The sequence below is a fragment of the Coloeus monedula genome (genome assembly GCF_965178545.1).
Source record: "Coloeus monedula genome assembly, chromosome: 24".
NCBI lineage: Eukaryota > Metazoa > Chordata > Aves > Passeriformes > Corvidae > Coloeus > Coloeus monedula.
In genome coordinates, this window is record NC_138804.1 from 5,922,364 (window position 1) to 6,064,021 (window position 141,658).

The window sequence follows — 141,658 nt, forward strand, 5'->3', positions numbered from 1 at the left end:
GGGTTTATTTCCACCTGATGCTGAAAAGGAAGGGCTGGGCTCTGCTTTTTCATTTGCCAATTTGCATTATTAATACATTCTCTGGCAGATAATCCTGCCAAGGGCTCTGCAACGCAACAGAGCCACCCTTGCAGCCCTTGCGGGAAGCAAAATGGGGTTTTCCATCCCTGCTTTGCAGGCAGAGCAGACATTCAGAGTGACAGGAAAAGCTGCGAGCAGCAATCAGCTTTCACCGAGGGTGACACAGGGAAACCAAAGGGGGATCCAGGGGGGAACGGCAGCCACCGGTGAGAGCTGGAATAACCCCAGCCCTATTAATATCCCGGGAGTGACATTCCTGTGCTCCTTGGCAGAGGAAACACTTTTGCCCAGGGTCCCAGGTGGCTCCAGCGCGGCTGGGCTGCCCGGGACCCGCCCTGCCCGCAGACAGAGATGCTGGTGCTGGCGGGCTGCAGGTCCCTCCCGCGGAGCTCTGAGCTGGCAGTGCGACCATTAGCCCTTAATTAGCAGTTAGTTATTTTGGGGGGAGCCTTCTCACCCCTTGGGTACAGCGTGAAGCACCATTGCACCCCAGCCAGAGAAGCCAAACTGGGTTGGGACTCAGTTTTTGTGCCCATCTCCTGAGTTTGCAGCGGTCCCTGCCTGCCCCGCTCCGTGGCTGCCGGGGGTGGGAATGGGGTCCGGGCAGGGAATGTCCCCGGGAGCGCCTCAGCCCTTTCCCAAACTCCATTTCCTGGTCTATTTTTTGGCCCCGGGTGAAGGGATCCGGATGGTTACACATTCCCACTGCCCCGATGCTCCGCAGCTGAGATGCAGAAAGCATCGAGCTGCTGGGAGAGCTTCAGAAATCCTCATAATGACAATAATAAACCCCCACAACAACAGCAAAAAAAATATCAATAATTAAGACTTCTGGGTTTTCTTGGGGCTTTCCCCCCTCCCCTTTCCACAAATGACTCCCCCCCCCCCCCCCTTCCACAAATGACGGAGGAGGGAAAAAAAAAATCCACACAAAGTTGAAATAGGTTAAGGATTGAAATGCAGGCAGAGAAAGAAGCTGAGCAGATTTGATCTAGCCCAAAACTGACAGCAAATGCACCAAAAACCCAGACACAGCTGCTGCAGGATTGTTATGTAACACATACATACATACATATATATATATATATGTGTGTGTGTGTGTGTAAAATTAAATACAAAAAGCTACCTTGGATCAAGTTAAGAGCGTGACAAGGGGCAGAAAGTGGCCGAAATCAGGGAAGTCGCTGGATTTCATGGATGGTTTCCAAGGCTGCCCACACCAGAGCACTCCACTCCCATTCACCCTGGGATTAAGCACATATTAAGCACGCACTTAAAGCCTGAGTGGGGTTTAAGCTGGTGCTTAAGAGCTCGAGTAAACGGAGCTGCGCTGCTGAGCCGAGCTCCAGCCCCTGCTCCTGCCTCGGGATCTGTGAACAGGAGCAGCTTCCAGGCTTGGGGCCAAAAACGGGGAGATGGGAAAAAGGGAAACCTGATAGAAGTGCTAATTAGGGGATAAATGGGGTCTGGGCGTTGTTTTGGTCAGTGTCACAGCCTTAATGGTATTTCCATGATATCTTTTTTTGTACTTAATTCCCTTTATGAGAAGAGAAAAAAAAATAGAAAAAATGACAGAATATTATTAAAAAATTTCTATTCTTTGCCCGTGAATCGAGAACAGTTCGTAGCTCATCAAGTCTGGCAAGGAAATATGTTCTTATTCAGGGTTTTATTTGATTCCTTTTATTTAATTTTTTTTTCTTTTTTTTTTTTTTTTTTTTTTTTTGTTTTTTAAAAAGTGTATTACGTACCCGATAAACTGGAACAGCTCTGAAAGAAGAAAGAACTGGTCCACTGGTTAAATATTTATATTATTTTCTTTTTTTTTCTTCTTTTTTTTCTTTTTTTTTTCTTTTTTTTGTTAAAATAAGGAAAAAAAAAAAGAGGTTTGTACAGATTCCATAGACCAGAAAACCCTCTGAAGTAGTAAAGGACCTGCTGGGGCAAACGTCTTGAAGCTTTGTGGTTTAAAAAGTTGTGACAGAGGGAAGGCTCCGTCGGGGTCGCTCTGGATTTGGTATCGGATTTATTGGCAGTTGAGGCCTTTGCTCTGCCAGGGATGCTCATCCCAAAAAATCTGCTCTGGAAAAAGCTGCTGCGCATGCATAACAAGCTGATTTTGCAAGCATTCACCGTTCAGTATAAATGTTTTTATCTCCCAAAACCACCCAAAAACGGGGCCCGTCTGCGCCAGAAGGGCTGAGCTGGGGGTGTCCCGCTTGAATAAAGAAAGAAAGGTGAGAACGAGAGCCGGAGTCACCGAGAGCCCCAGCGGAGGAGCAGAGCCCGGAGCCCTCCCGCAGCCCTGGGGCTCAGCGGGGCCAAAGCAGCCAGGAGCGAGCCTGGGGTGGGGTGGGGTGGGGTGGGGTGGGGTGGATGGGATGGGATGAGGGAATGGGGTGGGATGGGATGAGGGAATGGGGTGGGATGGGATGGGGTGGGATGGGATGAGGGAATGGAGTGGGGTGGGATGGGATGGGATGGGGTGGGATGGGATGAGGGAATGGAGTGGGGTGGATGGGATGGGATGGGATGAGGAAATGGGATGAGGGAATGGGGTAGGATGGGATGAGGGACTGGGGTGGGATGAGATGGGATGGGATGGGGGGATGGGATGGGATGGGATGGGGGGATGGGATGGGATGGGATGGGGAGATGGGATTGGATGGGATGGGATGAGGGAATGGGGTGGGGTGGGATGGGATTGGATAGGATGGGATGAGGGGATGGGATGGGATGGGATGGGATGAGGGGATGGGATGGGATGGGATGAGATGGGATGGGATGGGATGAGGGGATGGGATGGGGATGAGGGATGGGATGGGATGATGGGATGGGATGAGGGGAGCCTGTCCACAACTCAACATGCCGGAGGGAGAGAAAGGGTTTCAAGGCTGGGTTTCCTCCCCTGGGACACCGGGCGAGGGTTTGCAGAGGCTCCCCCGGCGCAGGGAGGGCTCAGGCACGGGCAGGGCTTTGCCGGGCACCGCGGGAGGATTAAAGCAAAGCAGGAGGCTCGTCCAGCGAGAGACCCTTCCTGGCACGGGCTCTACATTCCATACATTCCTACCTTCTCGCAGGTAAATCTTTGAAGAAGAACTTTTTTTTTTTTTTTTTAGGTTTTTTTAAGGTTTTTTTTGTCCCTTTTTTCTTTTTTTTTTTTTTAGAAAAGTGCTTTGCTGGGTTCTGCAGGAGGGAGGGCTGCTCGCGGTTCGTTTTCCTCTTTTCGAGGGACAACTTCTCTCCCTGCCAACAACGAACCTCCCCTGCTCAAGGAAGTGCTACTTTCAGTCACAAGGTCAGGGTAAACACGTTTTTCAAATGTAAAGCAGTTTCAACTGTTTAAAGCACAACCATAGGGATGCGAGGGAAAAAAAACAACCAAAAAACCAACCAAGCACTTTGCAAGAATTAAATAAAGCATGTAATAAATACGAATCATAAACTTCTGTACACAGGAGCAAGGGTTTGGGGTTTTTTTCTCTTTTTTTTTTTTTTTTAATTGTTTAATCAATATAAAAAAAAAGGTTTTTTTCTCTGTTTTGCTTTTGTTTTCAGTGCATCTTCTTCCTCTTTAAAATGCTTAACCCTTTCCTTTCTGCGTCTCTCAGGCCCAGGATTACGCACACCTAAATGGCAAAAAAGACAAGGTCTAACAAACCCCCTTTCCAAAAAACTCTAAAAAAATATTCACAGCCTCAAACAGTTTTGTACATTTCAAGCAACAAAAGGTATAGAAAAAGGCACAAGTAACTGCATACATGTGGAGATAATACCAGACTGGGACAAAGAAAACCAGGAATTTTCCATGGGTTTGGTCATCCACTAGAGTGCTTCTTATGATTATACTAAAGGAAATAGTGTTGAAAATGTCTGTTGATTTTACAGAGGAAGCCTAAAGGTGGAACAGCTGGCGGAGGCTTAAGTACTTCCCGTGTTTTCATCCACCTTTTTGTGAGTTTGACCTAAATCGGAGTGCTCTGGGTGTGGGCTGCTCGCGCCGGGCTCTCCGGAGAGGTTCCTGGGGCGCAGGGAGCAGGGCTGGGCCTGGGGGTGGCCGGGGGGGGGTTCCAGCGAGGGGACGGCTGAGATGAAAGTGCAGGGTGGTTCCGGAGGGGTGCTCGAGCTGCCCGATTGCTGCTTGCCCGTGGGTTCGGAGGGGTCGTCCCCGCTGGCCGAGGGCTCCGGAGAGGGCTCCTGGGGGATGCTGGGGCTGGCTGGGGACACCGAGGGCCCCGTCTGCTCCGCCGGGCTGGGCTCGGCCTCGGCCGCGGGCTTGTGCTCCTCCTGCTCCTGCTGGAGCTCACTAGTCCTCATCTTCTCCTCTGAGAAGCCACCACCCGCCGGCTCCGGGGACAGGGTGTACTTGGAGACCTTCGCAACGGGGGACACGGACGCCGATGACGGCTCTGGAGGGGTTTGGGGCTCCTCGTCCCTCCTGGGAGCCCGGCTGGGCTGGGCGAGGCCGCTGGCTGCAGAGGCGAAGTGTCCCGCTTGGAGGGACAGCACGGGGCCGGGCACCAGGCTGGCGTGGGTGCTGGGCCTGGCCTGCACCATCTGGATGCCCCCGATGGGGATCATGGGGTACGGGGTCCTGGCGAGCTGCTGCGAGTGCAGCGGGAGGTGGCTGAAGACATTCTCCTCCCCTCGGCCGGGAGCGTGGAGGTCGTGAGGGGCCTGCAGGGGCCGGGGGCACGCGGGCTGCGGGGTGCCAGGGGAGCAGGGCGGGCTGCGGGGTTCCATCTTCTGTGCCGGGGGGGAAAAGAAAGAGCTGGGTCAGTGCAGCACACGAGCGATGGCCTCAGCAGCAGCAATGCTCAGTGCAAGGACTGGGGTTAGCGTTTTATTCGGATCTGAGGGAGGTCAATCAACTGAGGGAGATGTGGAGCCCCAAACCGTTAAGGTGAGAGCAGCACAAACCACAGCGTTTCCCTTCTGGGTACAAATGTGCCCCTGGTGTGTTGGGGAACAGATCCAGGGGTTTGGCTTAGGCCTGGATCATTATAAAAGCAGAGAATTGTTTAGTTGGAAGGGACCTTTAAAGGCCATCTCGTCCAACCCCCTGCCATGGCAAGGGACATCTTTAACTATCCCAGGTTGCTCCAAGCCCCAATGTCCAACCTGGCCTTGGGCACTTCCAGGGATCCAGAGGCAGCCCCAGCTTCTCTGGGCACCCTGTGCCAGGGCCTCACCACCCTCAGAGTAAAAAACATCCTCCTTAAATCCAATCTGAATCTCCCCTCTTTTAGTTTAAAACCATCACCCCTCGTCCTGATCTCAGAGCTGCCTCGGAAATGCTGGCAGAGGACGCCAGTGTTTGCCACCAGCCGAGCTGCTTCGGATCCCTGTCAGTGCAGGGGGTTCCCGAGAGCCCAGAATGAGGTTATTAATTAATTTATTTATTTGTCTGGTTTGACTGTGCTTTCCTAAAGCAGGATCGCATCCTCGCAGCTGCTGAGTGCAGGGATGCTTCCAGTGAGAGGCGGCACCAACTCCGGCACGCCCAGCAGTGGGTCCCCACCACCACCCTCACGGGGTGCTCTGTGCAAACCAAGGGTTCCGACCCTACATTTTACCTTTTCCTCTTTCTCTCTCGGTGCTTCCCATAGTTTCCTAACGTACATCATGGAGAGATATGTGGCTAAACAGAAACGGATTAATTAGTGATGAGGTTACGACTAAATCCCTGCACAGGACTCCCAAGAAGAGGAAGCAACAGAAACTGAAATCAACTTTCCATTAAGATGGGGTTGGAGATAAAATGTGAGGATCCACGTGTGAGGAGGGCACATTTCTTTGTAAGATTATGGGGAATAACTCCCTGATCCTGTGAGCTGGATCTCTGAAGAGGCGGCAGAGGAAAGCGGCAAAAGAGAACAGGAAAGAGAAAAAGGAAGAGCCACCAAAGGTAGGGTCAGCAGGGACAAGGTCAAACACTGTCACTTATCCACAGGAAGTCTTGGCTAAATCACTTTAGGGATGCTGGGAAACCCCAAACAAATATTTCAGTGGTGCAACAATCACCACAAGGAGAGACTGCCCTAAGCAAGGGCCTGTGGGAGGAGAGATGGTCGTGGTGAGACTTGGCAGAGCCTGACACTGAAACCCAGCTAAGATCATCTTCAAGCCCTGTTTGGGATCTGACAAATCCTCCTCTGGTCTTTCTGTCTCTTGTGGCCTTAGCAGGAATGTTAATTTTTCAATGAAAGCCCAGCTGCCCATCATGCTGGTAAACAGGAAATTTTCCATTCACGTTTTTGCTGTTGCTTTGGAGGCACATGGAAAATCAACAGTGGTGGCTCTGGGTGCAGAAAAGGAGCAGGAAAATGAAGCCAAAAGGTAGAAGTGAACAAAGGTGGGAATGGCAGACAAGCAGGGCTTCAATCATTGTCTCCTACTGTGGATTTGGGAGCTGAGGGGATTTGCTCCAAGCAGAGGCAGCAGAAAGTTATCCTGACAGAAGAGCTGAAGGATGGGGGTTCCCAGAGCCCTGAGATTCACCACGAGACATGAATTGACAGGGGAGGGAAACAGCATTAAAGGAAGCCAAAGTCTGGGCCTAAAATAAAGGAAAGTCTCTGAGAAGGTGAGACAAAGGCTCAGAGTGGAAAGGAGGAGGAAGGAGGACAGAAGATTGTCGTGGGCACGGGAGAAAGGTCTGCAGAAGCCCTGGCTCAGCACCCAGGGTGGCAGGGGCTCTCTAAAGGCCTCTCTCTCCCCAGGGCAGTCCCTGAGGGCTGGAGTCTCTCCCCACAGCGAGTGGATCTCACGTTCATCAGCACAACTGACAGCAGAGCCCGGCACTCCCGCAGGAAGGGGGAATATTCCACCAAAGCCCGCATCCTTCTGCCTGCAGCACAGGAACGGGCGAGTTCCCTTCACCCACAGGATCTCCAGCAGAGAGATTAAATAATGTTCTGGGCCCAGTGGGAACCCCCTCGCTGTGCTGAAGAGAGAAGCCAGATGAAATGAGAGATGTCCAAACAAACCTTTCTCAGCAGCTCCCCCAGCAGAGCTGGCTGTGGGTGGACACAGGGCTCAGCCAGGGCTGCCTCAGAGCTGCCTCAGGCCACTGACCAGTGGAAAATGGTCACAGCTCCACCCCAGCCGGGGAAACCTCAGGGATGGGAATGAAATTCCCAGGAACAAAAAGGCTCTAAGTGACAATTAATCATTAAGAGGTTGTCCTTGCTGATTGTCCCGGCAGGCCTGGCTGGCCCAGGGGTGGGAATAAGCCCTCGGAGAAGGGATAACTTTATTTCTCTCCAGCTGAGAAGGGCAGGACCCAAATGGGTGCAAAACCCACTGCTGTCCCCTGTCCCTGTGCACTTCTGCATCACAGCCTTCACCAAAAACCCGACCAGAGAACACCCTGTGGGGAGCAGAGGGCAGCAGGGCTCTGGACTTACCAGCTTGGACTCGTAGAGCTGTAAGTTTTTGCCAAAGAACCTGTGAGGTAGAGGCATCGAAGAGAACATCCCGGGCTGGGCTTGGTATGAGCTTGGAACTTTGTCCTCCGCTGATTTGCTGGTGCCAGGCACGTCCTCTTTCCCAGGGGATGGATACCTGGACAGCTCCAAGCAGCCTGGAGACAAGACTTTCTTCAGGGAGAAGTACCTCAGGGATGCCATCTCTCTGCTGGGCGACGAGTGCCTGCCAGGGGACACTTCTCCGTCTGGGGGGAGGGCTGTCCTCGGGGACAGCTCCCTCCGGGGGGACAGGTGCCTGCTGGGCGACAGCTCGAGCCTTGGGGACACACACCTCAGGGGAGACGCCTCCCTCCTGGGAGAGAGGCGCTGGCAGGGGGACAGCCCCCTCCCTGGGGACAGGCACCTCAGGGAGGACAGCTCTGCCGTGGGGGAGAAGCGTTTGGGGGAGGTTTCGTTTTTGGTCAGTAAGTGCTTCCTCGCTATCATTGGTCTGCTGCTGCCACCCCCTCTGCCACCGTCCTGGCTCGGGGACCACCTTTTCCTCGGGGAGGTGTCTTTGGAGGTCGACAGGTCCATGGCCAAGGACATCGGTGGCCTCGTGACAGACTCTCTCTCAGCAGGAGCCAAGTGCTCGGTGGAGGTCAAAGCTGGTCTGTGGAGGCTCAAGAAGCTGTGGCACACAGCAACGTCGCTGCTGTCTGCTGACCACTTGCTTTCCAGCCCTGAGGAGGAGGAGGAGGAGGCCTGCTGGCCTTCCCCTGCTTTCGGGGTGCTGGCAGCAGCTTCTCGAGCTGTGGATGGTGCCGTGTCAGTGCCTTCCTCTTGGGAAGATGGGGAGCCCCCTGAGGAGTGCAGCAGGAGGGTGCCGTGTTTGCCTTCGGGCAGCTTCAGGGCTGGCTCGTCTTGGCTCTCCTCTTCCTCCTCGTCTTCCTCGTCCTCATTGTCGTCATCGTCGTCGGATTCCTCGAGGTCTGAAAACTGGTGTTCCTCAATGGGCTCAGATCCCTCCCGCCCCTCAGAGTCCTGGAAAAGGTCTTCACTGGTTCCTGGAGGCAAACACGAAACAGAGAGTGTAAAACACACGTTCAGGATCTATTTTTGTGCTAAATCTGCCCCTACAACACACGTAAGGGGCTATTTTTGTGTTACATCTGCCCCTAAAATACCTGTAAGGGGCTATTTTTGTGCTAAATCTGCCCCTAAAACACACATAAGGGGCTATTTTTGTGTTACATCTGCCCCTAAAACACCTGTAAGGGGCTATTTTTGTGCTAAATCTGCTCACAAGCTCTAAGGGCACTGGAGGAGACAGGACCCAGCTGTTTCCTAGGTCTGATCATCTCCTGCTTTGAAGCTGCAGCCCTGCCCTCCCTGCCAGCTGCCCTGCTGATGATCCCAGTAGATCCCAGTGAATCCCACTCCACCCCAGTTCCAGCTCTGTCAGCACCCACAGCCCTCAGGCCCTGCTGGGCACCTGCCACACTCTTGATTTGCTCTAAAATGCAAAAAAAAAAAAAAAAACAAACAAAAAAACCCCTTTAATAGATGAGAACAGCAGCACCCCCATCCTTCAGTGGGGTTTGATGATTATTTGTGGCAGTGGCGACTCCAGAATATCCACAGCTGCCAAAATATGGCCAGCTCCACCTGTTGGGCCTTTTCCTGCCTGGATTTTTAGGCTTTTAGGCTTTTGGGCTTTTCAGCAAGGCTTTTTAGGCTTTCTCTAAAAATCGAACAACAGGGTGGAAGGAACCTCTGTGGATTTTCCTGTGGTAGGATAAATTCCAGCTGTGGTTCGGAGGCTTCTGTGGGGCAGAGGATTTGGGGCTTTGTAAATCAGAGCTTGGGGGCAGTGAGGAGGAGAAAAAAAGCAAATTTTACAGGATTTTAAATATTCCTGCAGGTGAAACCACATCTCTCTGCTGCTTGAAGGGGCAGCAGGAGCTTTTGGGGCTGGGTACCGAGCTTTCAGCGCTCAGAGAAAAATCTGCTTTTCCCCTGGCAGATGCGCAGGGCTGCTGGCAGCAGGACAGGTCCGTCGGGAACAGCCACTGGATGTCACTGCAGCTCAACAGAACCGCCCTGCCAGGGCCGCGGGTCCCCCTGCTCCGGAGGGGCTGGAAATGTTCAGCTGTGCCCCTGCCAGGCGCCCGGAGATGCAGCGGAGCTGCTGGGACACGCTCGGATCCCGGCGTGGCCCGGGTGCTGCTGTGACACCCGTGTGTGACAAATTGCATCGCTTCAGCCCGGGGCACGGCTCCTCCTGCGCCCAGCCTGGAACAGGTCCCCGTTCAGAGGTGCCACTGCCAGCAGCACCAGCTGGAGGGGGCATTAAAGGGAGCCGAGCTGGGCCGAACCTGCCCGCAGCAGCCAGGGTGGCTCCAGAGGAGACACGGCTGCACAGCACGGAGTCCCTGTGAGGGACTAAAAGGACTAATTGGGTTTATTTTGAACGCCAGGGCCTTACAAGGAACTGCTCACGAAGCGATTGGCATTCCCAGTCGCATGGATTTTCCCATGGTTGATTATCCACCCAAGAGCCCGCCTGAAACCGGGAATGGAAAGGAGCATCTCATCTATCCCTCCAATATCCACTCAAAACATCCCTGCAGCAGTCCCTGAAGGCAGAGCTGTCCCAGCAGCTCTCCACGGGGAGGGATTCTGGCTCACATTGTGAAATCCTCCACCGTGACGGGGGGATGCTGGGCCCGGGCTCTTTGCAAACTCCCAGAGGAGCTGAGCTCAGAACAAATATTATTCCAAACTCCCAGCTGTAGGCTGAGCCGTGCATATTTCCTGCTTGGAAGAGGAACGCGTTTCACTGGCCGAGCTGTGAGCCAGCCCCTGACTCTGGTTTTGGGGTTGGGGACAGAGGAGCTGTGCCTTGTCCTGGTGCTCTCCTTTCTTTGCCCCGGCCGGGACAGAGCAGGGTCAGGGTCAGGAGCGAAGGGAAAGTGAAGCCAGCCCCAAACTGGGGGAGCTGTTTGCGTTTACCACCACGAATTCCAGCAAGGGAAACATCTCAGCGAGTCCTGGGACAGCCCCAGGGATCCGCTTTGGCCTCCTGACACCATCCCTGAGCCCAGGCTTCCAAAATTCATCCTGCTGGGCTCGTGGGGAGAGAAAGGGCAGGGCAGGGAGGGAGGAATGGAGGAAGGAAGGAGAGAGGGAATTAGTGGGAATGTGTCCTGCTGACAGCTTCGTCTGAGGTTGCATTTCATTGCGTGTGTGTTATTTATCCTGCCCAAATGGTGCCATCCCACCGAGCCCAGCCCAGGCAGGAGTGAGGAATTCTACTCCAATCTCCTTTTATAGTAACACCCCTTGCTTTCTGCTGCCCCTTAAATAGAAATACAAACAATCAAGTGAAATACAACTCCGGTTTAAAATAATCCGGGGAGTTTTAGGAACGGCTGCTCCGTCCCCGCCTGCCCCCAGAGGAAAGCACGGCAACCTTCCTGTGCTGCTTTGTGTCATGTGGAAATTGGAGCCTTTGTTGTTATTATTATTATTATTATTTAATTAAAACAGTCCTTTTAGTTCTGGTTCTGAGCCTCTTTGCAAGGAAGAGAGAGGACACAGGGGAGGGCGCTTTGCAGCCCCTCGCCCTGAGAACGGGGGCTGTGGTCACAGCTGGATCTTGGATTTCTCATGCACCTTTCTGTCATTCCTGGGTTATTTTCTCATCCATCCAAACAGCCCTGACCACTAGAGGACAAAATCCCATTTTCTGCCTGTCTCCCTGGCTGCTGTATTCAGTATTTACTCGACGTTTGTGAGCAATGGGCCTCTCTGCTCGTGGAGCAGAATATTCCCATTTCCAGCAGAAGTCCAGTGTTGGCTTTGACCAGGTGGGAGGGAAGCTGGGAGGAACAAAAGGAAACCTCCTGTGATCCCAGCCCTCCCGAGGGCACCTTTGTGCACCCCCTGAACACCCACACAGGGGCTCGGCAGCACCGGGAGCAGGAAATGGGCTCCAAATCCCAAGTTCACACGGATTGCTTGCACAAAGTCCAGACACACTCCAGGGGCAGCTCTGCAGCCAACCAACACCTGGAGGGGAGACCCTCCCCAGCAGCCTCAGGCAGGGAGGGGTCAGTGACTGAGTGATGGCCAAGGCAAAGCCCCCCAGCTGATGGGGCCGTGGTTTGGGCTGAGAGCTCTCCCAGCTGCCCTGGGCATGCCAGGGGACCTTCCTTAGAATTCCTCTTTCCATGAGGCCATCACCTGACAGAACTCCTTTTCCCAAGCTTTCACCCATTCCTGACTTCCACAACAACGCTGGGTGCATTAACCCTGAGTGATCCAGGGATGAATGGCCGGGGAAGTCAGGACTGGAAGCACTGCCCTGAGCTGCTGAAGGGAGCCCCGGTGTCCTCAGAAGGCTGCAGCTCCACGGAGCGTAAATAGGACGCTGGATTTGCAGGTTTCCAGCAGTGACACACACCGGGATGAATTGGTTCTATGATGGAAGGGTGTAAAGTAACAGTCGTTCTTTCAGAAGTGTGAAATGAACCCTTGGGATTCACCTTCCTGCTCCCCCTTCCTGGCTTTGATCATGGAATGGTTTGGGTTGGAGGGACCTTAAATCCCATCCCATCCCACCCCTGCCATGGGCAGGGACACCTCCCACTGTGCCAGGCTGCTCCAGCCCCAATGTCCAGCCTGGCCTTGGGCACTGCCAGGGATGCAGGGGCAGCCCCAGCTGCTCTGGCAATTCCATGCCAGCCCCTGCCCACCCTGCCAGGGAACAATTCCTGCCCAAGATCCCACCCGGCCCTGCCCTCTGGCACTGGGAAGCCATTGCCTGGCTCCTGGCCCTGAATCCCTTGTCCCCAGTCCCTCTGCAGCTCTCCTGGAGCCCCTTTAGGCCCTGCCAGGGGCTCGCAGCTCTCCCTGGAGCCTTCTCCTCTTCAGCTGAGCACCCCCTGCTCTCCCAGCCTGGCTCCAGAGGGGCTCCAGCCCTGCAGCAGCTCTGTGGCTTTAGGGATCTGCTGAAGCAACACCAAAACGGGGTGTGAGAGCAGGGACAGATCTCAGTTAATCAATTATTTTATGTGAGTCCCTGGGATGAAAGGGCTCTCCAGCGATGTTCCACGGCAGGAGCCTCCCCGTCCTGCTGTTCACACCCCACCAACACTTCTCCCTCGGGATGACAACTGCAAAATCCCTGGCTGGGTTTTGGCTGTACCTTCCTGCGGGAAGGGCAGAGCAAAGCACCGCCTGCGTCTGCCTGGTGCAGGAACAGCCCCCCGGCCTGCAGGGCCGCCAAAGGGCCGCCCCCACGCTCACATTCAGCACTTGGAGTGATAAAGCATCCCCCAGACCCCAATCCAGGCTGCCAGGAATGGTTTTTTCCCCTTCACCCTCCAGCCCGTGGTTGCAGCACCAGGGTGGGGCTGCACAGCCTCGCGCACGGAATCCTCGGGGCTTGGGATCGCCCTTGGGGTGGGATCCTCGGGGCTGGGATCGCCCTTGGGGTGGGATCCTCGGGGCTTGGGATCGCCCTTGGGGTGGGATCCTCGGGGCTTGGGATCGCCCTTGGGGTGGGATCCTCGGGGTGGGATCCTCGGGGGTCTCATTTTGCTGCTTTGGAGACTCCCTCCAGAGCCACGAAAGGCCCGAGCTCGTCCAGAGCATGGCAGAGACACCCTGGGATACCAACAAGGACTTCTCATGCCACAGATTCCCTGTTTATTGGGATGCATGCGCAGAGAACTGAGCAGGACCGGCTCTGCCCATCCCTGCCCATCCCTGCCCCACCAAAAACTTCAGGCAGGCACAGAACCAGAGCCCTTAAAGCCAGAAAATTCCTCTGGGACCACCAACCCCCAGCAAGGAGACCCAGGCTCACACTTCCCCCACGGATGCAGCTCCCAGCACGGCCCCACGCACACAGAAACCCCTGGAAGGAGCCTGGGGGGGACAAAACTGCTCCCATCTGTGGCAGGACGTTCTGCAGAGCAGGGCTGGGCCCTGGCTGGATGCTGCCCCTCCCTCAGCACCCACAGCAGCTTTAGAAAGGGGAAGGTTTTACCTTCTTCGGCTTCCAGATCCACCAGTGAAGATACCAACACGCCCAGCTCCTGACATTTTTTGCTGTGGGCCTTTGACTTCATGTGTTTAGTCAGATTCCCTGAAAAGAAGCAGAAAATGTATTTTACTCAAATATGGCTCCTTTCCCACCTTTTTTTCCCTTTTTTTTTGTTTTTTTTTAGATTTTTTTTGTATTTTCTTCTTTTTTTCCTTTTTTTCCCCATTTTGCAAGCTCAGCAGTCACAAGCCAAAACTCTCTCTGAACCAGACTAAGGTCCCTGACTGGCCCCAAGCCCCTGCCCACTGCAAATACCCTGTGACACAAGGCCAGGTCCCCCCTTCCCTCCCTCTGCTGCTGCCCTGGGGTGCAGCAGGAGGTGCTGGGGGACCCTTCAGGTGTTCTGCAGCCTGCAAAAACTGCTGGGGCACAGTTTTGGGGCTGGGGGAAGAAAAGGCCCGGTTTTTTTCAGCTGTGAGGGTGCAGCAAAGGAAAAATGGCAGGAAAGTGGGGATGGGAAACACATCCCAGTGTGGCATCACCTCCAACCTCATCCCGACACAGCCCTGCCTGCCTGGAGGTGAGGGGATCCTCAGCACCGCAGGGCAGAGCGGTTCCACCCTGGAAATGTTCCAAAAATGAGTGGATGTGGCATTTGGGGACATGGGGCAGGGGTGGCCTTGGCAGTGCTGGGGAGTGACTGGGCTGGAGGATCTTGGAGGGCTTTAACAGGTTTAATGGTTTTATCATTCCACGATAAAATGAGGGTTTGAGCTGCCAGCAAGAGGGAAAAATCCCCCCACATTCCCATTTTTCCCCATAAGGATGGCTCAGGTGTTCTGGAAGTGTTCAGAAAATGAGTGGATGTGGCATTTGGGGACACAGGGCAGGGAGAGAACGGCTGGACTGGATTATCTTGGATGGCTTTTCCAATTTTAATGATTTTATGAGGGTGCAGCAAAGGAAAAATGGCAGGAAAGCGGGGATGGGAAACACATCCCGGTGTGGCATCACCTCCAACCTCATCCCGACACAGCCCTGCCTGCCTGGAGGTGAGGGGATCCTCAGCACCGCAGGGCAGAGCGGTTCCACCCTGGAAATGTTCCAAAAATGAGCAGATGTGGCACCTGGGGACACGGGGTAGGGAGGGAGTGGTTGGGCTGCAGGATCTTGGAGGGCTTTAACAGGTTTAATGATTTTATGATTCCATGATAAAATGAGGGTTTGAGCTGTCAGCAAGAGGGAAAACCCCCCCACATTCCCATTTTTCCCCCACAAGGATGGCTCAGGTGTTCTGGAAATGTTCCAAAAACGAGTGGATGTGGCATTTGGGGACATGGGGCAGGGGTGGCCTTGGCAGTGCTGGGGAGTGACTGGGCTGGAGGATCTTGGAGGGCTTTAACAGGTTTAATGGTTTTATCATTCCACGATAAAATGAGGGTTTGAGCTGCCAGCAAGAGGGAAAACCCCCCCACATTCCCGTTTTCCCCCACAAGGATGGCTCAGGTGCTCTGGAATGCACCAAAGGACCAGGCCAAAGCTCTCGGCTCCTTGAGCAGGAGGAGCCTTGGACACCCTCTGGAATTCAGGAATCTCTGGGAAGGGCAGCCCCCGTGGGGGAGGGAATGCCATGGGGGGTCACTGGGGGCTGCTCTGGGACAGGGGGGTGGGCTAACTCCTGGGCACCACAGAGCACCTCTCTAATTCGACCTCCCACACTACAGGCAGGTTAATTAGACACTAATTAACCAGACTTTTAGCCCAGGGAATGCTGAACAAAGGGGAGCGTTTGCTGGAGGGGGAGAAGCAAGCGGAGGGGGGGGAACAGACAGGAAATGAAGGGAGGAGAATTCAAGCAGAAATGTCCCATTTTCCCTTTCCTCTCTGACAGCTCTTCCTAAAGTCCCAGACTGCGACTGGGATGGACCTTAAAGCCCATCCAGTCCCACGGGCTGTGACACCTTCCACTGTTCCAAGTTGTTCCAAGCCTCATCCAGCCTGGCCCTGGACGCTTCCAGGGATTTATGGGCTGAGGGGATGATGAGAAGAAACCTGGGCCCTGCTGAAGGAATGTTTGAATTTCCCAGCGCTGGCTGAGCGTTGCCTGTTCCCTGCTGTGCCCTCGGCCTTGCTGCCACTGACACCTGAGGGCACTGAGGGGAACCAGGCTTGGCTTTCTCACCAAACAATTAAAAAAAAAAAAAAAAAAAAAAAAAGAGGAAAAAACTGAATTCTCCCGCTTTATTACAACCTCCAGCTGAGGATGGAGGTCCTGCCCTCCAAAGTGCCCAGTCCCTGAGCTGGTGGGAGCACAGAGAGTCTCTCTGAGCCTCTCCTGCTGCTGCTCTGGATATTTGGGATAAAAAAGCCACTGTTTGCTGGAGCAGAGCATTACCCGTGGTGCCCTCACCTCTCAGAGAGTGCCACAACCACCCAGCTGCCACCTGGATTCCTCCTTAGCCCATGAATTATTGATTTCAGCCCATTTCGTACAAAATGGAGCAGCTCCAGCAGGGAAGACCACGGGAGACAAAGGCTGACTCTATATCCCTCTGTAGCTGGCACCCAAGCTGGATGTGGATCCAGGGGATGTTTAATAATTTAAATGCAGCAAAACAACTCCAAGTAAGAGAGATTTATTATTTTTAAGCCTCGTGTTTAATTCCCCTTAGCCCCATGGTCAGGACGCTCAGGTGTGAGGATGAGGCCAGCCTGGCTCAGCTCCCTGCTCCAAATCAGAGTCCTCTTTCTCCACCCCAAACCAGGAGTTTTGCTGTGGCCCCAAACCCACCCTGTGAGCCAGAAGTGTGTTCTCATGGCCACCTCTGCTCCCAGTGAATCACCATTGCCTGAAAATGAAAAAAAAAGCACCCAACCAGTCCAAACTGCGGCCTCATGGAGCTGGAATTTGGTTTTGGAAGTGAAAAGCAGCACAAACACAAACTGAGTCAGCGTGCTGAAATCCACCCTGTGCTGCCGCCCGCCCAGCAGGGCACCTCACAGCCCGGCTGGCAGAAATGCCCCATCCCCGCTCAGCCAGCACAGCAAAATCCCTGCCTGGAGTCACCCCAAGGGCAACAAACACAAAACCAGCCCAGGGCAGTGCCTGCTGTGAGCAGGGGCTGATGTGGGGATCCAGCTGAGCGGGAGGGGACATCCCCCGGAGCTCTGGTGTGGCCCCAGCCCCAAAAGCAGCCCAGAAATCCTCTGTGCCACAAGCACCCGGCTCTGGAAGCACCAGGAGGCAACAGCAGGAATTCCTGAGGAGAGGGGGGCTGTTCGGTGCCATGCTTGGGGACTCCTCACTGGCACTCCGAGGCCACTGTGGCCACCTCAGGTGTCCAAAGGTCCAGTGGCCCCTGTGGAGCTGCAGGACCTGGGCAGGGCTCCCAGAGCCCTCCCTGCACCTCAGCAGCCGCTGGGGTTGAGAAGCTGTGCCAGGAGCCACCAGTGTCAGCTCCTGTTCTCCTTTCTGTCCCAGTGTGTGGCTGCTGCCTTCCCTCCCTCCCCAGCCCAGGCACTGCCAGCCCCCAGCGCCAGCAAATTCACCCCAAACACCAAAGCACCAACTCATTCCAAGCTTTACTTTCCTTCCTCTTCAACTTCTTTTTCCTCTGCTCTGTCCCTTCCTTCATCCCCCCCAGGTAAAGCCAAGATCCTCCTGCAAAGCTCGGGGTGCAAATCCTGCACACGCTCCCGGAGAAATCCCAACAGAACTGGGGTGCTGCATCCTTTCAGGGAAGGGAGACTCAGCAGGCCAGATCCTCATCTGCCCCCTCTGCATCATTTGAAGGAAATGAAGAGCTGGATGCTGCTTCCCACCAGCTGAGAAGCTGAGTGATCATCCTGGGAGCAATCTGGAGGACAAGGATATTTGTCTTATCAGGGCTCTTCCTCCAGTCTGTGGTTTTTTTCGACCCCTTAATTAATGCTGGCAGGATGAAAGCTGCTCAAGTCCTTCGGCAGATTTCCAGTAAAATCAGCACCACTCTGCCTAAGTGAAAGCCGGACCTGGATCCTACAAGGGAAGGCTCACAGCTACTTGTTGCCTCGCAGAGTTCTGGCTCCCAAGTTAAAAAAAGGCCAAAAAAAAAGAAAAAAAGTAAGAAAACCACACAGCACTGCTTCCTTGGAAACCATGGAAAAAACATCTCCGAGGGAGCAAGAGAGACCAGCAGGGAGGCTGGGTTTAAATAGCAGAGGAATTGCACTGAACCCTGAGCAGGTGAGTGCTCCTCACTGGGGATTGTTTACCAAAACCCTCCCAGATTCGAAATAAACCGGCTCTATTTAAAAAAACCTCAGGAATTCTTGGGAGCTGCGAGCCCCCAGGAGGAGCAGAGGCAGAGCGAGCACGGCTCCCATTACGCCTGCCCAGAACTATGTGCTACAGCTGCTTGAGCTCTGCCGATGCTGTGAGGTCTTACTGGGGACTTAGAGCAGCTTAAATGCCTGTGTTGTTTGGAGAAAGCCGAGCCTCGAGCCTTCCAAAAGCACCTAAAGCAGCTTAATGGGGGCTAGAAGTGATTTCCCAGCTAAATTTCATGAGGGAAATGATTTTTTTTTTTTTTGGAAGAGCCGTTATCATCCTCGCAAGGTGACGGAGTTAGAGCAGAGCGCAGGGAGCCAAAGCGTTGGGACTCCTGGCAAAGAGATCCTGTCTGTGCTGGGGGTGCACCGTCCTTTCTGTTTCTGCCCTTAAACCTGATCAATTCAGCAACAGCCAAAAAATAAACTCAAAAAAACCACCAAATGACCGAGTGCAGGAGCTCAGCGTGGAGGCAGCACCGCGACACAAACGGTCACAGCTTCCCAGGATTAGCAATTGTCACGTCCCTCTTTGAAAATCATTCACCAGGAGAGCAGCAGCTTCTCTGGAAGGAGGAGAATCCCACAGAGCCAGGCTGGGAGAGCTGGGGGTGCTCAGCTGGAGAGGAGAAGGCTCCAGGGAGAGCTGCGAGCCCCTGGCAGGGCCTAAAGGGGCTCCAGGAGAGCTGCAGAGGGACTGGGGACAAGGGATTCAGGGCCAGGAGCCAGGGAATGGCTTCCCAGTGCCAGAGGGCAGGGCTGGGTGGGATCTTGGGCAGGAATTGTTCCCTGGCAGGGTGGGCAGGGGCTGGCATGGAATTGCCAGAGCAGCTGGGGCTGCCCCTGGATCCCTGGCAGTGCCCAAGGCCAGGCTGGACATTGGGGCTGGAGCAGCCTGGGACAGCAGGAGGTGTCCCAGGGGTGGCACTGGGTGACTCTTAGGGTCCCTCCCAACCCAAACTGTTCCAGGTTTCTGTGATTTGCTGGGAGATGCACTCACACACGGAGAACCAGCCATAAATGATACTCTGTGTCCCAGATAAATCCTTGAAACAGGTTTTACGTGGGATTTAAATACTTCACAGGCCTTGATTTAGGTCTTGGTGGGGAGATAACGTCCCCAGGTGAGACTTTAGGAGGAGGAAAGCTTTAATTTACAGAACTCATTGGGCAAAGGAGTTCAATTTTTTAAAAAATCAATTCTTATCTTTTATCCTTATTGACACAGATATTAAAGGAGTGAATTTGCACATCCTGCCTGTGTCCACACAGGCTATAAAATATCAGCCACCTCCTGGATCAGGCCTATCCCTCGCACCAGCTAAAGGCTGATTTTCCAGAAAGTTGCCCTGGATTTGCAGCTTTCCCAATCCTAACCCTGAGCAGATTTCCCATGGAGGCTGAGACTTCAATGGCTGCACTTGCTAAAGCACACACCCCTGAGTATTTCACTGCAAGTCACCAGTCCTTTGCTTCCAGCCCTGATTCCTGGATTTTTTTCCCTTTCCCTGGAGAGTTCCAGAGCCCTTTTTCTCCGTGTTTCATCTCCTGGCTGGACCACTGGGACATTTTCTGCTCCTGACCACACACCCCACAGGATGTCCCGGCAGCAAATCCCTGAGGGACATCCCTTGGGACATTTGTGACATCCCCAAGAGCACAGGGACCACACCCAGCGGCTCCCCAGGGATGCTCAGCCCCTTCCCCTCCTCCAGGCCGCTGAGGAAGGGCCCCAGCCCTCCGGATATTTTGGGAATGTGTCCATCCCTGTGCCCTGCAGGGAATTCTGCCGGGGTTTTCCACCAGCTGGACCCGCTCTGCGCCTTCCAGGGGAGGCTGAGGCTGCTGGAGCTGCAATAGCAACAAACTGTGCAGCCCTTTAAAGGCTGGGGGGGGACACATTTAATATATTTAATTTATTATATTGAATATATTCGCATGTGCAGTAACCTCGGTGCTGTCAGGGCTGATTTAAGGAACTGAAAATGAATTTATTAAAGACCCTGGCTGAGGCCATGGAGCAGTCTGGTGTCTGGGAAGTGTGAGTGGCCCAGACTGCGAAATGGGTGTCTCCAGCCAGCAGCACCGGTGTCCTTCACACAGCTCCCTTTAAATTCAAATGAAGCTCCTCGTCCCTTCTGACCTCCAGGCAGAGGCAGCAGCAGCCACCCAGAGCTGTTCCACACATTTTGTCCAGAAATTCTGAGGAATTCTGAAAGCAACCAGGATGGGAGAGGGTGACGTGAGTCTGAAGGAGGGCAGAAAATGACTGGAAAAGGGGAATGTCTGCACAGGGGGCATTAATGTGCCAGCACTGCCCCTCGTCCCAGCTCACCCCGAGCAGCAGCGAGAGAGGGGAAGGGAAAAGCTCTCCCCGACCTTCCTGAAAGGGAAAACAGCTTTTCCTTCCTTTCCTTCCTGCCCAGAAAACAATGCAGGAGCTGCTGAGCCTCCTCTAGAGACCCTCTTGGAGGCCACGGTCACAGAGCCCCACCTCAGCGGAGGGGAAGAGACACCTCATTAAAGAGGCACCTTTAGACCTGCTCCAGAAACACCAAATCAGATAAATCTCTACAAACCAGATTTCCAAGGCTGTTGTTCCCATCAGCTAAGCGAGCACACACACAAAAAAAACCCAAAAAAACCCAAAGAACCTCCCAAAAACCCCCCAAACAAACAAACAAACAAAACCCCCAAACCAAACTCGTGGATTTGCTTTACAATAATAATAATAATAAAAAATTTTCCCTGCAGCTCTGTAACTCAAAGGAACAGCTTTGCTTCCAGTGACAGAAAGGCACAAAAAAGCAGACAATTAGTGAATAAGGGGAAATATTTAAAGCATTTTCTGTTGCAAAAGTTTTCCCAGTTCTTGGAACACGGAGATGGATTTTGTGGAGTGGGAGGGGTGGGTGGTGAGGTACATTTTAACCAGATAAAGATCCTCATTAAAAACAATAATAATAAATAATAATAATAAAGACCCATTTAACTGCTTCCAGGCTGCTTGAGAGTTTAGAGCATTAGATCATGCTGGAGAGATCTCCCCCCGCCAAAACGAAGCCAGCTCCACAGACCTCCCCCTGGAGCTGATGCCGAAGGCTAAAATTAACTCTGCAAAGCTGATTTCTAAAAAAGCTCCGTGTTTGTGCAAGTGCAGCCTGGCAGGAGGGAGAGAGCTGCAGCTTCTGCATTCTGCAATTCCCGGGGCTGCCAAAGCCACCCAGGAGCCGGGGCCCGGACCAGCCCCTCCGGAGCGGCTCCAGAATGAGCTGGGAAACACCAGTTCTGCAAAGCCCCAGCTCCTCCAGGTCACTCTTGCTAAGAACCAGAGTTTGAGATGGCTTAAAAAAATCACTGGTGAGGGCATGAGCAAAAATCCAGATTTTCCTCCTACCCCTGGCGGGGATTTTTTAAGCAAACTCAAACTCTCGTTTGCAATAACTCCCCATCACCAGCTGATGCTTTTATCAACACACTCAGGGCTTTCCCCCCCCACTCTTCCCGAGGTCCTTGTGCCCCCAAAGAGCTTTTCTCCCATTTCTGGGCAGTCTGAGCATGTCCCAGGGCTCTGCCCGTCACGCCCTCCCAGCAAAGAGCCGTTCTCATGCAATTCCAAGTCACCATCATGCAACTATTTATCCATAAACCCCGATCCGGGGAAGTGCTGCCCATTCCATGCATCCATAGGCAAATGGATACTTTGCCATTCAAATCCCAACAGACTGTTGATGATTTTTTTGGTTTTTGTGGAAGGAAGCATTTCCATGCTCCCTTGCCCATGCCAAGCGGAAGAAGGGAAGTGTCCATGGGCAATGTGCAGTCAGAGCTGACAGATCGTGGCCTTCAAGGGAGCAGAGATGAAGAGCAGAGCAGCCAGAGAGGTGGTGGAGAGGATGGTTTGGGCCCAGCACCCTGGACAAAAGCCCTACAGAAGCATGGTGGGGAGTGAGGTGAAGTGACGGGAGAGGCTGAGCGGGTTCAGCTCTCCAAGGGAAACCTCGGAACGAAGTCAAAGCAAGAGGGGAAGAGAAAGGAAATGAATCAGAAACAGCTCCAGGATGGGAGGGAGAGGAAGAACCGTCGCTGGGATGTGCAGCATGAGAGCCTGGCCTCAAACCCGGTATCACTTCCCGTTCTCCCCCAGTCCCAGTGATCACCAGCACGTTGTCACCCAGAAATCCCCCGCCAGCCTTCCCAGCAAAGCCACCGGCTCCAGGCACTGCCCACCCCGAGTCACCCGCTCCGGCCACTTCCCTTGCCCTCCTCTGTCACCTCTGGGCCAGCACCCATGGCACAGAGCACGCAGCACCCAGTGCCGCTCCCCACACCCACAGCGTGCCCCTGCCTGGGTGACACCGGGTCCTTCCCGCCTACTGAGCCCTCCCAGCTGTGCCACCTTCTGGTGACAGACAATGGGCATTTTAGAGCATCCTGAGCTGGAAGGGACCCACAAGGATCACCCAGGCCAGCTCCTGCATGGGACAACCCCCAAAATCCCCCCACGTGGCCAAGGGCGTTGTCCAAAGGCTCCCTGAACTCACAGATCTCTGTCAAGCTGTAACTGAGAAACTGAGCCCCACACCTTTACCCCAACACTTGCTGCCACCAGAGATTTGTCCAACCCACGGTGCCAGACCCTACAGGAAGTTAAAGGCACTTCTGGCACATTTGGGAAGTCCCAAACCCCATTTCTCTTGGAATAGACTTTTTTTTTTGGCCTGTGGTTTGCAGGCTCCTCCTGGGCTCACTCACACCCTCCCTGAGGCCATGGCAGAGAAGACCTGGTGGCATTGATGGCTCGATGTCCTGGGATGGAGGTCTTTAGGGAAAAGGTCCCTTGATGTGACACAGAGAATGTGGAAGCCACATGCAGCTGCAGAGGATGAGAATGGGCAGATCTGGAGAGCACCAGCAGGAAAAGCCACCCAGAGCCTGGATCCAGGGGCTCGGCCAGGAGCCTGGAGCTCCTGCTCGCGTTCTGGGGTGGCTTTGTTAGGAAAGCCCTTCCAGGGGAGCTGCATTTCAGGATTTTTCCCTTGGAGAGAAGCACAAGGAGGATGGCAGCAAAGCTCTGCTGCAGCGGAGCTGCTCCTCTTCCGGAAACACCAACCAATTTCCAACTCCCTCATCCCCCTCCCTCCAACTCCTGGGCTCTTGCAGCCCCTGGGAAGGCCTTCCCTTGCCCTTTGCCAGTGCCCCCCAGCAGGCTGGCAGAGCCACCGCACTGCGCAGAGGAGCTGGGAGCTGGCTGTGGCTTACCTTTGGTTTTAAAAGCAAAGTTACAGTACTTGCAGACGTACGGCCTGACGTCTGTGTGCGTGCGAATGTGTTTCTTCAGCATGCTGGGTTTCTTGCAGCGAATTCCACACTCCTCACAAACATACTTCCCTCTTCCACGGCCTCGCACATACACATACTCTTCGTTTGATTTGTACCTATGAGCAACAGGTGGCGTGATAAAGGGGAAAAATAAAAAAGAAAAATAGAAAAAAAAAAAGGAAAAAAAAAAAAAAGAAGATTCCCACCTCAACAGAAGAAGTCACAACTTTGCTGGGTTAGTTCAGCGCGTTATTGACACCACAGGTCTTGGTTGCTGTTTGGTAGCTCTGGGTAATTAGGATAAATGCAAATTATCATCCAAAGCTTGTGCCCAGATGCCTCCAGACACCTGATTCCTCTGCTGGAACGTGTCCTCATGTCCTGCATGTGCTGCTCTGTGCACACCAAGAGGCTGAGCTAAGTCACAGGGGCACCTCACTGTCCTGATGTCCCCGTCCTCAAACACACACTGAGGCACTCAGGCCAGTCTGGACAGAGTTCATCCCAGTCCAGCCCAGCTGCCTCTCTCTCCCTGCCTTTTAAAACATGCCCAGCACCGTGCAGGGCGCTGGGCAAACACATCCCAGCCAAACCTCCTGAGACACCACCTCCCACCCGCTGGGGCTGCAGCAAGAGCCAGCTGAGAAGTCACTGATGCCACATCTCCCTCTGTGACCCCCGCACAGCCTGAATGACACACCCAGAATGGACACAAAGAGAAGAAAACACCCTTTTTTAAAATAAATAAATCATGCTACCACTAAATGTAAACCCCGCAGAGTCCAGGCTGTTTTATCCTTGGCACAGGATCACGATTTAGTTCTACCCAAGAGAATGAGGTTGGTCATCCTTCTTTCCCATTATATATTTGATTTTCTGTCCAGGCATTAGCGCACGGGGAAGGCTGCAGGATGGGGGGTTGAAAAACCCTTGTAAGACTGAGACAAATCTCCCGGCCTCCTGCTGCTCAGCAAATGAAGTCTGCAATTTCCTGTGCTCACAGCACAAGAGGAATAAGGTAACACGAAATTGCTCCCCTCAGATCTTAAAGAGGCCAAATTTTTGAAGCATGGCATTTCTTGCAAGTCATTTTTCTACCCAGGAGGAATTAAGTCTGGTCTTCAGAAATGTCCAAACATCCACCCTGGAAAAATCAGGCTGTCTAAAGGCTCTTAATAGGAGTTCCAAAGGCATCCAACACCATCCGTCAGGTTTTAGTATCTTCCCAACGAAGCCCATTCCAAACCAGAAGGGTGAGAAAACAGCAGCCAGACTGAGGAGAAGCTCGAACAGAAACAGCTGCACTGGAATAGGTTGAGCACTCCAGCAAGTGAATATACAATAAATGCTAAACTCTGTGTATTTATAGCAAAGAAAAACCATTTAAAGTCATTTAAAACTGAGTTAAAAAAAATACACAAAGATCCCTGATCCAGCCCAGAACGGACAGGATGGGAATGGCACGGCCTGCACAGGGTGCAGCCGTGGAAACTCATCCCAGCCACCTGTGAGGGTGCAGGTAGAAGCGGGAGAGTCCCACCGCGGGCATTCCTGGGTCTCCCACACACTTTGTTCCATTCCCTCAGGAGGAGTCCGGGCAATTCCAGCTCCAGGGGGGTGTCTGGGGGAGCTGCAGCTGAAATTCAGGATGATCCTCCTGGGTGCAGGAGGTGAGCTGGGACTAAACCCTTCTGTGCTGCCAGTCCTGACTGAGCCCCACAGAGACGTGGGAGTGGCTCAGAGGGGGATGAGCTGCTCACGAGTTCAAGGCATGAGCTCACGGATTCAGGCTTGGACACGGATTAGAGAAGAGAGAGGAAATCTGGGTGTTTAGATGGCCCCAGTCTGCAGCAGGAGCACAAACCAGACTAAACCAGATCTTGGTGCCCAACGTGCGGAGGAACAGTTTGTGTTTCCATCCTTGGGCGCCATCAGGAGTTCTCTAGATCCTCGCCAGGCTCACCTGGCGGCCCAAGTACTTTATTTTATCTGCTGTGACTGAAGTGGCAGCAGTGCCACCCCATTGTGGCCATTCCCAACCATCAAAAAAAACCCCAAAACCCCTAAAAAAGCCAACATCAAAACCCATCGTCACAAGGTTCTCATTATCTGGGCAGAGGGGGCTGAGCTGGTGTCTGAAGAGCTCACAGTGTGCCCCAGTCTCCATCCCAGTATGCCCAGTTACCTCCATTTAACCACACAGATCCCACGTAACTAATTCTTAGGGATGGCTGATGTCCCTTCTTCATTCAGCCAGGGACTTAAAGCATCAGAAGGAGCAAAAGGAATCGGGAATCCTGATTTTTTTTCTGTTCAGATTTGTACTGGAGGCTTCCCTCTCTGCCTCCTCCCTGCCTGTCCCTGTGCTGGGAATGACCCGGCCATTTAAAACCTGGAATTGCTCCTTTATCAGCCTGGTACTTGCACCGCCCCTGATGACACCCTCCCGTGGAAATGTCTTTGTGTCCCTCCCTCCCTCGGCCTCATTAAAGCCATCGGGGCTTCGTTACAAGGGACAAGTGATTTAATCTGGAATCAGGCACTGCACTTCATCTGACACTCCGGCAGGCTCCAGCACAGATATTCCCCCACAGCTCCCCGAGTCCACGTGGAAAACAGGCAGGGAGAAGGGAGAAAGGTGAAAAGCAAGTTAATCTTAAGGAATCCCAAACCAAAGAGGAAGAAAGCAGGAGGTGACAGTGCCAGAACCCAGAGAACGCTGCTGCAGATGCCATCTGCCTGCTCCGAGGGCTGCGATAGATTTATGGACATAATTCCTTCAATGTGATCCTGGTTTCCCTGCTCCTGTGCCCATCTGATTTGCATCAGAGAGACAAATCAGCCACAGCTCGCTCTGTGTGAAGCTTCACCCCGGGCAAAGGATCTTCCCCGCTCCGCAGGGTTTGCTGCAGGCACATCCCGTGGACAGCCACAGCTGGGGTTTGTCAGCACATCTGGGCTTCTCTTCCCGAGCACTGTGGAATTCACAATCCCAGCATTAGCAGCTCCCAAGTCCCGCAGTACCTCGCTCCCCTCCAACATGGGCATGGCTGGGAACACGGGGGGTTAATGGTCACTACGAGCCCAAAAACTGATTTGGGAATTGTCCTTTCAAACAGACACACACACACAGATAAAAATTCAGCTATTTGATGCATTTTTGAAAGGTTCTCTTGTGTGTCTTGCTGGCAAATTTTGGGCCACCACCGCAAAGCCTTCTCAGAGCAGGAGGAACGGGCACAGCCTCTGCAGTGCTGGTGTCACCCTCGGCAGTACCAGAGACCCAACAGCCCCAGAATGGGCCGTGGCTGTCAGGAGGCACAGGAAACCCAACAATGGGAAAACACAAGCCTGGCAAAAGCTTTGTCTCAGCTCCTTCCCTTCAGCCGAAACCCAAACCCACGAAGCATTTATTCCTTCGCAGCCTTCAGGAGCTTTAGTTCTCAGTATAGGCTATTACAAATTCCTGACCAGCCTTTTTAGCCACAAACACTTCTTTTTTTCCCCTCAGTGCTGTGAGCCACATCCAAAATCTCCATGTGGCTGGAAACCACAGGATAAAACCCTGGACAGCCAGGGGGGAAGGAAGTTTGGTGGTTGGCAGGCGGCGAGGCAGAGCAGGTTTCTGGGGGACTCATTGCTCACGGCTGGGCTGAATCACCCCTTCCCTCCTGCTTCCTTCTCAAATCTTTTTTTAAATTCCACCAGGATTTTACCTCGCCTTGCAAAAGCTTTGCTGATGTGGCCTTGCTGGTCACAGCCTGGGCACAGTGGTTACATTTTTAAAATTGAGGTGGGCAGCCTTAATTCTGTGAATTCCCACAGTTTGAAGCTCGCTGCTGTCTCAAAGAACACCCCTGGAGGCTCTCACAACAACTGAAGAAGTATTTCCTCGACTGGTTTTGACATTTGATAAAGTCCCTTGTTTGCTTTTTGGGTTTTGGGTGCACAGGAACAGGAACGGGATATCTGATCCCTGTCCTGAGCTGCTGGGTTTGGTTCCCTGTCAAGTGAACCAAGCTCTGCAGTTGTGGCCTTTGGTGTCAGGTTTTGGGTTTGTTGATGGCCCATTTCATCTGTCACCAGGCTGCCCACTCATCTGGCTTGGCTAAATCCTCGGGAAGTTCCTGACAGGCTGCTCTGGGATTAACTGATCTCATTTATGCTTTGTGTCTGCTGCAAAATCTGCCAGGTCACGGATAAATGTGTAACCACCACAGTGCCACTAATTACCGACCATTAATTGCCTTCCTCACAGCTCCCTACACAATGATCACTCTGAACCCGAGCGTGCAGCAGAATTCCTCAGCCTTTCCCATGGAATCCCTGGGGAAACACCAGCTGGGATGACCACACACAGGTGTGTCCTCAAGGCCATACAGTCACCGTGAGATGTCCCCTCGCTTGTGCCAAGCTCCAGCAGGGCAAACAGAGGGATTCCTTTACAAACCCCACACCAGACAATGTCATTTCCAGGTTCCTAAAAGCATCCCAAATCACTCCAGCATCCCAATTTCCCAGACAGAGATATTGCAGCGAGACAAACCAGGCGCTTCCAGAGAAGCACAACAAAGCTGGGTACGGATCCGGGAGGAGCTGGCACGGAAATCTCCTTTTTCCTGGCTGGAATAATGGATCCGTACAGACAGAACGCGCCAGTCGTCAGGGAAACTGCACAGAGGGTGGGAGCTGGGTGAGGGACGCACTCACAGGGTGAGGGTGCGACTGCCACCATCAGGGGCATGCCCGCAGTGTGAGCGTGTCACTGTCACCATCAGGGACACACTCAAGGTGTGAAGGTGTCACTGTCACCATCAGGGGCACATTCAAGGTGTGAGGGTGTCACTGTCACAACCAGGGACACGCCCTCAGTGTGAAGGTGTCACTGTCACCATCAGGGACACACTCATGGGGTGAGGGTGTGACTGTCACCATCAGGGGCACATTCAAGGTGTGAAGGTGTCACTGTCACCACCAGGGACACACTCATGGTGTGAGGGTGTCACTGTCACCATCAGGGACATGCCCGCAGTGTGAGGGTGTCACTGTCACCATCAGGGGCACATTCAAGGTGTGAAGGTGTCACTGTCACCACCAGGGACACACCCACAGTGTGAGGGTGTCACTGTCACCATCAGGGACATGCCCGCAGTGTGAGGGTGTCACTGTCACCATCAGGGACACACCCACAGTGTGAGGGTGTCACTGTCACCATCAGGGACACACCCACGGTGTGAGGGTGTCACTGTCACCATCAGGAACACACCCACGGTGTGAGGGTGTCACTGTCACCATCAGGGACATGCCCGCAGTGTGAGCGTGTCACTGTCACCATCAGGGACACGCTCATGGTGTGAGTGTGTCACTGTCACCATCCCCGTGCCCCCAGTCAGGTGTCAGCAGCTCAGGTAGGGTGTGGCACTGGCAGGGTGGCACTGCCCCAGGTGGCAAACCGAGCCAGCCTCAGGGCAGGGCCCGTCCCCTGCCCCAGGCACAGCGCAGAGCACCGGGCTGTGGCTTGCAGCGGGATTTCGTTTAGATAACAGGTTAGGGTCGATCCCGAGGTAAGGACGGGCTTGGGGAATCACAGAAAAGCTGAGGCGTGAAATCTTCCCCTCTGAACTCCAGCTTTTCTCCAGCAAAGAGAGCACCTGCCCAGGCCCTGAGTGGCCCCAAAATGCTTTGGGAAAGGGTGCCAGAGGCTCTCCCAAAGTCCAGACACAAACCCACAACCTCTCCCTCACCCACCTGGCCTGGGAAGGAGCCCAGGTGGCTCCTTGCCTTTCCCAGTCCATGTTTGGGCCTGGCTGTCCCACACGTGCCGTGTGGTGGCACTGAGGATGATCTGTCCATGACCTCCTCCAGCACCGAGCTCAGGCCTGGAGTCCCCTGGATGCTCCTCTGACCCTTCTTGTGGGTCACATTTGGGAACCTCTGGTCCACTGTGACCTCCCAGTGAGCCAGGATTGCTGGGAAATGGTGGGAACTGGCTCGGTGAACATTTCTGCCAATTCCATCCAGCCCCAGAGCTCCGTGTGTGTCTGAGTGGGGTCACAGACACCATTTCCCTTTGGATTATGGGGCTTCCTTCTGCTCCCAGTTCTTCTCTTCCAGTTCGGGGGGCTGGGGACCCACAGAAAACTGATCTGACTGTTAAAGAGTGAGGCAAAGCAGCCCCTCAGGATTGCCCTCCTGAGGGATGTCCAGCCTTCCTGGACTCCTGGGATTTCCCCCTGAAGGATGTCCAGCCTTCCTGGACTCCTGGGATTTCCCCCTTGAAGGATGTCCAGCCTTCCTGGACTCCTGGGATTTCCCCCTGAAGCATGTCCAGCCTTCCTGGACTCCTGGGATTTCCCCCTTGAAGCATGTCCAGCTTTCCTGAACTCCTGGGATTTCCCCCTTGGAGGATGTCCAGCCTTCCTGGACTCCTGGGATTGCCCTCCTGGAGGATGTCCAGCCTTCCTGGACTCCTGTGCCTTTCAGGATGGCTTCCCAAGGGATTCTGACGACCTCAAATCTGCCCTCAGGGAGCCCAAGGTGGCAGCTCTGCCATTCCCTCTCCATCTCACACAGCGCAGAGCACCACAGAATGCACCTCAATCCAGCAAGAACCCCCAAAGGCACAAATAAATGGGATTAATGCATCCTGCTCACTTCTCTCTGCGGGAATTCAAGCACAGACAGGAGGAGGAGGAGGAGGGATTTTATGGCACTGAAAAGAAAACCCCAGAAATGATCACCCAGGCCTGAGTGAGCCTTTCTGCTTTTTATCCTGTCCCTGGTGGGTCCCCACAGCTCAGATCCTACCCAAGGCAATTTTCCACATTCCTCCGAGTGGGAAACAATGAAGTGGGAGTGTCCCCACAGTGCCCTCCTGGTGACCACAGCTCTGCCAGCCCGGCCTCGTTGCCACTGGGGCTGAGTGGGACATGCCAGCCCCTCAGAACCACGGCCAGGGCACTGCCCAGCAGCAGATCAGTGATGGTCCGGCTTCCCTACAAAACATGGACACTGGCAGAGTCCACATTTTGCTGGAAAACCCCACAGGAATTGCTGCCTGTAGCAGTGCCCCGGGAGCAGCCAGGCCACCGGGACAGGGGCAGGTCAGTGCCACCAAATCCAAGGAAATCTCTCCTGATGTGACCCCATGACTGCATCCAGGGTCGGTTTGGGGTCTTTTTTTTTTTGCTCTGCAAAATCCAAATGGTGCCAGCAAACCAGAAAAACGGGGAGGGAAACGAGATGTGTGTGAGGGGGGTGGATGCAAAGGCGAATTTGGGAGGAAGGAACATGAAAAGTGAATGGTTACACTGAAGGACAGCCAGGAAAAGGTCCGGGGACACGTGATTATCTGGAAAAACGCACGGGATGGTCAGGATGGAGGGACATTTTTATGGACAGTTATCCTGAGAGCAGCAGAGCGAAGGCAGGGAGTGGAAGATTTCAGCTAAACGTGAACCAAAGATGGAAAATGTCTTCAAGGAGCACCAATGGAAGGATTTGATGCCCTTCAGCCTTTAAAGCACCTGCCGGGCCTCTGCTCCCTGCTGTAAACCCACGGGAGGGGCTCACAAAGCTCTGACATTTCTGTCACACCCAGAGCTGCCTCCAGAGGCGGCGAAACCAGCGTGGAAAACATCCACCAACAACCCAAATCCACCCAAGGAGCTTTCACCGGGCTAAAAACACAGAAAGAGAACGACTTTTAATGGCATTTCTCCATCAGCAAAAGCAAATCACTTTGCCGTTTGGGTTTGGAGGAGCGCTGTGGGCTGCAGGGATGGGAGGAGCTGGGAGCGCAGGAGCTGCTCCAGGGCAGCTGTGCCTGATCCACGACCCTGTGCCTGATCCCTCATCCTGTGCATGATCCCTCATCCTGTGCCTGATCCCTGCTCCTGTGCCTGATTCCTCATCCTGACCCTGAATCCCTCATCCTGTGCATGATCCCTCATCCTGTGCCTGATTCCTCATCCTGACCCTGAATCCCTCATCCTGTGCATGATCCCTGCTCCTGTGCCTGGTCCCTGCTCCTGTGCCTGATTCCTCATCCTGACCCTGATCCCTGACTCTGTGCCTGATCCCTCATCCTGTGCCTGATCCCTCATCCTGTGCATGATCCCTGACCCTGATCCCTGACTCTGTGCCTGATCCCTCATCCTGTGCATGATCCCTGCTTCTGTGCCTGATTCCTCACCCTGACCCTGATCCCTCATCCTGTGCCTGATCCCTGACCCTGATCCCTGCTCCTGTGCCTGATCCCTCATCCTGTGCCTGATCCCTGACCCTGTGCCTGATCCCTGACCCTGATCCCTGACTCTGTGCCTGATCCCTGCTCCTGTGCCTGATCCCTGACCCTGTGCCTGATCCCTGACCCTGTGCCTGATCCCTGACCCTGATCCCTGACTCTGTGCCTGATCCCTGACCCTGTGCCTGATCCCTGACCCTGTGCCTGATCCCTGACCCTGATCCCTGACTCTGTGCCTGATCCCTGACCCTGTGCCTGATCCCTGACCCTGATCCCTGACCCTGTGCCTGATCCCTGACCCTGTGCCTGATCCCTGACCCTGATCCCTGACTCTGTGCCTGATCCCTGACTCTGTGCCTGATCCCTGCTCCCGGAGCTGCCCCTGCAGGAGTGTTCAGGACAGAGCCTGGCCCTTCCTGAGTGCACTGAACCCCGCACAGAGCCAGCACCGGGGCTGGCTGTGGATGGAGAGCTGCGAAAGCAGAGCGGCTTCACCTTCCTCCCCTCAGTGTCACGCCTGAGTGAGGGCCCAGTTCCATCTGGGCTTGTGGCACCAGGCCTCCGCTGGCCTACCAGAGGTGGAATTGCAGCTCTGCTCGTTCGGGCTGCTCCGCAGCTCCATCCTCTGCACGCTGCAATCACTGAATTGTCTCCACAAACCACCACGAAAGCACAAAAGCCCAACGCGAGCAGCCCCACGCTGCTCCAGGCAGGCTGCAAACCCGGCACTGGCGGCTCAAACGCAATTAGGGAGGGGAGCAGAGTGAAAACATGGAAGTGCAGGGCAAGGTGAGAGGATTTCAGGGGAATGGGAGCGCACTGTCCCTGCCTGGTGCTCGGCTTCAGCCACCAGAGTGTGAAAAATGCAGGGTTGCACTGATTGAGTGCAGGCACTAATTAGTCCCTGCTGGGCTTCCCTCCCATTAAACCCAATTTTGAGTGCAGGCAGGAAATGCAGGAACTCCCCAGCCTCTGTTCAGGACGGGGATGAGTGTCCCTGTCCCCAGATGATGCCACACAACAACCGGAGAGCTCCAGGAGAGCCCCGAAACCCAAACTGACCCCAAACTCCTCACCCAGCTTCTGCAGAGCCCTGAAACCCAAACTGACCCCAAACTCCTCACCCAGCTTCTGCAGAGCCCCAAAACCCAAACTGAATCCACTCACCCAGCTCCTGCAGAGCCCCAAAACCCAAACTGAACCCCAAACTCCTCACCCAGCTCCTGCAGAGCCCCAAAACCCAAACTGACCCCCAAACTCCTCACCCAGCTCCTGCAGAGCCCCAAAACCCAAACTGACCCCAAACTCCTCACCCAGCTCCTGCAGAGCCCCAAAACCCAAACTGACCCCAAACTCCTCACCCAGCTCCTGCAGAGCCCTGAAACCCAAACTGACCCCAAACTCCTCACCCAGCTCCTGCAGAGCCCCAAAACCCAAACTGACCCCAAACTCCTCACCCAGCTTCTGCAGAGCCCTGAAACCCAAACTGACCCCAAACTCCTCACCCAGCTTCTGCAGAGCCCCAAAACCCAAACTGACCCCAAACTCCTCACCCAGCTCCTGCAGAGCCCTGAAACCCAAACTGAACCCCAAACTCCTCACCCAGCTCCTGCAGAGCCCTGAAACCCAAACTGACCCCAAACTCCTCACCCAGCTTCTGCAGAGCCCTGAAACCCAAACTGACCCCAAACTCCTCACCCAGCTCCCGCAGAGCCCCAAAACCCAAACTGAATCCACTCACCCAGATCCTGCAGAGCCCCAAAACCCAAACTGACCCCAAACTCCTCACCCAGCTCCCGCAGAGCCCCAAAACCCAAACTGACCCCAAACTCCTCTCCCAGCTCCTGCAGAGCCCCAAAACCCAAACTGACCCCAAACTCCTCACCCAGCTCCTGCAGAGCCCCAAAACCCAAACTGACCCCAAACTCCTCACCCAGCTCCTGCAGAGCCCTGAAACCCAAACTGACCCCAAACTCCTCACCCAGCTTCTGCAGAGCCCTGAAACCCAAACTGACCCCAAACTCCTCACCCAGCTCCCGCAGAGCCCCAAAACCCAAACTGACCCCAAACTCCTCACCCAGCTTCTGCAGAGCCCTGAAACCCAAACTGACCCCAAACTCCTCACCCAGCTTCTGCAGAGCCCCAAAACCCAAACTGAATCCACTCACCCAGATCCTGCAGAGCCCCAAAACCCAAACTGAACCCCAAACTCCTCACCCAGCTCCTGCAGAGCCCCAAAACCCAAACTGAACCCCAAACTCCTCATCCACCACCACAGGGGCATGAAAAGGGGAGAAGAAAGGTAGCAAAGAGCTGCTGCAGGGTTTGCAATGCCAGGGGTGTGCTGGCAGCTGCCCCCACCTCTACAGGCACACTTTGGATGGGTTTTTGGATGTTTTGAGGATAAATTAAAGCTGCATCACTGCCAGTGCAAGGCTGGGGGGTATTTTTGCCCGCCCAGCACCACTCAGACAGGTTGGACCACAATAAAAAGTCCACATGGGTGAACACTCACACTCAGCCCTGGGCAGTGCTCCAGCAGCTCCCTTGGAAGATCAAACAGAAACAGAATAAAACACCCTATAAAAAAAGGAAAAAAACCAACCAGCGACTCATCCAGCTGATTCATAAAATATTCATAGGGAAAGTCTGGCACGGAAATCCCCACAGACGACCTGTCCACTCCCTGAGCCTCCCCAGCACGGATTGACCAATTTCCGGAGGAGTGACATTAATGACCGGGGCTGGCTCCGGGTGACTCCGGGCTGACACGGACACTCCTGGCTCTCCAACAGCTCCTTTGCAGCCCTTTCTCCCGGTGCTCTGGCTGGTTCCACTGCTGGTTTGTTTAATTCCAGGCTGCTCTTGTCCCTCTGTCCCGCGTCCTGGAGGGGAGGGCCGGCTCTGACTCCTGGCCTTACTATAGGGCTTCGTTCCCCCCTGCAGGATCTCACTTCAGGGCCTCTGCGGCACTTGTTGCACTGAAGAGATCCTAAAATTCCTGCATAAATTGTTCTGGATTGAGGTCAGTTATGGAAACAAATCCACAGGAGGTCCCAGAGCTGCTCCAGGGCTGGAGCCCCTCTGGAGCCAGGCTGGGAGAGCTGGGGGTGCTCAGCTGGAGAGGAGAAGGCTCCAGGGAGAGCTGCGAGCCCCTGGCAGGGCCTAAAGGGGCTCCAGGAGAGCTGCAGAGGGACTGGGGACAAGGGATTCAGGGCCAGGAGCCAGGCAATGGCTTCCCAGTGCCAGAGGGCAGGGCTGGGTGGGATCTTGGGCAGGAATTGTTCCCTGGCAGGGTGGGCAGGGGCTGGCATGGAATTGCCAGAGCAGCTGGGGCTGCCCCTGGATCCCTGGCAGTGCCCAAGGCCAGGCTGGACATTGGGGCTGGAGCAGCCTGGCACAGTGGGAGGTGTCCCTGGAGTGGCACTGGATGGGATTTAAGTTCCCTTCCAGCCCAAACCATTCTGGGATTCCATGAAATTCCCAATGTCAGCGGCCAAGGGCCTCCATCCCCATATTGCCCCACTGCTCTTTTGCATGGCTGGGAGCTCCAGGGCCTTTCCCTCCTCTCTATTTTTAACCTGCCCCAATCTACTCAAGAATTTATTTCAACACAGCTACAAACATTCAAAGAAATTATCCCTGTGAGGTTTTGGCTCCTGAAATACATAAATTCCCTTTTTTTTGGGTGCATTTCTTTATAAAGAACCCCCAATTTTTGCCAAAAATGGCCCCTTTTCTCCAGGTTGGATCCATCGCATTTTATCCACCTCCACATTCATTTCAAGCAGCTTTTTTTCCCGTGCCATTTACTGAATGATTGGTGCCATTAATTAGCATTTTTCACACTTGCCGACTGCTTCGTTTGAGAAGCAGAACTTTCAGCAGCCCAGCAGAACTCCAGTGCTGCTCAGAGTCAAGCCCATTCCTCACAGGAACCTTGGCTTGAGCTGGTTATTCCTCACAGGGCTAACCACCACTGATTCTCCAGTCTTTAATTACTCCACTCATTAACTGCTGAAATGCACCCACTGAAGAATTCACAGGTCTGGGGTGTAACAGAGCCTCGTGACAGACAGATCCTGGCAGCGAAAAAAATCAGCTTTATGGGGTGACACTTCCCCAAGAGTCTGAGTTTTAGATGAATTTTCTTGGGCTTTCCATCCCCTCCCAGCCTGACTGGGACACACTGAGGATGCTCAGCCCCTCTGGGCCGGGCTGGGCTGGGCTGGGCTGGAGGATTTATTTCCTGAGGATTTCTTCCCAAAGCTGCCTCCCTGACGTGGTTGTGTCCTGCCCGAGCTCTCTGTGTGGTGCTATCCAGTCGATTTTCTGAGGTCTTCAACACAGAAAACATATTGTCAGGGCTCTCTGATTCTCTGATTCCAGGGGGGGTCCTGGTGCTCTCCTTGGGGGCACATTGAGTTTTTCCAGGTATTTAGGATGCAGCACTGGGAAGTTCTGGTTTCAGACCGGTCCCAACATGAGTCGCAGGAACAAAGCTCAATATTCAGCCATGGGACAAGGTGAGAAACCACTGATTGCAGTGAAAATGCCCCAGAACTGCATTTTCTCTGCTGTCACCACACCAAACCTTCTTCGGTTCACCCTAAATATCCCATTTACACCTTCCACCCCACAGGAACACAGGGGCGGCTCCTGGGGACAGGTGCCACTGCCCCTCTCTGCTCTCCACTGCCACACCAATCCATTTTAAATTATTAAAAAGCAGAATTCCATCATTTCGTTCGAGAAACACCCCCAGATGACCCTTCACAGAAGCCTGGGTAGGACATTTTCTCTAATATTCTGTCCAAAATGACATTTACATTGTCACAACCAATTATTGCCTCATTTTCTGCGGTTCCTCTGCTCTCTGGGATCCCTGACCCCTAAATGGAGCTGTCCCATCCCCAACCACTGGAATTACTGGGAGGAAGCAGGAAAAGGAAGAGTCATTTCCTGACTTTTACAAGCAATCTGTGGTGCAGCAGCCGATTTCGGGAGGTTTTTAACACAGAAATATTTCCCTGATTCTCTGATTCCAGCAAGGAAATGGAGATGGAGATCAACAGCACCTGCCGTTATTCCACAGTTCCCAAACTCATTCCGCATCCCAAGAATAGCCAACATCACCGGAGAGCTGCCAGGGAATGGCAGGGAAGGTCCAGGAATGCCAAGGGATAAAATGAAACCAATTTGCACTTTGAGTGGAAAATGACATTAATTAAAAATTAGGAAATAGAAAATGTCATGAATTAAAAATTAGGAAATACTACACAGAGGTTTGTGCACTGAGTCTGAGCGGTCTGATCACAGCTGAGATGACCTTTCAGATTTTGAGTTTAGTGTTGACAAGTTTGGGAAGAAGCTTTCCAGTACCTTAAAGGGGCTTTTTAAAAAGGAGGCAGAGGGATTTTTTTATAGGAGCAGGAGCCAGAGAACGGCTTCCCAGTGCCAGAGGGCAGGGCTGGATGGGATCTTGGGCAGGAATTGTTCCCTGGCAGGGTGGGCAGGGGCTGGCATGGAATTGCCAGAGCAGCTGGGGCTGCCCCTGCATCCCTGGCAGTGCCCAAGGCCAGGCTGGACATTGGGGCTGGAGCAGCCTGGCACAGTGGGAGGTGTCCCTGCCCATGGCAGGGGTGGGATTAGAAGAGACTTAAGTTCCCTTCCCACCCAAACCATTCCATGTTTCCATGATTCTAAGTGATGGAATATTTCCAAATTTTAGTTCATTTTTTAACATCAACAAATGCACTTTATTCTGAATGTTTCTAATCCCTGGAAAGGGAAATGAGGAGCCTTTTGGCACTCACTGGAGTGAGTGAGACATGAACTGCAGTCTGAGCTACAGAACCTGGCACTGGAATAGAATTTATATGAATAGAATTTATTTTAATGGAATTTGTTTTGATGGAATTTGTTTCAATGGAATTTGTTTTGATGGAATTAAGGACTGGAAGACCCTTCCACTGACCAAGTGCCCCTGGTGGCAACAGATCCTCCAGGATCCTTGTTTCCTCGCTGTCTGGCCAGGAGATCCATTTAAATACCCCAAATACTCCCAGTGACAGGAGGGAATTCCCAGCCCTGGTTTGTGTCAAAGTTGTGAAGTATTCCCCAAGATGACCCAAAAGCATTTCCCGGTGCCGCTGCCTCACTCGAGTCAACTTCAAAAGCTGCAACTCCTTTCTCCCAGGAGAATAATCCAGGGATTTGTGGTCCCTTCCAGCTTCCCTTCAGCCTCAGCCAGCTCCAGCAATGCTGACCCTGTTGTTTTGAAGGGATGGAATGGGAAACTCTGATTTTTCAGTACAAATGAGCCACAAAACCGGCTCAGACCGAGCCCCTCCTCTGGGCTCTGTCTGCTTTGTCACATCCTTTTGTTTCCCTCTCATCCCACGGGGGCTCAGCTCCTCTTCCTGGAAGTTTTGCTGGAAGATTTTGGCCTGGATGCTCTCGAGGTGACCTCCTGCATCTCCCCTCCCACTGCTCCGTCAGCTTTGGGAGTTCCACGGGACGAAGCCCTTAGGGCGATGAAAGGAAAGAAAAGTTCCTCTCCACCAGCACAGGCTGGAGAGTTCTCCTTGGGGATTGTCCCTCTCTGAGAAGGGGCTGAAACCACCCCGGAGGGGCCCAGGGCTGGTCAGGATCTGTGTTTATCCCCAGCCTTTTGTTCCTTAGCAACAGAGACCCAAACATTTCTCCTTCCAGCAGCTCCAACCCCACAGGGAATATTGGATTTCTCCTTCTCCTGCAGTGCCAGGAATACCCATCCACAGCCTGCTGGCACAGCCTGAACATCCCAAAACCCCGGCCATTCACAACAACCCAATCCCCATCCAAGGGTTGGCCCCGTGACGCTCTGGAATAACAGGAAGGGCTTGTATTTCTGAGGATTTGGGATGTGAACTTGGCATCCTGCACATGATGGAACAACTCCTTCAACACACAGACTCGGTTCCCAAACGCCTTCACAAGGCAGCCCAGCCAACCCCGCTGCCAGTGCCCGGAGAAGCTGCAGCAGAACCTGGAGGATTTTCCAGAAGAAATGGTCCCCTTTGGAGCCTCAGGCCCTTCCCTGGGTGGGGCTGGCAGCAGAGCCGAGCCCTCTGAGGTTTCTCGGGATGTGTAATTCCCTGGGGCTGCCCCCGAGGTGCTGGAGCAGATCCCTGTCCCTGCTGGCAGCATCCTGGGCGTTCCCCACCAGCTGATCCTTCTGGGATCCATCCTTGGAATTCAGAGGGGAACCAAGCAGTTCCACGAGTCTGACACCTCCCTGAGTGAGGCCCAACTCCCCAGGGAAAGCTCCTAATAAATAATTACAATAATTAATGATGATAGGCTGGGTTTATTTCCACAGCACGGGAGCCAAACAGCCTCTGGCTCTACTGAAACACAGCACACAAAACCCAGCCCAGCTGCCCCAGCCCTCTTTTCCTGAGGTAACAAAACTCCACAACAGCACAGGAGAGACAATCTGAGAACCAGCAGCAACAAAAATCCTCAGAAAGTACCAAAAAAATATCAATTTCTGCTCTGTTCTTGCCCTCATCACCACTGGGCATAGATGGCTGATGAATTTCTGATCTCCAGATATAAATACCACTGACAGAATTCCCAGAGCCACTCAGGTTATTACAACCCCTCGGCATCCCAGAGGATCTGATGGATTGGGCTGGGATTATCACCTCTGAGCAGCCCACCCCATCAACCTCCATCCTGCTCCCCAGGACCTGGGGGCTGTAATTGTTAATGAAATTCTGTGCCTTGCTCTGGCGGAGAGAGAAACACTCCGAGCCTCAGACACAGCCCAGGCCCTTCCCCATCGCTCCGACTGGATCCGAGACAAACCAATTTGTAGGAACTGATTCAATTATTTCTCATTTCCTGCCTCCTGTCAAAGCCAAGCGAGGAAATGAGGAGCGATCCCAGCGAGGCCTGAGATCCCATCGGTCCCTCTGGACAGCAGGAACTGGAGGAGAGGAAGTTCTGTCCTGCAAAATTTCAGATCAGTTCTAGACAGGTGAGAGATTCCAGGTGGGCTAGAGGGGCTTTGTCCCTCGGGCTCTCATCTGGACTAAGGGATTTGGGGGTTTTAAACCCTACTCATCCTCAGTAGTACCGAGGAAGGACCTGGATTGTGGAACACCTGCAAAGAGGCCCTAAATCATCAGTCCTGCTGAATCCATGAGCACCAGGATGCTCTTTTAGCACTCCTACAGTCAAAATGTGGGGCCCAATCCAGGCTGGTGGAGGGTCTGGACACAGGAGAGATGAAGGCAGGGCTGGGCACAAGCTGGGCTCACCCATCCCAAAGGACTCCTTGCCCAAGTGCCTGAATTCCTGCCAGGCTGGCACCTCCCTGCCCACTCTGAGAGCCCCTGGGTGACAATCCCCAATCTGCCCAAATCCCACATCCTGAAGGACCAAACCCCATCAGGCAAATTCCAACCCCCCTGAGGTTTTCCAGGGCTGCTCAGCCCTGGAGGTGCCCCTTCCGCCCTGGGAGTCGGAGTCACAGCTGCCAACTCCAGCTGGAATTAGGCTGGGATTTCCCTCGATTTCCCTCGATTTCCCTCGATTTCCCTCGCTTTCCCTCGATTTCCCTCGCTTTCCCTTGATTTCCCTCTGCTGCTGCTGCTGGAGGAGCAGCAGGGAGGGGGAGCAGGATCCTGCTGTTCCCTACACATCATCAAAGCAGGGGCTGGGGCAGCTCCAATCCTGCAGGAAAATCCATGGAGGGAAGCAGGGCTGGACTCCATTCCCGGGGACGAGGATGATGATGAGGATGATGATGATGTGTGAGGAGCTGAGCAGAGCCAAAGCTCTGCAAAGGACCTGCACTTCAACCCCCTCAGCTTCTCACTCGGAGCTGAGGAACACCCGACACCACAATTAGAGAGGGAAAAATCCTGGCAAACCCGTAACACCATTTTCCCAGGCATTTCCCTGCAACTGAACCTAAAAAACCCCTCAAACTGATTGCTGTGCAGAAGGTTCAGTGTAAATAGTAATAATAATAGTAATAATAATAATAGTAGTAATAATAATAACTATGAATTTATTATTATTATTATTATTATTATTACTATTTCTATTACCATTACTATTATTGCTGCTGGTCACACTGATAATATTAATATTATTATATTAATAATAACAACATATATATTTATAACTAGCTATAGTTATATATACCAATATATTATATATTAATATATTTTAATACATATATCTGTGTTGGGGTTTTAAGAGTTCTAGGGTTTTTTTCTGTTAAAGGAATTTTTTATCTGTACCATATATATAATATGAATATATTAAATATATCTCTTCATATTATATGTTATAGCTAATGAGAATAAAATAATAAAAGCAAATGGAATAAAATAATCATATACTGTAATATAAAATAATAATGCTAGTAATATTCATATATATTGGTATATATAACCATATAACCATAAAACTATAGCTAATTGTATAACTATATATGTAATATTAATATTAATATTAATAATACTATTAATAATATCTTTTGTCACATCAATAATATTAATATTATTATATTAATAATGACATATGTAGTTATAGCTAGCTATAGTTATCTAGTTATAGAAACCAATATATTATATCTGAATATATTTGAATATCTAAACCATATGTTTAATATGAATATATTTTATATATATCTCTCTTCAAATTATGCATTATAGTTAATAATAGTAAAATAAAAGAAAATAGACTAAAATATTAATATGAGAAAAGAATTATAAGAATGACAACAACCATATAACCATATAACTCTAGCTAGTTGTATAACTACATATGTTATAAGAAAAATAAAAGTAAAAATAAAAATAAAAATAAAAATAAAAATAAAAATAGAAAAGAAAAAGAATATAAATATAAATACAAATATAAATCAAATAAAAATAGAAATACAAATAAAAATACAAATAAAAATAAATAGATTTTTTAAATCTAAAAAATACAAATACAAATAAAAGTAAAAATAAAAATAAAAATGAAGTAAAAATTAAAATTAAAAAAAAATAAATGATATAATTATGACAAGAGCACACTCTTGCATATCTTAAGCAGCACCCAGGCATCCCCTGTGTGATTCCTTTTGGAAGTCCCTCAGCCACGGAAAGCCTCACTGAGATCCTGCCCTTTTCCCAAACCCTTTCCCCAGAGTTTCACCGCTCCGGACCGGGGATCTCCGGCACGGAAATGTTTTCCTAAGCCCCGGAGCTCAGCGCTTCTCACGGGACCAACACCACACACGGCTCAGGAAGGGTCTCCCCGCTCCAGAGGGGACCCCCACTTCCCAAGGATGCGGCACCACCCCCGGTTCCTGCCCGGGCCATGGGATCCCGCTGCTCCCGCTGCTCCCAGAGGTTTTCCCGACTCGGGGGTGAGAGCAGAGCCAGGAGCAGCACAGCAGCTGGGAGATGAGGAAGGCAGGGACGGAAACCCACCGGCTGCACGGAATTCTCTCCCAGGAATGCGGAGCTGGTGGGAGGAGGAGGAGGAGAGCGGCTCCCAAGGCAGCGATGGAAAATGCCCCCGGTCTGGCCGCCTCCCCTGAGGGCTGAAACGATCCCTGCTTGGAATTTTTCCCGTGGAAATCTCACAGAGGCAATGCACAGCGAGCAGAACGTGCAGGGGTTTGTGCAGGCGGAACGGGCAGGCTTTGGAGGAGGGAGAGAGGGTGCAAACAGGATGAAAAATAAAGGCTGAAGTGCCCTGAGAGCCTGCTGATGGCACCGAGGGGCTGGCACTTGGAATTTCCAGATCTGTGCTGGCCGAAAGCTGTCCCAGCACAGTTTTCTGGTGGCCCAGAAGAAAGAGGTTGGTGATTGCAGCTGAATTGCACGGGATTGCTTCCCTGCTCCCTCAGCTTCCCTTCCCAGGGTAGAACGGGGTGCTGGGAGCCAGGATAACCCCCAAGGAATGGGAAGAGGTCCTGGACCCTCCTTCGAGGTGAGCTCAAAGTGGATTTGGGCGAGTTTGGCTTGCAGAGAAAACCCAACCTGCTCAGAGTAACAGGAAGAGAGGGAATGGACGCAAGTTGTGCCAGAGGAGGTTCAGATTGGATATTAGGAATAAATTCCTCATGGAAAGAACTGGAACAGGCTGCCCAGGGAAGTGGTGGAGTCCCCAGCCCTGGAGAGATTTAGAAGCCATCAGTGCTGGCCTTGGTGGCACCATCAGTGGTTGGACTCGATGAACTCAGAGGGATTTTCCAACCTGAGCAGTTCTGTGATTCTGCAATCACGAGTAAAGACCATTCCGGATTTCAGGAAACCCCTTCCTGCACTAACACTTCAGGATATTTCCCTTAAAAAGAAAAAAACTGGGACATCTCCCAGCTCCCTACCCCAAACGCTTCCTCTGTGTTTTGTGTGTGCAAGGGTACCAGGATCTCATGGTGGGTTCTGCTGGCACTAAAACAGATCCATTTTTAGCTCCACAAAGTTACAAAACCAGCATCCCTGGCTATCCTAGAGTAGGACTTTTCTCAAGGCAGGGAGGGACACGCAGGCCGGTCCCTCAGTGTCCCCATCTGGGACAGGTGCCTGTGCTGCAGCTCAGGCCCCACTAAACCTCACAGGAATCCGAGGTGGCTCCTCCTCCAAACCCCTCCTGCTCCCCTCTGTTGGCGGCTCCTGGGATCACCAACCCGGCTGGGAATTCCCTGAATGGATCCAGAGGGACTCGGAGCCATCTGATCCCAGGCACAGCTCATGAACCCCTGCCCCAGAGGTGACCTCAGCTGCTGGAGGCCGCAGTGGCTCTGGTGACAGGAGCCACCCTCCCTCAGGGAAAGCAAGAAGGCCATGGAGACAAAAATATGCAAAAATATCTGATTGCTGTTCCTGCTGCCACGGCCTGTGCTCTCCAGCATTCCCGGCACGGCGGGAATGGGAGGACCAGGGACTCCTGAAGGAGTTGGGGAAGAGTCAGGAGCTGGTTTAGGATGATTCTCTTCACTGAAAGGAATAAAACCTCCCCAAACTTCAGCAGAGAAACCCAAGGGTGTTTCCTGCCGGGATACCCAGGAGAGTTGCGCCTCCAACAGCACCAGGGCCGGGAATTCCCTGCTGGAAAAGCCCAGCTGCAGATCCAGCTCTCTCCACAGAACCTCCCAGAGTCTCTGTGGCTCCCAGAGCTTGGGAATTCTCTGCTGGAGAAGCCCAGCTCAACAAATTTAGCTCAAGGTCCAACACATGAGGAGCTGAATTGATAATAAATTACTGTAATTAGGGATACTTTGCAGCCAGCCTGGCACGTGGCAGCTCTGAATCCCCCAACCCGGGTCAATAATTGCCCTTTTTTTGTGCTGTGACTCTCTGCTCTCACACACACCTGACTGCAATTCTCAATATTTGAGGGAAAAAATGGAAAATATCCACAAACCAACAACAGAGCCACGGCAAAAACAACATCCCCTGTACACTGTGCGCATCAAACCATGCATTGCTTGGCCCCAGTGAATTCCTGGGAAAAATCTCATCAACCTCCAGCCTGAATTCCCCAAGGCTCCTTTATCTGCTGCATTTCCCCACCTCACCCTCACCTGGGAGCTCCCCAGTGACCAATTCCCTGTGTCTCATGTCTGAGGTTACAGTGAAGGATGTAACCAGAGGTGTCAGAACCAGCTGGGGCAGGGTTCTTTGTCACTGCCGTGACACATCCCTGATAAGTCCCTCCGGATCCATATCTTCTCTTAATGGGCCACCAAGACCTCGCTGCATGACTCATAGAATGACATCATCCCATTGTGAAACACTCCACCCAGGGGGAGGAACCAAGCATTCCTACCTGGATATAATCTGAGGTTTGGAACACCACAGCCAGCCCTGACCTACTGGATTCCCAGAGGACAAGAGCTCCATAACCAGCACTGGACCTTCAGAGGAAGACCAGACCCATCTATAGGGTCACTGCTTCGACAGAACCATTTCTATCACTTCAAAGAGGACCGCAGCCACCCCTTAATCGGACTGGTACCACCACCCTGCCCGGCAGGGTGTCAGCTTGGATTCTGACCCTGTCAGGTTAAGCCGCTGTTTCTGTATCATTGCCTTTATTTTAATTTTCCTATTAAATTGTAATCCTGACTTGGGATCTCCCACTGGTTTGCTTTCAGACTAGCGCACCCCGGCAGCCTCCAGCTCCGCCACCCCACAGCAGCTCTCCTGCCAAGCACAGGGCTGGGGGTTTTTAACTCTTCTCAGTTCCCATTTGAGAAAATTCCCTATTTCCTCAAGCCCAGCTTGCTGGCACACCGCAGGCAGAGGCTTTGCAGATAAGTCCACACTTGGAAAGCCTGTAAGGGTTTTGTGAGGGGACTGAACCACTCACAAGAACCCTGTGAGTGCTCGGGCTCTTGCAGCCTTGAAACCACCATAATTCTGCCATCAAATAGTTTGTTTAAATGAGAATGTCAAGACACCCACAGACGTTGAAAAGCGCTGATTTAAGTGCTGATCTGAAACATATGGGAGAAGAATTTGCGCTCCGAAAGTGCCGCTACTGTGCTGCTCCCACAGGAGGAGCCACACAAACCAGCTTTGTCCAGGGTCCATGAGGAGCCAGAGCACCCAAAACTCAGAAAGAATGATAAAATTTGCATCTCATTATTCCCTTATATCAAATGTACCCTTCAGAAACACCTGAATTTCCCACAAGAAACAAAAACCAGTTTGGTCGGGGTCCACGAGGAGCCAAAGCACCCAAAACCAAGAGAAATTTATAAAATTTGGCTACATCCATCTGATTATTCCCTTATAGCGAATATACTACACCTGAATTTCCCACAAGATGAGTCACACAAACCAGTTTGGTCCAGAGCCTACAAGGAGCCAGAGTACCCAAAAACCAGAAAAATCTATAAAACTTGCATGTTATTATTCCATGATGTCAATTATACCAAGTTAGGAACACAGACAAGGGCACCCAAGCATTCAGAAACACCTGAATTTCCCACAAGAAACACAAACCAGTTTGGTCCAGGGTCTACGAGGAGCCAGAGCACCCAAAACCCAGAAAAATATATGAAATTTGGCTACATCCATCTGATTACTCCCTTATAGCAATTATACCAAGTTAGGAACAGAGACAAGGGCACCCAAGCATTCAAAACCACCCGAATTTCCAAAAAACAGATGCCAGGTGAGCATCCCCAGGAGAGTTTGCCAAGGCCCTGCCCCTAATCCGCCCCTCTTCCAGTTTAAAAATCTCAGAATTCTTCAGTCATATCTCAACAGCAGCAAGGGCAGCTTATCATCTTACTAGGTCGCATTTTCTTTTTGTTTGAGGCTCCGCAGGGCAAGAAACCTGCAGGTACAGCTGGGCTGAATTCACATTTCCAACACAAACGCAGGAATTTCTCCAGAGACGGACCCTGCACCCCGTCCCTGCCCATCCCCTTGGTTCTGTGGGACTCCCAGAGCAGCAGCAGCAGCTCCTGCAGGCAGGGAAATGCCTTTAAACACCTGCAGGGACGGACCACAGCTTTCCCACCGCTCCAGCCTGGAGAATCCGAGCTGGGCTGGCAGCTGATCCCGAAGTCTGGGACTGAGGCTGGCTGCAGGGTTGGGATGGATCTGCCTGGGACTCATCTCTGAGGAGCTCCTCCTCAAAAAAAGGACTGAAATTAAAAACTCGGTAGAGAAGCTTCACCATAAAATAGTAATTTTAAAAAAGAGAATAATTTTTAAATAGTGAAAAGCAACTTGGGATATTTAAAAAAAAATTATCTGCAGCCCTGGCTCCGAGTTGGATCCTTGCCTCCAGCTATTCCCTGGATTTCTGAGCCTGCCCAACTCCCTCTGGCCCTGTTGGTCTTCATTCCATGTGCTCCGGGCACATCCCAGAGCCTCTGGAGCCTCTCCAAGGCCGGCATTGTCCCAGGAGGAGCAGTGATCTCCCTTTCCTCCAGCACCACACCTCCCTGGGCTGGGCAGCTGAGGGAGGAAATCCATGACCTCCAAAGCTCCGGAGCCACCAGGACAGAGCCCACAGCTGCTCCCCTTCCAGCGACAAACTGGGAGCTACTGGAAAACCTTCCTCTGCGAGGGCTCCCAGTGCCACTGCTGGGTTCTGTCACAGGCTGTCCCCAGTCCCCATACCAGGGTGAGCTGCGGGCTCCCTTCCAAACCCATAGAACAGGAAAAATTCTCAAAAAGTTAAAATTGTAATGCAAACTGGGATGTGGGATGGTTTTATTCCACTCCCAGGGTCATGGCCCCAGTCTGGGTGGATTCCTGGTCAGTGGATGGATTTTACAGGAAAAACACCCGCAAATTCATGTAATTTATGAAAAACGTGATTTAGCCACACTCTACTCTCAGACCTTTACCATTGCTGTCATTCCCAAAAATTTCACATGCCATCTGTCTCAGTGGGAGAGAGAGCATAAACCCAACCCAAACACTAAAACTAATCCTAACCCCAACCCTAACCCTAAGAGTAAACCTAACCCTGACCCTAAAGCTAATCCTAACACTAACCACACCCCTAACCTTAACCCCAAACCTAACCCTAACCCCAACCCTAACCTCAACCCTAACCCTAACCCCAACCCTAACCTCAACCCTAGCCCTAACCCCAAGTCCAACCCTAACCTTAACCCTAATCTTAACCCTGACCCTAATCCCCAAATAAATAAAATGTCTGCTGGTCAGTACTGAAGAGAACTAAAAACCAACTACATTTGGGAACATTAAAATTAAAAAAAAACAACCCCAAAACCACACTGAACAGGAATCAGATCAACGTCAGCCTTGCACAGGGAGCTGCCTCCCCAAAATAATGTTTTCATCATCAGAAAGTGACAGAAAAGGAAGTCCCAGAAGCCAGGGCAGATTACACTCTCAGAGTCATCTTCCTGCCCTTCTCCCAGCGGAGCACAGATGGAGCATCAGGCTCTGGGCTCTGGGTCTGTCTGCCTGAACACCGGGCTCCTGACTGATTGCACAGAGCTTGGAATCCATTAAAGGGCTCCCAGAAACGCCATCCCTGCACGGGAGAGGCTGCCTGGGCATGCAGATGTTAAGAGCTGCCTAATCCCGAGTCAAAATGATAAAAACCTTTGGCTGCTCCGATTTTCCACGGAATTAACGGCAGGGATTGTGTCAGAGCATGGACGAAGTGCAAACCCCAGCGCCGGGAGCTCTGCCAGCAGCCCATGAATGCTCTGTTAACAGGCACAGCTTATCCCAGACGTTTGGCCCCTGTCACCCCGTGGCTCGGAGTCAGGCATTGTGTCATGCCTGGGAATCCGGGATGAGGAAGGACAGCCCAGGTGATCGTGGATTTGCTGCAGGACTTCACACAAATTCTTCCGCGTTTTAATTTGCAACCCCCTGACAAAGGAAAGCATCTAAAACCATGGGGAAATGATTATTCCTGGGAAACTGAGGGCAGGCAGCCCCTTGGAAATGCAAACAAAACCACCAGGAGTGTTTGAAGCTGGTACCTGCATCCACCCACTCCCGGGAGTTTGGCACCTCCCTATCCCGAGATCATCTCTGACCCTCAGCCTCTCTTCCCTTCTCTGCTGGCAGCAGCTTGAGCCATTTTTCCTCTCCATTCCACTCCCCCCTCTTTGTTGTGAGAGCTCAGAGCTTCCAGCCTGTCCGTCTCCTGCTGGATAATTGCAGCTCTTCCCTTCTCACCAATTTCTTCCTCTCTCCATCCCTGTCCAGCTGCCAGAATCGTCTGTGTGATGAAATCCTCCTCCTTCCCACGGGAATCCTCTCACCTGTGGGATCGAGGCTCTGTGAAATGCTCCTGCCTGTCCCTTCAGCTGCTCTTGGACATCACATTTGCTCCCAGCTCGTGACATTTTCTCCCTGCCCTGCTCTGCCCACAGCCCCTGTGGGCCTGGAACACCCATGGGCTCTTTCTGGCCCTAAAGTCCTTTGTTCATTTTAGTTTATAATTCTCTGGTACAAAAATCACATCAGCACAGAGGTTCCACCCTCAGACTCTCCCCCACATTCCCCTTCTCCCCCTCCCAGATCCCACAAACCTCGGCCTCGCTGCAGGAAATGACCCCGAGTTGTTCACTCAGGGTTTCATCAGCAAACCCCCAACCCCGAAATGAGATGGAGTCACACAGAGGTCCAGGAAAGAGGAAAAGCTCCGGACCTGGGAATGGTCTAACCAGCCCCAAGGAGAGACAGGAGGTCTAAAAATGCAACACCACTCCTGCCATCCTTGATTTTGCCCCCGTTTCTGCCAAGGATGACTGAGACAGGGCCACCAATCTCTGGCAAGGCATGGAGGAGATTACCCAAGCAAGGCCATGCTTCCGTTCTCCCTCTTTGCTCCCTGAATTCACCTTAGCACTGCATGAGAAAGGAAAATCCTGCTTTGTCCTCCCCAGGTACCCACTTGGTGTCGATCTCACAGCAGGAGCTGCTCCTCTTTACCCATCTGGGATGATCCTTGGATCTACGAGGTGTTGAGAGCAAAGGAATTGCTTGGGCAAAATGCCATAATGAGTAGATTTTAAATTCCTTTGGTGCTCAGCCTGGCACTGGAGCACCCCTTGTCCCCCCAAAGGTGACACAGGGCCCAGCCAAATACCCTGGGCACCTGTGAGAGGCAGCAAAGGCATTTTCCTGCTTGATCCCATTTATTTAGTCTTGATTTGAGCTGGAAGCAAATGGAATTCTTGTCAGAGAGAAGATAAAACTGGTGGCGAGTGGAGTAAGATGCTGGGGGAAACCCCTGGGAATGCTGGGCTCAGGAAGAGCATCCTCATCCTCCTCCTCCTCCTCCTCCAGGAGGGACCATGGGGGAATCCCACGGGCTTGGACACTCGCAGGGTCCTTTGGGGGAAGGAAATCCCTGCAGAAACTTGAGCATCCCACACGAGGTCAGGCAGGAAGCTGCAGACAACGTTGTTTAATAATTGGCTGTGGGAAATTAGCACCCACGAGGACGGGTCAGGGAAGGGGGCTGGCTGCCCCAGCAGGAACAACGGAGGAAAAGTAATGAAGGAAACCAGACAACAACCCAGACGAATCCTCCTGAGTTCGTGGGATTTCCTGGGAAAACAGGAATAAGCTGCAGAATGAACCCAGTTTGTCGAGTGAAGCCACGAGGTGTCCAGGCCAGGACACATCAACAATTCCCAGCGAGGAGCATTATTAAGACATTTTAAAGGCATAACATAATCGAGCTTAGCCGTTTGTGTGTCCCCTCACACACCCGGACACTGAGAGGGGAAGGGTTCATCCCACCAGCCCCAGTCCCCCTCCCCAGCTCCAAGCAGCGTTCCTGGAGGTGTCGGGGAGGCCAGGAAACAGCTTGTCCAGGAACTGCTGGGCACAAACCCGGCTGCTGGGACAGGAGAGGCACGGGGCTGCACCCGGAGCGGGAAGAGCCCAAGCCTCACGTGTCTTTTTTCATCCAGTGAAGGGTTGGGATGGAGCTGGGAAGGGATCTGTGCTCATGGACAGAAACATGCGGGATTTAATGGGGTTTGGGAGGGTTAATGGGGCTTTTTCCACCCCCATCTCTAAGGGGACACCAAAGGAAGCAGATTGGATGTGGTGGATGCTGAGTTGCTCTGCACAGACCCTTAAGGTACATTCCCAAAGGCACCAACTCACAGGTTATTGTCCTAAAAGCAGGGAAAACACAAAGCTCCAAGCCCTGAGCTCCGACAGCATTCCCTGCCCACAGCAAGGTGGGCCCTTCCCAACCCAAACCAGTCTGGGACTCTGTGTTTGTAACATCTGGGGTCGTGCCTGAAGGTCCAGCTGTGGTTCCACAACCCAGAGCTGCTCCTGACAGAAATTAACGCTGATTTCAAGTGAATAACCCAACGTTGTTCCTGTTTTGTACAAATTTTGTACAGATTTTCCTGTCCAGGAGCTCGTGGCCAGCTCACGGCTGCTGAGGGGCAGCTCTGGGCAGTGGTGCTGTTACAGCCACGGTGGCACAGAAACCTTCAGCTCTTCCAGCCAAACCTCAGTCCAGGCTGGGCTGGCCGGGGCTTGGAGCCCCCTGGGGTAGTGGGAGGTGTCCCTGCCTGTGGAATGAGACGGGATTTAAATTCCCTCCCACCCCAAACCACTCTGGGATCCCACGAGAACACGCTGAGCTGTCCAAGCTCAGAGCCCAGCAAGTGACGCCTTTGCTTTGCTGCTCCTGCTCTGACTCTGCACTTAAATTCCTCCCTTTCCTCCTCTTCCAAGTGCTGTTTCCTGCCCTCTACCTTGCTGCTCCCATCCAAGGAAAGATTCCCTGAGCAAACCACTGGAAAAAATTGATTTTTCACTTTGGCTGTTCCCTGAGTTACCAGGGAAAACATTTGCTTTTTAAGTAACCCCCAAAATTAACAAGAAAAATCCAAATTTTCATGAAGACACTTTATGGGGAGGGAAAAAAAAAGCATTTGCTTCCTACTGAATTGAAGCTTTTTGCAATATTGGCTTTTAAGTATCTTTTAATGTAAGAATATAATGATTTCCAAAGCAAAAAGCAGATTCCTTTCATTTTGCAAATATTTTTCTCTCCTGGCTGTTTTTCTCCCGTCTTATTAAGGAATGCATCTTTCAAGCAGCAGCTCCCACTGCAGAGCTGCCTCTTAAACAATTTCCCCTTTTATCTTGTCAGCATTGGGAAAATTCAAAAATCTCTCCTTCCTTAAATTGCCACGCTGTGTTTTGTCTCCTTCAGATTACATTTTAAGCAGAAAAAGTATTTTTCTTGTGCTATTAAAAAAAGAAAAAAGTGTAAATTTGCCATGCTCAGAGAGACCTTGGGTTCTTTTAGGAGAATCACAGAATCTCCTGAGCTGGAAGGCACCCACAGGGATCATCCAGCCCAATCCTGGCCCTGCACAGACACCCCAAAATTCCCACCCTGGGCATCCCTGGCAGCGCTGTCCAAGGTTGGATGGGGCTGGGAGCAGCCTGGGACAGTGGGAGGTGTCCCTGCCCATGGCAGGGGTGGGGTGGGATGGGATTTAGGGTCCCTCCAACCCAAATTATTCCATGATCCTCTAACTGAGATTGGCAAGGTCACAGGATCACAGAATTCCCAGAGCTGGAAGGGACCCACAGGGATCATCCAGCCCAGCCCCAGGCCCTGCACAGACACCCCAAATCCCACCCTGGGCATCCCTGGCAGCGCTGCCCAAACGCTCCTGCAGCTCTGGCAGCCTCGGGGCTGTGCCCATTCCCTGGGGAGCCTGGGCAGTGCCCAGCAGCCTCTGGGGGAAGAACCTTTCCCTGCTCTCCAGCCTGAGCCTGCCCTGGCCCAGCTCCAGAACCTTTCCTTGGCACCCAGGATGGATCCTGCTGAGTGGGAGCATCACAACCCTTCAGGTCACACCCAGACCCCATGGAAACCCCACAAGAAATGAAGCTCCGGGAGGGAAAATGGGGTCTGGATTTCTGGAGAGCTGCCAGGAGCTTTTTCTCAGCTGAGCTCTGCCAAATCCAGGGTTTGCTCTCCCTTCTTCCCAGCATCCCAGCACCAGTGGGTTAATGGTGTTTGGAGCTGATGGGCAACGAGGCTGTCCCAGGGGGGCTCAGGGGGACATGAAACCTCCCCTCTGCACTGCTGGTGAAGTCCTGGCTGAAAACCAACCAAAAATTCCCCACATAAACCCCACTTTTTTACTGAAACACCTTTTACAGAGGCAGCACAAACACCAGTGCAGGGGCTGCTGCTTGAGACTTTAAACTCCTGTCCCAGGGAGCAGTTCGGGACACCCAGGATGGGATTTGGTTGGAGGCAGCCCTGCCCGTGGTGGGGGATTGGAATGAGATGGGCTTTAAGGTCCCTCCCAAGCCAAACCGCTCCGTGATCCCGTGGTTCTGTGATTCCCAGGAGGGCTGTGCAGCCACAGGGCAGCAGTGCCTGCTCAGCACTGCTCAGGGCAGGGAAAATCCAGCAACCAAACCCCCAGGAGATGCTCAAGTGGATGCTGAGTGGTCAGTCTGGCACCACCAGCCCTTGTGGAAAAGGCTGAACTCCAATTTCTCCCAGCCACGCAAAGCAAACAGACTCAGGAAAACCCCTTTCACTCAGAAATGTAAATTGCAGGAATTCTTTGCTTACATCTAGGAATAGAACAAAATATCCAGGCTGGGAGAGCTGGGGGTGCTCAGCTGGAGAGGAGAAGGCTCCAGGGAGAGCTGCGAGCCCCTGGCAGGGCCTAAAGGGGCTCCAGGAGAGCTGCAGAGGGACTGGGGACAAGGGATTCAGGGCCAGGAGCCAGGCAATGGCTTCCCAGTGCCAGAGGGCAGGGCTGGATGGGATCTTGGGCAGGAATTGTTCCCTGGCAGGGTGGGCAGGGGCTGGCATGGAATTGCCAGAGCAGCTGGGGCTGCCCCTGGATCCCTGGCAGTGCCCAAGGCCAGGCTGGACATTGGGGCTGGAGCAGCCTGGCACAGTGGGAGGTGTCCCTGCCATGGCAGGGATGGGATGGGATGGGAGTTAAGTTCCCTTCCAGCCCAAACCATTCTGGGATTTGTGGCTCCTATTTAAGCCCAGCCCTTCTCATCACGGGCGCGTTCCCACTTCAGGCACTGCCCTGGGGCTCTGAGTGAGTTCACTGCCAGGTTTCCAGGTAAATCTGGGGCTTGTCCCGGGCAGGGCCAGGAGTTGAATTCCAGGATCCTTGTGGGTCCCTTCCCACCTTGGATAATCCCCGATTCCATATTCAATGAACCACCCTCGGCTCTCCCCGGCGCTCAGGGCAGCTGGAAGTGCCTCGGATCCCTCCGTCCCTGGTCCTGTGTGCGCTCAATCCCTGCCGTGGGACGAGAGACTCCTTCCAAAACAAACACGGAGGATTCCCAGAACTCATCTCAGCCGAGGAAATCCCCGCGGTGCCGCAGGGGTTGGGGTCACAGCCCGGGAACTCTGCTGCTTTAACACAGAGCCTTTCCCGGGGGAGCAGAGCCTGCCCCGGGCTGTGCCAGGGGTTTTCCACCAGGTGAGTGCCAGAGGGAGCCGCAGTTTGGGCACAGGAATGGGGTGACATCACCCCGGAGAAGCCACCGCAATTCCCAGTGAGCCCACGGCGGCAAGAACTGGGAGGAGAGCGGGGAAGGGAGGCTCAGACCAGCTAAGGGGTAACCCCAAGGTGGGGGGTTTTCCCCTATTCATCCACTAATTAGCAATCATGCTCAAATCTGCTAAAACAGCCGCGTTTTCTCCATTTTCCTTCGACCAGGAGGAAATCTTTTGCTGGACAGACTAAAGGAGAAAGGTCTATGGCTCTGTGGTGTTCCTGAGTGCCTAAAACCCCAAAAGAGGGGACAGGAAGGGGAAGGGCCGCATGGCAGCTCCAGCCCTCAGCACTGGGGCTCACCAGGGAATGCAAATCCAACCTCAGGCACCCCCCCGGTCATTTGGGAAGGGGCTCGAGGGAGATTGGGGTTCAGGAGATCCCAGTTCAGGAGATCCCAGTTCAGGAGATCCCATGGCTGGGGCACCTCCAGCTCTGTCACATTTTGGGGAAGACAAAGAGGAATGGGTTTGGATTCCTCTGAACTGCAGAGCGGAGCAGCCCCGGGGGCACAGCCCCACTCTGAGTGTCCCTCTGGAAGGGATAAGTTCTTCTCGGGGATGTGTGGATTTGTGCCATGGCGTGGTGTGAAGGGGAGGGCTTTTTTAAAGTGGGAATGCCAGATATTTGTGTCTCCAATCGTAATGTTACAGTGGGGTTTTTTTTCCCTAAAGTAGGAAAAAAAGGAACAGTTTTCCAAGGAGAAAATGCAGTTTTCACTCCCCACGGCACTGGTTTGGGGTGTCAGTCCAGGTTTTTAACTTTATATACCTTGGCACTGTTTTTCCCACTGGTTGCGATTAACTAATTAAACAAACCCACTAATTGTCCCCACAACAGCCCAGAGGGCTGGGCTGTGAAGCAGAAGGACACGGATTGAGCGTCCCCACCCCTCTGCTCTCAGATTCCACGGTGGGAAGGGCGGCAAACAGGGAACGCGCCCCTGAGCAGCCCCTGAGAGCAGCACAGGCCCCGCTCCGGCCCAGGTCGATCCCAGTCTCTGGTTTCATGATGTCAGATTGCAGGATGGGCACCGCAGGGGGGTGGTGAAGGTGACACTGAGCCACCGAGGAACCACAGCACTGCTCCTGCCAGCCTGACCTTCAGAGATCATCTTCCCTGCCCCAGACCACCAGAGCATCCCTCAGGACGAGCCCGGTGGATGTTTTGATTGCTCCTTGAGGAGCTCAGGCATTGACCTGGCTGTTTAATGGTTCTCCCAAACACAGCCTGAGCAGCCTGTGCGGCCTCCAGCCCATCCTGGGGGTGTTAAATGACCCCAACCTTCCAGCCAAGGGCTGGGGCCGTCTGCTGGGAATGGGGATATATCCAGCCTGACAGAATTCCACGGTTTCAAATAAAAAGCCACTGCTGAAATTGCACATGGAGTGACGTCTTCAAGAGGAATTTGTTCTTTAAACACAAAACTCCGTGGGTCCCACCCCCAGTTCAATGTGGACAGGTTTAGGTGGGACTGTGCACGTCCCTCCTGAGGCTTCCAGGGAACCAGAGGCTCTGCAAAGGGTCTGCAGAGCTTCTTCCCACCGGGAGAACGGTGCTGGAAGGGCTGGAAACTCCCCAGGAGCTGGAAACATCCACAGCCGGGCCCTCCCAGCAGCCCCAGGGCCGCATCCTGAGCTGGCACTGCCAATCCCTCATGGAGAGAGTGGGGAGGGAAGGACTGAGCCCCATGCCCGGCACTGCTGAACCCTGATCCCAAACCCAGGCACAAACCTCCAGGCTCAGGGAACCTGCAGGTGCTGGATCCAAACCCGTTCCCAGGGGGAAAACAAAGGAACCATCCAGTCCCAGAGCTGGGGAGGAGACACCTCCGAGGGAAGAGAAGAGAAGAGAAGAGAAGAGAAGAGAAGAGAAGAGAAGAGAAGAGAAGAGAAGAGAAGAGAAGAGAAGAGAAGAGAAGAGAAGAGAAGAGAAGAGGATAGAAGAGAAGAAGATAAGAAAGAAGATAAGAAGAGAAGAAGAGGAGAGGAGAAGCCCGGCTGCCCCCAGCGCTCTCGGGGGTTCATCTTTCATTCATTTCAATGGTGAAAGGAGGAAATTTGGCTTTTCTGGCCTTGCCTGAAGGCCAAGGAATAAAATTTCAGCTGGGAGGCTGGAGAGCAGCAGGAGCAGCCTCAGAGATGGTCCTGGAAGTCCAAAAGGAGTGTGGCAAAGGGGAAAAGTCATGGGATTGGGGAAGCCAGAAGAATGCACAGAGGGAAAAGTGCTGGAAATAGAGGAGAGAAAGGCAAAAGCTCCAAAGAAATCAAAGCTGAGTGGAAGAAGGAGCTCAAGGAGCTGCAGCAAGTTCACCTTTTGTGAATTTCTTGATAATCTCCCTCCTTGGCTGAGACAACAAAGAGATGGCTCCAAAAGCTGTGAATCCAACTGCATCCCCCCGGAAGGATGGGCCTGGCCAGCAGCACTCAGCATGAAACCAACAAATCAGGGGGGAAATGAGTCCAGGAGGAAATTTTTATGGGGAATAAAGGAAAATAAGGGAGTGAAATAAGGTCTCAAAAATGGCTGCACTTTGTATAAAACATTTTCAGGAGATGGCCAGGAAAGGGAGGCCGATCCATTTGGGAGCTTGCAGAAGGCACCAGGCACCCCGTGGATTTATCTGCAGGAAAAGGTCCTGGCAGATGCCTGGGAAAGAGCATCAGGGAAAAGGTCCTGGCTGCTGGGGCTGAACACCTCGACATGAGAAACCTTGTGAGAATGAGGCCCGGAGCACACGGAGCACACGGAGCACACGGAGCAGAGCCTGTCCTGCCAGCCCTGGGCAGTGCCATGAAATTCAGGTATGGAATCCAGAAATGGAATTCACACACAGAACCCGTTGCCGTGACCTGACGTGCCCCAGCAGTGCCTGGCGCTGTGTCCCACCCAGAGGGACACAGTCAGAGCTACAGGAGGTTTCGAAGTACACCCCACGCGGGTTGAGGACGGCTGACACGTTCCCTGGTGCTGGTGGCACAGAGCACCTTGGAGAAGAGGCTTTGCTTTGTGTCTGTCATGCAGAGGGACAGGCATTGGGTGTTCCCACCCCTCCGCTCCCAGATCCCACCCTGGGAATGGCAGCAGGCAGGGACCATCCCCTGACACGCCGCGACGCCAGCACAGACCCCAGCGTCGCTTGGCTGGGCTGGGCTCGGGGACAAAGCCACCCCTGTGGGAGCACAGCACTGAGAACCCCCCAGCTCTGCCCTGAACACCCCTGAGCTGCCCTGTGAGGAGCAGGGGGATGTTCAGGCATGCTAATGCTGAGCTGCTTTAATTCCAGGAAGGAATGCCAGAGTCCCCCTGAGCAGCCACAGGGACAAGCCAGTCCAGGGGAACCGAGGTTGCCGTGGGGTTGAAGGGAATAAACCGCGCTCGGTCGGTCCCGTGGGTCCCATCTGCTACAGGGGGGTGACAGAGGTTTACTGAGCCCATCAAATCTCTCGTTCTGCTGCTCCCTGAGTCGTTTCAGGCCACAGCCATGACAGGATTGGCCCTGTTTGGCTCTTTGCATCCCCCACTCCCTGCCCAGACCTGAGCCGGGCACACAGAGCCCACACCTGGAGCAGAGCTGAGTTCTCCTGACCAAGACGCAGCTTTCCTGTCACACAGCACTGCTTTTCCCTCTTGCTTTGCTAGTTTGACCATCTGCTAATGAGGTATTTTAAAATAAACGCGAGTTTCAGCTGGTAACAGCAGCAAAACCACAAGCATAGCCTAATGAAAGCCTTTTTCTGACACATGCAAACCAAGACCACCCAACAGCACGGGCAGGACTGATAAATCCTGCTGGAAATTGCCCCCACCAGTTTGGCCCCGCTCTGCAACGCCCAGGAAGGACGATCTCTAATGGTGACCCACAGACACATTGCTCATTCGGTATTTTTTTAAATTTTTAAGAAATAAACTGCAGCATTAGACCAGTGCTGAATTCCTGAGGCATCCTCGGAATCACCTGGAGCCGGGGTCTGAGACGCATCAAATCAAGGCCTTGCAGCCATCCTGGTTTGAGCTATTTCAGTTGGGTGGGATGGAAATCACATGAACAAAACGCTGCTTTTGTTCCCCACCCAAAGCCCAGGCATCAGGACAGAGCTCCCCAGATCCTCCTCACAATGGGAACAACCACCAGGAACACCATTTTCAGGAGAAGGCTCTGGAAAGCTTGAGGAGTGCACCTCTGTCACTTCAGAGACAGCTGCGAGATGGATTTGGGCTCTTCACTCAACCACCCACTCAGAAGAGACATCCAGGTGATTGCTGACTTAAAGGCAGCTCAAACATAGGGATTAATGCACTCCAGAGCTGGGGGGCCGAGTTTTTACAGCGGCTGTGGAAAATGAACTGAAATCCAGCTCCATCTGCTCACCTCCAGTGGCACCTCGCCATCACTGTAACAACTCTACGCAAGTGCGAGACACAGAGAGAGAAAGAAAATGAGACACTCACCCTCCTTCAAAGATCTTGATCCTCACCGGCTCCCCTCGCTTGGTCACAAGAGCCTCTTCTTCTGATTTTCCCCTTTTCTCCTCTTCCTTCTCAGCTCTAGTTATATCTTTTCGACCTTCATTAGAAAGGAGCGAAGGCAAATGAACCTATCTCCCCAAAAGAGCAAAACAATCCATGATTACAGACAACATCACTGGCAGGCAGACACAGAGCAAACAGCCCAGCAGAGCCAGCAGCATCCCCAGGCTGCTCCCGACACCAAGGGCTCCAATTAGGGCACCTTCCTAACAAATGGGGCCTCTCCCTCTGGATTTGGGGCCCTGAGGGTGCTGTTGCATTTACTGTGAGCTCTCACGAGTTTTTTAATGCCCCCGCCACGTTATCCAGCTCTTGCCAACTGGAAAAATGAGGGATGGAGGGAAGGGCGGTGGCTGGGGTAACTCTGAGCGTGTGGGGTTCTCAGTTCCCAAATCTCTGTCCCTGGATAATCCTCTCTCTAAAAATGCACATCAGAAAGGGCTGGAGAGGAGGAATGAGCAGAATTCATACGCTGAACCTCCGGCCTTCCCCCTCATTCACACACACTCACACAAATCTGGGTTTTAGCCACCTCAGCCTGACATAAATCACTCGCCAGGCAGCGCTCCTGGGTGATTTCCTTTCGCTGCAACCCCGCTGCCAAGGGCGCCGCGCGGAGAAAGCCACAAAACCCACGGGAGAAAAGAATCCTCAACCTCTCCACACATTCCCAGGGTCAGATCTGCTTTTTTACTGTTAAATTGCCACCTTGGTGAGGGGGTTTTGGGTCTAAACCCAAAGGTTTAAGTCATGCCCTGACAGCTCAGCTACACGTTTAATGTTTGCTATAGGATGGACCTAAACATCAAAGCTGCCTCTGTGGCTCTGAGTGGGATGCAGGGAGAGCTCTCCATGCCTGGAATGAAATGTTGGGGTGTTGGTCCCTTAAATCCTAATGGGACAAATCCAGGGAGAGCTCTCCACACCTGGAATGAAATGTTGGGGTGTTGGTCCCTAAAATGTAACAGGACAGACCCCAGGAGAACTCTCCACACCTGGAATGAAATTTTGCGGTGTTGGTCCCTTAAATCCTAATGGGACAAATCCAGGGAGAGCTCTCCACACCTGGAATGAAATCTTGGGGTGTTGCCCCCTAAAATATAACGGGACAGACCCCAGGAGAGCTCTCCATGCCTGGAATGAAATGTTGGGGTGTTGGTCCCCGAAACCCTAACAGGACAGACCCAGGGGTCTCCAGAGAAAGGAAAGCAGAGGCCTTTCCCCCAGGTCACTGTGTGCACAGAAACTCTGCCATCCAATTGAATCCCCGTATCCTCACACTGTCTGTCATTTATGGAATCAGGCTGAAGGCATCTGAGAGCAGTTTTTAGAGCTTTTTGGCCTGAAGGCAGCCCCTGAAGCCCAAAGCAGAGCTGGTCACCCTTGGCTCTGGCTGCCAGGAGTGGCGGCTCCCCAGGTGATTCCCCTGCCCCACCTCAGCCTTGTCCTAAGGGGGATGAACCACCCCAGCGGAGCCTCTTTGTCTCCCCTGGTTTTGGGGGAAGCCACAGAGTGAGCAGCTCAAACGGAAACTGGCAGAACCCAGGGGGATGTAACCCAGCCCCTGCAGCTGCTGGAGCTGCCACGGGATGCTCGGTAGGAGCAGGGATGACCCAGAAGTCGCTTTGGGAAATGAGGTGAAACCTTTCAGATTTGCCCAGGAATTTCAGGAGCTCAGCTCAGAGCATTAAATTCACCCAGGGCTGCTCTTTGTCCGTGGGGCCAGATCAGCCCCATGCCCACACCATCCACACATCCTTCCTAAAACCTCCTGGGAATGGTCCCTGTGCTGTCCTGTCTGTCTAAAAGTGCCAGGAATTTCATGAGAAAGGGTCCGGGGCAGAACAGTGCCAGGAACCATTTGAATATTTAACAGCAGGAATGGTCTCGAGCTGGTGGCTCTGGGCATGGAGATGACAGCGAGGAAACCAGCGGCAGGAGACACACTCAGAACCCTCAAAATTTAAACTTTTAGGGTTGGGGCTTCACCTCTTGATGGGAGCTACGGGCTCAGAACACTGCTGGGGACAACCTTCGCAGGTTTGCTGAGGAATACAAAACAATTGACTTGCTAGATGTAGCACGAGGTTTGTTTATTGCAACTTTCGAAAGCACAAAAACATTGACAGATGAAAGGCACCGGAGAGCCAAAGTCATACAGTCACTGCTATCCCCTTTTACAGTCTCGTTCGAATGTACAGAGTGTGCACGCCCCAGTACAGTGTCACCAGCCATCCCTACATGCACGCTGGAGCCCGCAGCCACTCCAGAATTCCAGAATTATCTGCTCAGCAAATCCCACTGGAAAATTTCAAACCCCAAGCCGAGGACGGAGACAGCACATACGGAACTACTGCTTGCTGCATGCATGACTGTACAGAACAGCGGAGCTTTGTTACATCTCCTGGGGGGTCGAGTGACAGCCTGGAGTTGCAGAAAGGAGGGAATGTTGAAGGGAAGGAGCCAGAGCAGAGTTAGCTGAGGGTTGGACTCCCAGCCTTGGAGTGATGCTACTGCTCCTGCACGTCCTGGCAGCCGCTGCTGCCCCGCCCGTGCCAGCCGTGTGTGTTTTAAGCACTGCATGGAGGATTTCGCTCCCACTGAGCACAAATCAGTTCTGTGCCTGCCGAGAATTCCATTTGCCTCCACTGCAGCTATCAGGGGTTCTGCCAGCCACGCGGGGACAAAGGGCTGGGTTTAGGATCCACCGTTTCCCTCCTCTTGGAGGGGCATGAACCCTTCTCCAAAGCCATTGGAGGGACACAAATCCCTCTCCAGAGCCCTTGGAAGGGCACAAATCCCTCTCCAGAGCCCTTGGAGGGGCACGAACCCTTCTCCAGAGCCCTTGGAGGGGCACAAATCCCTCTCCAGAGCCCTTGGAAGGGCACAAATCCTTCTCCAGAGCCCTTGGAAGGGCACAAATCCTTCTCCAGAGCCCTTGGAAGGGCACAGATCCCTCTCCAGAGCCCTTGGAAGGGCACAAATCCCTCTCCAAAGCCCTTGGAGGGGCATGAACCCTTCTCCAGAGCCCTTGGAGGGGCACAAATCCCTCTCCAGAGCCCTTGGAAGGGGCACAAATCCCTCTCCAGAGCCCTTGGAGGCCAATTGAATGGAGGTGAACCGGGCAGGGCAAACTCTTCCTTCTGCAAATGGCACCACGGGAACCTGAACCTGCACCAGCAGACAGCTTGGAGGGGTTTTGTGAGGGGGTTTAGGAGGCACTGGGGGACATGCATGCAGTGAAATGTGGCTTTGGATGAGTGAGGGCTGAACCATCGCTGTTCAGCCCGTCCCTTCAGGGCGTGGGGGTCTCGTACCTCTGGACACACACACGGGGTGTGCGTTTTAGCACCATGGCAAAGAGCAGAGCTCAGGGCAGCACAGGCACTTCCTTAAGGGATTGAAATCGAGGATGCTACGACAGCACTCAGATAAAACCCTCGGAAAAATAGTGCATAAATGTCAGTGTGGTTATTGCACTGCTCAGGTAATTATCTGCCCCTGTGTCCCTGGAAATCTGTCTCTTGGATTTCGGCAGGAGAGCGATGGAAATGCTGAATAGAAATAAAGATTTATTGAATCAAAGCCACTCTACTGTGTATTTTAAGACATATTTATAAGCAGCAGCTGCAGCAGTGATTATGATAAATTTAATATTCAGAGTTCATTTCATGACACAGAAATAAAATGAATAATCCATCAATATAAATTGACTTGAGATGAATATCAAATTGCAAAATCTTTAGAGCAATTCTGTTTGCTAATCTACATGAACATGATCTGGATTAAAGGGATCTGTTTGGTTCAGCATTAAGCAGGAGGGGTAAAGTCTGGCTTTAAAATGAGATACATAAAATTAGGCAGCTCACAGGAGCGTCTTAAAGAATTTTGTGCCCGTGTGGGCACTGCCTTGGGGGAGCTCTGCCCCTGGGAAGCCACTGTGAAGTCTTAACTCTAGAACCAGGCATAAAATGTCCTCAAATACCTGGAAAAGCAGGTGGGCAGCTATGGACCAAACGGACCAAACCACAGGGGTGTTTAACAAAACGTGTCTGCCCCGCTGAGGCACTTTTATAAATGTCACTGCCAGCCTTTGTGCTTCTTCAGGGGCCTAAATACACTTGCAAATCTCCCTTTAATATTTTTTAAATACTTTTAAGCATGCCTCTCCATGTTCATTAATGTGAGATGAGCAGATGCACAACCAGACAGAATCCCATTTCCCCACGGTAATCCTTTTTTTTTTTTTTTCTTTTTTTTCCATTTCTAACATGCAAAATGTAGGGAATTAGAACAGCATTAAAAAAAAAAAAAAGCCATAAAGCTATTTGAAATATCAAGACAAATGCAAATGAAGTCTAATCCTTTGTGCTGGAGCCGTGGTGGTTCATGGGGTGGTGGTGGTGATTCCTACTTTTTGGGTGACAAGGCAAGTAGGAACTGGAGAACAGAAACCTGGCCTTGGAGCAGGCTCTCCTGCCTCCTGGGTTGGGGTTTCAGTGGGGTTTGGGTTCTTCACTCTAACAGCTTCACCGAGAACAGGCGCTTCCCAAAGCGCCAGCGGGACGAGTAAACCCCAACCAACCTAAGCACAGCCACGCCCCGGCCCTCAGCCCCCTCTGCCCACGCATCCAAATGGATCAGGAGAAAGAGATAGGATTGCATTACCTCGGTCATTTTGGGCTTCCTGGAGCTGGCCGGGACCAGCCTGCCCGCCTCAGGCCGCGGAGCAGTGGCCATGGTGTAGGTCTCCTTGCTCACCTTCTGCTTGGACCTCAGCAGGGCCAGGGCTGCCTTGGTGGACACCCCGGGCAGGTTGGGGTTGTAGAGGCTGACGCACCAGCTGGCATACACCGAGGAGCGGCCGTCCGCTTGCGGGGTGTGATTTGGCTTGATGTAGTTTAAATAGCACCAACTGACATTAGTGGTTGTGTGGAGACTGGGGAACTGCAGGACCTTCTTGGTGTCTGTGCCTTCCCGAGCCTTCCCCGTGCTGGCGGTGCCCTCGGGCACGGGGGCAGTGCTGGCAGGGGTTGGTGGAGGCTGCTCCACCGGTTCTTTGGAGTCTTCCTTCTTCACGGGCTGCAGAGGCTCCTGGCTGAGGAACTGTTTGCCAGCTGGCTGCTCGTACTCCTGCAGGGCCTCAAAGCTCGGGGAACCCGAGCGGGACACGGCCTGCTGGGAACTGCTCAGGGTTTCCTTTGGCTCCGACTGCTCCACGGACACGTTGGGTGGTGTCTCAACCTCGACCCTGTCTTGGCTTTCTGCAAGGAAGGGAGATTTATCCTGCTTTTTCCCTTCCTCTACTGCACTGGGCGGCTTCACCACTTCGAGCTTCTCTTCTGCTTCAGACACTTCCTCCTCCTTCACCCTCTTCTGCTGCTGTGTCTCCATCGTAAGCTCCAAACTGCCGGCTGGGGACAGCATCCTTTTGCTCCCTCCAACTGTGGAGGGGCCCCCTTCCAGGCCGAGGACGCTGTCCGAGGGGCAGGTGAGGGGCATGTAGCCCTTTCGTTCTGGCAAGGGCAGGGGCACTCTCAGGTATGGGCTCTGGAAAAGGCTCCTCTGCTCCTCTGTGATCATCTGGGCCAGGTCAAAACCCAGCCCATGGACGTCAGCGCTGCACACCAGGGCGCCCTTGGGCTGGCGGTCATCAAATTTGGGGAGGACGATGGTGGAGGAGCTGCACTGGGACTGCGTGACCAGGATCTGGGAGAGCGTGGTGTACATGGCACTGCCGTAGGAAGGCATGTTGGTCTGGATGCGAACAGGGACAACCAGGGACACCATGGGCTCCGTCCGGGTGGGGACAACGAGCTGGGTCACGGTGACAGACACCGCGGGACTCGCTGTGCAGGTCAGAGGGTGCAACCTGCTGTCCGAGTCATAATCCGTGCACGGGGACAGGCTGGAGCTTCCTGCTGCCGAGAACAAACTGGATTTGATCTGTGGCAAATGTCCACCAGCATCGCCTGGCAAGTGGAGAGCAAACTGAGACTGGAGAGGCAGGAAGAAGGCTGAGGGGATCGGGGAGGAGCCAGGGTAGTGCACGGGCAGGAATGAAGGGTGCCTGAAGGACACCTCAGCGGGGTGAGACATCAAGGGAGGAGCGATGTGAAGCGGGCCCGGGTGGATGAGCGTCTGCGGGAGGGGCAGCGGCGGGGTCTGGAATATGGAGGGAGGGATCTGAGGCATGGAGAACTGGGCAGAGAGGATGTCAGACATGGTGTGGGCAGCGAAGAGCTCTGCAGACTGCCCCGGCTGTGGCAGGAGGTGCTGGTAGGGAAATATGGAAACCTGGGGGGCCATGAAGTGCTTTTCGTGCAGCGTCAGCTGTGGCACGGGGTGGTGGAACACCTGCAGCGCCTCTGTGTATGGCGGGCTGTAGGATGGCTCGGGGCTGTCCTTTGGCTGGCTCTTGTCACTCGGGTAGGTGCCGTGAGAGGGCAAAGGGGAGGACGAGGTCGGCTGATGGGGCAGACTCGTGGCAGGAGATTTACTGGAAGAAGGAGCTGGATCCTCCGTGTCTGGCCAGCCCGGTGGGGCTGGGTCTGGCTCGTGCTCGGGGTGCCTGGTGAGGGAGGCCTGCCGCACCAGGAAGCATTTCCTCCTCTCCTGGGGGGCCGAGGAGGTGGAGGGGCCAGGCGTGGAGGCAGGAGTGGACGACAAGCTCCCGTAGTCGAAGGACTTGCTGCGAGTCTCTGACATCTGGGAAGGGTGGGACACGTTGGGCGTCTGCTCGGACGCAGATCTCCGCATTTCCCTGGAATGGTGATGTTGGCTGGGGACCATCAGCATATGGGAGCCAACGCCAGGAGGTTTTGGGTGGGATTCGGAGGGCTGGCTACTCGACTCTGGCTTGGTGTGGTCGTCCCGATCAAAGGAGATGGAGTGGCTGGAGCCGTGGGATAGGCTGCTCTCCTGGCTGGGGCTCCGGGTGAGAGAGACGGACTCAAAGCTGGACTCTCCGGAGGACTGCGCCATTTCTGCCAGCCGGAGCCGCTTCTTCTTGGGTGGGAGTTTCTCCGCAGGGAGCTGGGAAAGAGTCTGGCTTCTCTGCGGCCACTGGAATTCCTCGGTTTTCTCTGGCTCCTTCGGAGGAGGTTCTGGCTCTGTTTCTGGTCTGTCCGGCTCTTCTGTGACCAGAATCTCAGGGACCTGGATGTTGGGCTGGCGGACCAGCCTGGGCTGCAGGGAGTGAGGGGGGCGGCTGTGCTGGGGCGTGGGCTGCGATGGGAACTGGGACAGGGGCTTATCCTCTTCCAAGCTGCTGGGCTGCTCGATGGAGTCCGACTTCTCAAAGGAGCTCGTGTGCTGGATGACAGAGATCTCCTTCGAGGTTGTTCTCCTCTCCTTGCCCTCCGCGCTCGAAGCCGATTTGGTGTTCCTGGAATGGAAGCTGGCACTGGCCTCGGAAGGTGCAGATTTTCCCGAGTCTGCTGGTGACTTCAAGGATTCACGGGTCAGGTTTAGAGCCACATCAGAGGAGGCCAGGTTTGCAAACTGAGCGCCTGGGCCGGTGCTGGAGGAAGGGGTGTCAGATAATTCAAAAGCTGGAGGCTCCTCGTCGTCCCCAAGGCTCTTCTCCTTCCGCCTCTTCCGCAGCGGGGTGAGCTCCAAGGTGCTGCCCAGCTTGTAATGCATCATCTGGGGCCACACATCGGGATCTGCTGCGCTCTTCTCCGGCTCTGACGAGGTGTGGGACGTGGCAGAGCGGGGCTTGGAGAGCTGCAGTTCTGAGCAGTAGTACTTCTTGTGGGCCTCGTAATTGTCCCTCTTCTTATAGCGAGCGCCGCACACGTTGCACTCGTACATGAACCCTTTCGCCTTTGGGCCCTTGCGGGACTTTTTGGTAAGATCGCTTTCCTTGGTTTCAGGCTCCTCAGGAGGTTTGGGAACAGTTTCTTTGCTGGCAGAGCCGACCTCCTCCGAGACGTATTCCACTCCCAAGGGTAGCTCGATAGCTGGCTGGCGTTTTAGCATTCGAGGGTGGGAGGAAAACGCTTGGCTGCGGCTTAAGACTTCAGGCTCCATGATGTGATCATCGAATGAGTAGCTACCTCTAAAGGTGTGTGGGGAGCTTATAGTGCATGCAGCAGAAGGCATTGAGTGGCTTCTTAGGAGAGGCACTGTCTCTGTGGCACTGTGGGATTGCTGAAGTGACAACAATGATTGTTCGGGCTTCATTTTTTCACCGTGGGATGCCAACACTTTCGCTGCATCCAGCTGGCTGCTGGAACCAGACTTGATATCGAACTGAAACGGTTCCCTGTATGCACCAGACTTTGGGGATTCAATGCTGCTACGCCTGGATAGGGAGCTTCTTCTGGGCTTCACGCTGTCGATTTCACTGGTATCCACAACGGCTTCGTTAATGGTAATTAGCTTAGTGATGTGTTCGATCACCTGTGTTCTAGGCACAGACAGCGGGACCATGCTGGGCTTCTCGTCGCCGGACAGGTGTGGGAACCCCTGGGTGGTGTTTGCAGCCAGTGCCGCCGTCCTTTGCCCGATCCTCCCACACTTCCCAAAGATGATCTCGGCGTAAGATTTGGCGTTGGTGTTGGGAGGGCTGATCTGCTGCTCCGCGCTCTCGGATCTGGAGAAGTACCCGGACTCGGTGCTGCCTTTGCTGCCGGGGCTCAGGAACGCCTGCTCGTCGATCACCTTCTTGCGCTCGCTCAGGCGCAGCGCCAGCTTCTGCTTGATGGTGTGGGTGTCCTCGGATTTATGGCTCAGGGCGTGCTCCGACGACGGCTCCACAAACTGGGAGCTGTCCTCGAGGGACTGGGACATGCTGGAATGGGACAATGAGCAGCGGTCATGGCTGGAGCCTTGGCTCCCTGCGCTCAGCAGGCTGCTGGAGAGCAGGGTGTGCTTCTGCCTGGGCGACAGCTCCACGGCATGACCTGACATCGCTGCCGTCTCCTCCTCCGAGTCCGTGCTCTCCCCTTCTGTCGGCTCCTCGAAGTCCTCCCCGCCGATCCTCTCCATCTCCAGGCTCGATGGATACATCTCTGCTCCGATCCCTGAGGCCAGCCCAGCTTTTATCCGGTGAGCGTGAGACTTCCTGTGTTTGTACAAATTGCTCTTCGTCTTGAAGGAGAAGCCGCATGGAATGCAGGGGTAGGGCCTCTCCCCCGTGTGGGACCTGATATGTTTCTGGAGCACGCTGGGCTTCGCGCAGGGCCTGCTGCAGTACTGGCAGATGTATTTGCCCGGCTTCTGAGGCTTCTTCTCCTTCTTGTGCACCTCCTCAGCTTGCTTGAGGGACACCTGGGCAGGGCGAGGGATGAAGACCTTCTGCACAGCCGGCATGTCCTCCGCGGGAATGATGGGCGAGTGGGACGGGAGGAGCTGGCCATGGTGGGAGTGCAGCCCGGGGGATGGGAAGGAGCCAGAGGGCCCTGGTCTGACTGGATCAACTAGCTGCCATGTGGGACCTTCCAGGACATGCTCCGGCTTCCCCGGGGACATAAATGCTGGTGCCAGTGCGTGCTGCTGAAGCTGCGGGACGTGGGGGGGGTGGTCGAAGGAGGAGGGCTTGGGTTGTTTCTGGTGGCCGGGCTTCTCCTGGGGCTCCTCTCGCGGAACGGGCAAAGAGCTGGAAAAGTGCTGCGGCGAGATGATATCTCGGAGAGGGGTTCCTTGGGAAGGAGCAGAGCTGCCCTGGTACGTAGTTGGGGATGAAATACTGCCTTGGAAAGCCTCTCCTTTGGGAAGCCTCTTTCTTGGACTTTCCTCAGCCTTTTTTGTGCTCTTCTGGCTTTGTTCAGGATCCATGACCTTAAAAGGGTCTTTGAATGCTATTTCGGGAAGGTTTTGGCAGGCTTCATTTACGAATAATAAAGGTCTCCTCTGTAGATTCCCTGTTTTGCCTGCATTTGCTACGAAGCTGGAGCCGCCAGGAGATGGTTGTTGATTTAAGATTTTACTAAAGTGTCACTAGTTGCTATTTGATTCAAAAAAAAAACGTTTCAAGGTCAATAAAGTTCACATTGGTAACACATGACAAACTACTTCAAAGAGAGAAAACTTTCCAAAACTTTCAGTCCAAATATTTTCCTTGTGAACTTGGTTAAGGCTTTAAACCTTGCCATTTTATTTCAGTTGACAGTGGCAAGCCTTCAAAGTCAAGATGCAACCCACAATGTGTCTCTTGTTTGTTATGCAAAGCTTTGAAAACTTGAGACTTTAGTGCTCATCTCAGAAAGATCCTTTTTTTCCCCTTTCTTTCTCCTGTGCAAGGAAAATAACACTGAACGGTGGATGTCCCCCTGTGTCTTCCTTCTGTTCCACTTTGGAGTTCAAAAGCCTTGGAAAAGTATTTCCCACATTTCTGTAATTACATCCAAAAGAAAAACAGACAAAAAAAAAAAGACTTTAGCTTTTGTGTGTAAGTAATTAAACGCTGCTCGTTCTGGGGGGGGGGGGTTCACAGGGAATATTTTGCACACAAATAATTCAGAATAACTCATTGAATGTCTGCCATTCACAAGACATTATTTTAATGGCAACCTAAACATAAACTGCACCCAGGCAAACCTCAGGGACTCGGTTTAACGCTCACAAAACCTGGCTGTGGGGCAGCAACCAAAGACAGGAACTGGAAACAGAGACAGTTTGGAAAAATGCATTAAAACACTCTCAAACTCGGATTCCTCCTAATCTCCTGCAAGCATGTAGGGGTTTAAAGTTTTCATAATTGCATTTCCCTTCCAAACTGACTGACACCAAAGCGCTGCCTCACGCCTCTTACAGCCCTGACAAATAACGAGAGATCTTCTCTGGATGAAAGCTGCTCTTAAGCTGTGCTAATCTTCAGCGTCACCGACGACAAAGGCAGGTAAAGAGGAGCTTTTGTGGGAGCGTTGCCTCTTTAATTTCCTGCCTTTTGTCACCAAACACAGGTGCAAATCCAATTCTTGCAGCACACGTGAGGGCTGCCATCGTGGGCTGTTCCTAAAGGGAAACCCTCTTGAAATGAGTGGGGATGGGACCTCTCAAGCCCTATTAACCACCCTGGTCAGCAAAGGCAGCTCGTGATGGGACACTCCAGGAGGGAATTGCACTGGAATTGCACTGGAATCAGCCGGTCTCTCCAAGAGATGGAGTAGAGGACGGGTGGGACGCTCTGAAGGAAAAGAAGGGCGGTGCTTTTTGAGTGAAGGGAACTGAGAGGTGTGATCTATCAGGAGAAATGAATCCTTGTCCCTCTTTCTGAAGGTATTGCCTGCCCCGGGGTGCTGCGCCTTGCTAGGACAGGATTGCTTTGGTTTAACAGGGGGAAAGTGTTCCAAGCCCTGTGTTCTCATCCTGGGGATGGGGCTGAAGTGCAAGTCCAGCAGAGCAGGGAGGAGCAGGGGAGTGAGATTTGAGCTCTGTGACAGCCTGACTTCCTCCTGAAGAGTGAAGAGCCACCAGGAGGAACCACAAAGTCCTCCAGGGATTCCCCACACCTCATTCATTCCTGCAACCCTGTGGGCTCAATGAGAAAAGGGATGTGGGGTTTAAGGGGATGTAGCTTAATTAGCAGAGTCTAATGATGCTGGGACACCCGGGGACACATCGTGACCAGCCAGACTTCACAAAACTCTCTGAAAACCTTCTGCTGTTTGGACACATCACCTCAGATGGCCGAATTTAGGGTGCAAGTCCTTGGACACAACTCTGTCACGGAGAGAGGCAGCTGCCACTGAGGGACCCAACGGGGACAACGCATCCCCTGTGAGGGGCTCAGTTCAGGGGCACTGGTGGCCCTGAGATGCCATTTTTTACTCACTGGACAAGTGGCTTCTGTTACTGCCCAGCTGTGACACCAAGTCTCAGGGCAATGACACAAAATCAGTCCTAGGCTTGAACTTCACCTTCCTTTTCCCCAAATCCAGGCCCTGCTCCCCTCCAGCACAACCTCCAAACTTCCCAGGACCTGCAGAGCACCTGCTCTTGCCCTGACTTGCTGAGGAGGTCAGGCTCGTTGCTGTGAGAAGGATTTAATTACCTTCTGAAAGCCGTTTTCTGAGCAGCCCTCAGTGCTGACTAACCCTGAGCGTGGTCTGGGCTAGACTTTGAGCCCAGCACTTACTGAAGATCAAAGACACTCGTGGGGCTGATTTATCACCTTGATTTCTGCCCACGTTGCTGGGGTTTGCCCCACTCGTGACACACAGAGCTTTTTAACTCGGGAGAAGTGGATTTAAGCAGGGACAGAGAACTTTAACCAGGCAGAAGTGGATTTAGGCGGGGATTTTTTCAGCAAGTGCAGAGTGAGCTGCCACAAGCTCAAGTATTCACACTTAAGAATTCCCAACTCAACCTGAACAACTTTTTAATACTGAATTTCCTGCTATAGGCAACGTACCAATTCCTAAATATACAGCAGTGAGGCTTGCAAAGAAAATTCTTGAGTTGATTCAATATTACCCCAAATGTTCAGACCATTTGATGTTCCTCGTTCTCCTCTGATGAACACATGGGCCCCAGCTGACTTTTTTTTTTTAGGAATTCTGCCCAAAAGTGAACAATTCAAGGACAAGCCAACAAACAAACACACCTGGCTGCCTACAGCAGCGAGCGGGGCCATCCCGGGCCAGCTCAGGCTACTTTGGACATCTTTATTCCATTACTGGGAATGAGGCTCCTGGAATGCCAATGGCAAAGGATAACTCTCCTGGCTGGATCAGTTCATCCAGGCTGGGACTTCTCCAAGGAAAATTTAACAGTGCAACAAAAAACAGGAGAAAAAACATGAAGCCTGGGAGGGTTTCTCCACTAAGAATCCAGAGGGAGGGAGAAGAGGAAGGGAGATTTCATCGGGATCTGGAGCTTCGTCCCAAGGGACAGCTCCGATCTCTGCTCCTGGGACAGGGACAGCACCCAGGGAGCGGCTGGAGCTGGGCCAGGGCAGGCTCAGGCTGGAGAGCAGGGAAAGGTTCTTCCCCCAGAGGCTGCTGGGCACTGCCCAGGCTCCCCAGGGAATGGGCACGGCCCCGAGGCTGCCAGAGCTCCAGGAGCGTTTGGGCAGCGCTGCCAGGGATGCCCAGGGTGGGGTTTGGGGTTGTTTGGGCAGGATTTGATAATCCTTGAGGTCCCTTCCAGCTCAGGATATTCTGTGATTCTCCAACCCTACAATATTTTCCCCTCAGCATCCCGAGCCTGGCACTGGCACAGCGACAGCAAATCCTAAAGGAAAAAGCTGCAGGGATTATCTGGCACACGGTTTCCAGCTGCTGCCGTCACACGTCTGCGGCCCGGGCCGAGGCACAGGCACTCAGACTGGGGATTCCAGCTTTTCTTTCTATTCAGACAGGATTTCTTAGGGTTTCACTTGAGATGCAGTGGAGCAAACACGAGCAGGAACGCCCATTGCGTTCCCAGTGCCAGAAACAAAGGCTGCCACCCTGATGGAAGGAATCGGTGACAGAATTCCCTCTGATTTTAATGGGACCAGAATTTTACCCTAAAGCCTGAGAGAAAATGCTCAGAAAAACGCTCTTCTAGAAAGTCACAATTGTTGGGATTCTGAATGACCTTATTATGGTGGAAATGGGTCATGCAAGGAGGGCCAGGCACACATTTTCCCCAGTCCTAAACCTCATCCAGTCCTAAACCTCTCCCAGTCCTAAACATCTCCCAATCCTAAACCTCTCCCAGTCCTAAACCTCTCCCAATCCTAAACTTTACCCAATCCTAAACTTTACCCAATCCTAAACCTCACCCAATCCTAAACCTGATCCAGTCCTAAACCTGACCCAATCCTAAACCTCTCCCAATCCTAAACCTCTCCCAGTCCTAAACCTCACCCAATCCTAAACCTCATCCAGTCCTAAACCTCTCCCAATCCTAAACCTCATCCAGTCCTAAACCTCTCCCAATCCTAAACATCTCCCAGTTCTAAACCTCTCCCAATCCTAAACGTCTCCCAATCCTAAACCTCACCCAATCCTAAACCTCACCCAATCCTAAATCTCTCCCAATCCTAAACTCCTCCCAGTCCTAAGCCTCACCCAGTCCTAAACCTCTCCCAGTCCTAAGCCTCTCCCAAGCCCTCCTGAAGGCTTTGAGGAAGAGCTGACCACCGCCCAGCCTCAGGCCCAGGACCATCACCCCACCCACACGAGCTCTTCCCCAGCAGATTTGGGGTTGAAACCCCTCCTGAACGGGATGAGAAATGCTGGGCCTGGCTCCTGAGCTCCAAGTGGGAACATCACTGAGAAGACATCAGGATTTTCCAGTGGGGTTTTTGGGAAGCTGACACAGCCCTGCCTTTTCCAACCACAACAGCAATTTCCTCTCTGTATACACCCAATTTTAGCCTGTTCTTAGGGACTCCAGGCTTATGGGGAAAGCCTGGTGGGCTGCTGGAAAATCCACGTCTTTGTTGGACACGACAAGTGTGAAGCCAAACTTTAGACAAATTTAACGACCAACCGCCTTGGACATTTGTTAAATACTTTGCTAAAAATTGTTACATTTGTTAAATAAACTTTAAATCTTCCAACTTTTGTGCAAGCGAGGGAAGCAGGCACAGCACCAGCTCCTGTTTCTGTTCCACGGACAGAACTGGCAGCCACTAAAGTGCCCTGCCTGTGGGAGGATCCAGCATTTACCCCTTTTTAATTAGGGGTTAATCAATCTGGAGATGCACATCTGGGGGGAAAACAAACAGCAGGTTTTTTGCAGTAGCTGATGGTGTTCCTCAGCTCTTCCAAAACACCTCAACCCGTGTATAAAACCAGATGTGAGAAGCACGGGGTGGAGAGTTTGATGCTACCTGGAGGTTGTGGGAGGTCCCAAATTAGCTTTGAACAAACAATTGATGAAGAGAAGGATTTAATGCAAACAACAGCAGGGGCAGACCCCCTGAAATCACCTCTTGTAACTCAGAAATATAAAAATGAAGCACTAGGAGGACTCACAAGGCAAAAGTTTCTCAAATGAATTGAAGTGAAAGCAAAATAAACTGGACAAGGAGAAAGGCAGGTCCTGCTGCCAGGTGGAGCCCACGGCAAAGGGCGGGGGAGGCCCCCAGGGTGGGAAAAGCAGAGGTTACTCACAGTGGACTGGGGAGTCTGGAATTTTGGTGGTGTCCCTCTCTCGTTTGCCCACGGCTGAGTTCAGTCTGTGGGAGGAAGAGCAGGCTGGGCTCAGAATGTGCAGATATCCCAGTGCCACCTCCGAGGAGCAGCCAGGCCCTGCTGGAGACAGCAGCAGGTAACCACAGCAGGGCACAAACAGTGCCACGGCTGGGGAGCCCCTGGGGCTGCATCCCCTCCCTGGGGTGACACCAACGCTCAGAGACAACACAGCGCTGTGGGGTGTTCCTCCTCTGGCTCAGGTATTCCTGCTCTTGGATCAGGTATTTTTCCTGCTGGCCCAAGAATTCCCCCTCTGGGCCCAGGCGTTCCTACTCCTCGACAAGGTATTTCCCTTCTTGGCCCAGTTATTCCTTCTCTTGGGCCAGTTATTCCTTCTCTTGGACCAGTTATTCCTCCTGGACCAGTTATTCCCCATCCTGGACCAGTTACTTCCCTCTTCCTGTATTCCATCTCCTGCACCAGGTATTCCCACTCCTGGACCAGGTATTCCTATATTCCTCCTCTTGGCCCAGGTATTCCTCATCTGAACCAGGTATTATTCCCCCTGGACCAATTACTTCTCCTCCTGGACAAGCTATTTCCCTTCCTGGCCCAGCCCTTCCTCCAAAGCACATATTTAGTCTCAAGATTTGCATTTATACTGCCTTTAGTTTTAAGGAAATCATTCATTTGCTCCACATTCACCTTCCACAGACATCTCAGCACATCCCAACACCTTCCCGATGAGGAAAGGCTGGGAGAGCTGGGGGTGCTCAGCTGGAGAGGAGAAGGCTCCAGGGAGAGCTGCGAGCCCCTGGCAGGGCCTAAAGGGGCTCCAGGAGAGCTGCAGAGGGACTGGGGACAAGGGATTCAGGGCCAGGAGCCAGGCAATGGCTTCCCAGTGCCAGAGGGCAGGGCTGGATGGGATCTTGGGCAGGAATTGTTTCCTGGCAGGGTGGGCAGGGGCTGGCATGGAATTGCCAGAGCAGCTGGGGCTGCCCCTGGATCCCTGGCAGTGCCCAAGGCCAGGCTGGACATTGGGGCTGGAGCAGCCTGGCACAGTGGGAGGTGTCCCTGCCCATGGCAGGGGTGGGGTGGGATGGGATGAGTTTTAAGGTCCTTCCAACCCAAACCATTCTGGGATTCTGGAATTCAAATGTTTGGATCCTCAGGCTTGAGCAACATCTGCTGAGCTGCCGAGAGGAGAAGACAAACCGGGGCTAAGCCGGAGAGATTTCGGTTCCGTTCCCACTTCGGTTACACATTTCCTGGGTGAAACTGGGCAAGCTCATCCCACCCGGGCCCAAGTTCATCCCCATTTCCAAACGGTGACACTTCCCTATCCCACAGTGGTGCTGTGACTCAGCACCGAGTGTCTGGGGGGCCCTGGATCCTACGGGAAGGGAGAGACCCACGGAGATAAACAGGGATCCTCTTAACTGGAAACAGATGGGGAGACAGCCAGGAGACTTTCTCTGCTCATTAAAAAACCCCAGGATTAAAAGGCTGTGCTTATTCACTTTTATTTTTATCCCACGTGGTTTCAGCAATTTTCCCTCCCACCTTTCCAGGCAGAATAGGGCCCCAGAACCTGAGGAAAACATGGACGAACCCAACTCTGCATTTATTCGAGGCAAAGGGTTAATCCTACAGAGTTTCATCACTTCAAAGAGGCTTTCCAGAAAAGCGTCTGAGTCACAACAGAGAAATCATTGCAAAATCTGCACATTTGAGAGCTAAATCTTCCCAGAAATATCACCCTCAACACTAGAAGGGGAGGGGGGAATACAAAAAGCAGCCGGGCCCGTTCAGCCTGAGGAGCAGCAGCAGCAGAAGGGCAGCGATGGAGCAAAGCATCAGCACTTCCATGAATTCCTTGGAGCCAGCACTCGGCTCTGGCCAGCCAGGACAAGGCTCTGGCTCAGGCTCCAGGCAGCCCCAGCTCTGTCACAGCCCCAGCCCAGCTCAGGCTGATCCATTTCCATTTTTTTCCCCAAAATGGGATTTGCAGCCTGGCTCGCACTCCTGCAGGCGCTGCCAATCCACTCCCGTATTCCAGAGGGGATTTTTACTTTTATAAGGACACCGATCCTGTTTTCTTGCGGCCAAAATTCAAGAAAATCACCTTTTTTAGAGACATTTAAGATGACCCTCGAGGTGCAGTGCCTGTGACTGTGAGGAATTCTGAGCATTCCCATCTCATCTCCTCCACGGGATTGTGCAAATCCCTGCTGCTCTCCCTTCTCACTGTTCAAAAGTCACTGTTTAATACTTTTAAACCACTCCTGCCTGATGATTCCTTCAGAATTGCTCGGGATTGACCACTCCAGGCCTGCCAGACCCAGGGTGGGGAGGCAGCTGGTGGTGAGCTTCTGATTCCATCCGAGGTAATGCAGGGAAGGCAGGAATTGCCTTTCCCTGGAAATGTGCTCGCCTGCAGAGACTCCTGTGTGAACCCAGGGATTGAGAAACCTCCCAGAACGTTCCTGCACCATCTCAAAGCACAGGAGTGGGAAAAAAAAGGAGGAATGGGCAACTCCAGTTCAGCTGGAGTTTGTGATTCCTGCTCAACCTCAGGATTGCAGCGGGAAGGAGTCAATCCCACAGCCCTGGATCCGTGGCCAGCTTCAGAGGGGTCAGTGGGAACGGCTCTCCCTGACCTTCCCCTGGATGAGCCTCTCCTTGGGTACTGCCCTGACTTTCCTGCAGGGATAGACAGCCCACGGATGCACTCACAAATCCATGGATGCACACCCAATCCATGGATGCACCCACAAACCCATGGATGCACTCACATCCCATGGATGCACACCCCAATCCATGGATGCACTCACCAATCCATGGATGCACACCCCAATCCATGGATGCACACCCCAATCCATGGATGCACTCACCAATCCATGGATGCACACCCCAATCCATGGATGCACACCCCAATCCATGGATGCACTCACAGCCCATGGATGCACTCTCCAATCCATGGATGCACACCCCAATCCATGGATGCACACCCCAATCCATGGATGCACTCACAGCCCATGGATGCACACCCCAATCCATGGATGCACTCACATCCCATGGATGCACACCCCAATCCATGGATGCACTCACAGCCCATGGATGCACACCCCAATCCATGGATGCACTCACAGCCCATGGATGCACACCCCAATCCACGGATGCACTCACCAATCCATGGATGCACACCCCAATCCATGGATGCACACCCCAATCCATGGATGCACACCCCAATCCATGGATGCACTCACAGCCCATGGATGCGCTCTCCAATCCATGGATGCACACCCCAATCCATGGATGCACACCCCAATCCATGGATGCACTCACAGCCCATGGATGCACTCACAGCCCATGGATGCACACCCCAATCCATGGATGCACTCACAGCCCATGGATGCACTCACAGCCCATGGATGCACACCCCAATCCATGGATGCACACCCCAATCCATGGATGCACTCACAGCCCATGGATGCGCTCACCACTCCATGGATGCACACCCCGCACTCCCAGCCCACGGATACACTCCCAGCCCATGGAGCATCTCCAACCCCAAGCCAGGCAGGCCCAGGAAGGGTTTTTTATAAGGATTCTTTTCCAGCAGGATTTTGAGCAGCAGGCTTTGCTCTGAGGGGGATCTCCCCCTTCTGCAGAGGGCACAGCCCCACCGCAGCCCCCGAGATGGAGGGAGCTCCTTCAGCTCGGGAATTCCGGTCAGGACATTGATCCTGGCTCCTTCCATGTGCTGGGACTGGAGCAGCCCCAGGGGCTCTGCAGCTGGAGGGTGCCGGGTGCTCCCCACCAGGCGCTGCCCTGCTGCTCCTGCCCTCCGGAGCCGGCTCCTCCTGCTCCAGCTGAGCTCCCGGGATGGAGCAGAGGGAAGAGCTCCCAGGGAAGCTGAACCAGGACAGATGAAGCCCAACAGAACTCAGGCTGCCAAACTGCTCAGAAAGAGATCAGAGGGCAACCTCCAGACACCCACTCAGGGCTGTCTGAGCCTGGGTCCAGTTTGGAGCTCCAGTAAGAAGTCCAGGGATGAGGAGAGTTCCCAGATAAGCCCATTTTTCCGTGGAGCCACGCTGGTTTGGGAGCTGCAGTGGGTCAGGGAGAGCCCAGGTCCTGGAGCTGACTTGGGATGTGCCAGAGCCTGGCTCATCCTTCAAACCCCACGCAAATCCCAGCCCAGGCAGTGCCCCAGTGGGAGCTGAGATCCCAAACTCCCAGCACGGGAACCCTGCAGGGATTCCAGCACTAAGGGAGAGCACCAGACCCCAGCCAAGCCCACAAGTGGGAACAGCTCTGTCCCAGCCCTTTCCTGGTTTCCTTTTCCCCTACAACAAAGCCCAGCCAGTCCCAGGTGCTGGCTGCTGCTCACACATCCTGGCCTGAGCTGTCCGGGACGGACCAGTTTGGAACCTCCCCCTCTCCCAGAATCTCGGAGAACAATTCCTGGAGCAGCAGGAGAGCTGCAGCCACACCAGTGAGATGGCCAGTGAGTGACCACCCGGGCCGGAGCTGAGGGACAGGCAGGAGGCAGCAGCAGGGACTTTGTGGCTGTGGGAATAACGAGCTAATCCCCATTCCCAGAATATTCCCCAGAGCTTTATCCACACGGATTTGACCACCCAGGATCCAGACCCCACGCCAGCCCACGTAACTCCTGCAGGATTTCTACAGAAACACTGAATCATTAAAGCTGGAAAAGCCCTCCAGGATAACTCCAGCCTTCGACCCAACCCCACCATGTTCACAAACCACATCGCCACTCGTTTTCCAGGCACTTCCAGGGCTGGTGATTCCACCACTTCCCTGGGAAGTTTGTTCCAACAAGGACACGGGGAAAGCTCAGCAATCCGGCTGCAAATGTGCCCTTTTCAGCCCGTAATCACTCAGCCTTTCCTGGCTCTCCACAGCGGGGGAACACCAGGGAGGAGCAGCTTTTCCCAAGTTTCCTGCATGACGCTCTCCAGCTGAATTAATACCATTTCCTTCCCAGCTTATTTGGCATTCCAGGGGCTTCCTGAGAGCAGCATTCCCCTCTAGGCTTCACTAAAGAAAATAATTGGGGGAAAAAAAAGGAACAAAAGAAAAAAAACCAACCAACAAAAAACCCCCAAGAAGTGCCGTGGGCTGTTGGCTGCATTGTTTGGCTCAGCCCCTGGTTTCCTGACCGTTGGTTGCTGCAGGAGCTGGAACCGCTCCATAAGGGGAAAAATGAGGAATTCTGGTGTGTTCTGCCAATAGCAGAAGCGAGGGACACTTCTGGCAGGTTGCAGAAGTGCCCAGCACTGAACGGCTGCGGGAGGACCGGGGCAGGAAGGCTCTGCCTCGATCCACGTGGGAGCAGGGCTGGGCCTGCCCATGGAGAACCTTCCCGGGCCATGATCCAGAGGAGTTTTCCCTCAGGATGCACCGGCAGGACACAGCCGGGCCGGTGATGTCACCTGCAGGGCACAGCAGCTTTGTAGGACTGAACAAAACCAAGTGAGGGATTGGAAGGCAAAGAGAACAGTAAAAGGGAAACTTTTAACATGCAAATTCCATCTCTGCTCCTCGACAATTTTAGTCTTTCACAAACTGCTCTTTGTCTCGTTAACGATAAAGCAGAAGCAATTAAGCAAAGTGCAATAAAACTTAAACAGAAGAGAATTAAACCGACTCCGGGATTATTGTATAACCCCACTGACGGGGCCCTTCCAGCTGGTATCACAAAAAGCTGCCGGTTTGCTTCGAATGCAGAACGGAGGAGCAGAAATTCTGCAGGAAACGTCTCCCTAAAAACAACCTCTCCGTTGGGACAGAGGCTGTGGAGGGCTGGGAGCTGCCTCAGCTTTATCCCTGTGCTGAATTCCAGCCCGAGTCCTCAGCAAGGCTTCCTCTCTTCCTCCTGGCATGGGACAATGGGCACAGAATCCTGGCATGGTTTGGGTTGGAAGAGACCTTAAAAACCATCTAAATCCAACCTTGGCATGGGTGGCACTGTGCCAGGCTGCTCCCAGCCCCAATGTCCAGCCTGGCCTTGGGCACTGCCAGGGATCCAGGGGCAGCCCCAGCTGCTCTGGCAATTCCATGCCAGCCCCTGCCCACCCTGCCAGGGAACAATTCCTGCCCAAGATCCCATCCAGCCCTGCCCTCTGGCACTGGGAAGCCATTCCCTGGCTCCTGGCCCTGAATCCCTTGTCCCCAGTCCCTCTGCAGCTCTCCTGGAGCCCCTTTAGGCCCTGCCAGGGGCTCGCAGCTCTCCCTGGAGCCTTCTCCTCTCCAGCTGAGCGCCCCTTCCCTGTCACCCCACACTGACCCCGAACTGATGCCCTTTCCCCCAGTCACTATTTTCCCTGATGGATTTACCTGTAGAAGATCACGGGGGAGTTTTGTGCCCTCCAGACACACATCAGGGCTGGAAAATGGGTTTTCTCTAAGCCCCATGAGTGGCGGAAGTGGCTGCACACAGGGCCTGTGCCCCACAGGAGGAATTCTGATCCGATCCCTGAGGACAACGGGGATGGTTCTGCCTCACATCCACCAATCCCCCATCCTGACACACACAGGGGTTCCTGGAGCCCGCTGCTCTTGGCAGACGAAGATGCCCCGACAGCAGCAGCTCCAGGGAAGCCCCAGCAGGGCCCAAAGGAGCTGGAAGCAGGAGCAGCCCCTGCCCGAGCCAAGGCTCTGCTGCTGGCAGCTTCTGCCCCTTCCCTGGATGGCACCGCGGGAGCGGGGCCAGAACCCACCCACGGGTTCATCTCTGTGCTCAGTCCCTGGCACAGCTCTGGCGCCTGGGCTTTTGTTTTGGCAGCTGCACGCGCAGTTACTGAGGTCGGGTTTTTTTCCTTTTAATGTTTTCTGGTTTATGTTTAAAAAAAATAAATAAATCATGAAATATCTACGGGGTTTTGTCATTTCCCCGTGCGAGAAAGTGAAGTGAATTTACAGGGTTTTAGCAAAGTCCCGGGATGTGCCAAGGGCTGCATCCTTCCAGGGATTAAATGCCAGGCGCTGGTGGAGGTGAGAGAGGCATTGGAAAAGCAGCCAGGAAAATGCGGAGCCTCACATCTGCCACGTCCAAAAGCCAAAAACACACAGGGCACAACCTCAGAGCTCCTCCAGAGCCTCCTGACTGCTGCTCCCACAGCTCCAGCAGCCTCACACGGAGAATTCCCACAGAAAACACAGACAGCTTCACCCCCTCGGCCTGCTCGGCTTTTTCTGGGCCCTCAAGCACAGAAAAGAGGGATGAAGACTGAAAAAAGGCAGAGCTACAACCTGGGACAGGCAGAGCAAAGGATCTGGAGAAGAGAAAACTCCAGGGAGATCTTGGTGCAGCCTCCTGGTGCTCGGAAGGGGCTCATAAAGGGGGGATCAACGTCCTACAGGGGCAGAGAGTAACAGGACAAGGGGTTTTAAACTAAACAGGAGAGGTGCAGGGAGGGAATTGGGCAGGAATTGTTCCCTGGCAGGGTGGGCAGGGGCTGGCATGGAATTGCCAGAGCAGCTGGGGCTGCCCCTGGATCCCTGGCAGTGCCCAAGGCCAGGCTGGACATTGGGGCTGGAGCAGCCTGGCACAGTGGGAGGTGTCCCTGCCCATGGCAGGGGTGGCACTGGGTGGGATTTAAGGTCCTTCCACCCCAAACCATTCCAGGATTCTGTGATTCCTGATCCTATGATCTCCCCGGCCCCATCAGGGCCATCTCCCCATCCTTGGGAGCCTGGAGGGGAATCCAGCCCTACCCACCAGGAGCAGCCACATCAGGGCTCCCAGGCTGGGCGGGGAATGGAAGTTTAGGATTGAAATCTGTGGACAGAGCATTAAAGATGCCACAAAATCTTCTGGGCAACCCCAGCCTGCAATTCCCACCCTGCTGGGCAGGAGGTTCTCCTTTCCCTTTCTCCGTGCACAGAATTCCAGCTTCAGAATTCCAGCTTCGAGTTAACCGAGGTCCCAAGTGCTCTAAAAGATAGAAGGTACTGTAAAAATGCAAATATATTATAAATTCCCTGAATTAGGATGGTGCAAAAGCATTTTTGCCTGGGAATTTTTCGCTTGGCAATTCCTTCACCTGTGTGTGCAGCCCCTGAAAACCAAAATAAATCATATTTTCCACTCTCTGGACACAGCATCCACACACTGTGCGGTGTTATTTAATTGAATATACAGAGGAGATGCTGAAAGATTTCTGTTGAAATGAAAAAAAATAATTGGAATCTCAGTGGAAATTCAACAAGGGAACTTCCCCAAGCGATTCGGGACCAAAGGCGATGGGGTTTTTCCCTATCCTCAACAAAAAGGCAGAAAGAGAAGAAAACGATCCTTTTATTCCCTGCGGGCAAATGCAGAGTTTCTGATCCTTTCTCCAGGCTGGGAATCTCCCTTCCCCAGAGGCTCATAGGGAGCACATCCTGAAACTCCTTTCCATTTTGTCCCGGAACAGAAATGGTGACAGACCCAGAAATGTGAATTAGGCCCAGTGAGCAGGTCCCTGCCTGTCCCCAGTGCCACCCCCAGTGCCACCCTCACCCCACAAAGCCTTTGCTGTGCTCCCACTCCGTGGCAGGGGTGCTGGGGGAGAATTGGGTTCATGAACACAGCTTTTCTCCAGGTAAATATTTTCCCAGGCAAGGTGGAGCTGCTGGAAAGGGATTCACCAGGGAACACAGAGCCAGCTGCAAGGCGTGGAGTTTTTCCATCCCTTCCAAGGGAGAGTGTAGATATTTCTGCTTTATCTTTATTTTTATATATATTTATATCCTGCAGTTGTCTGCGCACACACACACCTCTCCATGAGCGACTCTGACTCAAAATTCCAAACCAAATCCCAATTCCAGGCCATTCTCAGCAGATCCCAATTTCACACAGCTGGGAAGGCTGTGAAAACCTGGCCCCCCTGGAAGATCCTGATGTTCCCCACAGCAGATCCAGGGGGAAAACCTCACATTTTAGAGCTCTGGAGCGCACACAGAGAGAGCACAAATAACTTTTAAATCAAGATATGCGTTTGTTTAACAGGAAAGGGAGGAAAAGCATGACAGAGTTTGGAGGGAATGTCGGGAGCTGTGCGGGGAGAGCGGAGTCAAGTCTGGGCAGTGTTTGCTCCCCTGTCATCACTGGCTCCACAGACCTCCCTTGTCTGCACTCACAAAAATCCACCTTGTGCCAGGGAACCAGGCCTTAACGAGCGCCAGAGCATGTTTTGGGTCATTTCCAGGTGATTGGGCTCCTCTTAACAGATCCTGCTTGTAGATGAAGGCAAATATTTGTGTAGGGACCCCATTGGCTGCGTGTCCCTCTCTCCTGGTTTTTCCCCTCATAAACCTGTTCCTCAGGAATCCACAGCCCAGCGCTGGCTGGGGCAGTGGGAGAAAACCCAGAGCAGGGTTTTCCACATCCTCAGAACCCCAGACAGGATCTCCTCCTCACCAGAGAGTCTCCACTCTTCCCACTCCACTGCATCCATCAGAAATTCCCCTTTTTCGACTCCTACACAGGGATGCAGCCTGGCCAAATATTTCCTCCAGCATCTTCTGCTCCCAGTGGATTGGGGGGGCTCTTTGGGACACCTGAGGTGGATTTGGAGGGGAAGAGCTCTGCCCTTTGGTGAGACAAATCTCCTGAGCCTCCAGCAAAGCTGCAGGACAGCGAACGCTCATTAATCGAATGATTCTTTATCGAAATGAGAACCTGGAGCCTCCTGCCTGTGCCTGGGATGGAACAGCCACTCCAAGATTTAAACGCTAATTTAAACCCCAGGAATCCTGGTGCTGCCCTTTCCTTGCTCCTTGCTCCAGTGCCATTTCCTGACATTTTCCTTCCCTTTATCCCTGTAAGGGTTTGAGGGCTCCAAGTGGGAGCAGAGTTCAGGATGCAGCCGGGAGGACGAAGCCACACGAGGCCGCCACAGGATCTGCAGGAGTCGGGGTGAGGATGAGCAGGAGGATCCACTCCAGGAGAGACCCCCAGTTTCACCCCATTCCCAACAAAAGCCCACTCCCAGTGTGGGAATGGTGATTGGAATACCCCAAGGGGAGGGCTCACGTGAAGGATTTGTGTTTGCTGTGCCCACCTGCTGGATTCTCACTTGGACATGGAATCGTGGAACCATGGAATGGTTTGGCTTGGGGGGGACCTTAAAGCTCATCCAGTCCCCAGGGCCACCTTCCACTCTCCCAGGTGGCTCCAAGCCCCGTCCAACCTGACCTGGGACCTTCCAGGGATGGAGCAGCCACAGACTCATGAGAAACAACTCGATTTTGGTGCCTTTATTGACCACTGATGTTTGTGTGGTGAAGGCACCTGCAGGTGGAGCTGGCAGATGGAGAGGCGACCCTGAGAGCCACCACTGAGGCCAAAAGCAGCTGGGAGGTTCCAGAACTTCCCCTGATTTAAAAGGAAACCAACCCTACGTCCAGCATGTGCCTCCTGGAAACATTCCAGCTGTACCTGCTGCTGTCACACCCAGGGGCTGGATAAATTATCCCAACACATCCAAGCCGGGAGCAAAGCAACATCCTCAAGTGGATCAGGAGAACGAGAGCGTTCAGTGGCACAAACCCCCCTTTTCCAACCCTGCCAGACTCAGGGAATTTGTTTCCAAGAACCAGCCAGTGCTGTGCACATTTATTACCACGTCTCTCACGAGATAAGGTGTGAGCTCCTGTTTCGTTAGCAACGAGCTCACACTGCTGACCAAAAATACCTTGAAAACACCTCCCTGAGCTCATCAGGGCTCAGAGCTGGAATGGCATCAAGGTCAAATATTAAAGATTTCAAGGTAAATAATTATTTTTTGGAAGGCTGGTGCCACATCCCGAGCAAAGACAGCGGATATATCCCTGTGGACAGATATGCAGGAAATCTGAGAGCATATTCCTTCAGCTTAGCATGGGGCTCAATCAAAAATTGGATTCAAAATATTCATTTGGGGATATTTTTAAAAGAATTTTAATGTGTTTGTCAAGAAAAAATGGACAAATAATTTCCTCAGCACATCCAACCTGTTTTATTTATTTAACTGCGTGTTACCTTTTCCTAAGAAATTAAAAAAACAGATCTGAAACCTGCAGAGAATCCAGAGCCAGAAATTACTCATGTGCTCAGCTACTGATCCAAAAAGCCTCCTGCTCTGCAGAGCCTCGAGAGGAAGAATGCTTCAAAAACCCTCCCTAACATGAAATCTCTGATGGAACAACTGAGAGATCACCAAAAAACAAAAAAATCATTCTTTTAATACAAGCAAGAAACCCTTCAGTCAAAGATCCCAAGCAGCCACACATCTGAACTTGAGATGAAGCGGCTGCTTTAGAAAAAAATAAATAAACAAAGCAAATACAAACACTTAAAATAATCAGCTGCTGGCAAAGTGGATCCTCAGCCAGCATCTGTCCCCCTCTGACTGTGCCAGCGTGAGAAATAGCACAGGTTTTTGGAGTTTTGTTCCGATTCCTTGGTTAAATCCAGGAATCCTCACAGCTGGATTCCCAATGGATTTTTCCTGGTCTATCCCAGAGCAGCAACAACTTTTTTCCCCCCCAAATCCCATTTACAAAGCGCAGCCCTGAACCTCCAACCACCACTCCTTCTTCAAGGAGCTGCTGCAAACCCGCCCTGAGCACCGTCCCCTCAGACAGAGACCCCTCAGTGATCCCAAACAAGCTGGGTTTGGGTCCAGGAAGAGACAATTCCCGTTGTAACAACTCCTCTGCCTCTTGCTCCATGTGCAGAGCAATGTTTGGACACAAGGCAAGTCTGAAACTGCCTCCAGCCTCTTTAGGAAAGCTTAAAAAAAATGTTAAAAGTACCAAAAAAAAACCAAACCCAACCCTCTCCAGGGGCCAGCATTCCTGCTTGGAGCCTGAGCCTCAAACGAAGGACGGCTGCAGGCCCTGACAGGCAGAGCTCAGGTCTGGGTTTTGCACAGAGCAGAGGGGTTTTGTGTCTGCAGAGCAGCTGAGCGGGACATTTCTGTCCCAGAAGGGCCAGAGCAGCGGGACAGGCCCAGGGAAGGTGTGGGATGAGGTGGCTGAGTGTCCTGAGCAGGACATTTCTGTCCCAGCAGGGCCAGAGCAGCAAGGATGGGCCCAGGGAAGGTGTGGGATGAGGTGGCTGAGTGCCCTGAGCAGGATATTTCTGTCCCAGCAGGACAGGCCCAGGGAAGGTGTGGGGTGAGGTGGCTGAGTGCCCCCGAACAGGCAGCTCCGTCACATCCAGTCAGGGAGGGGAACTGGGAGATCTCAGTGCGGGGCCAGGGCTGGAGGAGGAGTTGAGGGCTTTAAACAGAGCAGTTGGCACAGGAAGAGCCACCCTGAGCAGCTCCAGCCCCATGCAGGGCAATAAAACTGGGACTTGTGCCCAGGGCGAGTCATTAAACCCAACCAGTGACCAACCAGTGACCAGCTGGTGACCAGCTGGTGACAGGGTGGGAAAATGAGGGGCAGCAGGAGAGAACTCCCCCGTGGGATGGTGTGAAAGGGCAGGAGGCTCCTGGGTCTCCTCTGAACTCTGCAGCTCAGTAATTCTCTCCCCACTGGTGCTCCGGGCTGTGGGCAGGATGTGGTCCCGCACCTCCTGTGCACCGCCAGCACCGCGGGGCTCGGAAATCCTGCAGCAAACACAGCTTGGGGGTGGCTCCGATTCCCCCAGGAGTGCTCCAGCCCCTCAGGATCTGGCCAGGAGCCAGCCAGGAGTTTCCCTGGTGGCCTGGCAGGCAGCAGCAGCTCCCTGTGCTGCTCCACGGCCCGCACGGTGCGGGGCTGAGCACCAGAAGGTGGTGCTGCAAGAATGGTGCTCGCACCCCAAAACAGCCTGACCTGAGCTGCCTGCAAGGTGCTGAATCATCCCCGGGGCCGCAGGAAACCCCAGGGCCCTCCAGAGCTGCTCACCCCACAGCCACAGCGGGCAAGGCCGGGGGAAGTCGAGCGGTCGGGTCACCGGGGGACATGAAATGTCAGCCGTGGGTTTCTAAAAGCTCTGCAGGATTTTCCTCTCGGAGGCTTTTGTGCTCATTATGGACGACAAGGAGAGCTGCAAACGTGGCCCCGCTCTGGTGGCACAGGGAGGATGAGCAGAACTCTGGCCTCACTCCCCAAAAGAGAGAAACTTCCAACATGAGCAGCCTGGGATAATGGAAAGTGTCCCTGCCCATGGTCTTTAAGTCCCTTCCAGCCCAAACCACTCTGTGAGCCTACAACGCCTTTATTTTTCAAGCGGTTTTTGGCCCCTTTTGGGTTTGGTTTTTATTTTCCCTCCTAAAAGTCAGTTTGGAAGATGCCATTCCTTCCCCCAGCAGAAGCGTCAGGCTTACACCCACACCCGGAGTTCGAGGGAAGGGGCTCAGAACTGTAAAAATAATCCCCCCAAATGTGTCAGTTTAGAAAGGATCATGGCACGAGAGGTTGTTTGTTTGCCCAGGGGGCAGAAGAAGCCCTGGAGGTATCAGCTTTTGCTTTGTGAGCTGTGCAGGAGCCGCCTTAAACTCCCTAAAATCACCAGCAGCGATGAAGTGGAGTGAAATTAGCCTGGCATTTGTCTTGGGAGCTCCTCTGAGCCCCAGACTGAGCAGCAACAGCACTGATGCTCAAACTTCTGGGGCACTGCAGAGAGGGAATTCCAGCAAAACAACTCTGCTGCAGTCAAGGCCCTTGATTTCTTTGGAATCAGCATTCCCAGGAAGATGAAAAGATTGGTGGTTCAGAAAGTGGTGCCACAACCCCACAGGCTCCTCAGAGACCCTCAGACACCAGGATCCAGCACTGACAAAGCCTGACCTGCTAAACCCAGGCTGCAGAAGGCCCCAGGCATTTCTGCATCAGGCCCAGGACTCGTCCTTAAGCTTCAATTTCTCGTATGAAAACAGAAAATAGTCTGGATTGAAAGACTACAAACGGCAGCAGAAGCAGCAGCTCTGAGTGGAAACGTTCTGGTGATTGATTTCTTCTCTGTTAAGGTTCTGTTCCCTTTTTCTCGAGGCTTTTTTTGTCTGGCTTCGCTGCCCAGACCTCTCAAATTCAGCACCAGATGGTTTTTGTTGTTGTTTCTGCTCTTCGAGGAGAAAGCCCCCAACTCCCAAAGCCCAAGGACAGATCTCTGTGGGCCCTCCCTGAACCCAGCAATCCCTGCTGTAATTCACCTACAACTGCTGCTCGAGATCCTTGTGCTTTAAGAGAAGCATTTCTTGCATTGCAGGCTTTGCACAAACCAAAACCTGGGGAATTCTTGGAAACCTGCCCCTTTTCAATCAGTCCTCTGTGCATCTCACCCAGACCCTCTGGCTGCAGCTGCCTTTGTGGTCAACTGTGACACTCTGGAATGGCTTTTGATGAGCAGCAATGGTCAGAAACCAGAAACCATCACAATTTTCTCTGGTCATGGAGGGCCTGCAGTGCTAAAGGTCAAAGAAAAAAAAAATACTACAAAAAAATATTTCTATCCTTTACAAAGTATTTGACATTTCTGTAGCCATGTCTGACTGGCTGCCAGTGACAAAATCTGTGGTTTTTTGTTCTGGATCACCAAGATTTTTTAAATTATGTTCTTAAATAATGGAATATCCAGCCCAGCTCCTGGACCCCAACAACCCCAGCCTGGGCATCCCTGGCAGCGCTGCCCAAACATTCCTGGAGCTCTGGCAGCCTCGGGGCCGTGCCCATTCCCTGGGGAGCCTGGGCAGTGCCCAGCAGCCTCTGGGGGAAGAACCTTTCCCTGCTCTCCAGCCTGAGCCTGCCCTGGCCCAGCTCCAGCCGCTCCCTGGGTGCTGTCCCTGTCCCAGGAGCAGAGATCGGAGCTGCCCCTCGGGAGGAGCCGCAGCCCCGCTGAGCTCTGCCCTCAGTGTCCTCTGCTCCAGCTGGACACACCACGAGCCCTCAACTGCTCCTCCAGACCCTTCCCACCCCCTTGTCCCACCTTTGGACACTTTCTAAACACCTTTAGATCTTTCTTCCACCCCAAACTCCCCCAGCACTGCAGCGAGGCCGCCCCAGCCCAGAGCAGAGCAGGACAATCCCTCCCTTGACCAGCACCAGGTCTGAGATCAGAGCACACAAAGCCAGGACTCAAAGTCCAGCCCCACAGCACCTCCAGCCCCACTGGGAGCTGCCCAGGGCACAAACTGGGGGGCTGGGAGGGTGCACTGTGGGTTTTAGAGCCCCGTTCTGGTTCCCTGCAGCAGCAGTGGCTCTGCAGGGATGTGCCAGCACTTTGCAAAGTGAGCCTGGAGGGAGCGGGACTGGCGGCAGCTCCATGTGGCCCGTGCTTTGAGCAGAGATCACTAATTCGGGAGGCACTCGGAGCAAGGTCAGCCACGAGGAGCAGCTCCAGAGCCTCCCCAGCAGCTCAGAGAGCCCTCACCGTGGGTAACACAAACATTTTGCTGAGCTGCAGCAGGAGGAAGCTCCCCGGGCCCCACAGCAGGATGAGCTTGGGGGGACAATGCTCAGTGAGGGCCTTTCTCCCTCCCGGGGGTTTTTCCCCATTTATTCCCCTCTGCAAAGCCCCAGGAAAGCTCCTCTCCCAGGAGAATGGGGCCATCATGTCGGGATTATGTCGGGATTATATCAGGATTATGTTGGATTATGTCAGAATTATGTCATGATTATGTCGGGATCATGTCTTGATTATGTTGGATTATGTCAGGATTATATTGGGATTATGTCGGGATTATGTCGGGATTATGTCAGGATTAAGTCAGGATTATGTCAGGATTATGATGGATTATGTTGGTATTAAATTGGATTATGTTGGATTATGTCACGATTATGTCAGGATCATGTTGGGATCGTGTCGGGATCATGTCGGGATCACGTCAGGATTATGTCAGGATTAACGCTCTGCCAGTGGGGTTTCCCCCGGTCCCTGCACTGCCTCAACCCCAACCAAGCGGCACCGGGGCACAAAAGTCGCCACAGATGTCCCCAGCGTCCTGCTGAGCCGGGCAGAGCTCGTTACCCCAGCACAGGGAGTTGGGGGTTTTCCCCATTTCTCTCATGTTTCAATCTCTTGCCTGCTCTGTGAGGTCACAGAATCACGGAATCATGGAATCGTGGAATCATGGAATCATGGAGTCACGGAATCATGGAATCAGAGAATTGTGGAATCACAGAATCATGGAATCATGGAATCATGGAATCATGGAATCATTGAGTCATCGAATTGTTGAATCACAGAATTATAGAATTATAGAATCACTGAGTTATTGACTCATCAAATCACTGAATCACAGGATTACAGAATCACAGCATCATGGAACCACCGAGTTATTGGATCATAGAATCACAGAATCACAGAATTATGGAATCAGGGAATCATGGAATCATCGCGTCATGGAGTCATTGAATCACTGAATCACTGAACTGTTGAATTATTGAGTCATAGAATCACAGAATTATGGAATCAGGGAATCATGGAATCATCGCGTCATGGAGTCATTGAATCATTGAATCACTGAATTGTTGAATTATTGAGTCATAGAATCACGGAATCACAGAATTATGGAATCCGGGAATCATGGAATCATCGAGTCATGGAGTCATTGAATCATTGAATCACTGAATTGTTGAATTATTGAATCGTAGAATCATGGAATCACTGAATTATTGAGTCATAGAGTCACAGAATCATGGAATCATGGAACTATTGAATTGTTGAATTTTGAATCACTGAATCCCAGAATCCCAGAATCCTGGAATGGTTTGGGTTGGAAGGGACCCTAAATCCCACCCAGTTCCCCCCCTGCCACGGCAGGGACACCTCCCACTGTCCCAGGCTGCTCCCAGCCCTGTCCAGCCTGGCCTGGGGCACTGCCAGGGATGGGGATGGTCTCATCCCCTTCCGCACGAGGCAGTGCAAGGAATAAACTCTTCCAAAAGGGCTGCACTGCAGCTCTGGGCAGATCTCCTCCACAGCTGGAGGGGTTTTATTTCCCCGGGGTGTTTCATTTTCGCTCTGAGTGTCATTTCCTTAATGAAGATGAATGAAGGAAACTCCGTTTTAAAGAGCCTGAACTCTTGCACACAAAACCAATTCCCCTCTGCTCAGCCTCAGCCTCTGGCACCCTTTTGCCTTGGAACAATTCTGGGGGTTTTTAGCTGGTTTTGCTGCCTTTGAGGCGGCTATTCCTGAAATGGGCAGCAAATAAAGTCAGAATTAGCCCTGAATTGACCCTCTGCTCCTTTCCCCGCTGCCAGCTCAGAGCTAAACAAATTTACTGAGCAGCACTTGTGATCCCAAATCCAACGGCAGCGAGTCCTGGGCAGCCTGACAAAACCAGAAATGCCTCGTTCCCGTAGTGAGCTGAAACGCAGGAGCCTGGAGCAGCAGCGCCTGACGAGAGCTCGGCCCCGACGTCCTGTTTTGCCCGCTTTGATCACGATAAGCCTCTTTTTTCCATCCTGAGGCAGCACAGGGTAAACAAGCAGCGATGGTTTCCTCCCACCTCCCTCCAGCTGCAGGGTGCAGCCTCCTCACCTCTTCCAGGAGGCACAGAGGCTCTCTGCCCACCTGCTGCAGGTTGGTGGCACCGCAGAGGGCTCCGAGGAGAGGTTCTGAGGGTGCTGTCACCCCCTGAAAGGCACCTGCACCCCAGGAGGGAGGAGGTGGCAGCGCCCAGACCAACGCCCAACGCTGTGACACCCCGAGGGCCTCACGGAGAGCAGGATCCCACGGGGGGTTTGTGTCATCACCACACGCCTTCCCAGCCCTTTGATGGGTTTTCCTGTTGTTTTGCAGGGAGCTGGGCACATCTTGCAGGGCCAGGCCTTGTGGCCTCTCTGGCGTCACAGGGTGGGGTTCTTGGGGTGCCTGTGTTGGGCTGGATGATCCGCGGGGTCCCTCCCCGCTCAGGATGTTTTTGATTCTCTTTCCTGGGACACACGGGGGTGGCAGTGCAGCCCCCACTCCGCTCTGCCTCCTCACGAAGCACAAAAACTCTGCCCCAAATCTGCCCCACGGCAGGTTCCGAGGAGAAGGAAAGCCTCGTTTGTAACTTCAGCGCGGTACAACATCCCCGGGACACTGACCGGGCCACAGCTCTGGCTCAGCTTCTGCTTCCCTTTGCCCAGGGCACCCGTGAGGGCACGGGACAGGTTCCCATTGCCTAGGTGAGGGCACAGGGCAGGTTCCCATTGCCCAGGTGAGGGCATGGGGCAGGTTCCCATTGCTCACGTGAGGGCACAGGGCAGGTTCCCATTCCCCAGGTGAGGGCACAGGGCAGGTTCCCATTGCTCACGTGAGGGCACAGGGCAGGTTCCCATTGCCCAGGTGAGGGCACGGGACAGGTTCCCTTTGCCCAGGTGAGGGCACGGGGCAGGTTCCCATTGCCCAGGTGAGGGCACAGGGCAAGTTCCCATTGCCCAGGTGAGAGGACAGGCTCCCTCAGTGAGGGCACAGGACATTCTGGATTGTTCCTGCAAGAGGAAGGAACCAAGCACAACCTGTTTGGTCAGCACTGGAGCCACCACTGGCAGTACAAGAGAACCTTTTGTGGGTGCAGTAAAGGTGATCTGGGTGCAGTAAAGGTGACCCTACACCTTCCAGGATCCCACATTGTCCACGTGAGCACCCTACAGGTGTTCCCTTATCCCCTCTCAGGCCTGTGGGGACAAACCCATGGCTGTTGGGTCACCTCGTGCCTACGAATTCCGTTCAAAACTTAACACATTTATGGAGCAGTGTTACCCCAGGATCCCAAATCCAACGCCAGCAAATCCTAAACAACCCCACAAAACAGAAATGCATTGTTCCCGTATTGGGGCTGAAACATGGGAGGGACGCTGGAGAAGCATTTCATGGCAGTCCAAATGAAGCCAAGCCTCCAAATCTCCGGGAAGAGCAAGGCCAGCGCTACCCTCAGCGTGGGGACTGCTTGTTCCTATCGCTGTCCCACTGGACATCACAGCTCTGGAGGTTCTGGCCTCTCGAGCACAGTGCCCCTGGGATCCTCTCACTCTCCTGAGCACACAAACCCCACCAGCACTGGGATCTGAGCAGCTCAGGGAACCTGAGCCACTCCTGCTCCCTTCTTCAGCTCTTTTGGTTCTTTCTTCTTATTTCACATCCAGCCCTAAATCATCTCCAAGTGGGTGCTGACCCCTGGAGAGGGAACATCCTGGGGCTGGACAAGAGGCCAGAGTTGGCTCTGGGAGCTGCTCATGTAGTTGGCCAGGAAAGGGTGACCATGGCAGCTCAGCGGTGAAGATTTGTTCTGCTGAACATCAAAAAGAACAAATCTGGGAGCTGGGAGCTGCAGCAAGGAAGCTGTTCCCCCCAGGATGTGGAATCACAGAGTCTTTTAGGTTGGAAAAGAGCTCCAGGATCATCAAGTCCAGCCTGTGCCTGATCCCCACCTTGTGACCCAGACCAATGTCCAGGCCTTCCTTGGACACCTCCAGGGGTGGGGATCCAACGCTGATGGATCACAGAACCACACAGTTCATTAGGTCGGAAAAGAGCTCCGAGATCATCAAAGCTGTGCCTGATCTTGTTCCCAGCCCAGAGCACTCAGTGCCACCTCCAGCCCTCCCTTGGGCACCTCCAGGGCTGGGCACTCCAAACCTCCCTGGGCAGCCCCTGCCAATCCCTGAGCACCCTTTCCATGGGGAAATTCCTGCTGCTGCCCACCCTGAGCCTGCCCTGGCCCAGCCTGAGGCCGTTCCCTCTCCTCCTGTCCCTGTTCCCTGCCAGCAGAGCCCGACCCCCCCGGCTGCCCCCTCCTGTCAGGGACTTGTGCAGAGCCACAAGGGCCCCCCTGAGCCTCCTTTGCTCCAGCCTGAGCCCCTTTCCAGCTCCCTCAGCCGCTCCTGGGGCTCCAGGCCCTTCCCTGGCCACGCTCCAGCCCCTCCATGTCCTGTTTGCAGTGAGGGGCCCAGAACTGGACATGGCTCAGGAGGAATTAGGTGGCAGTGTGGGAAGGCTGAGTCACCTCCTGCTCCTCAGATAATCATGAAATGCCTTCCTCCACCTCTGGCTCTTCTTCCCCGTAGCTCAAGCACAAGTTTTAAATCTCCACGTGGAATTCCCAGAGGAATCATCTCCTTCCTCACTCCGTCCCTCAGTCATTATCTCTCACTCGATGTGACAACGCCACAGACTCTCCAAAGCTCTGTGGGTCACTGCCCCTGCACAGAATGTGCTCTGCCAGCTCCCAGACACCTCCAGGAGAAAGAGCTTGTCCAGGGTTTAATGTGACACTTCAGCCTTAGGGGAAAAGCCAAAAAAAGCCGTGGAGAAAATCCAAAAATTCCTCTTGGCTGCGCAGGCCTCTGCTCTGATCAGCAAATCATCTCCGCCGTTCCACCTCAGGGCAAAACTTGGAAAGCTCAGCTCCTTTCTATGAATCACCCTCAGCAAACAGCCCCAATTAAGAGATAAAACATCAGCTACCACAACAGCAGCCTGGGCAGGGATTTATTTTTAGAAACTGCTCAAAATAGCGCGTGGTACCTCGTTCAAAAACATCCCCTCGGTGCTGCTGCGGGTGATATCAGAGCAGCGAGACGCTGCTGAGGGACAGACACTTCACACCCTCCCCAGGACTCCTGCACAGCACCAAGCTGAGAGAAAACACCGCAAAAAACCAGGGGAGGAAACCCAAAATTGGCCTTAACACCTCCCTGCCAGCATAGTAAGATGCCAGGGCTTGAAGAGAGGAGTGTAAAGGGATGACTCAAAGCAGATTTTGGAAGTGACAACATTTCCCACTAGAAGATGAGCAGAAAAGGTTCTGCGGGGCTTTGGGGAAGGGGTTTGGGTTCTGAGAGCAAAGCCTGGGGCTGAAATGGGCTCTGGGGCAATGTTGGGTCTTGATCGGAGATGCCATTGACAATGAGATGCCACTGTCCCTGCAGAACCAGCAAAGATCTGGGACAACTCCTGATCTGGCACCGCCAGCACAACCTCCTGCACCTGGGAAGTGATGGGAAAGCAAAGTCACAGGATCACAGAATCCCCTGAGCTGGGAGGGACCCACAGGGATCACGGATTCCAGCCCCAGGCCCTGCACAGACACCCCAAATCCCAGCCTGGGCATCCCTGGCAGCGCTGCCCAAACGCTCCTGGAGCTCTGGCAGCCTCGGGGCCGTGCCCATTCCCTGGGGAGCCTGGGCAGTGCCCAGCAGCCTCTGGGGGAAGAACCTTTCCCTGACCTCCAGCCTGACCCTCCCTGGCCACTCTGTGCCCACTCTGTGCCCACTCCACGCCCACTCCGCACCTCCCTGGGCTCTCTGCCCTTTTGGGGAAGCTCATCCGTGGATGAGGACAGGGCTGAATCCCAGCAAGGTCAAATGTGAAGGATACAAAACACCAGAGGTTCATGGCCCTGCGAAACCAAGTTTGCCAAGAAAAGCTGAATTAAAACCTGTATTGGCCCTGTGCTGGGCACTGGGGAGGATCCACCTCGTGGGCTGTGTCCAGTTCTGGGCTCCTCAGGACAAGAGGGACACGGAGGGGCTGGAGCATGTCCAGGGAAGGGAACGGAGCTGGGAAGGGGCTGGAGCCCCAGGAACAGCCGAGGGAGCTGGGAAAGGGGCTCAGCCTGGAGCAAAGGGGGATCCAGAAGGGAAAAGCTCTGCAGCAGAGCCTTCCCCAAACTTCCCTCACTTTCTTTTCCCCTCACGTTTTTTTCTCTCACTTTTTATTTTCCCCTCACAGTGAGGGAGACCCTGAGGGGCTGGAGTGAGTCCAGGGAAGGGAGCGGAGCTGGGAAGGGGCTGGAGAATTCCTGAGGGAGCTGGCAAGGGGCTGGAGAATTCCTGAGGGAGCTGGGAAAGGGGCTCAGCCTGGAGCAAAGGAGGCTCAGGGGGGCCCTTGTGGCTCTGCACAAGTCCCTGACAGGAGGGGGCAGCCGGGGGGGTCGGGCTCTGCTGGCAGGGAACAGGGACAGGAGGAGAGGGAACGGCCTCAGGCTGGGCCAGGGCAGGCTCAGGGTGGGCAGCAGCAGGAATTTCCCCATGGAAAGGGTGCTCAGGGATTGGCAGGGGCTGCCCAGGGAGGTTTGGAGTGCCCAGCCCTGGAGGTGCTCGGATAATGAGTGGATGTTCATGGTTCAGTGGGCACAGTGGGGTTTGGTCAAAGTTTGGATTTGATGATTTTGAGTTTTCCAACATTTGGGATCCCGTGACCATGAAAACCAAAGGGCAAAGAGCAGCCAGGTGAGTTTGGAAGGTGATGAGGACCAGGCTCTGTCAGCGCCCGTGGCCCCTCAATCCCAGCCCTTCCCAGCTCCTTCCTGGGGGAAAACCTCCTGCTCCTTTAGCCTGGCCAAACCCAGAGCCATTTCCATGATCTGGCTGAAGCTCTGCAAGGAATTAAATCCAGAATGGGAGTGGAGGGGCTGGGGCTGATGGAAAATTCCCTCCTCTGACAGCTCCTGCTGCGCGGCCCTCGCTCCGCACGGATCCATCTGGGCAGGCACGTGAGCGAGGGTTTGTTTGGTGAAAATCCGAGCAGCTTTTCCAGGGACGGGAAACAGCAAGGGGAAGATGAAAACAGTGAGAAGTGAGGAGAAAAGTCAGTGGCGTGAGCAAGCAAGGAAAGAGACAGCTGTGGGTGAGGCACACGGGTGGAAAATTACAGGAGGGAAAAAGCCTCGTGTGGGATGGGGCAGCAGAGCAGGAGCAGGAGCAGGCTGCCACCACAGGGGAGATCTGGTGCAATTCCCAAAAAAAAACCAACCCAAAAAACCCAAATTTGAAGACACCCAGGGAGAGCTGCGTCACCTCCAGGTGGGAATCGGGACAGGAGATGGATTTACTGACAGCAAAAATGGAAGAGGAGATGGAGAATTAATGGCTCCAAATGCTGCGTGCAGCAGAATTCTCCCCTAGAAGCCCAAGCAGGCGGAGATTTTTACATTGCCCAGGTGAAAAAACTCAAAGATATCGCTAAAACTTAAAAAGATTTTTAACCAAACCCCTTAGATGGGTTTTTATACCACACAAACACGAGCAAATTACTCCTAATTAACCTGATTGGGGTTATTGCAGGGCTAAGAATCATTCACTGGTACCACAAAGGGGGATTTTTTCCCCCTCTCTCGTAAAACAATTCCCTTTGTGCACCTGCTTTTAGCACCAGCGAGTGCATCCCAACCTAATTCCAGTACGGCTGGGAGAGGTTTCATCCATTCACCGCAATGCAGGGAATAAACACAAAACCAGGCCCCTTAGTGCTCTCTGCAGGGATATTTAAAGCTTTTCCCCTCCAAGTAAATCAGTTTCATGTCGTTAAAGCCCTCAGAAATATCAAGTTGCCAGGCTTTGCTCCCAGAACTTCGTTTCCTCTCAAATTCCTGTGACTTTGGGCAAGGCAGGTCACGGGGAATCAGCGTTTCCCACTCGAGCTCAGCTCTGGAGCCAAACTCGGGCCTCTCGTGCCTCAGTTTCCCCCCCCCCGGAAAATGGGAAGGGCATTTCAGAGGTGCTGAAAATCCTAATCCATGCTCAGTCCTAGGGAAGCCGGAGGTGAAAAACAAGCAGGAGTTTTTTGGGTTTTGTTTAAGCTTAAACTTTTCAAACCAACGAGAAGGCCTGAAACCAAGAGTGCTCTGACAAACACAACAGCAAAGCCCAGATTTAGGTTCCTCCTGAGGGAAAACCACGGAACTAATTGAGTTTATTTGCACCTGATCACCTTTGGGGTCCTGGTTTTGTTTTCATTTCCTTTTTGCCAAGCCCTGACAGCTTCAGGGACAGCAGCAGTGGCTGCCCACTGGATTTTGGTCCCTTTGCCCGTGGCCCTGCCCCTTTGCTTCAGAAACATAAATCTGGTCTGTAACAAAGCTTTTATTCCTCAGAAAGTCATAAATCCCAGAATTCTTGCCTTCTGCCCCCAAATGAACCTGTACAGATGCAGGTACAGCCAGGCAGCATTTGAAAGAGGGCGGAATTCCAAGGGTATGGAAGATCCACCCCGACAGCCACGGCTGCTTTCAATTCCTGAAATAATCCCTGTTCACATTTCCACCCCTCGGGGTCTCAGCCCCAAACGCTCCGTGAGGAACGAGGGTTTGGAAAGGGCAGCTCCGGGGTGTCTGTGGCAGGTGGGGAGGGAAGGAAAAGCCACAACTTCACAAATCCACGGGGAAAAGCTGAATTGCTGATTTTCTGAGAATGGTCACGGAATGGTTTGGGTTGGACAGAGCTTAAATCCCAACCAGTGCCACCCCCAGGGACACCTCCCACCATCCCAGCCCCAGTGTCCAGCCTGGCCTTGGGCACTGCCAGGGATCCAGGGGCAGCCCCAGCTGCTCTGGCAATTCCATGCCAGCCCCTGCCCACCCTGCCAGGGAACAATTCCTGCCCAAGATCCCAAAATCCCAAAATCCCAAAATCCCAAAATACCAGCTTCTTCCCTCTCACACCTGCACAGAACCAGCCCTGCTCAGGCCCTCACACCACAAATAAACTCAGTTTTCATCACAAACATTCCAAGCTGATGAAATCCCCTCTTTGGGACATGAATCCCACCAGCCCAAGGAGTTCATTGCCTTTTGGGCCTTTTGGACCTTCTGGACCTTTTGGATCTTCTGGACTTTTTGGACCTTTTGGGCCTTTTGGACCTTTTGGACCTTCTGGCCCTTTTGGACCTTCTGGACTTTTTGGACCTTTTGGGCCTTTTGGACCTTTTGGACCTTTTGAACCTTCTGGACCTTCTGGACCTTCTGGACCTTTTGAACCTTTATGGACCTTTTGGACCTTCTGGCCCTTTTGGATCTTCTGGACTTTTTGGACCTTTTGGGCCTTTTGGACCTTTTGGACCTTCTGGACCTTTTGGACCTTCTGGACTTTTTGGACCTTTTGGGCCTTTTGGACCTTTTGGACCTTTTGAACCTTCTGGACCTTCTGGACCTTTTGAACCTTTATGGACCTTTTGGACCTTCTGGCCCTTTTGGATCTTCTGGACTTTTTGGACCTTTTGGGCCTTTTGGACCTTTTGGACCTTCTGGACCTTTTGGACCTTTATGGACCTTTTGGACATTTTGGACCTTTTGGACCTTCTGGACCTTTTGGGCATTTTGGACCTTTTGGAACTTTTGGACCGTTTGGGCCTTTTGAACCTTTTGAAACTTCTGGACTTTTTGGACCTTCTGGACCTTTTGGGCCTTTTGGACCTTTTGAACCTTTTGGACCTTTTGGACATTTTTGACCTTTTGAACCTTTTGGACCTTTTGAACCTTCTAGACCTTTTGGGTCTTTTGAACCTTCTGGACCTCTTGGGTCTTTTGGACCTTCTGGACCTTTTGGAGCTTTTCCCAGGAAAATGCAGCATTTTAAGAGCACCCCCAGGATATCCTGAGATGATCCAGCAAGATCACCAACTCCAACTCCACAGCGCCAAAGGGAAAATGGGAGCTGCAGCAGAGTTTGGTACCTTTGACATGGATTTGAAGGACGGAAAAGATGATTTTTTCTTACTAAAATTGCTGCGGACAGCGGGCTGGGCCAGGCTGCAGGTGCTTCGGAGGCCAGGATTAGGAGTCGAAATGGTCTTGATAAATTGTAGAAATGGTCTGGAAAAAACAAGAAAAAAGGGAAAGAACACTTCAGGAATGATGGGTGAATTGGGAAGGCAGGATTAATCAATGGCATGGCCAGCAGGGAAGGAAGGACAGCTGGAAAGGGCGGGTTTGGGAAACCTCCAGGTTTCCATGGGTCACAGAGTGAGCACACAAGGGCTGGGTTTTTGGGAAATCTTGGGATTTCCGTGGATCGTGAAGTGAACACACACAAGGGTGGGTTTTTGGGATGTCTCAGGGTTTCCATGGGTCATGAATTGAACACATGAGGGTGGATTTTTGGGATATCTCAGGGTTTCCATGGATCATGAATTGAACACACAAGGGTGGGGTTTTTTTGGGATATCTCAGGGTTTCCATGGATCACAGAGTGAGCACACAAGGGTGGTTTCTTGGGAAATCTGAAGATTTCCATGGATCATGAACTGAGCATGCAAAGCTGGGTTTTTTTGGGAAATCTGAGGATTTTCATGGATCACAGAGTGAGCACACAAGAGTGGTTTTTTGGGAAATCTGAAGATTTCCATGGATCATGAACTGAGCACGCAAAGCTGGGGTTTTTTTGGAAATCTCAGGATGTCCATGGATCAAGAACTGAGCACACCATAGTGGCTTTTTGGGAAATCTGAGGATTTCCTTGGATCACAAACTGAACACACAAGGGTGGGGGTTTTTTTTGGGGTATCTCAGGGTTTCCATGGATCATGAATTGAACATAAAAGGGTGGGGGGTTTTTGGGATGTCTCAGGGTTTCCATGGATCACAGAGTGAGCACACAAAGGTGTTTTTTTGGGAGACCTTGGGATTTCCATGGGTCGGGAACTGCAGACACAAGGGTGCTTTTTTGGGAAATCCAAGGATTTCCATGGATCGCAAAGTGAGCACACCATAGTGGTTTTTTGGGAAGTCTCTGGATTTCCATGGATCACAAAGTGATGCTCACGTTGTGAATTTTTGGGAAATCTGAGGATTTCCTTGGATCACGAACTGAGCACACAAAGCTGGGGTTTTTTGGGAAATCTGAGGATTTCCATGGATCATGAATTGAATACACAAGGGTGGGTTTTTTTGGGAAATCTCAGGATTTCCATGGATCAAGAACTGAGCAGACAATAGTGGGTTTTTTGGGAAATCTGAGGATTTCCATGGATCTTGAATTGAACACACAAGGGTGGGGTTTTTTTGGGAAATCTCAGGGTTTCCATGGATCACAGAGTGAGCACACCATAGTGGTTTTTGGGGAAATCTCGGGGTATCCATAGATCACGAACTGAGCACGCAAAGCTGGGTTTTTTTGGGAAATCTGAGGATTTCCATGGATCACAAACTGAGCACGCAAAGCTGGGTTTTTTTGGGAAATCTCAGGATTTCCATGGATAACAAACTGAGCACACAGCAGTGGGATAAAACCAAGCATTGCAATGGGACACAGAGACAGGAACTGTCCACCAGATCCACAAAGGGAATTCCCATCTCTTCGGCCCCGCTGAGCTTCTGGTGTTGGATATTTCATCGAGAAATTCCCAATGCAGACAAGAAGGATGATCCAGGTTGGATGGAGAGAGCACAGACCGGAAAACCGGAGAGGAAAATCCCATTTATGGCATCATTCCTGTTGGAAAACCACTCTGGGATCATCCAGTCCAACCAGCAACCCAACACCACCATGGCCACCACCAAACCATGTCCCCAAGTGCCACATCCATGTGTTCTTTGAACATTCCCAGGGATGGGGACTCAAATTCCCAGGATTCGGGCTCATTTTGAGTAGGCAACAGGGAGGCATCGCTCTGGTCCTCAAACCCATCCTGAGGGACAGAACAAAAAGGGACAAACGGGTTTGTCAGGGGTATCACAGCCCTAAATTGCACCAGGGAACGCCAGGCTGGAGCCCAGGAAGTGCTTCCTGACTGGGAATTCAAGGAATTCAAGGGCTCTCCAACACCTGGGTCAGGGAATTTAAGGCACAGCCCATCAGGAGGTGGCTTTACCTTGAACTCCCAGTTTTCTTTGGTCCAAGGGTAGAAAAAACCCTTAGGAAGAAACTCAGTGGCTCAATTACCCAAGTTAATTAGCGAAATTAACAGCTGAGGCCGTGGCCCCTCCAGCACATCACCCATGCAGGCAGAGGGATCTGTTACACAGCAAAAGAAGGAAAAATTAATCCATTTTGTGGAGAAGAAGCAGAGGCTGAGGAGACCAAAACGTGCCAACGTCGCACAGAGGGTCAGGATCAACGACAGGGGAGCCCTGACCAGTGGAATAATCCCAAAAGGACCCTTTGAATCAGAGGAAAATTCAAAATACTCAACTCAAATATCTGCAGGTGCCCTGCACGTGACAGGATCTCGAACCCGTTTTATTTTTGCACCAATCCGCCCTCCCACAGAGCAGGCAAAACCTTCCTCGGCAGGTGGAAAAGGCTCAGCAGAGCTGCTCTGGTTCCTCAGTGGGAATCTGGCTGGGGCTGGGGGCAGAGGGGTGGCGGCTCCTGAGCGACAGAGAACGTTTTTAGCATTTTCAGAGTCCAAAAATAGATCCAGAGCAGGCTGCTCCCCCAGGTGCAGCAGAAGCTGCCACAGGTCCCTCCCTGGGCTGCCTGAGAGGTCCCAGCTCCCTTTGGGGACACTTTGGGCCAATCTTGTCACCAATAAAATCTTCCTTCTGCACACTCAGGGATGGGGAGCTTCGGGCATGGGCTGGGATTCCCCCAAGGGGCTCAAGAGGCCCAAAGGCTCTCCCAGCATCACCCTTGGCACAGGGGGCCCAGAGAGGCTGGAACCATCCCTGGAAGTGTCCCAGGCCAGGTTGGTGCAGCCTGGGACAGTGGGAGGTGTCCCTGCCCGTGGCAGGGGTGGCACTGGATGGGCTTTGAGGTCCCTTCCAACCATAATTCCATAATTCTGTGATTCCCCATGCTATGGTTTGAGTTTTGCCTCACAGGGTGTTGCTGGTGGGTTCCTGGCTCCAGGAGAGCTGGAGCAGCCCCACTCCTCTGCCCCCCAGAGCCCTGTGACCTCCCCCGACCTCCCCAGCCCCTGCAGAATCCGGAATATTGATTTTTTTCCTAGGAAATCTGGAGGGGAATCCAGGATTGGGCTGCACTGCCCAGCAGGAGTAGCCACATCAGGGCTCCCAGGCTAGGAGGGGATGGACGTTTGGGATTAATTCTGTGGACAGAGCATTAAAGACACCAAAAACTCCTCTGGGCAACCACACCCTGCTGGGCAGGAGGTTTTCCTTGCCCCGCTGCTCTCTCTCCAGGCACAGAATGAGAATGGGATGCAGTGGGATGGGATGGGATGGGATGGGATGGGATGGGATGGGATGGGATGGGAAGATCCTGAACTTTCCTTCCAAACCATTCCATGATTCCATGATCACCAAGCCCTCGCTGCCACCTGGCTGTGGTGAACCTGGGGGAGCTCAGAGCCAGGACAGGCTTTTCTCAGAAGGGAATTCTCATTTCAACAGGGAAATTTAAAAACAATAAAACTGAATCAGGAGAACATTTCAGAAGCACCCAGTGAGCGCTGCCCTGGCTGCAGAAGGGAATTTTTGTCACATCCCTCCCCTGCTGCTGAGGCTTCTCCAGTCACAAGAACAGCTGGAATACCAATGGGAATAACCACTGGCCTTGCTGATGAATAAACATCCCGACAGTTCCTTCTGCAGTTCCCTGACAAGTGAAGCTCAGCCTTGTCCCCAATTAAGTTCAGGAGCAGCCTGTGAAGCAGCAGCCACATTTCCACTGCTCAGCCACATCTGAGCTGGGAGGCATCGGCCCCTCCTGGGCTTGGAACAAAGAATTTTAGGTTAAAAGGGGAAAAAAGATAACAAAAAAAGGAGCAGCGCAGGCCCTGGAGATGAAGCAGCTTCAGCAGCCTCTTTTATCAGCGTGGCTTCCACCTGCAGGCAACGGCCCTGGGAAAGCAGCTGGAGTGCAAGTTAAAAATTCATAGCCCGGCCACAGAGACGCATTCCCAAAAGTTCCTACGGCCCTCCCTGAGCCAGGGGAGGGCGGCAGCTCCTGGGAGCTTCTCTGGGGGCTGGTGGCACTGCCAGACCCGCTGGGCACCCCGCAGCTCCTGTCAGCCAGGGAAGCGCCTTCCGCTGCTCCTTTCTTGTGGGGTAAAAGCTTCCAAAGGCATTTGGATGGAAAATCTCCATTTGGGGTTGAACACAGCTCTGAAAAGCACGGCACGGAGCTGTGGCAGTGACTGTGAGCAGGGCAGCAGCTCAGGATTCCCATCTCCCCCCACACCACCCCGAACGTCCTCCCAGCACGAGAGGCAGCTGAAGAAATGAGCAGCTCAAACCACCCAGGCTCCTGAGTGAGAGCTGAAAACCAGGCCCAGCCAAGCTGAAACCCTCAGGAGGGAGCAGCACTGAGGAACTGAAGCTCTGCAGTGGCCACTCACCCACTAAGATGGGAAAAAAAAGCCCCAAAAGTGCCCCATTTCTGTGCAATTTCCGCCTGCTGACAGCAAAGAGCTGGAAAGGGCCTTGCTGCATCCACTGCCCCTAAGGGTGAGGGGAAAGAGCCCCTCGGCAGCCAGAGCAAAATAAAACGCGGATGCATCCTAGTGCTGCAAGAGCAGCATCTTCAAAGCTTCGCTCCCCACACCCTCGAGCGTGAAATCAGAGATCTTTTTTTTTTTCCTTTTTTTTTTCACAGTAATGCTTTTTGCTCATTTCCTGCCCGGCCTCTCGGGCTCAGAATAATGAATCAGGATTAATTAACAGCACTGGCAAGATTAGGATGGTGCCTAACCAGGCCTTTGCTGTCATCTCCTAGGGAATTAAGCCAAGCCCACGTGATGCTGGGCTGACCACGCTCGCCAGGGTGGGACCAGCCCCAACCTCTCCTTCTGGGGAGCTCCCTCTTGGCTCTTTATTTTCCATGCACCCTTCCCAAGCCCAGAATTCCCTTTTGTTTCCACATTCCCAGGCTGGAAGGAGCCATGGCAAAGCCTGGAGCTGGTCTGAGGGGAGCAAGGTGCACCTGGAGCTGAAGATGCTGCAAGTATGAGAAGGAAAAAGGAGTGCAGCAGTTTGTGCTGCTCTGAAATCAGGGAGGAGCAGCTGAGAAAAGGGAATTCCTCTGGATTCTCCTCCAAATACCCACCCCCAACCTCACCAGGCTCCCGGTCCTCATGAGGTCACTCATTGCCATGAAAATGATGAAGTTCCAGGCAGGTGTGGTAAGGGAAGGAGAGCACAAGGTCCTGTCTCCATGAAAAGCTGGGATGAAAGGCTGGGATGGGATCCCATTTGTCACTTCCCCAGCGGGGACAGGAGCAGCTGTGGCTGCCCCTGGATCCCTGGGAATGTTCCAGGCCAGGCTGGACATTGGGGCTTGGAGCAGCCTGGGATGGTAGAAGGTGTCCCTGCCCATGGAAGGTGTCCCTGCCCATGGCAGTGGTGGCACTGGATGAGTTTTGAGTCCCTTCCTTTAAAAACCCAAACAATTCCAGGATTCTGTGATGTGGCTCCTCGGAGCAGCTGCTCCAACCTCTCCAGCCTGGCAGGGATCCATGAAATCAGCTCCAGGCACATCCTGACCTCAAGACCCCCAGGAGATCTTCATCCCTCCTTTCCCAAGTTTTGAAAGCACAATCCAAACACAAGGCCCTGGAAATAAATCCTCTCTCAAGCTCCTCAGTGCCTGTGGCAGCTTCTGCTCATTCATTTCCCCCACAGCCACACCCAGAGTGCACCAAAACCAACAGCAAAATGATTCCTGTGGCCCATTCCTGCTCCTCCTCGGGTTTATTTTACCCAAATCTGGGATCTCAGGGGTTGTTCAGCATGAGCTTTGTGTTTAGAAGTCATTTAAGAGCAGCAAAGAGAGTCAGAGGCCCGAGGAAGCGCGAGGCACTTCAAGGTTTTGACACTTGCGCAGAGGAAAAGCTCTGTGATGCACTGAAGGATGTGAAGAGAGGCTGTGAACTGAGATTGAACCACGAGGATGCAACCAGCCAGAGAGAAGAGGAGGAAAAAAAACCCCAAAATGTCTTGGCCGGACGTTGGCCATTAGCTCCATCCCTGAGCAGAAAATGGCACCGGGCACAGAAAAGGAGACGCTCAAACCTTTGCCCCAACGACTCATTAAGGGAAAAGTCTTGGCTTCATCTTGCCAGCAGTGACAAATGAAAAACTCCACTCTGCAGCCCCCAAAATGGGAATATCCAGGCTCCTCCCAGGAGGAAAGAGCCAGGAAGGTCCCAGCAGCCTCCCCACCGCAGCAGCAGTGAGGGGACAGGGGACACCTCCCGCGCTGCTCTGCACTGGCACAACGAGCCCAAACTGGGACATTCCAGGGGTTTTAAGGCTTCATCAGCTGGGTGAATACAGGAGAGATGTGGGGCTGCTGAGAGGAATCAGGAGCTGCTCCAGGGCTGAGCCGGGCTGGGAGAGCAGGGGGTGCTCAGCTGGAGAGGAGAAGGCTCCAGGGAGAGCTGCGAGCCCCTGGCAGGGCCTAAAGGGGCTCCAGGAGAGCTGCAGAGGGACTGGGGACAAGGGATTCAGGGCCAGGAGCCAGGGAATGGCTTCCCAGTGCCAGAGGGCAGGGCTGGATGGGATCTTGGGCAGGAATTGTTCCCTGGCAGGGTGGGCAGGGGCTGGCATGGAATTGCCAGAGCAGCTGGGGCTGCCCCTGGATCCCTGGCAGTGCCCAAGGCCAGGCTGGACATTGGGGCTGGAGCAGCCTGGCACAGTGGGAGGTGTCCCTGGGGTGGCACTGGGTGGGATTTAAGGTCCCTCCCACCTAAACCACTCCATGGCTCTGTGACAAAGCCACCCCACCACAAGCTGAGCTCTCCCAGCCTGGCCAGCAGCAGCTCAGGCCCCAGGGCTGAAATCCCTCAGAATTCCCATCTCCCTGGCCGAGAATTTCCCACGTTTTGGCCATTTCTCTGCCACCCCTCCCTCTCTCCATCCTCCTCATCTGGACGGCAGCGCTGCAGCATCTCCCTGAGTAACTCCAATTTCTAACTCCACTCACGCCACTGACTCCATTTGTAGGAAGCACAACTGAGCTGAGGGGTTTTTATGTTGGTTTTTTTTTTTTGCCTTCTCAGAGAGTTTAAAAGCCCAAAAAGCATCAAATTCTCCTGTGCACAGAGGTTGTGCTGCACCTTTGCTGGATGACACCGAAGAACCACAAGAGCAGAGCCCTGGGGAGGCCCAGGGCTGATGCAAACGGAAAGGGAGGCAGCGAAAGGAAGTCGTTGTGTCAGGCTTTGTTCTCTCTGGGGCTTTTCGGGGTGGCTTCTTTCCATAGAAAGTTTCCACTGCAGTTGTTGAAGTGAAATTTGGGGGTATTTTTGTCCTCAGAGCTGTTGAGGCTGCTGAGAGTCAGTGGAACAGCACCGAGCTGTGCCTGGGTTCAGGCTCTGGAACAGAGTGGGAACAACAAGGAATGGCCCAAAACGATCCCTGAGGCGTTTTCTGAAATGAAAACCTGGAAAAAACTCAGGATTTCACTCGGGAAAGGCACTGGAGAGGTTTCAGTGGGGATGGAACTTCCAGGGTGCAACGAGAGCCAGACCTGCACAGGCAGAATTCCTTGGTTGGATGGGGAAAAGTGGGATGAACAGCAGGAAAAGCGGGATGAACACCAGGAAATCCCTCCAAAAGGACTCATCCCATCCCTTGGAGGCTGCACAAACATCCCACACTGCCAGCTCCAAACCCTCCTCTCCAGGAATTTCATGGATTCACCTCAATTTTGGGCTCCAGGGGGCTCAGCCATGAGGGAAAAACAAAACCCTGCAAGATTCCACCTCTGCCAGAGCTTTCAAACCGCTGAGCCTGAGAAGGCAGGGATTTGGGGATGAATCCAGGGGAACTGGGGATGCCTGGAGGGGTTCTGGGGATGCCACTGGGGGATTTAGGGATGCTCATGGGGTTTGGGGATGCCTCCAGGGGATTTGGAGCTGAATCCAGGGGTTCTGGGGATGCTCCAGGAGTTTTGGGGATGCTCCAAGGCATTTGGGGATGCCTCTAGGAGATTTTGGGATGCCTCCAGGGGACTCGGGGATGCCTACAGGCAAATTAGGGGTGCCTCCAGGGATTTGGGGGATGCTCCAGATGATTTAGGGATGCTCCAGGGGATTTGGGGATGCACTGCCACCTTCCCCGGGCAGGCTGAGCCCGGAACCCGCTCCTGCTCCCGGCACTTGGCAATTCAGGCCATAAAATCCCCTCCCTGCAGCAGATTCCCAGCCCGCCCTGAACCCTCCAAAGGGCTCCGACAGCGCGGGGCTCTGCTGGAAAAACGACTCCCGGGAAGGACGGCGACAAAGCAGGAACATGAAATATTCATGGGGATGGTTCTGCCCGGGGTTGGAGAATAAAACCCCGGCGAGGGAGCGGTGCTGGGCCCGGGCCCTGCGGGCCCTGCGGGGCCGGGAGCAGCTGTCAGCGCCCGCCATTCACTCGCTGCAATTAGGGCCCGGCGTTTAATTAAAATTTCATCGCGGCCATTCCCAGCAGCTCCTCCCGGTGGGACCGGGAAGGAGCAGCGGAGCCCAGGGATCCATGAAGGAGCTCTGTGGGAGGAGGGGAAGTGCGGGGTGAGGGCTTTGGGGCTCGGATGTGGCAGCGTGCGGCCCCTGGGGCTGTTCCCGGCACCGGGGCTGAGGGGGGCTCTGGGATGGGCTGTGGGGCCTGGGGTTCTGCTCGGGCTCGTATCATAAAATAGAATCATTTCGACTAATTAATCATCAAATCCCAGACTGCTCTGGGTGGGAACGGAGCTTAAAGTCATCCTATTCCATGGGCAGGGACACCTCCCACTGTGCCAGGCTGCTCCCAGCCCCAATGTCCAGCCTGGCCTTGGGCACTGCCAGGGATCCAGGGGCAGCCCCAGCTGCTCTGGCAATTCCATGCCAGCCCCTGCCCACCCTGCCAGGGAACAATTCCTGCCCAAGATCCCACCCAGCCCTGCCCTCTGGCACTGGGAAGCCATTGCCTGGCTCCTGGCCCTGAATCCCTTGTCCCCAGTCCCTCTGCAGCTCTCCTGGAGCCCCTTTAGGCCCTGCCAGGGGCTCGCAGCTCCAGGGGGTTTGGGGATGAATCGAGGGATTTTGGGGATGTTCCAAGGGATTCAGGGATGCTCCAGGGGATTTAGGGATTAATCCAGGGGATTTGGGGATGCCTCCCGGAGTGTCCAGGGGCAGAGGAGAGCCCAGCTCCTCCCTGGAGCCTCGGGGGTTTAAGGCAGGCCCAGAGCTCCAAACCTCCCCCTGAGCAGCTCCCGGGGAAGTCAGGGGGGGCAGAGGGAGAGTGACGGCGGCAGAACCCACAGCTGGAGACACAATCAGTGCCTGAGGCTCGGATTGTGGGAATGCGCCCCTCTCCTGGCCAGCGGGGCGGGCTCTGCTTCACCGGGGGTGAATGGGGCTGCCAGGACCTGGCTCTGCTTCACCGGGGGTCAGTGGGGCTGCCAGGACCTGGCTCTGCTTCACCAGGGGTGAATGGGGCTGCCAGGACCTGGCTCTGCTTCACCGGGGGTCAGTGGGGCTGCCAGGACCTGGCTCTGCTTCACCAAGGGTCAGTGGGGCTGCCAGGACCTGGCTCTGCTTCACCAAGGGTCAGTGGGGCTGCCAGGACCTGCCCTGGGTGCCCCATAAATCATCCGGGGAGGGCTGCCAGGGCCTGGGGGTGTTCAGCAAACAGAGAGACCCCAAAATAAAGCGAGAGGGGACTTGGAGGCACTTCCTGAGCGCCCCAAAACGATCCCTGAGGCGTTTTCTGAAATGAAAACCTGGAAAAAACTCAGGATTTCACTCGGGAAAGGCACTGGAGAGGTTTTAGTGGGGATGGAACTTCCAGGGTGCAACGAGAGCCAGACCTGCACAGGCAGAATTCCTTGGTGGGATGGGGAAAAGTGGGATGAGCACCAGGAAAAGTGGGAAGAACTCCAGGAAAAGTGTAATGAACGCCGGGAAAAGTGGAATGAACACCAGGAAAAGCGGGATGAACACCAGGAAATCCCTCCAAAAGGACTCATCCCATCCCTTGGAGGCTGCACAAACATCCCACACTGCCAGCTCCAAACCCTCCTCTCCAGGAATTTCATGGATTCACCTCAATTTTGGGCTCCGGGGGGCCTCGGCCATGGGGGAAAAACAAAACCCTGCAAGATTCCACCTCTGCCAGAGCTTCCAAACCGCTGAGCCTGAGAAGGCAGGGATTTGGGGATGAATCCAGGGGATCTGGGGATGCCTGGAGGGGATTTGGGATTCCCCCCAAGGCATCTGGGGATGCCTCCAGGGGATTTGGGGATGCCTTAAAGGGTTTTGGGGATTCCTCCAGGGGATTTAGGGAACTTAAATGCCAGGACCTGCCCTGGGTGCCCCATCAATCAGTGGCCATAAATCACCCGGGGAGAGCTGCCAGGGCCTGGGGGGTGTTCAGCAAACAGAGAGACCCCAAAATAAAGTGAGAGGGGATTGGGGTCGCTAATTAAGGTAATTATTGAAATGCAAACCATCAAAGAAGCGCAGCACGGGCACAGCCTCCGCCCCTCCTCCCTGCTCGGCCTCTCTGCAGGAGTTCGGGGGGATATGAAGGAATCTGGGGGCTCCCAGAGGGAGTTGGAGGGGGACCAAAGGGGTTGAGGGAATTTGGGGGGGTCCCAAAGGGACTGAGGGGTCCCTGGGGGTGTCTGGGGGTTCCCTGGAGGAGTTCGGGGTGAGTCTGGTGGGGGTTTGAGGGGTCCCAGGAAGAGTTTGGGGGGTTAACAAAGCCCTGAACAGCCAGGATTTTTGGTGAGAGGATTTTTTGTGCTTCCAACAACTCCTTCCCAATCCCTTCCCCAGATCCCATCCAGCCCTGCCCTCTGGCACTGGGAAGCCATTGCCTGGCTCCTGGCCCTGAGTCCCTTGTCCCCAGTCCCTCTGCAGCTCTCCTGGAGCCCCTTTAGGCCCTGCCAGGGGCTCGCAGCTCTCCCTGGAGCCTTCTCCTCTCCAGCTGAGCACCCCCAGCTCTCCCAGCCCGGCTCCAGAGGGGCTCCAGAATCCTGGAATCATGGAATGGTTTGTGTTGGGATGCGCCCTAAGGACCACTCAGTGCCAGGCAAGGACACCTCCCACTGTGCCAGGCTGCTCCAGCCCCAATGTCCAGCCTGGCCTTGGGCACTGCCAGGGATCCAGGGGCAGCCCCAGCTGCTCTGGCAATTCCATGCCAGCCCCTGCCCACCCTGCCAGGGAACAATTCCTGCCCAAGATCCCATCCAGCCCTGCCCTCTGGCACTGGGAAGCCATTGCCTGGCTCCTGGCCCTGAATCCCTTGTCCCCAGTCCCTCTGCAGCTCTCCTGGAGCCCCATCCACACCCAGAGGCCGCCCAGGCCAGGCTGGATCCACCCCGAGCGCCAGCAGAGCCTCGGTTCCCATTCCAGGGAATGGGATCGGGCCATTCCCGCTGTTTGAATTCCCACATTTCTGCCTCTGCACCCGTTTGCCTCGGGAACTCCGCTGCAGGGGTCACGTTTTGGCTGCCCGGGATCGATTCCCGATTCTGACCGGTGCAAGCAGGAACACAAAGGGGTTTCTGCCCGGTGGGTGCCACATCAAACCCCGCAGGCAGCGGAGTGGGGCCACGGCGCGGAATTCAATCCAGAATCCCTGGGACTTCCCCTGCGCTGCTTTAAAGACCTAAAACCCGCACAATGCACCCTAAAACGATGTAATTCAGCCTAAAACCTGCACAATGCACCCTAAAACATCATAATTCAGCCTAAAACCTGCACAATGCACCCTAAACCCTCCAAAATGCACCCTAAAACCCTGCAAGATGCATCCTAAACCTGCGTGTTTCATCCTAAACCCTCCAAAATGCATCCTAAACCCCCACAGTGCACCCTAAACCTGTGTGATTCATCCTAAAACCTGCATGATGCATCCTAAGACTGCACAGTGCATCCCAAACCCTCCAAAATGCACCCTAAAACGGCATAATTCAGCCTAAAACCTGCACAATGCATCCTAAACCTTCAAGATGCATCCTAAACCTGTGTGATTCATCCTAAACCCTCCAAAATGCATCCCAAACCCTGCATAAGGCATCCCAAAACCTGCACAGTGCATCCTAAGCCTGCAGGATGCACCCTAAACCTGTGTGATTCATCCTAAAACCTGCATGATGCATCCTAAAACTGCACGGTGCATCCTAAACCTGCAAGATGCACCCTAAAACCTGCAGGATGCATCCTAAACCCTCCAAAATGCATCCCAAACCTGCACAATGCATCCCAAAACATTCAAAATGCACCCTAAAACTGCATGATTCAGCCTAAAACCTGCACGATGCACCCTAAAGCTGCTGAATGCATCCTAAACCTGCGTGATTCATCCTAAACCCTCCAAAATGCACCCTGAACCTGCACAGTGCATCCTAAACCTGTGTGATTCATCCTAAAACCTGCACAACGTATCCGAAACCTGCAGGATGCATCCTAAACCCTCCAAAATGCATCCTAAACCCTCCAAAATGCACCGTAAAACCCTGCATAGTGCATCCTAAACCTGTGTGATTTATCCTAAACCCTCCAAAATACATCCCAAACCCTGCATAAGGCATCCCAAAACCTGCACAGTGCATCCTAAGCCTGCAGGATGCACCCTAAAACTGCATAATGCATCCTAAAACCTGCATGATGCATCCTAAACCCTCCAAAATGCATCCTAAACCTGCACAATGCATCCCAAAACATTCAAAATGCACCCTAAAACCGCATAATTCAGCCTAAAACCTGCATAGTGCAACCTAAAACTGCTTAATGCATCCTAAAAGCTGCAAAATGCACCCTAAACCCTCCAAAATGCATCCCAAACCCTGCATAAGGCATCCCAAAACCTGCACAGTGCATCCTAAGCCTGCAGGATGCATCTTAAACCTGTGTGATTCATCCTAAAACCCGCACGGTGCATCCTAAAACATTGAAAACGCCTCCCAAAACCCGCACGGCGCATCCTAAAACATTGAAAACGCCTCCCAAAACCCGCACGGCGCATCCTAAAACATTGAAAACGCCTCCCAAAACCCGCACGGTGCATCCTAAAACACTGAAAACGCCTCCCCAAACCCGCACGGTGCATCCTAAAACATTCAAAACACCTCCCAAAACCCGCACGGCGCATCCTAAAACATTGAAAACGCCTCCCAAAACCCGCACGGCGCATCCTAAAACACTGAAAACGCCTCCCCAAACCCGCACGGCGCATCCTAAAGCCGGCCCTGCAGGGTTTTGCTCCAGCACAATCACAGCAGCGCCTTGGGGTGAGGAAAAGCTCTGCAGCTGGGTTGGGTTGGAAATCAGACGGCTGAACAAAGCCTTTGGTTTCTCTGGTCGGGCCGAGCTTGTCCCTGCCCTGGGGAGAGGAGTTTTAAGGGGTTTTTTCACCCCTCCTCCCGCTCCTGCTCCCGGTGCAACCCAGAGCTTCCCAGAGCTCCCCAGCTCTGCGAGGGTGCCCAGGGTCTGGGATAAACAAACGCCCCTGGAATTCAGCAGGATCGCCTTTGGAATGAGCCAGGGAGCTCGTGGGGCACTGAGGCATCGCCGGAGGATGCTGAGGAGCGGAGGGGTGAGGAGCCAGCCTGGGTTCAAGTGAAATCCTAAACGGTTCTTGGGTCTTTTTTACCCTTGCCAGCAGTTTTTGGGGTGGCCGCTGGGCCCCCAGAGATGCCCCAGGCCAGAGCAGTGAACAGAGCTGGGAATCTTTAATTAATGAGGCTGAGCCGGGCTGGGAGAGCTGGGAGTGCTCAGCTGGAGAGGAGAAGGCTCCAGGGAGAGCTGCGAGCCCCTGGCAGGGCCTAAAGGGGCTCCAGGAGAGCTGCAGAGGGACTGGGGACAAGGGATTCAGGGCCAGGAGCCAGGCAATGGCTTCCCAGTGCCAGAGGGCAGGGCTGGATGGGATCTTGGGCAGGAATTGTTCCCTGGCAGGGTGGGCAGGGGCTGGCATGGAATTGCCAGAGCAGCTGGGGCTGCCCCTGGATCCCTGGCAGTGCCCAAGGCCAGGCTGGACATTGGGGCTGGAGCAGCCTGGCACAGTGGGAGGTGTAGGGACACCTTCATGGAATGGGCTGGAATGGGATCTTTGAGTCCCCTTCCCACCCAAATCCCATTCCGGGATTCTGTGCCAGGTTCCAGTTATTTGCAGTCACTCCCTGCACAATTCCAGCACCATTTCCTTGGAATCCCAGTTAAAATAGCAGCAAATTTATTTTTATTTAGTGTTTTTCACCCTCGGTGGAAAAAACTCTGTGGTCTTCTGCAAACTGCTGTGGGGGGAGAGTGGCAGCGCTGCCGGGACGGACGGACAGAGGGAGAATATTTTTAACCCCATTTTACAGAAGTGGGAACTGAGGCACCAACTTTTCCACAGAAGGAGATCGGCCCCAAAACCCTTTTCGGATCGTCGCAGGACGACTTCCAGCAGAGATCCTCGCTGCCACAAGGAGCCCACGCTGAGTAATTTGTACAAAGAATTAAAGAATCTCTTTAATTAAGCTGGGAATCAGTCTCTTTAAACTGGGAATCAGCTCCCAGTGTGGCTGAGGGGTGCCAGGGGTGTTTACCAGATTTAAATCCCGTGACAAAAGGGTGACAACTGCAAATTTCCGGCCCTTTACTGAGCCCTGCGGGACCAGCCCAGCTCCTGCTCCTGGTTTTTAACCCCATTTCACACAAGTGGGAACTGAGGCACGCACTCCTCCACAGAGGGAGATCGGCCCCAAACCCCTTTTCGGATCGTCGCAGGACGAGTTCCAGCAGAGATCCCGGCTGCCCCAAGGAGCCCACGCTCATTCCAGACTACGGTGGCCACTCCGTTGTGCCCCGGCCGATTTTCTCACGTAAACAGCGCAGTGCGAGAGTGGTTTCTCTTCAGGTTTTGTTAATTTTAGCCTGAGAAAGTCATGAAGGAAATACCTCAGCGCCACGGGCAAGCTGGTGGGAGGTAATTAAACACCCAGCCCCACTTCCCTTCCAGCTCAGAGCAGCTCCACGTTTGCTGGAGGCATCTCCAGCTCTGTTTTCGCTCCTGGTTCCAGGCTGACCTTCCCCTGCCCCGTTTGGTTCCACAAACACTTTGGGCTGAGGGCATCTTTCCCTCAAACACAACGCAGACTTTGAGTCTTTAAAACATGCACGGACCCAGCAGATTTTCGGCGGGGGTTCAAATACACCCAAAAGACAAAAGCTCTGTCCTGCGCCTCCGTCCCACTCCTCCCAGCTCAGACCAGCACTGCAGCTGGGATGCCGACAGGCCTCAAATCTGAGTAATTTGTACAAAGAATTAAAGAATCACTGATCCCAGTGGGGCTGAGGGCTCCCAGGGGGGTTTATCAGATTTAAACCCTGTGACAAAAGGGTCAAACACAACTTCCAGCCCTTTACTGAGCCTGTGACCCAGCCCAGCTCCTGATTTACAGGTGATGGGACCATCCCAAAAGCATCCATGGGAATCCATCCACGTGGGCTGTAGGAATAGTTCGTATTTTTCATCTCTATTTGCCTCCTTTTAACCCCATCTTTCCCCACAAATTTGTAACAGGGTCGTTTTTCATTTGGGTTGTTTGAATTTAGAAATTCAAAATGTAGTGAGTGTCCCCAGCAAGGGAACAAAGCCCAAAGCCCCCCAAAATAAAGGGAACACAGGAAAGCTGTGGGCAGCCGTTTGAGGAGTCAGCGATGCCTCACGGAAAGCTCTGAGGCACCTCCCTGGCATTCCAAACCCCCTGCTCTGTCCTGGGGCCACTCCGTGCATCCCTCGGCATCCTCAGGTGCAGCAGGGAATGGGGACAGCCTTCCTATCCCACCCTTTTTCCTGGGAATCTCCCAGCTGCTTGAGGCTGGAGGAACCAGCCACAAATCCAGGGCTCAGGGGGTCCTTCTTGAACCCTCGAAAAGCTCCTAAAAACCCTCAGACTTTCCCAATTCCCACTGCAAATCCCTCCCTGCCTAAATGCCAACAACTCCGTCGCCTCCAGCAGGTGGATCCCAGAGCTGAGGGTGAAGGAGGCCGGTCCTGGAACACCTGAGGCAGAAATCTCCTCCTAATTCTGATAAAAAGTGACAAGAAATGGTCACGGAGCTGCTGGCTGTGTGGCTCTGCACCTTGTGGATGAGTGAATCCTTCAGGAGAGGCCACCTGAGCACGGCAGAGCTGGGGTTCAGTCCTGGAAAGGTTTCAGGGAATTACTGCCCTTCAGCCCAAGCCTGCTGGGAAAAGGGCCAGGCTCAATTTTATGGGATTCTCCAGAGGTTTCCCCTCTTTCAGCACCAAGTGAGGGCTCAGCAAACCCCTCCAGGTCTCGCTGCATCTGATTTGGGAGAACCCCAAATGCCGGGTCTGAATTCAGCTGGATCCTGCTGTTTTCTGGCAAAGCCCTGCCTAAAATCTGTAGGATTACTGGAGAAACAGAGCAAAATACCTGAAACCCCAAAGAATAACACTTTAACGAGCAGGTGACCCTCCAAAGTCCTGGAAAGGAATGAGGGACGGGCTAAAAGACAATTTAGGATCTGGAAACCGAGGAGCTGCTGAAGCTGGAAACCTCATTAGCACGAGGAAGGGTTTAATGAGGTTTCCCCCAATGCTGAAGATGCTCTGCTCTGATTTTGGAGCCGAAACCCTCCTAAAAAGCACTCAAGGTGGTGCCTGGCTTCGAGGCAGTGGGGAGCAAGCAGCTCACAGCTTACAGCAAGTCCATTTTGGGAAGGTAGGAAAACCTGATCTCATGTTTTCCCCTCACTCATCCCAGCCCAAAAGCTGCCCAGCAGTTCCCAGAAGGAAGGAAAGCGTCCCCAAACTGCAATTTTTCCGTCCAACTGGAAACAAACACCAAAAAAAAAGAAAAAAAAAAAAAGGTTACAAAAATACCACCGAGGTCTTTAACGGGTTGGTTCCTGTTCCTCTGCGGGAAGAGGCTGCTCTGAAGGTTTCCACTGTAAACACCCAGGGATGGCTGAGCTCATCCCACCCAGCTCTGCGCGGCTGCTTCCCCCACCTGCTGCACCTGCAGGCCCTGCTCGGCTTCTCCGAAAGCTCCGAAAAGTGGGAAGTGGACAAAAATCAGCTCTGCAGGGGCTTCTCACAGCTTGGGCTTCCCAGGAAAGAGCCTGGGCTTCCCAGGAATGAGCCTGGACTTCCAGGGAGGAGAGCCTGGGCCTGGCTCAGGGAGGAGAGCCTGGAGTTCCCAGGAAGGAGAGCCTGGGCCTGGCTCAGGGAGGAAAGAGCCTGGACTTCCCAGGAAAGAGCCTGGACTTCCCAGGAAAGAGCCTGGACTTCCAGGGAGAAGAGCCTGGACTTCACAGGAAGGAAAAGCCTGGACTTCCCAGGAAGGAAAAGCCTGGACTTCCCAGGAAGGAAAAGCCTGGACTTCCCGGGAAGGAGAGCCTGGGCCTGGCTCAGGGAGGAAAGAGCCTGGACTTCCCAGGAAGGAAAAGCCTGGACTTCCCAGGAAGGAGAGCCTGGGCCTGGCTCAGGGCTTTGCAGAGAAAACGATGCAGCGTGGGGGCCAAGGACGATTTATGGCCACATTCGCTCTCCCCAAATGTTTTGTGAAAGCTCCAAAAAGTGGGAAGTGGCCAAAACTCAGCACTGCAGGAGCTTCTCACAGCCTGGGCTCCCCAGGGAGGAGAGCCTGGACTTCCTAGAGAGGGAAAGCTTGGATTTCCAGGGAGGAGAGCCTGGGCTTGGCTCAGGGCTTTGCAGAGAAAACGAGGCCGTGTGGAGGCCAAGGACGATTTCTGGCTGCATCCACTGTCCCCAAATGTTTTCCGAGTGCCTGAACACCCCCAGCCCCCTCAGCACAGACGCACAAAGGGCCCTTTGATGCTCGTTAGAAGGTTCACCTTCTGCAGGCTCCTAATTAGAGCCGGGCACGATGGAAATCTCCTTCATTTGTGATTCCTGCCCCATTGCAGGGACCAGGATCCCGGCTGAGCGCCCTGGGAAAGCCCAATTTCTGGAATTCCAGCCGGGGCACAAATCACCGCTGGCTTCTTGCAAGGTGGCCTGAGCTCAGCGAGGATTAACGAGCCAGAGGTGGGGAGGGAGAACCCAGCAAGTGCAGCAGGCAGGGTGGAAAACAGAACAACCCTTTCCCTGCATCCCGAGCAGATCCCAGCAGAGCCATAAAACCCCCTAACAAGCAGCCTTTCCAAAGGCACGGACAGTGCTGCTGAGTGCACATCTGAAATAAATCGCTCTCCTTCCCAGAGGGTCATTTCCCTTTTCCCCTACGTTTGACCCTCCCCTTGCCAAGAAACCGAAAGCTTTGAGGCGCTTTAGAGGCTGCTGAGGCGCTTCTGGAGCGCAACGCGTGCGGCCAAACGCGGCCAGGAGCTCTGGCAGCAGAGCTGGGAGGCAGCAGGAACCTCGGCGAGCAGCGGGGACGGAGGAAGGCGGAGGGAAATCGGCTCTGCTGGGGCAGGAGCGGAGGAAGGCGGAGGAAAATCGGCTCTGCTGGGGCAGGAGCAGCCGGACGCGGCCCTGGGACTGTGCCAGTGACGCGCGGGGAGTTCCCAGGAGCCCCTCATTACCGGGCTGCCACCCAATCCCCAGGATGGCCGTGGTGATTTCCCTCCAGGACACACTTCCCTGCTGCCTCGGCTTCCTGGGAAACCTCTCGAGGCAGCGCTGCCCGGCCCCGCAGCCCGGGGGAGGTTTCTCAACAGCGCTTCTGTTGTTCGCTGCAGGATAAATGTTATTTTCGGGAGCGCTGCTGCCGGGACTCACCCGCGGCTCCCCGGAGTGGTTCCCCACATCCGATCACGCTGCCCCGAACACTGAGCCATTCTCCTGCCCCGTGTTTTCCAAGAGCCAACTCCAAACATTTGGGATTTTGCTCGCCCCCCCCCCCCCCCCCAGACCAGCCCAGCCCAGCCCAGCCCAGCTGGGAACGTGCCCCGCCAGCAGAACCAACCCAGCGGAGCCTGCGGTGCTGGCGCTGCTCTCTCCGCCTCTCCCGCACCTGGGGCGGCCTCTGAGCAGCGCAGGGGGCACAGAAACCTTCTGAGGGTGCCTTGTTCCCGTGCTGGAAGCGCGAGGAAGGAGCTGCACACCGCTCCTGGGATGGATGGGGGCCAACAGAGAGGAGGGAGAAGCGCCCGTTGTGGGTGAGGATGAAAATGGTCACTCACGGCGAGTAAATCCCCTTCCTCCGGGCTGCAAGAGCTTCCCCGGGCTCCTCAGAGGTTTTTCTGAGGGGCTGCACCGCCCCTGTGCCCCCCAGCCCCAGTTTGCTGCCAACACGCTCATTAATTAATCACCCAGAAACTCCTGCAAGTTCTTTCTCGGACGCACAGTTCACACAGGCCCTCTACAGATTTTGGGGTGTCCTTCTTTAACAAGGACTGCAGAGAACTCTCCACCAGCCCGAGAAGCCCCACGGCAAACCTTGGGGGCAGAATTCCTGAGAATCAGCCCAGACCGGCACAGCTCAACCCCCCCTGCCCCGAAGGGATGAAAGAAACCCTATTTCCAGCGCCCCTCGGTTAAAAAGGGCCAGGCAGAAGGGGGTGAGGACAATGTGACACTTCGCAGCCTTTTGACACCCCCGAGCCGAGTGAGAATCACAGCTTCCCACCCCCCACCTGCTCCGGCTGAGGAAACGCTGCTGGCGTCGGGAACATTTTCCCACGAGAATCCAAAGGAAAAGTTCCCGAAGCACCGAGATTGCGAGAAGAACACCGAGTCCCCACCAGCACGAGCACCTTCCTGGGGGGATCGCTGATGCCAAATAAACCGGGACAGCTGGGAATCAGGACAGAGGGGCCACCAGGACATCCAGAGAGCCAAGGTAAAACCTGGCTCCGTGCCCTGACACGAAGGATCCTTCAGCACCAGGGGAAACTCAAAGCCTGGGAGCTGCAGGTGATCCCCGGGCAGCGGAGTGGGGCTTGGATTGTGTTGCTCACACCATAAATCACCGCGTCAGCTGCCCCGGCCGCTTCCACGCGCCAGCCGGCAACTGGGTAAAAGTGCCAGGGCCTCTCCCCACGGCCAGGGAGCGCAGGAACGAGGAGGGGAAAAATAAAATCATGCACAGCGCCTTTTTCCGGAATAACAATGCCCGCATTTGCATAGAGCGGCTCAGCCCGGGAGGCACCGCCGCTCGCACCTCGGGGCGCATCAAAGGCGTTATTAATTTCCATCGAGGAGAATTAAGGAGCTTAAATCGTTAGCACTCATTTACTCAGCCTTAATGCATTTTTAAAGCTGCCTCATTTTCTGCTGATGAGCAGGTGCTAATCAAGGAGCGCTTAAAAGGGATAAAACTCCCCGCGGGTCAACCCCAGGGACAGCAGGTCCAGCCCCTGGCTCGGGGACATCCAAACATCCTCCTTGGCAGGAGCTCCCGCGGGGGTTTCGCTGGCACAGCTCCTGGCGCATCACGTGTGGCCCCAGAACAACCCCTCGGCTCCGCGCTCGCTTTCCTGTGCGAGTGATAAGGAGGAAATCCGTCCCAGACAGGCAGACAGCCCAGCCCAGCCCCGCCAGCGCTCAGCTGCAGCCACAGCGCGCGGCTCCTTCATTAGGGCGGCCGCCAATTAACAGCCCGAGCTGGTGGCAGTGCCAGCACAGCAGCCCCGGAGGTGCTGGCGGCCGATCAAGAGCCACAACCTCCTCGGGGTGTCCAACAGAGCGCAGTGCCCAGGAGGGAAAGAAATTAAAACCAGCGACACCCAACTCCTGGTTACTCATTGCGGTGACCTCACCGGCGGTGCCCTTGTGCCACCAGTGACTCCTCAGCGCCTGCCGTGCCCTCCCGGCGCTGGGCACGGCTGACACACGATAAAACCCCACCAAACCTCCGCTCTCCGGGCACGCACACGCACACACGCACACGGAGCCGGGCCGGAGAAGCGCTCGGCGTTACCTGCACTCGCCCCCCGCGCGGCAGCCGCGGCTCTCCCATGGCTCTGCCGGCGCCAGGCTGGACCCCGCGGCTCCAGGGGGATCTTCTGCCGCGCTGCAATAGAAAAGGTTGGTTTAAAGCTCCTTATTTGGGCAGTGATGTCAAGGGAAGTCGCTCGGGCAGCGCCTCCCCCTTTTTCCATTCACTCCACATTGTTTCCTGTTGTCAAGCGGCTGCTGGGGCTCCGCGCGCGGCCCGGGAGCCTCCGGCCAAAGGAATCCTCCGGCCGCGGCATCTTCCGACCAAAGCGATCCTCCAGTCCTGGGAATTATCCAGTCCTGGGGATTATCCAGTCCTGGAGGTGCTTCAGGTCTGGGAATCCTTCGGCTCCGGGGATCCCCCAGCTCCAGGGGTCCTCCAGTTCTGGAGATCCTCCAGTCCTGGGGGTCCTCCGGCCCCGGGGATCCTCCAGCGCCGGGGATTCTCCAGTCCTGGGAGTCCTCCAGTCCTGGGGATATTTCGGCCCCGGCTGTCCTGCAGCCGCAGGAATCCTCCAGTTCTGGGGATCCTCCAGTTCTGGGAGTCCACAATGCCCGGAGATCCTCCAGTCCTGGGGGTCCTCCAGCAGCGGGATCCTCTGGCCAGGGGGATCCTCCATCCCCAGGGATCCTCCATCCCAAGGGTCCTCCACCCCAAGGATCCTCTATCCCCAGGGATCCTCCATCCCCAGGGATCCTCCATCCCCGGGGATCCTCCGGCCGCCGCCCGGTCCCGCTGTCCCGCCCGGGGCCGAGCTGGGCGGGCCGGACACGGCAGCGGAGCCGAGCTGCCCCCCCGCACTCCGCAGCCCTTCCCATCGCTCATCCCGACATTCCCACCTCTCCTTGCCTGCAGGAGCCGGGGGCAGCCGGGGGTCCCGGCGGCCGAGGCAGCGCTGCGGGCCCGGCGCTGAGCGCGGCTCGCCCGCCGCCGCCTCCCTCCCTTCTCCATCCCTCCCGCCGCCTTCCTCCCCCACATCCTCCTCCTCCTCCTCGTCCCTCCCCATCTGTCCCGGCTCCCGGCGCTCCCGCACCGGCGCTGCCCGCGGCGGCCGCCCCCGGCAGCGCATGGCGAGGGAGCCCCTCCGCTCCCCTCCGCTCCTCTCCGCGCTTTTCCGCATTTTTCCCCATTTTTTCGCTCCTTTCCCGGCAGCCGAGCGCCGGAGCCCTTCCCTCGGGATGCGGCGTGGGAGCGGGAGCGGAGCGGGGCACCCCCGCCCGGGGGGAGCGGGAACCCTTCCCGGAGCATCCCCGCGGCTGCGGGAGGGACAGCGGGGACAGCGGGGACAGAGGGGACAGCGGGGACAGAGGGGACAGTGGGGAGAGTGGGGACAGCCCGGGACAGAGGGGACAGCGGGGACAACCCGGGACAGCGGGGACAGAGGGGACAGCGGGGACAGCCCGGGACAGAGGGGACAGTGGGGACAGCGGGGACAGCGGGGACAGCGGGGACAACCCGGGACAGCCCGGGACAGTGGGGACAGCGGGGACAGCGGGGACAGAGGGGACAGCGGGGACAGCGGGGACAACCCGGGACAGAGGGGACAGTGGTGACAGTGCGGACAGAGGGGACAGCGGGGACAGTCCAGGACAGCCCGGGACAGCCCAGGACAGCCCAGGACAGTGGTGACAGTGCGGACAGAGGAGACAGTGGGGACAGCCCGGGACAGTCCGGGACAGTCCAGGACAATGGGGACAGAGGGGACAGTCCGGGACAGTCCGGGACAGTCCAGGACAATGGGGACAGTGGGGACAGCCCGGGACAGTCCGGGACAGTCCAGGACAATGGGGACAGAGGGGACAGCCCGGGACAATGGGGACAGTGGGGACAGCGGGGACAGTGGGGACAGCCGGGGTTTCCAGCGCAGGGAACTCCGAGTTCCTCACGCCACATGCACGGAGCTGCCCTCGGCCCGCTCCGTGCCTGATGTATCCCTAAAACACATCCCAAGGTTTGATTTTAATTTTTTCCCTTTTTTTCTGTTTTTTTTTTTCTTTTGTTTGGTTTGGATTGTTTCCGTGTTCGGGGTTTGGGGTTTTTTTATATTTATCACTTTATGCTCAGAGGGTTATCGCTTTCTTTGCTTGGATTTCTGGCGTTCGGAGTGGGCCTACGAGAGAGCTGCAGAGGGACTGGGGACAAGGGATTCAGGGCCAGGAGCCAGGGAATGGCTTCCCAGTGCCAGAGGGCAGGGCTGGATGGGATCTTGGGCAGGAATTGTTCCTTGGCAGGGTGGGCAGGGGCTGGCATGGAATTGCCAGAGCAGCTGGGGCTGCCCCTGGATCCCTGGCAGTGCCCAAGGCCAGGCTGGACATTGGGGCTGGAGCAGCCTGGCACAGTGGGAGGTGTCCCTGCCATGGCAGGGGTGGGATGGGATGGGATTTAAGGTCCTTCCACCCCAAACCATTCCGGGATTCTGGGATCGCTCCCATACAAAGGGGACGCCTGAGCCCTTGGGATAAAAAGGGGAGACAAAGGGATTCCCTGACGCTTCCCACACAGGATCCCAGCTCCAGGCAGCTCTGAGGACACAGCCGGACACCCCTGGGTGCTGCGGGCAGCTGGGCAGGGGTAGCCTGGGGCTTTTTAGGAGAACGCAGAAGCGCAGCCCGGGCTGTGTTTACACTTAAATTACATCTGCTTATTCAGCACAACGGTTCTGTTCCTTCCGTGCTCACTGAAGTCCTGCTGGAGGTGGGGAAAACGAGAACTCTTGGCAGGATTGCTTTGTTCAGCCCATCAGGACGTGTTTGAGAAGTGATTTGATAACTGATTGCTGCTCTCCAGGGCATCCCTGGTGGAATATTCCCTGCTGAAGGCAGCTGCACCCCAAAGCTGGCACAGCAAAGCTCCATCCCCTCTCCCCTTGACCGACGCGCCACAAAAAAAGGTTGAAAAGAGAAAAAACCATCCCCCCCCCCCCCCCCCCCCGACCACTGGCTCTGTTCCCGTCTGACTCCAGGCTCAATAAAGTCAGGGTTAAGCCGAAAAAAGATGGTGTGAAATCTCGGATGGAAAGAATGACACCAGCAGCCAAATGAGGAACTCACAGGATGTGCTTTTTGGGGTGAACATCCCCCGAGGTGTTGCTTGGCAGGAGAGTGAATGAAGCCGCTGTCGAGCCCCAGCCTGGCTCGAGCGAGCAGCCCCAAAACTGCGCCCCCAGAGCGCTCCTGGTGCCCAGCCCAAGGAGATGCTCGCCCATAACGCACCCACAACTCGCCCTCACTACGAGCACGTAGCCCCGTGCCCTCAGTAGCCCCGTTTCACACCCAATTTCAGCTGCTCTCCTTCCTGCCAGAAACGAGAATCAGAGCCCGGGGTTAAAAGGTTTTCTTGGTTTCCTTTCTGCTCCGCCCTGTCCCTCAGCCTGAGTCACCCTGGTGTCACCGAGGTGTCACCAGGCGTCACCAGGCGCGGTTGCTCAAGGCCGTTAAGGAATTCCAGGGATGCAGCCAGACCCTGGATCCACCTCGAGGACTCGGAACCTGCCAAACCTCATGGATAAACGCCGGGACTGGGGCTCTTTCTTCCTGCAGGGACCTTTCCTATGGGAGCTGCTCCGGCCCCGGCGCTGGGATCAGGTCACAGCTGGAGCTCAGCTCTGCTGAGACAGCAGGAAAAGGCCTCAGGCTGCACCAGGAGAGGTTTAAGTTGGATATCAGGGTAGATTTATTCCCTGGAAAGGTGCTCAAGCATTGGAATGCACCGGCCAGGGAGGTGTGGGGTCACCTGGGAGTGCTCAGGAAAGGGGGGAATGTGGCCCTCGGGGACATGGGGTAGTGCTGGTGGGTTGGAGGTTGAATTTGAACATTTTGGAGATATTTTCCAACCCTGATGATTCCATGACAGGCCAGGAGCAGCCCAAGGTTTGGCACTTGGAGGCCACAAAACCTGGACTGAGCGGGGGGGCTCTGGCAATGGAAGGGACTGGGAAGGACAAGAAATCCAGTTTCTTCCTCAAACTGGGCTCAGATATTTGGGTGGACATGGAATAAATGAATTAAAGCTCCCAGGAGCACGGAGAGAATCTCAAGGAACCCAAATCAGAAGCAGAAGCAGCTTTTCCTTTTCCTTCTCCTTTTCCTTTTCCTTTTCCTTTTCCTTTTCCTTTTCCTTTTCCTTTTCCTTTTCCTTTTCCTTTTCCTTTTCCTTCTCCTTCTCCTTCTCCTTCTCCTTCTCCTTCTCCTTCTCCTTCTCCTTCTCCTTTTCCTTTTCCTTTTCCTTTTCCTTTCCCTTCCCCTTCCCCTTCCCCTTCCCCTTCCTCTTCCCCTTCCCCTTCCCTCACTCCTCATGCCACCATTTTTCCATGGCTCCATCTGAACTTGCTTTATTATTTTTAAATATTTTGAAATATTTTTTAGTATTTTTAAATATTTTTAAATATTTTCAATATTCCTCCCTGGCCACCCCGACCACTGGATTCACTCCTCCGGCCTCATCCGTGTGCACACATAGAAACAGGAAAGTTTTCCCAAAGAAATCCCTCCTTCACTCCGTGTCCCAGCGGGAGAAGTCAGTTACACCTCGGGGGTTGTGTGAGAGCCCCCAGCGCCCTCAGCAGCTCCCCAGGCCGGAATTTTAGCCCCCAGACACTCAGAGCAGCTCCTCCTCCTGACACAGCCCCGCTCTTCCTTTTTTTATTGGTTTTTGGCAGATGGAGATGAGCTCCGAGCGGGCTGGGAGGAGCTCGTGTGAAAATGGCACCATCCAGTGTGGAAGGGCAGCCAGGGAGAGGCTGCAGCGCCTCTGCTCCCATCAGTCCCAGGAATTCACAGAAATCCCAGAATCAAGGAATGTTGGGCTGGAAGGACCCTAAATCCCATCCCATGGGCATGGACACCTCCCACTGCTCCAGCCTGGCCTTGGGCACTGCCAGGGATCCAGGGGCAGCCCCAGCTGCTCTGGCAATTCCATGCCAGCCCCTGCCCACCCTGCCAGGGAACAATTCCTGCCCAAGATCCCATCCAGCCCTGCCCTCTGGCACTGGGAAGCCATTCCCTGGCTCCTGGCCCTGAATCCCTTGTCCCCAGTCCCTCTGCAGCTCTCCTGGAGCCCCTTTAGGCCCTGCCAGGGGCTCGCAGCTCTCCCTGGAGCCTTCTCCTCTCCAGCTGAGCACCCCCAGCTCTCCCAGCCTGGCTCCAGAGGGGCTCCAGAATCCTGGAATCATGGAATGGTTTGTGTTGGGATGTGCCCTAAGGACCACCCAGTTCCACCCCAGGGACACCTCCCACTGTGCCAGGCTGCTCCAGCCCCAATGTCCAGCCTGGCCTTGGGCACTGCCAGGGATCCAGGGGCAGCCCCAGCTGCTCTGGCAATTCCATGCCAGCCCCTGCCCACCCTGCCAGGGAACAATTCCTGCCCAAAATCCCTCCTAACCCTGCTCTCCTTCACCTTAAAGCCATTTCCTGTGTCCTGTCACTCCAGGCCCTGGTAAAAAGTAAAATTAAAAGCACCAAAATTCCTGGCAAAGCGCAAAAGTCACTTTTAAAGTGCTTCTCCCTGAGCCAAACATGAGCACACCAAAGATTTTCACTCAGAGCTGCTGTCGATTTTTTAAAGTTGATTTGTCCCCAGGGTCCTTCACTGTGCCCGTGCCACCCAACAGCCCCAACACCCTGGTGCTGATCTCGGTGCCCCAGTGCCCTGAAAGGCGTTTTTGGGTAATTTTCCCTCGAACAGCACAAGTGGCCATTCAGGGCAGTGCACACAGAGGTGTTTGCCCGCTGCTGGTGGCTTCTCTCAGGGCACCGAACTGTGGTTTTGCTGAAATTGGAAAATGAAGGCCCAGCTTCCCCGGAGACTCCTGTTCCCGCTGCAGGCGCACGGAAACGCGGGGTGAAGCTCAGGCCACGCTGGTTTTTGTGGGAATCCTTTGTTTAGTCAGGAAAGGGACTGTCCTGAGGTGCGTGAGGGTTAAACTACCTCATCTCCCTCCTCACCCGGAGCCTTTTCCGCCCCATCCCTCACCTCAGCCTGGCCCAGACTGTGAAAAAATTACCCAGAGCCTGAAAAGGCCTCTGTCAAACTGTCCCCAGTGCTCCTCGTGGGATTTTGTTTTGAGTTTTACTCATTTTTCCAGCCTTTTTATGGCACAGGAGTTCCCAGCTCCTCCTTGGAGTGCCCTGCAGTGCTCTGCATGCTCCCAGCTGCTCCCAGCTCATCCCTCTCCTCCTAAAATCCACTCACAGAGCCTGAAAATGCTGCCAGGGCTTCCAGCTTTTCCATCCAGACGGCTGCAGAGCTGCTCTTGGTGGGAAAGAAGGTTCCCAGCAAAGAACTGGGAATCCACTGTGGGAACTGGGAAGTTTCCTATCAGTTCTCCCACGGATTTCCTGTGCAGCCCTCAACGAGTCACTTCACCTTTCTGGGTCAGAATCTTCCCATCCAGGGAAAATGTCTGGGAATGTACAGCTCCTGTTGGGATTGGGAAGGCTGGGAGAGCTGGGGGTGCTCAGCTGGAGAGGAGAAGGCTCCAGGGAGAGCTGCGAGCCCCTGGCAGGGCCTAAAGGGGCTCCAGGAGAGCTGCAGAGGGACTGGGGACAAGGGATTCAGGGCCAGGAGCCAGGCAATGGCTTCCCAGTGCCAGAGGGCAGGGCTGGATGGGATCTTGGGCAGGAATTGTTCCCTGGCAGGGTGGGCAGGGGCTGGCATGGAATTGCCAGAGCAGCTGGGGCTGCCCCTGGATCCCTGGCAGTGCCCAAGGCCAGGCTGGACATTGGGGCTGGGAGCAGCCTGGCACAGTGGGAGGTGTCCCTGGGGTGGCACTGGATGGGATTTAAGGTCCCTCCAGCCCAAACCATTCCAAGATGATTTTTTCATTTTAAAGCCCCAATGCCCAAGTCTGAGCATTCCCACTCCTGACTGAAGAGGGGACAGGGAATGTTCTTTCCACGTCATCCCTCCCCCTGGGAAATCTGGAGCAGCAGAACTTGTGAATCCGCCACATTTCAGACACATTTAACAGCCTTTTCCAACCTGACCTGTCAATCCCTGAACACTCCTGTGGAATGAGAACCTTCAGGAGTTTCAGGCTCAGGCAGCGGCACCGACAACCCCTGAGCTCCCCCTGCTCATGGAAATCCCTCCAGGCACCTTTCCTGAGGTGTTTTTGTTTGGAATAGTCGGGCCCCAAATCCCTTTTCAGCCATCCATCAATTAGGCAAGCAAGGGGTAATTAATACCCCTAATTAAGGGCAGTGCTCCTTTGGCCACCCAGGACCGTCCATCCCCTCCATCCTGGACCTGGGGCACCCCAGGAATTCTGCATCCTTCTTTCCACATCTGCACAATTCCTTAACTCCAAAGGTCCCTGCGCCCTTCCCTTCCCTTCCCTTCCCTTCCCTTCCCTTCCCTTCCCTTCCCTTCCCTTCCCTTCCCTTCCCTTCCCTTCCCTTCCCTTCCCTTCCCTTCCCTTCCCTTCCCTTCCCTTCCCTTCCCTTCCCTTCCCTTCCCTTCCCTTCCCTTCCCTTCCCTTCCCTTCCCTTCCCTTCCCTTCCCTTCCCTTCCCTTCCCTTCCCTTCCCTTCCCTTCCCTTCCCTTCCCTTCCCTTCCCTTCCCTTCCCTTCCCCCCAAACCCCAAATGTCTCAAAGCCACGCAGAATCTTCAATGATCCCAAAAATCCCTGCGAAGTTGGGTTAATATTCCAGGCTCCCATTAAAGCCACATGTCCTGGGAAGTGGCAGGCACGAGGAATCATTAAGCTAATTTTAGCCCGAGCATCTGCTCGATGTTAAATCCGAAACTCCGTCTCGGGAGAAATTTCAGTTATTTTTTCTTCCCTTCAGAATTGACATTTGTCAAACAAGATGTTGGGAGCAGAGGCTGCAGCCAAGTCTGAGTAATCCCAGATCCTGCTTGGGGAAGGAGCCGGCAGCAATTTGGGATTGGAGAGCCAGGCTGGCTGTGCCCCCTGGCTTGGGGCTGTCCCTGCCAGCTCCTGCTGGGGCACGGGGTCACCCAGATCCTGCCGGGGTCACGCAGCTCCAGCCAGGGTCACCCAGCTCCGGCCAGGGTCACCCAGCTCCGGCCAGGGTCACCCAGATCCTGATGGGGTCACCCAGATCCTGCCGGGGTCACCCAGGTCCTGCCAGGGTCACCCAGATCCTGATGGGGTCACCCAGATCCTGATGGGGTCACCCAGGTCCTGCCAGGGTCACCCAGATCCTGCTGGGGTCACCCAGATCCTGATGGGGTCACCCAGATCCTGCCGGGCTCACCCAGATCCTGCTGGGGTCACCCAGATCCTGATGGGGTCACCCAGCTCTGGCCAGGGTCACCCTGTTTGCACCAGGGTCACCCAGATCCTGCCGGGGTCACCCAGCTCCTGATGGGGTCACCCACATCCTGCCGGGGTCACCCAGATCCTGCCAGGGTCACCCAGGTCCTGACGGGGTCACCCTGTTTGCACCAGGGAAGGGACACAGACGCCTTCCTGTACATCCCATCCTTTCCCTTTCCCCCTTTCCCCCTTTCCCCCTTTCCCCCTTTCCCCCTTTCCCCCTTTCCCCCTTTCCCCCTTTCCCCCTTTCCCCCTTTCCCCTTCCCTTCCCTTCCCTTCCCTTCCCTTCCCTTCCCTTCCCTTCCCTTCCCTTCCCTTCCCTTCCCTTCCCTTCCCTTCCCTTCCCTGGCTCCAGCTGAACTTGCTTTATTATTTTTAAATATTTTTAAATATTTTAAAATATTTTTAAATATTTTCAGTATTTCCCCCCTGGCCACCCCGACCTCTGCATTGACTCCTGCAGCCTCATCCATGTGCACACAGAGAAACAGGAAAGTTTTCCCAACAATTTGCCCGTTCATTTCCACCGTGTGACTGCGAGGTGGAATTTGGCCCCGGATTCTTTGAAATCGGACACTTCACAGGGAAGACACCCAATGACACAGGAAGCGTTGGATAAACCATCCTGGTCCCTGGATTCATCCCAAAATTCAGCCCGAAATGGGGCGGCACCGTGGGATGGGTGAGCACAAGGCCTGGATGGGGCTGGGAATGCTGGCTCTTACTCCTTCAAGGAACAAAACGTTGATGGATTCCCTAAAACCACCTCAAAACACCCCAAACTGCCTCAAAACACCCTAAAACTGCCTAAAACTGCCTTTAAACACCGTAAAACTTCCTGAAATCACCCTAAAACTGCCTTTAAAATATCCTAAAAGGATTGGAAATTCCAACCTTGAGGAGATGGTTGGGCTTGATCTCGGAGAGCTTTTCCAACCTGGAGGAGGAGATGGTTGGACTTGATAATCTTGGAGGGCTTTTCCAGCCTTAAGGATTGGAAATTCTGGAAATTCCAGGAATTCCAACCTTGAGGAGATGGTTGGACTTGGTCTCAGAGGGCTTTTCCAGCCTTAAGGATTGGAAATTCTGGAAATTCCAGGAATTCCAACCTTGAGGAGATGGTTGGACTTGGTCTCAGAGGGCTCTTCCAGCCTTAAGGATTGGAAATTCCAACCTGGAGGTGGAGATGGTTGGATCTGGTCTTGAAGGGCTTTTCCAACCTCAAAGATTGGAAATTCCAGCTTTAAGGATTTGGGATTCTGTGAGAGGGGAAGCGGCAGGGACAGCAGAGTGTGGCACCAGGTCCCACCCCTCACCTGCCACCGGCTCCCACAAACCCCGGGGCACTCTGAACCCTTGGAGCTCCCGGAATTCCTCCTCCCTGCCTGGAATCTCCCGAGCTGCTCCGTGGCACAAAGGAATCCTTTGAAATCCGGAGCAAAGAGGGGCTGGGGGGGCTCGAGCCCTGCACACCTTTGCCCAATCTGCTGTTCTTGGCAGCCCAGGCTGCCGAGTTGCTCCTAATAAAAATATCCCAGTGCCTGTCCCGCGCTTCCCGGCTGGAATCCATCCCACCCGGCCGAGTGAATTCCTTCACGCCTCCTTTTGTGCAGGAAGCCCTGGAGTGGATTCACTTCAGTGCAAGAGCCACATCTCGAGTAGGTGAATCACACCCAGAACGGGTTTTTTTTTTTCACTCTGCTGGCTCCAAAGGGAGAGGGGAAGAATTCCCAACTGGAAAATCCCAGCCCTGTGCTCATAACATGAGTGGGGGCACGAGTGGAGTTATTTCACAGCCCTGAAGTGTCACCTGGCCACCCTCACCTCCGGAAATGTCACCTGGCCGCCCTCACCGCGGTTTTTATGTTGTTTGTCGCTCCTGTTGTGCTTTGTTCACTAACGAGCGCCACAGCAAAAAAAAAATCCCAAATATTTTAGACGAGGAAACGCATCAAAAATCCCTTCCAAACACGATGTGATGGCTTAGAAATGGAGGAAATGGAAGCTTCAGGCCACACACAAAAATAAACTCAAATAAACATTGGAGGGGAGGTATCCAAACCCCCTCACGCTCTGAGCCAAGGCATTGCAGCAAACCCTAAACTCGCAGGAAATCCTAAAAGCGGTTTTTGTGCTTCCAACACTGAGCTGCCGGGCCAAGCTCTGCTCTCTGGGAGGGGCCAGAACGGTTCTGCCACCAACCTGCAGCGGGGGCAGCAGGGACAGGGTCCCTCCAGGAGCTGAGGGGACACCACCAGTACCACCATGAAACCCCAAACCCGCTGGCACAGAGAGCTTGGAACCCCTGGGATTCTCTGAGCAGCCAGGAATTGGTTGGCATGGCCAAGGAACCGAGACTTAACTGGGGCTGGAGTGTTCCCAGGTGAAGTTTAACTTAAGTATTTAATTTAAGCTTAAGTAGCCATGCAGGGGCTCAGGGGGCAGATCTGCCCCATCTGCTGCCCCCAAAACAGCCCCAGCACTGGGCAGGACATTCCTGATTGAGACAAGAGCTGCCTGACGTCCCTCCAGACTGGGGTTTGGCAATTCAAAAATAAAGAAGGAAGATCCCAGCTCTCCTAAGCCCACTGCTGATGGAGGTTTTAGCCTGGTTATCCCGCAAACAACACAACCCTGCATCTTGTTAGGGCCTGAAGGGGTTTTCACAACCCCCAGCACAGCCCCAGATAAACTTCCCGGACACAAGAAGAGATTTTTCCCTGATTTTTATCTTTTTGTGTGCTTCCAGGGTTGTTAAAGGTGCTGGAAAAATCAGAATTTGCCATTTGGGGGTTGATTCCTGAAAAACATCACGCGGCAAAGGCCTGGGAAATGAGGAGGGAGATTCCTGGGAACGGCACTGAGACTGCGGAAAAAGGAGGTACAGCCCCCGGGGTGGGGGTGCCCTGGACTCCAGTGCACACCAGTGCACACCAGTGCACACCAGTGCTGCAATCCCCCACCCCCAGAGCAAAGGGAAGGACCCTCCTGCGAGGGGCAGGTGTGGGAGCTCAGCCGGGTTCGGATCCGTGGGAAGGGTTCTGGTTTGCTCTGGGTGTGCACAGATGTTTTATTCCAGGGATTTGGCTGCTCTGCCTTGGGATGTAGCTGATTTATTTCCCAATTTTTAGTGTGAGGAATGAGATCAGGAGGAAGAAGCTCTCACTTGAATGAATTTGCTGTTTGAAGTGTTCGGCCTCAGGGAGGGAAGCTCGGGTGAAACCTGATTTTCTCCAGCTGGGAGAGCCTCAATATCTGCTGGGTTTGGGGTGGATCAGAACCTCTCCACAGCAGGATCTGGATCTGTCCTGTGCAAACGAGGAGTTATCAGCGGGAGGAAAACATCCTCTGGGGCTCTCCATGCAAGAGCAAGGCTGTCCCACACGCAGGACCAGCTGAGCCTGACTCTGCCAGGCGCGGTGTAAAAATTCAAATCCAAACCTTCCAAAGTCTGGTCATTTTTCACAGAACTTTTGGGTTAGAAGTTGATTCTCCAGTGTAGCATCGTGCCAAGGGTGTAAAAGCAGCCAAGGGATTACCTTTGGTTGTTTTATTGAGCAGAGAAAAAAATGAAATAGTCCAGAGTCGTCTTTTGCTCTAAATCTCACAGCAGTTAAGGACAAATCCCGAAACTTTGGATTAGCTCGGACTTTTCAGTGGAAAGATAAAAAAGCATTTTCTGGGTCTGAGCTCCTGTGCCCGGCGCAAAACGGGGCCAGGTGGGTGAGGCTTCACCCCTCTGCTGCCACACAGCTTTGGTGAGCTCTGGGTTCCTCCATCCCTACAAATCCTGAGCATTTTGGGGGGTCGAGCTTTTCAAACTCCGCTCATCCTTAAGGATCCCACACCCCTGCACATCCCGAGCATTTTTGGAGGGTGCAGCTTTTAAAGCTCTGCTCATCCTTGTTGAGTTTCCCACTGTACCTCCCAAAAAGCTCCCGCAGCCCCCACCTGCAGCACCTCAGAGACAAAAAACTGGCAAAACCTGAGTGCAAACCCAAAGCTCCCAACTCAGGGGGTCTGGAGAAGAGGCAGAGCTGCCTCCAAGAGTCGTGTTTGAGCTGTCAGGTGGCCAAATAAAAGGGAGCCTCTCCGTGAGAGCGTTCCTGGAGCGCTCCGTGATTCCCTTGCAGCTGCAGGGAGACAGGACAGGCCCAGAGCGAGCCTGGAGGCCGAGAGGGGCTGGTGGGAATCGTTTGTGCTGCCTTCCAAAGAGGGTCCCAGAGAGGTCCATTTAAGCCTCGAGCTGCCCTCCCCACTCTGCCCGTTCTCCTCGCTGCCCCGCGGCTCTGTGGCAGCTGCTGGCTCCTTGCTGCCCTGCTGGGCATCAGCCAGTGCTGGGCATCAGCAGGAGATGGGGGAAATCTTTGAGCTTTAGGTGATGTCCAGATGTTTTCACATCTGCCTTGGCATCTCTGGCTTTTGGGGGAGCAGGCAGCCCTGCCCTGCTCCGAGCTGCTCAGCCTTGACCTGACTGACTCCACGGAGCGCCTGAAACATCCCACGCGTGGCTCAGGAATCCCCCAGGCTTTGGGCCTGGACTCTCTGCTGGGATCTAATCCATGTCTGGATCCAAAGGGATCGGCTGGATGCATGAACAGCCCCCACATTCAGCTGCTGTGTGTGAGAACAGCTCCTGGGCAGTCCCAGGGAGAGGTTTATGGGGTTATCTCATGGAATCATGGAATGGTTTGGGTTGGAATGGACCTAAATCCCACCCAGTGCCACCCCTGCCATGGCAGGGACCCCTCCTGCTATCCCAGGCTGCTCCAAGCCCCAATGTCCAGCCTGGCCTTGGGCACTGCCAGGGGAATTATTGAAAATTCAAGCCCTGCCCAGCTCTCTGGCAATCCCATCCCAGGGCCCTCAGCCCATCCCAGGCCCGGTCCCACAGTGGCTGGTGGGGACACAAATTCCGGGCTCAGAGGAAGGGCCACAGGACAGCCACAGCCCCAGGGCACGGCTGTACCACGGAAAGGCACCGGGATGGGTCACCTGGGGTGCCGTGGGACACCAGGGGCCAGGGGAAGGGCATGTGGGGGTTCCAGCAGGGGAGGAGCCCCAGCTGGGGAAGGGAGGGACCCAGGCGGGTCGGGGAGGAACATTTGGGGTAAAACAGAGGAGAAGGAGACACCAAGTGCCACCCTGAGTGCCCAGTGCGGGTCAGCGTCGCCACCCACGCCCTGTGCGAGTGCAGCCTCAGGGAACCTCACTGCCAACCTCTCCCTGGCTGGGGCACCCCGTTCTGAGCGGGGCTGGGGCTGGGGCAGAGCTCGGCGTGGCCGCTGGCAAACACCAGGCTGGACTGGTGGCCAGTGGGGGGAGCCCTGGGGGCCAGTGGGGGGAGGTCCTGGTGGCTGGTGGAGGGAGGTCCTGGGGACCAGCGGGGGAAGGTTCTGGTGGCCAGTGGGGGGAGGTCATGGTCGGCCAGCAGGGGAAGGTCCTTGTGGCCAGTGTGGGGAGGTCCTTGTGGCCAGTGGAAGGAGGTCCTGGTGGCCAGTGGAGGGAGGTCCTGGTGGCCAGTGGGGGGAAGCCCTGGCGGTCAGCGGGGGAAGGTCCTGGGGGCCAGTGGAGGGAGGTCCTGGTGGCCAGTGGGGGAAGGTCATGGTGGCCAGTGGGGGGAGATCTTAGGGGCCGGTGGGGGGAGGTCCTGGGGGCCAGTGGGAGAAGGTCCTGGTGGCCACTCTGGGGTCACTCTGCAGCTCAGACCATGGAAGAAGGGCTGCCGGGGGCACTGGGGTGTCCTGGGCAGCTGCTGGCCAGGGAATTGTGGATGTGCTGCGTGGGCGGCCAGCACCAGCCCCTGGAGTTGCTGCAGAGGCCACCTACACCACCAAACCCAGGGGTTCTGTGGCCCTCTATGATTTTAGGATGGAAAATCCGCTCTGGCGCCTCTGTCCCACCCATTGCACCCAACAGCCCTGAGGAAAAGACCCACAAATTCCTTCCCTGGTCCCCCCTCCAGGAGATGCCAGCCCAAAACCTCCTCCACAAAGCTGGGTTGTGCCACCAGCCCAGAATTCTGAGCTCCCTCCCCTGACTCTGCTCAGATGTCTCGAAGCCTCGCTTGGACTTTCTCCTTTTCCTTTTAGATTTATAAATTATTTCACACTTCCAGCTCAGCACAGAAAGCTCCTCAAACTTTCCTTCAGGGGTTGAAATCTCCGTAATTACAGGCTGCAGGCGGGCAGTGGCTGCTGGAGCTCCCTGCCCTGCCAGCACAGCAGGTCAATTACGAGCTCTGAACCCACATTACCGCGAGGAAAAGCTGGTTTGAATCCTGCTCAATTAGTGCTGGAACTGTCTTGGAAGGGAAAGGGGAATGGAGCTAACGGGGCTCTGCAGAGACCTTCCCATCAGCGCTGATCACGCTTGAATCTCATTTCTGATCGGGCAGAAATTAACGATGTTTTGGCATCAAATCCACTTCAGACCTGCAGGGCGACGTTCCTGAGGTTCCCCTCTTGTCTCTTCTCACCTCCAGCTTCAGGGGCTCCATTTAAAAGCCATGGGGAGGGTGCTGGGGCACAGAATGAAATTTAGGATGTTCTGTGCTCCTTGCCTGGGCTGAGGCTCGGGACAGAGTATGGAATTATGGACTCCTGCCATTCCCACATTCCTGCTGCAGCCAGGGAGGAACAGGAGGAGCAGCAAACATAAGGATCATTCCTCAGGTGCTCTCAGATATCAATCTGCCTCTCAAATATCCCAGAAACCTGGAACGCCCTGAGCCAGGGGTTTTTTGGGAATCCTCTACCACCGCTCCCCTCCTGAGCGTGGAATTTTGGAAGCGGAACCCAGTGGGGCTCTGCCATTCCCAGGACTGCCACAGCCAGGGAGGAAGAAGAGGAGCAGCCAACATGAGGATCATTCCTCAGGTGCTCTCAGTGGGCTCTCAAACATCCCAGAAACCTGGAGCTGGCAGCTTGAGCCTGGGCTTTTTTGGGAATTCTCTACCATTACTCCCTTCCTGAGCGTGGATTTTTGGAAGCAGCAAAAGGGAAGATTTGAAAGAGATTGGGAAATTTCTTTTCTCCACCTGGTGAAGGTGCCTGGCACAAGCAGAGGCCACATGGGCAGCAGGGCAGAGCCCGGCATTCCCGGGTGCCCAGCTCGGGATATTCAGTGACTCCAGAATTCCAGGGGTGTGCCCACCCCTGCCCAGGGGATTTGTCCTGCCCGGGTTCGTCCCCCAGGATGGCAGAACCCCGTGGGGAGCAGCAGCACAGCCTGGGGAGGAGAAGGCTCCAGGGAGAGCTCAGTGTGACCTTCCAGGGCCTGAAGGAGCTGAGAGGAAACACAGAGAGAGACATTTCCAAGGGCTGGAGGGCCAGGACACAGGGAATGGCTTCCCACTGCCAGAGGGGGGTTTAGATGGGATATTGGGAAGATTTGTTCCCTGGCACGGATTCCCAGAGCAGCTGTGGCTGCCCCTGGATCCCTGGCAGTGCCCAAGGCCAGGCTGGACATTGGGGCTGGAGCAGCCTGGCACAGTGGGAGGTGTCCCTGCCCATGGCAGGGGTGGGATGGGATTTCGGATCCCTTCCACCCAACCCCTCCGGTGGCTCGGGGGCTCTGTGACCACGAGCTGCCCCCACAGGAGCCAGGGCCAGGTCCTGTCAGCTCCCGATGCCACCGAGCTGCTTGGGAAGGGAACGGGATCCAGGAGCAAAGCCGTGCCTGCCCTCCCAGGGCCACCATGGGACACACAAGGCTTGTCCCATTTTCCTATTTTCCTTCCCCCTTCGTTTTCCTGGGGTTAAGCCCAGCCCAGAGCGGGGATTGCGAAAGCTGGGAACGCTCTGAGGTTGCTGGCAGCCCCTTTCATTGGCCTGCTCCTCCTCCTCCAGCTTTTTTAGGGATCTCAGGAGCAGCCCCAGCCGCACACTGGGCTGTCCGCAGATAAAACCGCTCCCAAAACACCCCCGGGGCTGTCAAGAATTGACACCTTTTGGGTTTTTTCTCCCTGCTAAGTCACCTCAAACGGCCCCACAGGAGCCTCAGCTGACGCGGGGTTTATCTGAGCACCTCCTGAATCTCCCTCCCCGCTCAGCCAACACCTCCCTGGCCACAGCCCTTCAAAACAGGTGCGAGTCGGAGCAGAACCGCGAGCGGAAAAGAAAAATACCAAAAATAAATAAAAAAATAAATAAATCCACCTTGCCAGGCAAGGCAGGGTTCGACTTGCACGTGCAGGGCTGGTCCTGAGGCAGCGGGGCTGATTTATCCCCGCGCCGGAGCAGAGCCGTGCCTCGTGTTATTAATAAAACACGCTGCTGTCTCTCTCTTGGTTGGGTTTTTTTTTCCAAATGTTATTAAAATCCGCGGCGAGATTTTCACTGGCAACGACTTCCAGGCTTTAATTATGCACCGTGCGAATGGGCTGGCTGTTTTTACATGTCTGGGAGAGGAGGCCACGTGCTGCTCGGAGCAGATGAAATCACCAGACAAGCGTCTCCTTTCCACCTTTTTATGGGATCCACGGAATTTTGGTGGCTCGGGAGCCGTGAGGATCTTCACAAAGGGAGGCAGCCCCGGAAATGCTGCACTGGTTTATAGGAATCCTCCACCTCAGTTAATGCCAGAAATGTCTCTCGTTCCCCGCTCATCCCAGCAATGCTTCCTGCAGGGTTTAGAGGGGGAAAAAACCGAAGTTTCTGCACTGTTTGTTCAAATAAACCCTTCCCGGTGGCCGTGGTGCCAGCCCAGCCAGCAGGTGACAAATGTCTCGGCTTCCAGAGGGACACGGTGCCACCGGGGCTGTGCCCAGGGCTCCCACACCCAATTCCCTGCGGGGTGAGCTGGGTTCGTGCCTCTGCAGGGGTTTCACACTCCCGAAGTACAGGCCCAGGACAGGTTTTGTGTCTTCGTTTTTCAGCTTCTCCCCTGAGCTGAAACGCCAAAATATTCTCATCAAATTTTCTCATTGGGAAGGAATTGTTCCCTGGCAGGGTGGGCAGGGGCTGGCATGGAATTGCCAGAGCAGCTGGGGCTGCCCCTGGATCCCTGGCAGTGCCCAAGGCCAGGCTGGACATTGGGGCTGGAGCAGCCTGGGACAGTGGGAGGTGTCCCTGGGGTGGCACTGGGTGGGATTTAAGGTCCTTCCAACCCAAACTATTCCAGGATTCCCCATCCCAGGACACAACAAACAGATCCAACGCTGATGGATCACAGAACCAAACAGTTCATTAGGTTGGAAAAGAGCTCCAAGATCATCAAAGCTGTGCCTGATCTTGTCCCCAGCCCAGAGCACTCAGTGCCACATCCTGAATCCTTCCTTGGGCACCTCCAGGGCTGGGCACTCCAAACCTCCCTGGGCAGCCCCTGCCAATCCCTGAGCACCCTTTCCATGGGGAAATTCCTGCTGCTGCCCACCCTGAGCCTGCCCTGGCCCAGCCTGAGGCCGTTCCCTCTCCTCCTGTCCCTGTTCCCTGCCAGCAGAGCCCGACCCCCCCGGCTGCCCCCTCCTGTCAGGGACTTGTGCAGAGCCACAAGGGCCCCCCTGAGCCTCCTTTGCTCCAGGCTGAGCCCCTTTCCCAGCTCCCTCAGGAATTCTCCAGCCCCTTCCCAGCTCCTTCCCCTTCCCTGGACTCGCTCCAGCCCCTCAGGGTCCTTCCACAAAGATGACATCGCTCACAGATTTCAGGTGCGCTGTTGACTCCACCTGCACGTCCCCAGCTCCACGGGAGTTTCGATATTCCCCCCCCCAGAGAGTGGATTTTGAGTTTCTGGACCCAGAAAAACACCTGAAAATGAACCTGCCCCACCTGACTGCTGGAAAATGCTGATTATTCACCTCCTAATTTTGCCTTGGTGGTATAATGAGGATGATGATGATGAGGAGGAGGATGGTAATAACAATAATAATAATAATAATAATATCACAATGATAATAAATAAAATAATATAAATATAATAATAAAAGATAATGGAATATTATAAAATATAATAATATAATAATATGATAATATTATAATATCGTGATAATATAATATTATAATAATATAATAATGGTTGTAATTATGATGATAATGATAATAATAGTAGAAGAAATAAAAAAACAACCACTACAAACTAAGGCCATTTTTTCTGCATCAACACAAAATGGCAAACGAGGCTGTTCCAACTTTGGAGTTTCAAGGTTGCAGCATCTTCCAGGATTAAATCAGAACCGCTCACATGGGCTTAAATCCAAAAAAACTCCGACTCTCTGCCTGGCTCCTTGGGCTGCGAGCAGCTGATTTTTGTTCCTATAAACACCAGTAGCGTGGAGGATAAACAAACACTAAATATTCTAATTGCTTCTATGGCTGCAGAACGGAGCACGAATCTGGATTAGGGCTCAAGGCAGCAACGAATTCCGCAGATAAATCCTGCTCAAAGTCAGACGTTTCCAGAGCTGAGCTCTCCCCTGTCACACTCATCGACTTCCCGTCCCTTCCCTGATTTTTTTCCCCTTTTTCCCTGGGTGATCCCATGGTGGTTGGACCTCTCAAGGCAAACCCACCCCCCCTGAATTTCTCACCACAACGTGGCTCAGATTTCCACTGCTCGCAGGGAATTTTAGCAGCTCTGCTGCTTCTTTTCCTCAACACTCAAATATTGAAATGCATTTAAAATCCACAAGCCCAAATTCCCCCAATCTTTGGTCGCCCACTTGGGGCTGGGTTTGAAATCCCTGGATTTGAAGCTTCTCTGGGTTGTCAAACCCCCCAGGGTTTGGAATTTGGTGATTTTTGAGGATTCCCAAGCTTCTCTGGGTTGTCAAACCCTCAAGTGTTTGGAATTTGGTGATTTTTAAGGATTCCCAAGCTTCTCTGGGCTGTAAAATTCTCAGGGTTTGGAATTTGGTGATTTTTGAGGATTCCCAAGCTCCTCTGGGCTGTCAAACCCTCAAGGGTTTGGAATTTGGCGATTTTTAAGGATCTCCAACCAGTGGGGTTTGGAAGGCGATGGTTTTTAAGGTCCCCCCAACCCAAAGCCTCCTGTAACTCTCCAACTCATCAATTTATGGAGATAAGGAAACTTTTTCCTCCAAACCCGACCATCTGTGGGTGCTCCTCTGCACGTTTTAACGATTGCTTTTCCAAAATTCTCACACAACTGGGAGCCCTTGACCGAACCCACAGGCAGACAGAGAATTGCCTCGTCCAAATGCACCTGGAAACACTTTTTTCCACCAGAGCATCCTGGAAAAAATTCCACGAGAGGAGCAACACATCCCAAAACACAAAGGATTCCCGAGCAGTCTGTGGAGAAAGGGGAGGTGCTGGGCTGCTGTTGGTTTTCCCGATGGATTTTCCCAATCTGTGTCAGAGTGTTGCAGCGATTAGGGATGAAAGACAGTAAAATACGACTTATGACATTTGGAAAAGTGGCTTCCCTTCCCCTGCGGGCTCTGTAAGAGATCCCTTGGGACTGCTTTTGTTCCTTTGGGATCTGTGCCTGATGGAGCACAGCAACGTTTCCCTAAGGAAGAATTGCTCCAGCCTGAATATCCCAAATCAAGGGTTTGGAAGGTGGAAAGGTCCCGGTGACAGTTTGGGAAATCCTGGAGGGTTTCGAGCTGAAATCCTTCCCTGTGAGGGGCTGAGATTCCCAGAGAAGCTGTGGCTGTCCCTGGAAGTGTCCCAGGCCAGGCTGGAGCGCCCTGGGATAGTGGAAGGTGTCCCTGCCCATGGATGGGGTGGAACAGGATGGGATTGAAGGTCCCATTCCATAATTCCACAGATTTGTTTTCCATGAAGAAGTTTTGCCGTAGAATTACACCCAAAACCCCAACCAAACCCGTGTTCCCTTCCCTGGCGAGACTCCCCAGGGAAACAGGGATCGGATCTTGGCTGGATAAGCCTCGGAGGCCTTTCCCTGGCTCGGGGCCAGGAACACAAATGCCAAGGGATATTTTGGGATTACTCCATGGAACCGCTAAGCCAGGCTGCCATCACGTCCCCGGTTTGGTTCCATACTCAGGGGTTCCCAAACGAAAGCAGAGCTTTTCCATGCCTAAAAGCTGGAATTTGGGAATGCCCAGCATGAGGTCCAGGCAGCCGGAAGGATTCACATGGGATCTGCTGAGTTTTGAGGAACGAAACCCTTCGGAATTTTTCTGAATTAATGCTCATTCCAACTGGAAACCCCCTGGGAGAGCTTTGCTTCCCAAGCAGCTCAGGGAGGCACGGAGGAGCATCTCGGGAGAAATTCTAAAAATAACCCCTCCGGTTGCCACAGCAAAGAACCCAAACACGCCCAAAAATATTTCAGTGCAAACAGAACCTGGAGTTTGCCTCTTTCGGCCCCCTCTCCACCGCGGGTGGCGACAGGAAAGAATTCAAACTCAGCATCTCCTCCCTCCTCGGGCTCCATCGTGGGTCCCCATTAGGGACCCCATTCTGAGTTTTTCCCACTGTTCCCCCATTTCTGACTTTGGGAACCCACCAAGAGCTGTAGGATCACAGACCCAACCCTGGAGTTTTTACTCCCAGGCTCAGCCTCGTTTCCTCACAGCTGCCTGGAGTTCCAGTCCGTTCAAACGGGAATTTCAGAACTCTGAATACCAAAAAACACCAACAATTTCCCGATTTTGTGACCTCAGAGCCCGGGAACCCTCCAGGGCACCAAAAGAAGGGATTTTAGGAGCTGGCCTCTGCTTTTCAGAACCCTCCCCAGCCCTGGTACATTGGCAGCCACCAACCAAGCCTCTGGAACCCCTGTGGTAAGGAATTAAAGGAAAAACCGCTGCCAGGGCAAGACCAGGGAGCAGCTCCTGAGGGGTGGTGGAAGTTCCTCCCCGTGAGGGTGGAATTTCCATCCGAGGATGACGCGGAGTGATGAGTCCGACTTTCCATTCCTGACCATCAGGGGAGAGCTGCAGCACCTTTGCAGTCCAGCTCCACCCCAGAGCCACGTGGGACGCACATTTTCCAGCAATTCCTGCTTTTCCAGAGCTGCTGCTGCTCCCTCTGAAGGGCCAACCCCAGCTGCCACCTCTGCATCCCCACCAGGACTTTCCACCAGCTGAGCCCCAAAACCCCTTTTTTGGTCCTCTCCAGCTCATTCCAAGCAAAAGCATCAAAATCCAGATGTCTCCAGGTGAGGAGTGATTCAGTTTTGGCAGCTCCTGGAGCCACGAGGTGAAGCTTTGGGAACATCCTGAGAGCTGTGGATCCAGGGATTCCAAGTTTTGGAATCACTCTCCCATTTCTCACTTTGGGGACGTGCCAACAGCTCTGGAATTAGGGACTCAATCCTGAATTTTTCCCGTTGTTCCCCCATTTCCCACTTTGGCAATACATCAACAACTGTGGGATTCAGGACTCTGAGAAAGCATTCCCCCATTTCTTGCTTTGGGAATTCCCCAAGAGCTGTGGAATCGGGGACCCAGCTCGGAGTTTTTCCCATTGTTGCCCCATTTCTCACTTTGGAGGACAAGGAAGGCTGAGGGTGAATGGGACCTCCTCAGACAGAGCCCAGGGAATCCTGGGATCACCAAGGTTGGACAAGATCAAGGCCATCAACCCAGCACCACTAAAGCGTGTCCCCAAGTGCCACAGCCCCGGGAGGAGCTCTGTGGGGGTGGAAAGGGGAAGGTCAGAGCTGAGTGAGGGTCACAGGTCAGGGTCAGAGCTGAGTGAGGGTCACAGGAGAAGTTCAGAGCTCAGTGAGGGTCACAGGTGAGGGTCAGAGCAGAGTGAGGGTCACAGGTGAGTGAGGGTCAGAGCAGAGTGAGGGTCAGAGCAGAATGAGGGTCACAGATGTGGGTCAGAGCAGTGTGAGGGTCACAAGTGATGGTCAGAGCTGAGTGAGGGTCAGAGCTGAGGGTCGGTCACAGGTGAGTGAGGGTCAAAAGTGAAGGTCACAGGGGAGT

General features: G+C 53.9%; 1 protein-coding gene across 1 annotated transcript; it reads right to left on the reverse strand.

Moving 5' to 3' along the window:
• Positions 1-3,415: 3,415 nt before the first annotated feature.
• On the reverse strand, positions 3,416-68,159 carry HIVEP3 (HIVEP zinc finger 3). The gene is made up of 6 exons (XM_082296707.1): positions 62,673-68,159; positions 57,927-58,072; positions 23,116-23,291; positions 13,549-13,647; positions 7,491-8,557; positions 3,416-4,827 (listed from the first exon to the last, which is right to left on the reverse strand). The coding sequence occupies exons 1-6, from the start codon at positions 67,785-67,787 to the stop codon at positions 4,003-4,005; spliced, it is 7,428 nt and encodes a 2,475-aa protein (XP_082152833.1). The 5' UTR covers positions 67,788-68,159; the 3' UTR covers positions 3,416-4,002.
• Positions 68,160-141,658: the final 73,499 nt, after the last annotated feature.

What these genes read in the sequence shown, in the direction of transcription:
- HIVEP3 (XM_082296707.1), bottom strand. Translation starts at nt 67,787, where the DNA reads ATGGATCCTGAACAAAGCCAGAAGAGCACAAAAAAGGCTGAGGAAAGT. An exon ending in CTTTGCTTTTAAAACCAAAG is followed by an intron (nt 13,648 to 23,115) that starts GTAAGCCACAGC and finishes GCTTCTTTTCAG; the next exon opens with GGAATCTGACTAAACACATG. An exon ending in AGCTCTACGAGTCCAAGCTG is followed by an intron (nt 4,828 to 7,490) that starts GTAAGTCCAGAG and finishes CCCCCGGCACAG; the next exon opens with AAGATGGAACCCCGCAGCCC.